Source organism: Peromyscus californicus, unplaced genomic scaffold (assembly GCF_007827085.1).
Source record: "Peromyscus californicus insignis strain IS unplaced genomic scaffold, ASM782708v3 Scaffold_14__1_contigs__length_90479793_seg_2, whole genome shotgun sequence".
In the NCBI taxonomy this organism is placed as follows: domain Eukaryota; kingdom Metazoa; phylum Chordata; class Mammalia; order Rodentia; family Cricetidae; genus Peromyscus; species Peromyscus californicus.
In genome coordinates, this window is record NW_026294436.1 from 9,028,832 (window position 1) to 9,173,010 (window position 144,179).

Below are 144,179 nucleotides of genomic sequence, written 5' to 3' on the forward strand. Positions count from 1 at the left end.
AGCCTGAGCTATTGGCCAAGCATTTATACATAATATTAAGCCTCTGAGTTGGTTTTTGGGACCTGATGGTTGGGACAGGAAATGTTCATTTATAATACAGTTTAGTTTTGCGTTAGAGTTCTGTTTGTAACATTTCATTTCTTCCCAACTCTGTTTTATCTTTCAATAAATTTCTCTTTTCTTCACTGTGACTCTTTATTATCTGACCCAGAAAACTATTGCGTATCACCTGTTCCACAAAGACAATTTCCTTCTGGGTGTGGTAGAGTACATCTTTAATCCCAGCATTTGGGAGACAGAGTCAGGTAAATCTCTGAGTTCATTGCCAGCCTAGTCTATATAGTGAGTTCCATACCAGAGCTGCACAGTGAGACCCTAACTCAGGTGAGTTGGGATAGATGATTTCCTGAGGGAATTCCACCTTGTGTAGCTTGGAGCTTGTCAGAAGTGACATTGACTCCCTGAAGAAAAAAAAATTCACTTTTGTACCTTTCAAGACAATGCTAGCTGTACTTTATAGTGTGCCCTTAATTAACCAGTTAGTTAGTTACTGCTGAATGAATTCCTGACTACATAGGTGCAACCTAAGGTTATTGAATGCATGAGAGGAAACAGAGATTATGAAAAACAGTTGTAAAACTTTTTGATATTAAAAAGTAGTTTTTGCAGAATGTCTTAGTTAGGGTTTACTATTGCTGTGAAAAGATACCATAACCATGGCAACTTTTATAAATAAAAACATTTAATTGAAGTGGCTTGCTTACAGTTTCAGAGGTTATAATGGCACAGGATATACATTACCAATCCAAAATTCAGGGGAAGAAGCATAATAAGAAAATGCTGGACCAAAGCAAGACTGAAAACCAGCTGGGCAAACTCCAAACTCTGCACCTCCATGTCTGATGTCAAAACGCTCTCCACATCTCCAATTCTGTTCAGCTTTGTTGACTGCAAAACACTTCTTTCTCTTGGGCTCATTCCACACACTGTTAGCAGCTCTCTCTGGCAGGTATCCCATGACTCTGGCATCTCTTACATCTTGGGTTCTACAAAGCAATTCAGGCTTCAACTTCGCAATTTCACACAATGGCCTCTCTACTAGGCCTCCATTCAGGAACACCTCTGACCCATGCCTGGCTTCAGCGGCTGTTTTTAGTCAGGGGGGAAACTTTTATAACCTGTTTCTTCTACCCTTAACTCTAAAGCCAGAACCATGTGGCTGAAGCTGGCAAGTTCTGCTGTGTACTAGGGCTGGAACATGGCCTCCTTGTTCAATTATATCTTCACCAGCTTTCTGTTTTCCTTTATTGCCTAAGCTTGGCTGTCCTTGAACTTGCTCTGTAGACCAGGCTGACCTCAAACTCAGAGATCCACCAGCCTCCGCCTTCCCAGTGCTGCAATTAAAGGCATACACCACCACACCTGGCTCTAGAGTTTTCTTTAATTCCTTTCCACAAGTTGGAAATTTAGCTGGGTGGGATCTTGCCCCGAGGTCACCACTCCCCTTTTTCCATTTCTTAAACTGTTTATCGCCTTGAACAGAGGATTTAGCTCAATTCCATTTCCTGGTGCTCTTTTTCTCCTCAAAATGTACTTTTTGTAATCTACCATGCTTAGCAGCTTGCTGCTTTTCATTATAAATCTTCATTAGAGTTACCACTAATATCCGTAGGACAGAGTCTATACTAGGCTGTTTTGAGATTTCTTCTGCCAATGAAATTAATCCAAAATTCTTCACTTTAGCCTCAGGCAGACTCTTCAGAGAAGGGCAAAAGGCAGCCACTTCCCTCACCAAAATATCACAGCATACTAAAATTCTTCTCTGAAACCTCTTGAGTCAGCTCCCGACATTTCAAATCATTATCAACCCAGTGTCTTCCATGCTTCTACTAGTATGGCCCCTTAAGCAATGCTTAAAGCATCCCACTGATTTCCTAACCCAAAGTACCAAAGTCCATATTACTCCAAACAAAAGCATGGTCAGGCCTATCACAGCAGTACCCTAGTTCCTGGTACCAATTTCTGAGAGGATGACAGGGTTGCAGCCATCTTAGAGAAGGGTCAGACTGGGGGCAGCAGGCCCTGGGAAACCCACCAGAGGATGTGCTGCCCCTCCACCCTCGGCCCTGGGAAACCCACCAGAGGATGTGCTGCCCCTCCACCCTCGGCCCTGGGAAACCCACCAGAGGATGGGCTGCCCCTCCACCCTCGGCCCTGGGAAACCCACCAGAGGATGTGCTGCCCCTCCACCCTAGGCCCTGGGAAACCCACCAGAGGATGTGTTGCCCCTAGACCAGACAATTAAGAACCACATAAAAAATGAGTTCCAGATATTTCCTGCCTTAACCTAAAGGATATAATAGATTGTATACCATAGCTGTCAGAGGGAGCAAGTTTCCTGTAGATAAGAAATGGAGTGCCTAGTTGTCAGAGAAAAGGGGTCTGCCCATGATGTAGATGCATGGCCTAAACTGCTAGAGAATATGGCAATTTCCTTGCATCTGCAACTTTCCAATCAGTTCAAACCAAGTGTCTCCAACCTGAAGTAAGCACCAATCGTGAGCTTGTGACTACACAGAGTTGGAATTCCCCTAGACCCTTGACCGTAACCACTATAAAAATCTGACCCTGTTATTGCTTGAGGTCCCTCTCACTCCCCCGTTGTGATGGATGGATAAGGGGCCTGGGTTTGAACTCATGAATTAAAAAGACTCTTTGCTTTCAGATCAGTCTCTTGGTGGTCTTTGGGGACATCAGACTTTGGGTGCAACATTTCTGTCTTAGGGTTTTTGTTGCTGTGAAGAGATACCATGACCGTTACAACTCTTATGAAGGAAACATTTAATTGAGGTGGCTTGCTTACAGCTTCAGAGGTTCAGCCCATTATTATCATGAAGTGGGAGCAAGGCGGCATGCAGGCAGACATGGTGCTGGAGCTGAGAGTCCTATATCTTGACTCAGAGGCAACAGGAAGTCAACTGACTATCATACCTAGGAAAGTCTGAGAAAAGGAAACCTCAAAGCCCACCTTCGCAGTGGCACACTTTCTCTGATAAGACCACACCTACTCTGACAAGGCCACACTTCCTAATAGTGCTACTCTCTTTGGAGGGTATTTTCTTTCAAACCATCACACAGGACAAATATCTACAGGATGACTGGAACTTCTGCTTGATCTTATTTACAATTCTCTCTCCCCTTCCCTCCCCTCTCCTCCCCTCCTTTCTCTCCCCTTCCCTCCCCTCCCCATTTCTCCTTATCTTCTCCCCCCTTTGCTTGCCTTCCCATTGTTTTTCCTTTCCCTGTATTTCCCTCCTCCTCCACTCCCTTCCCCTTCCTTTTCTTTCCTTCCCTTCCTCCTTGCCCCCCATCTCCACTCTCTTTATCCCCTCTATTTTCTTCCCTTCTTCTCTCCCTTTCATCCTATCCTCCATCTTCCCCCATTGGCTTTCCTGTGTTTCCAATTTCCAATCTAGCAGCAGGGCAGATTTGAAATGGTTTGTTTGATCATTTAGTTATTTTTCTTAGAGCTGAGGGCTGAACCTTGGGCCTTATGCTTGCTAGGCAAGTGCCCTATCAATGAACTAAATTTCCACTCTCCTACACCAATTATTTTTGTTATTGTTGTTTATTTTGAGATTGTGATTTAATCACAGTGTTTCCCCCTTTCCTTTCCTCCCTCCAAACCCTTCCCATACACCCTTCATGGCCTCTTTTTGCATTAATTATTATTGATGCACATACATATATATATTGCTAAATATAACCTGTTGAGTCTATATAATGTTACTTGATGTATGTTTTCAGAGCCAGTTCTTTGACATTAGACAAACAATTGTTATACTTCAATTTTAGACTGTTTTACATGTGGGTCAGAAGTAAGAAAACTGAATTCTAGTCCTAGAAACTGTCCTTAAGTGGTTCTATTGTTATGGAGTTCAAGACACCCCAGGAAAAGGCCACAGACTCAATCTGGATTATAATTAGGTCAGTTTATTGAAGGTGCTAGCAGGAGAGCAATCTCTGAGCCAAACCAAAGACTGCTGCACAAAGGGTGTTGAGGGAAGGATTTTTGAAAGTGAAAACCACCAGAAGATCTTGAGTATCTACATAAGCAAGCTGAGTCCTGTTCTGCTCTGCGGTCCTTGAATGTCTACATAAGCAGGTTACAGAAGCCAAACAAACAAACAAAAATAGTCGTATAACAAAGTTGATGGTCATGGCTGCACATTTTCTTGGTGGGGGTTCACTGAGTCATGGTTACTGGGAACTTATCTTCCAGGACTGAAATCAGACATAAATGGCTATTAGGTACTAAGTTGGATGCTTAGCATAAAATGGAGTTTCTTTAGTCATTACCCTATAATTGCCTACAAGCCACAAGTCTTTTCAGTGTCTCCAGAATGGAAGATTGTGTCTGCATAGTTCTGGGGCTTACCATGCTGCATGCAGCTTGAGTAAAGGCAGTGTACCCATGCATGTGTCTTGAGAAAAGATGGTGTACCAATGCATGCTGCTATGAGCTGCAGGAATATGTAGGAGGAATTCATCTGAATATGATAAAGCTATACCTGGAAAAATCAAGGCATTCTTCCAGAGGAACACAAATCTCAAGGTGTTATTCACCTTCTAATATATCAGCTGTTTCCTGCTGTGAATTTCTTGTGCATTCTCATGCCTTCCACAAGAATTTCTAACAGTGTATTTTATCTGACATACTTCTCTAGCATCCAAAGCCAAAAGGCAGACAGGACAAAGTACTTCAGACCAACTGCTGAGTCTCCTGAATTAAGGTAAACACCTTTATGGAGACACCACCTGTCTCCTAGGTGGTGCAAATGAAGCTCAGACCCTCCTTTCTCTCACAGCCCAAGTGGCATTCCAGAGCAATTGACTCAGAACAAAAGGGCTTCTTTTTTGCATACCAGGTGCAAAGTAGCTATGAGACAGTTTTCCGGGAGAGGAAAGGGAAGGAACCAAGATGGAGAGAAATGAAGATGAGGATGAGGCAAAAAGAGCTTAGTTAGAATTAGGACAATGAGAGGACAGGGGGTGAAGGGACAGAGAGGAGCTAAGCATGAGAACAGAATTAAAGCTGTGTAGATAGAATTTTATCTCAGATTAATGAAAGTGGACGGATGAAAGACCTTGGTGTGCTTAGATTCATGCCCTCAGATTACCCCCACCATTCATAGCATCTACCCCAGGACTCTGGGAGAAATCTCCTCAGGGCAGGCCCCCGAGGAAATTTCCATAGTATGCAACTTGTCATTGCTGTGACTGCAGTTTTGTTTCTTTCCAACCCTGCCAGCTCTGCTTCTCCTTTGTGTCCCCCAACACGAATGTCTTATTACTGGATTTTATGGACTGACATTCACTTTCCTTGCCATCATGATTCTTAGTACTCTAGACAGTCCATCCTGTCTCTGAGTATATTTCATTTGATGAAATCTACTATTGGTTTGTGTTCCAGCTTCACTTCTGTTGCTGTGATAAATATCACAACAAAGCAACATGAGGAAAGAGAGGATTTATTTGGCTTACACTTCCAGCTCACAGTCCATTGTGGAGGGAATCAGGATAGAAAATCAAGCAGGAACTTGAAGGCAGGCCTGCTTGCTGTTCCACACAGCTCTACCTCTAACCAAGGAATTCACTCACAGCTGAGATAATAGAGCAGGAGATTTATGCTTTTACATTCCAATCCTTGCATAGGGCATGATGCTACCTATAGTGGACATTTCCCTCCCATGTCAATTAACAATCAAGACCATTCCTCACAGATATGTCTACAGACCAATTTGATCTAGAAAATGCCTCACTTGAGATTCTCCTCTTTGGTGATTTCTAGGTTGTGTCATGTCAACAGTTGAAGCTGAGTAGGACAGCTAGTATTCCCTAGTTCCTAACTCTGTTAGTCAGGATTCTCTAGAGGAGCATAACTGATGAAGGATCTATTGAATGACTCACAGGCCTTGGTCTAGCTAGTCCAACAATGGCTTCCCACCCTCAGAAAGTTTAAGAATCCAGGAGTTGTTCCATCCACAAAGCTGGGTGTCTCAGTTGGTCTTCAATATGTGCTGGAATCCTAAAGAAGTAGACTCTAATTCCAGAGAAGGATCGGTTGGACTTGCTGGTGAGGATGAGGGCAAGAGGCAAGGAGCAAAAGCCCTGATTAAAGGTGCCACCCCTTAATCTTCCCACCTCCAAAGATCTGGATTAAAAGTGGGTCTTCCAACTTCCAGTGATTTCCTTAAGAAAACTTCCTCACAGGTGTAACCAGCTACTTGGGTTTTAGTTAATCCCAGATGCAGTCAAATTGACAAGCAAGAATGGCAGCATGCTAACCCTTTGTCAAGAGGATTTTTGTGGGATTTTCTAAATGGAGTTCAAGAAAGTGGAATAGGGAGCGAAGATGAAAAAGGGGGGCTAATATGTATCTTCCTCATGGAAGTGAACACAGATAGTATATGGACATCTTGAAATTATTGCTTCAAACATTGTCTCAGAAGGAAAAGCTATGACCAAGATCTAGAACCAACAATGAGACACAATTTAAAGAAATCTCTTCAATGAGTTTCAGGCAATTTCTTTAACCTCCAATGCCTTAGTAAACAATGTAGAACCTTCTAGTGACAAATCTATGAGATGGAAACTGTCCAAGTCAGAGATGACTTGTATCAATTCTGTGTCTCATGGTTCATTACTAACAAATGACTATGGAGAGAACCTCTCATTGTGCCTTTAGTTTTTTAAAATATACATAAAATTATGAATGTGTACATGACATGAAAGTAAAAATGAAACAGTCTAGGAATTAAAAAGGGACAAATGAGAGAAGATGGGATTAGAAATAGAAAAGTAGAAAAGTTATGGGGATGTATGAGCAATGTACAATATATACTTGCATGAAAATGTTTTTGTGTAAAAACAGTATTATGTATAATGAACATATACAATGACAGTTTAAAAACTGGAGCAAAAATAAAATGTGAGCAGATCGAATTATTTATGATATTTATTCTAAGGCATACTTGCAAGTACAATTATATTGTTGACCTCTATAACTCTTTTACATAAAAGAGAAGTAAAATAATGGCCTCCTAGGTATAATACACAGGCAAATGTACTTTTTCCTTCAAATCTGTGAAGGCAAGAACCCTTAGCTCCAGCTCTGCCCTTCATCTGCTTCCATAAATGCCAGGCCCTGGGATCTGAACTAAGGGGCTGCTTTGTGGTCCCTTTCCTGTGTCCCTTCATCTTTCATCTTCACAAAAGTGTGCTCTGAAGAGTGGCAATTATGTGCCATTGAGTGCTGTTGGAATATCAAAATATATCTTTCTGTGAAAGTCCCCTTTTTTCTCTGTAAGGTTGCCCTTCACAGGATTGTTTTTTGAGGCATGGCTTCTCTACAAACTTTCCTCTTTATTCACCATTTTCTAATCAACTCAGAGCAGAGCAAATAAATTTTCAGCCAGCAGCCTATAGAGTTCTGCTGTTTACCCCTTGGTACTGCATATTGAAATGTTTGCTTCTGATACCTTTTCTGAAAAAAAAATCTGTTTTTATTATTTTTAGTTTTGTGTATATGTGTGTGTCTATGAGCATGGATGAGTGTGGGTATCCATGGAGACAAGAGAGGGAGTCGGATGCCTTGCAGCTAGAGTTACAGGTAGTTTTGAGTCACCTGACATGGGTGCTAAGAACCAAACTCAGGTCCTCTTTGAGAACAGTGAGTACTGCTGAGTCATTTCTCCATTCTCAATACCCTTTAAAAAAGAATAAATATGCTGACTAAACTGTTACCAGTCCTCAAAATTGTTGACAGCTCTTCACTGTACTTTTCTGCCCTCTGACAGAAATGGCTGGATCCAACCAGTGGAGCCTGGCTCTGCCCATAAGGAGGCAGCTACTCTCTCTGGAAGCTTTTAATATCCTTCTGCATGAGAACAGACCTGGTTTATTGCTCCAAGATGATTTGCAGCAGAAGCTGTGTCTACATAAGTACAGAAGTGATTAAAGGCACATCGGGGTTATTGGTCCTGCTGTTGGGGAAGGAAAAAGTCCACAGAGCAAGTTAGCTGAGATGATGCTGGCATGGAGCAATGGGGCAGCAGACAAGACAGACTAGATTTGTAGCCTTAGCTTTCCTCTCGGGCTCATTGTGAGCCCTGCTGCAGTCAGGTGTCATTGTGATGGCAGGAAATATGCTTTAGTTAGCTGTAACTACACATTGTAAGTTGTTGTAACTACAGAAACTATAGTGTAAACCAATACTGTTTTCAAAGTCCAGTGGGCACTAGAGGAAAAACAGGGCTTACATTTCTCACCCTTTCAGGCAGGAGGCTCACGGAACAGTGGTAGGAGACTAGGCTATATTTGTCAGCCAGTCTGGATTTAATTTTTCTCTGCCTTTTTTCAAGTGATGACCTGAAGCAAAATTCTTACTGTGAGCTTTAGATAGTTTTCTTTAAAAATTCTTGTTGTTGTTGAATTACATTCACTTATTTTGTGTGTGGAGTGTATGCTGTGTCATGCATGTGGAGGTCAGAGGACAACCTATAGGAGTTGGTTCTTTCCTTCATGTATGTGCTTCCCAGGGATTGAACTCATGTTGCCGCCAGGTTGGTGGCAAGTGCCTTTACCCACTGAGCCATCTTGCTGCCCCTCAAGTTTCATTAGTTATATTAGTGTGTAATTCAATTTTCCCTGCAATGTGACAGACCATGTGGTAATAAACTCATGGGAAGAAATGTTTCCTTTGTCCTGTGGTTTCAGAGGTTCTAGTCCATGTTTACTTGTGTGGCATTGGGTCTGTGGTGACAACTGGGCTTGGTGGGAGTTTGTGGAAGAAGAGGCCTGTTCAATTCATAGGGGTTTTAAAGCTCTAGAGAAGTGAGAAGTCACAAAGGTACCATTGTCCCCTTCAGGGACACGTTCCTGATGTCCTAACTTCCTCCCATTAGGCCCCACCTCCTAAAAGTTCCATCATCATCAAACAGCATCACTGTGGTGTTTGAACCTTTAATATGTAGGACTCAGGGAAGATTAAGGATTTAAACTGTGGGAATTATCTTATGGAGTCATAAAGACCAAATAAAATGGTACAAAGCAAGGGTTTATTACTACTGTAACCTCTTTATGTCTATTCCCTCCAGAATTCATAAGCTGAGATTGAATCCCTAATGTGAGAGTATTAGGAAGTGAGACTAATGGGAAATGATTAGATTATTAGATTGTTATTCTATCCCAATCTTCTGAATGTGAGAAAAAATTATTTTGCTCATAAAACATTCAGTCTATGGCATTTTGTTTTTGTGGTCCAAATGGACTCTCAGAATAACCAACCCTGACACACACTAAGTGTAACAAATATCTATCCTAAATCCCGTTTAAGGAAGGGGCATGCTAATCCCTTCTGGTATCATCTCAGGGATGGAAACAGTTGCTTATCTCCTCGGAAAACCCATCTTTGATAACTTTAAAGGAAAATACCTCAAAATGCTCTCTGGCCATCTCCCTCCACTCCCAGGAGTCATATCTTTCATTTTGTGCTTATGCTCTTCTTTGGTCGTTTGTTATTTTTGCCAGGCTAGTGCTTAGCCCACCAAGGTAGACAGAGCCCACACTATCTCTTGTGATTTTATGCGTATGGTAAGCATATGTGCCTGTTTGTTCACATGTGTGTGGAATTGAAGTATAAGCGTGTGTGTGTGTGTGTGTGTGTGTGTGTGTGTGTGTGTGTGTGTGTGTGTAGGCATGAAATGGCATCCAGTGTCGTTCTTGAACAATCTTCACTTCCTTGTTGTGGTCCCTACCTCAGTTGAACTCAGAGCTCACCAATCTGTCTAGTCTAGATAGCGAGCTTACTCTGGAGGCGTTCTTCTGGCCTCTCACTTTGTGGAATTACAGATGAGTCACAGTGCCTGCCGGGCTTTTATGTAGGATTTGAGGGTTTGATCTCAGGTGCTCACATTGGTGCAAAGAATTCTTTAATCATCAAGCCATCTCCTCAGCCCTTAAACGCTCTTCTGCTTTAGCTGTAGTTACCTGTTTGTTTACTTTTACAGTGTTGTAATGGGGCTGATCAATGCAATAAGGATGGCTTGGGCAGTGTGGAGAGGAGCTGGCTGGAGATCTCCCCTCAGAGACGAGGAGAGTGCTCTGAAAACACTGATGCATGTGCAGGTGAGATCAGAGCAGAGTTGTGATCTGACATCAGCTGAACTCCTGGGATAGCTCCCCTTTCAGCATTTTCTTTGGAAACAATGTGTGACTTTGCTGAAAGGAGAGAGAATAAGAGCGAGTCTTGTGGGTTGAAACCATCTCCTGAGCACCTGGGAGAGCAGAGCAGAGTGTTCCAGGGCTTCCTGCTTCGTCAACAGGTTCTGGCCAAGTCCCCGAGGAGCACGGGGGACAGCTACCATCATCTTCATTGGCTAAGATTGTCACAATGAAATCGGCCACATCGCTCAGAATATTAAATTACTCCTATTTTTAGAGCGGCTCTGCCTTTCAACGGTAAGTACCTCCTACTACTATGCGTCCCCTGCTGCTTCCCCGACATGCACAGGCTGCCTGGTGATCAACATCCCCACCAGAGTGGCTCACCTGCTACAGTAGATGAACCACACTGACAGGTCGCAACCCCCTAAAGCTCACAGCTCACACTGTAATTCCTCCTCGGTGTGTGCTCCCTATGGATTTGAGCCAATGTAAGGTGGTGTGATCTCACCATGGCCGCATCGTACAACGTGTTTCCACTGCTCTAATAATCCACTCATCCATCTATTCGACCCCTCTGCCTGTCTGAAAACTCTAAAAATCCCTGTTTAAATTATCTTCACAGTTTTGTTTTCTTCCATTTTCATAGATAAAATATATGAGAGAGGAAGTTTAAGACGCTCATGCTTTTATGGATGTCTCACCCAGGTCTTAGGTAAATGGCCTGGGGCTTATCACAGCCATTTTGCTTCAGGTTTTCATCTTGTATGCTGGTGTGTGGATTCAGAATCTTATGCCTTCAAGGTGGACTTCCACCCTTAGCCCACAGCATTGCACTTTGCCAACTGTGTAGGCTTTCGCAGAATGCACTCTCCTTCTATGCCCGAAACACACGCAGGCTTAAGAAGGATTAAAGTTAACTCTAAGCTTATTGCAAACCGCAGTATCTTCAGTGACCAGGTAAATAGGATTAGACTGATGCTAAGGAGTAGCGATTAGGGAGGATGGGGAGGGATGGAGAGATAGCTCAGTCAGTATGGTACTAGGAGTCAGTATGGTACTTAATTCAGTCCATAGAACACAGGCAAATATTTATGGCATAATCTCAACACTGGGGAACTAAAGATAGGCAGATGCCTGGAGAGCCAGCCCAGACTGCTTGGTGAGTTCCAGGTCAGTAAGAAACCCTGTCTCAAAAAAAGAGTAAGGCAGGTGGTACCTGAGTAACAACACCTGAGGGTGTCCACCTATATGTACACACATGTATGTATATCTGCACATATATGAACACACACAAACACATATACACATACATCAGAAAGGAGTAGTGTGGACTGTGGCTAACAGAAAATACATGCTGTATGTGATTTGGACAGCTGCCTACTCACTTCCAACTTTTTGTTATTATATGAGAAAGCGCAGTCATCTGGGGAGCACAGACCTCAATAACTGAGTTTCCATATGAATTTTCCTGACTTTAAGTCATAATATAATCCAAAAACTTGCAACATCTGCATACTTATAGGTTGGCAGGTTTTGAGCCCTTCACTTAGTAATTCACGTCAAAACAGTGTCGTGTGAGAGGGCAGGTGCACTGTAGTTCAAACCCTTGATATGACAAGGGCCCTTTTGTTATTATGAGAAGATAAATAACCGTTTTGTAGACCTAGAGCTTGTCTGTAGAAGACCTAGGACTTTTTACCAGTCTCAGCCCTCAGACCAATGTTCCTCTTGCCCTGCTTAGTCATGGTTTAGACAGGTACATAAGACTAATCAGAAACTGCTTTTTCCACTGCTGATTGGATTTGGAGGTTAAAGAAGGCAGGATAAGAAAAGGATTGGATTTCAAGGATTATATGATTGACCTAACTTACTATTTCTTAAGCTACTGTGTAATTGAAATCATCTTTATAATATGTTCTTTCCTTCACGGGCACTCAGCCTTAGAAGGCCACTGCCACTCCTATATAAATAAAAAAATTTTTTTTGCATTGCTTGAGGTAAAAGTACCAGCTAGTTATTCTATCTCACAGGCTAAAAGTCCTAATAGTGTACACTCAGATTTACCCTTTCACTAATTCCACTGTCAATAGACTTGGAAGGAGACTTCTCTGGAGGAACTCCTTCCAAGGTGACCTAGGAACCCACTTACCCTTTACCCTGGCACACAGCTCTCCTTATCCATCAACTATAGAGAAGAAGGCTCACATCTGAGAAAGATGAGAACATCTTGTCTCCTATACTCCACTGCCTGGAACTGGTCATATGGTCCATGCTCCAATGCAAGGTAAAGAAGAAAGGTCTTCCATGTTTCTAGGAATATAGAAAAGTTGATTGCTAAAAAAATACAGTATTTTTAATATAAAGAAAAAAAATGAAGCCAGAAACAGTGAAAGAATGCCAGCATTGATCTGCAAGCACAAGATTTTCTTGCTAAAAACTTGATTCTCTCTCAGATTAATTGCTGTGTGTGTATGTGACCACATTCGTGTGTGTATGCACACGAGTGCCTGTATGTGGAGTGCAAAGCCCAATGTTGGGTGTCTTCCTCTACTGCACTCCAGTTTATTTTTGAGATAGAATGTTTCAGTGAATCTGGAGCTGGGCATTTTAGATAGACTGGCTGAGCAGCAAGCCTTAAGGATCCTCCTGCCTCTGCCTTCCAAGTGCTAGGATTACAAGCATGTGCCACTGTGTCCAGCTTTGTTTCTAAAGTGGGTTGTGGAGGATCAAACTCAGGTACTCAGGCTTGTAGGGCAAGTTTTTATTTTGATTCTCTGTGAATTTCGAGGATCAAGTTAGGAGGCTGAGAAGAGGAAGACCAGGGGCACCCTTGGCAGCAGATGCTGCCTGGGGTGAGAATGTAGAGTATTCTCATCCACCAGTCAGATTCCACAAAGGCATGCTTGACCTTGCTGAGTGATCCTCTGGAATATGATTCTGATTAAAAATGTCCCAGAATCTAGAAGGGCCAACAAATTAGACGCTTTCTCTAATTCTGGAGGGTACAGGGAATGTTGGCCATTTTCAGAGAACTGACCAATCTTTCTGTCAGTCTTTCCTCATAAAAATATGTACTTTCCCATACTCCAGGAAGCCTGGGGCTTTGTTTCATGAATATAGATTAAAAAATAAACATGTGCTGGTGTGTGTGTGCATGTGCACATATATGTGTGTGTATGAGGGAGAGGGAGAAAGAGGTGTGTTTGAGGGAGAGATATATACATGTGAGATGTGTGATGTTTGTGTATGAGATGTGTGTATGTGTGTGATGTGTGTGTTTCTATGTGTGTGAGATGTATGTGTACGTGTGACTATGTGTAATGTGTGTGTATGATGTTTATGTGTGATGTGTGTGTATGTGATGTGTGTGATGTATATGTGTGATGTGTGTATGTATGTGATGTGTATGCGTGTGCATGTGGCAATCAGAGGATAGATCAAGTGTTTGTACTCACATTTTGTATGGGGCAGGATCTCTTAGGTGTTTGCATGTGGGTACACTAGGTCAGCTGGCCCACAGCTTCTGGAAATTGTCCTGTCTCCACCTCCAGTCTTGCCTTAAGAGTACTGGGATCACAGAAACATGTTCTCACCCTCAGGCTCACATAGATTCTGGGAGTCTGAACTCAGGTCCTCACACTTGCATGTCAAGCACCTTGCCCACTGGGCCATCTTCTTAACCCAGATCACAGAACTTTTTCTCACTAAGTTTTAGAAACCAGCACTGGTTTTCCTTATGAGCCTAATAGAGAAAAATTGGTTCAGAAACAAGGGAAAGTAAAATGCTTCTTTGTGCAAATACATTAACAGGGGCAACATCACGTACAGTGGTCTTAAATTTAGAGGAAAACTAGTCTTGTACGGAATATCATATTTGCATTAATACACAGATTTAGGTACCAGACATTCTCTGAATTTAATTGCTTCCCATGGAGGCAAAGCAGCCATTGCTCAGCTAGTTCTCAGAAGCAGTGAATGGAGTTTGCTCTGGTCCATCCCTATGTCAGAGCATCTGACTCACTAGAACACCTCCCTTATCTTGGTGTTTACGTGTCTGGGTGGAGACTTTCTCAATGACTGTCAGGGTTAGGATGCTGAGGATGCTGGAAGTTGATATCAAGCTTCATAAACCCTTCATCAGTCTTCTAGGACTTTGGCCATAAATAGAAAATACTATTGGGGGAGGGAGGGAGGGAGGGAGGAAGGAAGGGAGAGAGGGAGAGAGAGAGAGAGAGAGAGAGAGAGAGAGAGAGAGAGAGAGAGAGAGAGAGAGAAGGAGGGAGGGAGGGAGGGAGAGAGGGAAAAGTTGGGAAGCTAGGTGAGTATGGAGTTGGGAAAGGGAAAGGAATATGATGAAATTTTATGAAGAAAAACTATCAAAGACTGTGTGACTTCAGCAACAGAACTTTGATGCTATTAAGGGTCTGAAGTTGTTGAAGGTATCCAAACCACTTTTTCAATAATTTGAAACTTTTTATTTTATTTTTAAAGTGCGTGTGTGTGTGTGTGTGTGTGTGTGTGTGTGTGTGTGTGTGTGTGTGTGTGTGTGTGTACATGTGAGTGTAGTGCCCACAGAGGCTAGAAGAAGACATCAGATTCCTTGAAGCTAGAATTGTGGGCAGTTGTGAGCTGCGTAATGTGGATCCTGCTAGTTCAGTACTCAGGTCCTCTGCAAGAGCAATATGCATTCTTAACCACTGAGTTATTTCTCCAACCCATTCCTTTTTGTGTTTGTGTGTGCAAGTGCTTGTGTCTGCGTGCAGAAACCACACATCAAAGTTGGGTGTCTCCCTCCATCACTCTATACCTTTTGAGAAAAACTTTCTTACTGAACCTGGGGCTCACTGATTCAGCTAGACTTGCCAGAAAACATCATGGACATTCCTGTCTCTACCTTCTAGGCCCTGGGATCACAGCGCATGGCACTCACTTTACTTGGCTTTTTGTGTGAGTGCTATGGATCAAGCTCAGGTCCTCATAAGTGCACAGTGGGTAATTAACTGACTGAACCATCTCCTCAGCCCCAGAGTGTCTTTTTGTTAGCATTGAGATGGGACATTAGATGAAGGCACCTTGACCTTGGGGACCACTCTGGGCTTCTGGCTTCTGTACATCCTGAGAATGTCTTGTTACCCTAAGTGATAAAAGCATCTTTTCATGTTCTTCACACATCCAACCTAGACCTTGTCAGAGTTCTCCTTTATGTGCGTGTGTGTACATGGAGAGGCCAGAGGTCGATGCTGGGTGTCTTCCAGAGCTTTTGAGACAGAGCCTCTCATTGACCCTGCAGTTCAGCAATTCACTAGACTTGCTAATGCGTTCTGAGATCCCCCTGCCTCTGTTCCCCAGAACTAGGGTTGTAACACTGCCATGCTTGGCTTTGATACCTTGCTGTGGATCTCTATTCAGGTCCCCATGTTTGTGCAGCAGGCACATTACTGACTGAGCCTTAACCTCAGCCTCTAAATTTCTCTTTTTCATCTGTATAAACTGAGGATCAGAAGGAGCAAAGAAATGGACCAATTCTGAGATCAATTTCCATGACAGAGATCACATTGAAGCCAGGACATTGGATACCCTGGTAAGCATCCTCCCTGCTCCAACAGCTCCTTTGCCTACAAGATTACACCCCTGAAACAAACCATTAGGACTTCCCTTGACATGGTCAGGAACTCTCAGTGTGTTGTCCCTTTCTGCAGCAAAGGTCACATCTTTGTATCAACCATGAGTCAGAAAACAGGGCAATTTGCTGTGGGATGGTCTTTCTGTATGCTGTGAATATGTATTGCTATGAATGGTCAATAAAGAAGCTGCTCTGGCCTATGGTGAGTCAGGTTATATATAGCCAGGTGGGAAATCCAAGAGAGAGACAGGAAGAAGAAAGACAGAGCCTCTCATTGACCCTGCAGTTCAGCAATTCACTAGACTTGCTAACGCGTTCTGAGATCCCCCTGCCTCTGTTCCCCAGAACTAGGGTTGTAGCACTGCCATGCTTGGCTTTGATAACTTGCTGTGGATCTCTATTCAGGTCCCCATGCTTGCGCAGCTTCAGCCTGCTGCTCAAGGAGCAATGTGCCAACAGACTGGTAGCACCACAGCCATGTGGCAAAACATTGATGAATAGAAATGGGCTAATTTAAGATGATAGTGCTAGCTAGCAAGAAACGTAAGCCATTGGCCATACAGTTTGTAATTAATATGAGCCTCTGAGTGGTTATTTTATAAATGGCTATGGGACTACAGGGCTAGGTGGGACCAGAGAAACTTCTAGCTACAGCAATTCAACCTATAAAGCCATCTCATAGCCATTTTGATTTGTTAAGTCAACTATAAGCATCCTGGGATCATGAGAGGAAACAAAGTATAATGAAAACAAATTCAAACAGAACTCAGGCACCAAGCAAGAAGAAACTGTGGGCGAAAGGGACTTTCTTTACGGGTAGCACTGAGGGAGTGTGTACCATGAGAGTTAGGGAGCCTAGGTCACAACACAAATGTTTTCCTGAAACCTTATGATAGTGTCTAAAATCTTATTACTTTGGTATTATTTATTTAAATTTCAAAGTTTTTTTTTTGTTTTCTATTAATAAAACTGAGTGCTGAGAGTTGGGTACTAGGCAATGGTGTCAATGTTCATTTATGCAAAGAATATGATTCCCATGACAACTACCTCATGGCTATATCTGAGAGTATCATACAAGCGCCAAGTAGATTGTGTTAGATGTCAGACACTTTTCTGCCCACGGGGTGTATCTTTCTGTTCTACAGATATGAAGACTGAAGACATATTAATTTATGTGAAGTCACACCATCGGCGCATTTGTCAGAGGTTGAGCTGGCAGCCAGTCTGAGGCAGGAGTACAATCTCAAGTCCCAAGCTTCCTATGTCGGCCCCCACTGCAGATGAGGCAACCCCCCTTTTCAAGCTTCAGTGCAGCATGTTCAGGCAGCTCAGCACCACTTAACATCCAGCATCCAGCCCTTCCTTGGCATCTGCTAGAGGTTAGGGATATCCTCCCTGAGCATCACCTAGCACTGGCAAGCATGTGTGTGTGTGTGTGTGTGTGTGTGTGTGTGTGTAGGTATAGGTATTTGTGCCTATGTGCTTATAGGAAGGCCAGAGGACACTGGATATCCTGTTCTATAATGCTCTACCTTACTCCTTTTGAAACAGAGTCTATCAGGGAACATGGAGATAAACTGGCAGCCAGCAAGCTTAAGTAATCCTCCTGTCTCAACTTTCTACAGCAACAGGGTTACCAAGCCTAACTTTTTGTGTGGACCCTGGGGATCAGAACTCAGGTCCTTACTCGTGCACAGCAAGTACTCTTACCTTTTAAGCCATCTTCCCAGCCCTTAAGAAAGTCCTGCTTTTATCAAATTAAGCAAAGGTTGAGCTTTTCAGTAGGAGGGCATGCTTTGTTTTTAAGAATCCAAATGGCTAGATGAGTCTCAATTTTCAGCAAGCTTAAGATTAGTAAAGGACAAATTGCAAGGCCTATTTTATATGCCCCATTTAACTGGTGGGATTAAGTGTGCACAAGAAGTAATTGCCTCTTCATGTGACTAAAGCACAAGAAACCCGGACAGTGGAAGCGTGCCCCCTAATTTACAGTCCTGGAGGGAACTTTCTCTGTAATTATTGTCTTAGCATGAAAGATAATAAAATATGACAATACTAAAAAGAACACAGCACAGATTCAGTGTATTTTTTTTTTGTTTCATCTCGGTGAAAGTATTTGTTTTTTTTTTTTTTTTTTTTTTTTTTTTTTTTTTTTTTTTTTTTTTTTTTTTTTTTTGGTTTTTCGAGACAGGGTTTCTCTGTGTAGCTTTGCGCCTTTCCTGGGACTCACTTGGTAGCCCAGGCTGGCCTCGAACTCACAGAGATCCGCCTGGCTCTGCCTCCCGAGTGCTGGGATTAAAGGCGTGCGCCACCACCGCCCGGCTCGGTGAAAGTATTTTTCTCACCTGAGCAAGCCCTACAACACCTCTACCAGGCTCACAGGCCTTACAGCAAGAGCAGTCACCTAGACCTACTCTCAGAAATACTTTCTTGGTATCCTGTTTTCAAAAAGATATCTAGATTTCTTTCTAAGCTGAAAACATGCATTTCTCTCCTGTGATCTGAACCGTTTGAATTGGTCCAGGAAGATTCCAAGAGATTAGTGCAAAGGTAAATTATAACGCCAAGAAATCCTTTAAAAGAGAGAGCTCAGTGGTTAGAAGAGCATATTGCTCTTTCAGAGGACCAGAATTTAGTTCTAAGCAGCCACGGGCAGCTCACAATAGCCTATAACCATAGCTCCAGGACATCTAATGCTCTTTTCTGGCTCCTCAGGGTACCTGAAGATATGCGTGCATACCCACATCTGTAACACATACACATAAATAAAAATAAAACACTTAAAAAGATGAATAGCTGTTGAAACATTCAAAGTAAGATAAGAGCACCATAAAAGTAAGTTCTTGGAGGAAGTGATTCTCAACAAAAAGATGGATTGTCAAGGGATTTTCATTAAACTGTTGTGTTCCAAACACCGCTATTGAAAATCTCTGTCCTTCAGAAAAGCATGGCTGAAGCTGTTAGTCACTATTATTTTGTTACAGTCTATTCAAGAACATGGATAGAGGGCTGGAGAGATGGCTCAGATGTTAAGAACGCTTGCTGCTCTTCCAGAAGATCCAAGTTCAGTTTTCTGAATCCACATTGGACAGCTTACAACTGTAACTAAAGGTCTAAGGGATTCGACACACTTTTTCTGGCCTCCACAGGTAACTGTTCTCATGTGCACATACTACACACACATGTACAACACACACATGCATATGAATAATTAAAAATTAAATCTTTAGTATATAAAATATAATTTGAATAGTAAATTCCAATTTACATTTGTTTTCTTCACCCTACACTCTGCCTCAACGAATTTTTCAAGGATATGCTTTGTTGTCAACAATAATAAAAACGTTAAAGACACATTGATAGCCCATGGTTTTCGGCATGCCTGTTTCAGAGGCAGGAAAGAGTCACTTCTGTGGCAGTATCTCTTCTAACTCAGCCTTCAATGTTCTTGTGCCGAGCACTAATCTACATATGTCACAAGTCCCTAACTAAGTCAACAGAGGACAAAACCTTAAATTAATTTACTTCTAAGAATTTATTCAGCAGCAGGAATCATGAAACCATAAAACTAGGCTCAAGATGGTTCAGGCTCCTAATCTTACCCCATCGGTACCTTGAATTCCCTCAGGGGGATCACTAAGAGCCTATCCCACTCATGCTTGAACCATCAGCATGGCTCACCATTCTGCTGTGATTCACTTTTATTGATCTACCTTGTCATTTGCTTGATATAGGGACTGTAACCCAGAAGTGTGTCATTTCTTTGGACCCATCAATATGGTGATATTTTATTTGTATTAAAATGTTATTTGTATGTTAATAAATAAAGTTGCCCGGGGGTCAGAGCTATTAGCAAGCCATAGGAAAGCAGGGCAGTGGTGGCGTACGCTTGTAATCCCAGCACTTGGTAGGCAGAGCTGGGTAAGTCTCTGTGTGTTCAAGGATACAGCCATTATTGGATACACATGCCTTTAATCTCAATACCAATCATGGAAAACCTGGAGGCCTATACAGACAGGCCGTGATGAGGCGGTCATGTGGTTGGGTTTACAACCAATGAGAAGGCAGGACAGGAACTCTATATAAAGACTTTAACACAGAGGTAGCTCTGGTTCGGAGATGTAGGACCACTGCAGGAGGAAGGGTAAGGTTTTAGCTCTTAGCTCTGACCCCTTAGCTTTCTTCTTTGCATTTGTTCTGTGTTTCTTATTTAATAAGAAGGTTGGTTACATCTACACATCTAAACTTAATAAATGTTTCTTTTAGACAAGGCAAGTTCTCATGTAGCTAAGACTGGCCTCAAACTTTCCAGGGACCATAACCTGACAGCGTCTCATTTTTTTTTTTTTGGACCAATTTGAGCTTCATAATTATTTCTTTTAGACAAGGTCTCATGTAGCCCAGACTGGTCTCAAACTCTCTATGTAGTCAAGGGTGACTTTGAACTTCTGAACCTCTGTTTCTACCTCCAAGTGCTAAAATTGTAGGTGTGTACCACTAGGTGTTCACGCAATGCTGTAGATTAAACTGAAGGCCATGTGCATCCTAGGTAGGGCCTGACAACTGGGCTACAGCCCTTGTGATTAATTTTGGATTTGAGTCAAAACTTCTTGACAAGGGAAGGAAAATAATTCAATTATTGGTTATTGATAAGTGTAGGCAGAAGTCTAGCTTCCCAGTTCCCTAGTTACCAAAAGCTGAGCAAAATGCACTTTTCACATGTAATTAAGTTAAAAATCTAAAGATTGGGAGATGATGGTGGATTATCACGGGGGTCATCATGTGAAGAAGACAGGAAGTAAAAGTCTTAGAGGAGTCAGATGTCAGGGTGTAGAATATTAGTTACTTTTCTATTGGATGTGACAAAATGCCTTACAGAATTAACTTAATTGTAGGAAAATTATTTTGACTTACACTTTTAGCACATGGTCTATAATAGGAGGGAGGGCGTGGCATCAGGGGCAGCTGGGCCTGTACAGTGGGAGCTTACGGTGTGATTTATTCACATCTTGGTAGGTCAGGAGTCAGATCAGATGCGGAAGTAGATGTCATCTACAAAGCCTGCCCCAGGTGACCCATTTGTGCTAGTTTAGCCGCACTTTCACAGATTCCAAAACTGCCTAAAACATTGACACCATCTGGAGATCAAATATTCATATGTATGATCATGTGTGGACAATTTTGTGTTTAAAGTGTAATATCAGGGCAGAGGTCTGTGAAGAAAGATGCTGTGTTGTTGGGCTTGGATACAGAAGGAAGTCACCAGAAAGGAAGAGGGAAGCCTTTGGAAGCCAGAAATCACAAGTAAACAAGAGACCTTTTACATTTTTCAGAAGGAACAGGGCTCTGCCAAAATAACCATTTTAAACTTACTTCAAATCTCTTACTTTCTGAAAAACAAGACAATGTATTTATGTTGTTCGAAGTCACTGAATTTGTGGTAGTTTATTTTGGAGTCAATAGGAAACTTTATGTTTCCTGATGGAATAGATGGATGTGGTGGTATATATGTGTATTCTTAGCTACTGGAGATGCTGAAGCAGGAAAATCACAAATTCAAGTCAGCATATCAAGGAACATTCCAGGCAGCCTGGGCAACTTACTAAGACCTCGTCTCAAGATAAAAAGTTAAAAAAGGTGGCAGAGGAGGGGAGAGCTTGGTGTACAGCTCAGGGTAGGGCATTTGCCTAGAATTTTCAGGACCTTAGGCTTAATTCCTGGTGCAGCAAGAAGAAAAAGAAGAGAAAAATAACATAATCTTGGTCAGTGACCTTTTCCAGATGATGCCTAACAAATATGTTTTTGAATTATTTACCTTTTTCTTAACTAAAGGATGAATCTACTTAATTTCTGTAAGACATTTCAAACATTCAAGGATTGGAAATGATTTATTCGAGACATGAGAATAGCCTTGCTTCTCTGCAGCTCCACAGCTTAAGTGTGTAACGTACAACACACACATAAGAAAAACAAAAACACCTCTTACAATTTTAATTAATTTTGTTAGGTCATTTGCCATGTGTGAATAAAAACTCAAATACCTATACATTGGAAGATGGGAATGTAAATCAATTCCATTAGAAAAATTACCATTCTGTATTTCACAATATGTCACTTAATCAGCCAAGTTTGTTGTATGCAATGATATATTGTTTCATGAAGTTCATAACTCTGGGGAGAGGTGCCAGAAGAGGCAGAGTGCAGGGACCCAGGGGTGACTGCCAAGGACGGCAGGTCTCATGGCGCAATGGACATCTTAATGAGTTGCAGTGGGGTTTTATGTCCATGTTTCACTGTAGCTGGAGATGTGGTGTGTGGACTGTGGACCAATGTGAAAGTCGTTCTGATGGCCACAGCCAGGCTTTGTGATAAGATCTGATGGCCATAATACAATGTCAGAAGAGCAGACAAGGAGAAGAAGTGAGTGTGGAATTATGTGCAACAGTGTGTGAGTGTAAGGGTGGGCCATTGTGTGAGAATGTGAATGTTACAGTGAGTTTCTCAGTGTTTGTGTGTGTGTTTTCATGTGCATTTGAGTGTGTCTGAGAGCATATATATATATATATATATATGAAACATATATATGTATATATATGAAACATTTATATATATATATTTCTTAAAGTAGGATCTCTGATGTTTCTGACCCTGTACTACACACTTCTGGCTAGATGGCTACAATCTTCCAGCTGATTCTCCTAGTCTCATCTCTCTACCACTCATCTCCGTGCAGTACAAAATCAAGGCTCTTTCTCTCAAGTGTGTCTGAAGTGAGTCTGTGGTTTGTGAAGGCCTTTGTTAAAAACTGCATTGGCTAATCAGATCCCACTCGCTGTGGAGATGATCTTTGAATACTTGGGAGTCTCCGAGTTATCAAAACAAATGAGAACTTGCAAGAGAGAAAGGAGACTGTGGAGAAAGCGCTCCATCAACCCCCCTTCATTACACACTGAAATAAAAGATCCACTTAAAAATTCAGCATACAGATGAAAGCACCCTTTTCAACAGAAAGGCACTTCTCGGCGTCATTATGGGAGAAAGATGATCATCCTGAATGGTCACTTACATCATTTTTAATGTATATAAGTGGCACATCAACACAGGGACATCACGGCAAAATACGCCATCGTAAGAAAACACAGGCACATTATGCCCACAATGCATTTCATTATATGATTGCTTTTTAACTGTTCCATACACAGAGGGAACATCTCTCATCTGAATGTGAGATTCTTCTGTTTCAGGAAAAGATGGCCCATGGATGGCAGCAGTACAAAACCAGTAAAGCTAGAGAGAAGGAAGAAAAACATGCATGGCTATCACAGTTTGTTATGCTTGTAAAAATTATGGAAATGAGAAAAAAGCATTGTTTTTTTAATTTTTATTTATTTATTTGTGTGTGTGTGTGTGTGCGCGCACACGTGTGTGTGTGTACAGGTGTATGTGTGTGCAGGTATCAGGTTCTCAGTATTCATTTATGGCTGTGGTGTAAAACACCCCTTTTTGGACTGTATAGGTATGTCAGTAGTTAAGAGTGCTTGTTGCTTTCCACAGTACCTGAGTTTGATTCCCAGGACCTAGCCTCTGAAGCTCTCTCATAATCCAGCTTTGGGGATCTAATGCTTTCTTCTGGCATCCGAGGGCACCTGCATGTACACACACTCCCTCCCTCCCTCCCTCCCTCCCTCCCTCCTTTTCTCTCTCTCTCTCTCTTGCACACACACACACACACACACACACACACACACACACACACACACACAGAGACAAACTAAAGATTAAAAACAAAATCAAACCTCACCCCTTTCTATAGTCCTCGTTCAATGGACGCTGAGAGGGTGACTTGAAGTTCATCCTGAACCACAGGGAGCTGTTGGGTAGAGACCTGCTTCAGGCTTGCCAAGCCCCTCAGCGGAGGGACAGTAGTGGACACAAAGCAGGGCTGCTCAGACATGGTAAATGCTGCCACAGCTTTAAAGATCTCCTTGACACAGCCTAGAGATAACTGAGGAAGGAGTACCAATTGAGGGGTAGCCTACATCAGATTATCCTTTGGAGGACTGTCTTGATTATTAACTGATAGAGGAAGACCCAGGCCACTGTGGGTGGCACATCCCTGGGCAGGTTATGCATTAGCCTGATTGAACCAGTAAGCAGCATTTCTTTGTGGTTTCTGTTCTGCTTCCTTGGTTGTGTGTGAGTTCCCTGGTTAAAGGTAATGCTTTGTGGAGTGTGGAATGGGAAGCAAACTTCCTTCAGATTCCTGCTTGGCCTTCCCCTGTGATGGACTGTGACACTGAAGTGCAAGCCAAATAAACCTTCTCCCCCTCTATTTGCCTCAGTCAGGATATTTATCACAGCAACTGAAAGGAAACTAAGGCAGCTAATGCAGTGCATGGCAGGGAGAAAGAGGTGGAAGGCAGGAAGTTGTTAGAAGTACATAGACTTCACTGGGACCCTTCCAGAGTTTATTCAGTCCGATAAAAATGTATAGCCTCTTCTTCAGTTCAACACAGACATCTTGGCTGGTGTATTTGCTGTTTGTAACATATTGCCGCAGCTAGTATGTACAGACACCTGATATGTGGCTTCTGCTCCTTAGGGGTTGTTAATCCATCAGGATGGGCAGCTATCTACTGACGTTTTCGCAAGGCAAGTTGAAGTGTGCTGTGGTTAGGGACTCATATTCCCCATGACAAGGTGAAGAGATGGCTTGACTTTGACTTGACTGTCTTTACTCAGTAGATGTTATCAGCAATGCCATAAAGAGTAACATTACAGCATGCCCCTAACAACGGTGAGAGAATGGAATGTATGAGGCTGGGGGATTGTGTAAGAGTTTTAGCTTCACATGTGTGTCCTTCTCTCTCTCTCTCTCTCTCTCTCTCTCTCTGTGTGTGTGTGTGTGTGTGTGTGTGTGTGTGTGTGTGTGTGTGTGTGTGTGTATGGAGTCCATTCTTGAATGACTGGACTCATGGTGCTGGGACCAAAACACAAAAGAGAGTCTGTGTGCCAGCACAAAGCTATCAGAATCCAACTAAGAAGAGCTCCTGAAGAGGCTGAAGGGGAACTTCAGGTCCTGGCCAATGGATGCCTTAAGATCATGCCAAAGGTGAATGAAAGGAAAATTAAATTTAGATTTAGTAATAACAGTAATCCCGATATTACCATCTAATGGCTGACCCTTGAAAAGAACAATGGTGTTACTGTGGAATGTCATTCTGTATGCTGTGAATACGTGTTGTTCTAGTTGGTTGATAAATAAAGCTGTTTGACCAATGGTGAGGCAGAATAAGGTTAGGTGGGACATTCCAACTAGAGAGAGAGAAAGGAAAAAGACAGAGCTGAGAGACACTGCTAGCTGCCTCCAGAAGAAGCAAGAGGTAAAATACTGGTGATCCACAAGCCACATGGCAAAGTATAGATTTACAGAAATGGGTTAATTTAAGATGTAAGAGCTAGTTAGCAAGAAACCTGAGCTATTAGGCCATATAGTTTTAAAAATAATATAAGCCTCTGTGTGTTTATTTGGGTCAGAGTGGCTGTGGATTAGGCGGGACACAGGGAAACTTTAGCTATGTGATGTCAACAGATATTTCAGGCTGTGGGGATTCTAAATAACTATGCTGGATAGAATGAAACTGATAAGACTCTACGGAGAAAGATGGGAGAGGATGCTTTGGAGTATTGCCACGATCCTTAGGGAATGCTTCTTTGCAGAGGAATCATATCTATTCTCACCATACCATGCATTGCTCAGTTTCTGCTTCTGTTCTTAGAGTAGTAAAGACAACTAACGTGGAAGAGCACCCCGACGATCCCTGCCAGCCTTGCTTTATCCAGACAGATTGATCCTGACCTCAGAAGCCCCTGCTGTTTCACCAAATTCCCATTGTCTTTAGATTGGCTGTTTCAGTTTTATTTCCAGCCGCTGCAATAGAACAGCCCAACACAAGCCACTGTGAGGAAGGAAGGGCTTATGTCACTCACAATCCCAGTCACAGCCCATCATTGCTGGGGAGTCAGGAATGAATTTGAAGCAGCTAGTCACACCATACCTACAATCAAAAGCAGAGAACAATGAATTTATGCATGCACATGCTCAGCTGGAGCTCTCTATTATTACACAGTCCAGGACTCATGCCTAGGGAATGGTACCACCCACTGTGGATTGGGTCTTCCCACATAAATTAACTTAATTAAGATATCCCCCCACCTCTAGATATATCAACAGGTCAACATTTTTTTATTCATCTATTATTTTATATACCAGCTGCAGCCTCCCCAGCCCCATCCTTCTCTCCCAGTCCCTCTCCTCCATCCTCCCACCCCACTCCTCAAATCCCTCCTCTTCCATCTCCATTCAGGAGAGGGCAGGTCTCCTATGAGTATCAATAAAATATGGTATATCAAGTTGCAGTAAGACTAAGCACTTCCCCATGTATTAAGGCTGGGCAAGGCGACCAGTTGGGTCAACATGTTTTAACAATACCTCATTGAGACTCTCCAGATATGTCAAGCTGATAATTAAAACTAACCATTACTGGATGACCCTGTGATTAATTTGGTTATTCATCCAGTTTAATCTACACTCAAGTGCTGGGCTGTCGCCCTGTTCTCTGGCTTCTTTCTGGGTGCTGCTGTCCTATAATCCTTTCCTTTCCCCTTTTCTTTCTATTTTTAGCCAGACCACTGATAACTCTTAACCTTCTCCTTTTCTTTCCAAAACCTCTACTTCTAGCCCTTCTTTGGCACCAAGGCCAGGGTCACCAACCTTGTTTATCTGGTCCCAGTCTCACTACAATGAGGGTACATGATCACATTCATTTTTTATTTGTGCATGCTTCTGTTGTTGGACATTTAGCTGTTCTGAGAAGTACTAAAATAAACACAATTGTGAAAATATCTCTGTGATATGTTGACATGGAATCCTTTGGGTATATATTATTTATTTGCCAGACACCTCAAGGGTCCAAGTTTAAATAAACATGAATGTGCAATATCTCTGTGCTTTGTTGACACAGAGTCCTTTAGGTAAATATTACTTTGTTTTCCAGAAGCCACAAGGGAGTAAGGTGCATGTTAGAATGATAGATAACAGAATGATTAATAGATAGATATTAGTAACTTTGGAGATTAAGAAAAGTCTAGATATTTGATTATTACCTGCAAGTTCCTTTGTTATCAGGCTCTGGCTCACTCTCTGACCTCACCTCAGACACCTCAGTATTAGTCCACACTGACCACCATGACCTCTCTGCTTTTCCTTGAAAATCCATCACTCTCCACCCTCAGGCCCTGGCTTTGTTGGTACCTTTGCATGGAGTGATCTCTCTCTGGTCTTCACTGATTACCTTTTCCCTAAGCACTGTGTTGACAGCCCTGCCATGCTATAAGCAAATTCAGTATTTTGTTTGTATCCTTCATGCTCTGTTCACTTCCTGAACCAAAATTATTTTCATATGTCCCCTGATCACTATCAGTCTCATCTTAACATGCAAATGCTATTCACACTGAGACCTTGCTTGGGTTCTTTTTCTATAGTGTCTAAAAGAGTACTTGGCACATGTTATGCTGTGATGGTTACTTTATGAAAACAATTAATTTTAATTTTGCTTATCTTTCTGTGTGAATATCTGCCACATATGTAGGTGGCCAAATTGGCAAGAAGAAGTCTTCAGATTTCTTAAAGCTGGAGTTACAGGCCATTGTAACTCCATCTGCCTGGTGTGGGTGCTGGGACCTTACCTCGGGTCCTCTGTAAGAGCACCAAGTGCTCTTATCTGCTGAGCATCTCTCCAGCACTGTGTGAGGGTTTATCTTGATTACCAAAATTAACTGGATCTGGAATCAACCAAGAGACAGGCTTGTAGGAGTTTCTAGGCAGGAGTTACTGAGGGGAGGAGACCTTTCCCGGAATGGACAGTATGTACTGACAGCTCAGACAGGAAGTGGTCCAGGGAAAAAGCAGTGCTTCCTGATTGCCTTCCCTTTCTGCTCACGAGCACATCTATTGCCTTGTTGCTCTTGGTGCTGCTGCTCCTCCTGTTGCCATCCTTCGACAGTGGAACCCAGATTCTCGACTTTCCAACTTTGACTGTAGCAACTCTCCTAGAACCCTCCAGGCCTTCAGTGCTAGTTGGAAATCTAAGGCAGTCAGCTTCATAGATGGAGCATGTAGTGTGTTCTTAGTTTCTCCAGTACAGATGGTTGTTGCTAGAGTCCTCAGCTCCTATCCTGTAAGCCAATCTAATAAATCCCCATTTTATAAAACATATACATTCTATTGGTTCTGTTTTTTTTTCTAGAGAACCTTGACTAATACATATCCCCTCAAATTACTGAATGAATAATTAATGAATACATACATAAATACTTGTTGGGAGAAGAAATAGATACTTCCTTTAATCTATTGTTAGCCCAACTTCCTGTGATGGTGACTGAGGTAGGATATCCTACACATAAATATGAACTATTGCTCTGTTTTCTATTCATCTTATCTCCTTTTCCTGAATGTTCTTACTGTGTTTTCCCACTTACTTATTTTGCAGCATATGTAGATAGATTTTGAACCACTATGTGAAAAATCTTGATAATACCACAGATTAAAACTGCTTAGCTGTGCTTTGTTTGTATCCTTCGTGCTCCGTTCACTTCCTGAACCAAAATTATTTTTTGTTCATATGTCCCCTGATCATTATCAGTCTCACCTTAACATGACATGTCCTTCAGAGGACAGAAGGGTCATTATCTGCTCCTTGAGACAACATAAAGTTTAGGAGATGTTATCTTCTGGTTAGTTATTCATAGGTTTAAATTTTTTTGTATAGTTGTGGGATATTGTCATGAAAGGTCCTCTAGGGTTATCTAATACAGATCCTTCATTTAGAAGATGGACGAATTGTAGTTAGAAAGGTCAGACATGGTCGATGACCAGATGTCTGTCAAAGGTAGGGCAAGATCACAAACACTGGCCTACTGACTCTGAGTTCAGGGCTGTTTTTTCTAATGACATATGTCAGTAAATGAGGAAATGGTGTTGTTATTATTGTTTTATTGATCTAAGGTAAGGAAGTATCTGTACCAGCTAGAGACACTTCAGAGAGTCAGAATCACAACAAATGAAAAGATGAGCTCTGATGGGCTCCTACAAGTGCTCAACTCTTTATGGGATATGCCTACTCAACACACATCCATTTAAATAGCACCTGTGATTTCTACATGGACAGATAGCTCTGTGTTTATTTCTAGGACTTAGCAACCAGAGGATAATAATGAATCCAACATATGTAATTTGCAATAGATTTCCTTTCACAAGCAGATGGAGAACAAAATCCCAATCAACATATAAAAACTCAGCGCTATTGTAATGAAAAAAAAAAGCCCACTCTGTGTATGCTCTGCTTTAGACACAAGTTGATTTTTAAAAAGCATTTTCCATAAGCCAAAAATTGCTAGATATGAGACAATTTTATGGATAGGAAGCCTTAAAAATGAGTCTACTTTACATCCCGGCTTTATTTTAATTTCTATGATTTTATCTTACATGCATTATTTATGATTAACAGCTGAGATGCAAGCAAAAATGATGCAGGCCAATCAGAGCCTAATTTGTCTAAAATTCAGAAATGGCAAGATAATTTACCTTCTCTTTTACTAGTGGTGCAAGGCTAATGCACTTCAGTGAAAATATTGTGTGGCTGTAAGTTTCTGTTATCATAGATTAGACCAGCAAGGTGGGTAAAGAGATGGTTAGGGACCCTTAAGAAGGGGAGCATCCCAGGGGATGATGTGAGAGTTTCTAGAAGGCCGTGCTTACCAATCTAACTCTGTCTTCCCATTTCCTTGTTGGTGCTCTCAGCCTTCTCAATATTATAGGCTGTGGAAAGATGTGTGACTGACACAGGGAAAAGACTCATTTGAGTGTGTGGGAATGAAAAATTAAAATTTTCTGTGTACATGTCTGAGAACTTAGGCCCATGTGTGTCAGAGGTGATGTCAGAGGTCTTCCTGAAGCACTTTTCCATCTTCTTTTTCGAGATAGGGTCTTTCTCTGAACATGGAGATGACTGAGTAACTAGACTAGCTGGCCAGTGAGCTCAGAGATCCTCTTGTCTCTACCTCCCCAACCCTGTGGTTATAATTGTAAACCGTTGTGCCCCGATTTTTATGTGGGTGCTGTGATCCTAACTTCAGTGCTCAGACTTTTGTAGAGGCACATTACCAAAGTATCCCTCTCTGCAGCACCCAAACTTGATATTTTAGATTTGGGTTCTACTTTCTTCTCCATCTAAACAGTGCCTGCTAATCATCTAATCAGACATAGAACATTCTCTTTCATTCAACATTCGCAACCACCATTCAGTCTTCTTCTCCTTCACCTTTTCCTTTGACCTCTTTTGCATTTAGTAAAAAGATTTCTACAAAAGTAATTTCCATTTCCAGTCAGATTTAATATATGGAAATAGAACCCTGACATATAATTTCTAGAGCAACCAGCTCCATGAAGTCCTACAGAAAGTAAGGCAGATAGACAGCCTGGAAAAACTTAATGTTTTGTTTCTTCCTTTTTTAAAAAATAATGGATCAAATGCTATGATGTCAATCAGGGATAGAACTATTTTCTATAAAGGACAAGATAATAACCACTTTAGAATTTGGGCACCAAAAAATTCTTTTGCCACTGCTCAACTTTCTTTCCAATCTAGTTTAATTTTAATTATGTGCATAGGTATGTGCGGATGTGTAAGTGTGTGCCCCAGAGTATAGGTGACCATAGAGGCCAGAAGAGGATGGTAGATTCCTTAGAGCTGGAATTAAGGACAGTTGTTAAGTTACTCGATGTGTGTGTTGGGAACCAAGCCCAGGTCCTCTGTAAGAGTACTACACATTCTTAACTACTGTGGCATGTTTCCAGTTCAGTTGATTTTATGATTAATAGCACCTATAGACAATAAGTATACAATTAATATGGACAAGTTCCAGTAAGACTTTACCATTATGGTAGAAAGCAATGGCTCAGCTTTGTTCTCTGTGCTTTTATTTGCAGAATTCTGTTCTTCAGTATGACACAGTCTCAGAAAACAGTATGTGTCAGGATGAGTGTCTTAGATATGAGGAGGAGCCTACAGATATTGTTAGAAATTCCTGCCTTCATTCAACAATATTTATTGATTGAGGTATTATTTCGGGAGATCATCAAACAAAGCATATAAAAATCTGTGCCTACGTTAAAAATTTCTTGGGGAGGGCACCTTATAAGGCCTCTCTTCTAACATAGTATTTACAGGTAGAATAGCTTTGGGAGAGGGGCTAAAGAGGCCCTACCCCTCCCTCCTGAGGATGTAGAGGTAGTTAATAGTTGCTCATGTAGTGGATGTAGCCACTGGTAAGTTGCCCATGTTCCAGTAAACAAACCTCCACCCATACTCACGGAACTAACTCTAATGAAATTCATTGGGACACCAAAATCCTAAGACATGGAAATCTAGAAGAGGGACCAGTTGGGAAAAGGAAGGCTATCAGCAGAAGTGAGATGAGAAAAGAAGAAGGTAATAGGGGATCAATATGATTCAAATGCATTGTATACACAAATGAAAGTGTCATACTGCAACACATTATTATTCCTAATTAACATATAGTTAAAAAATCCTTACCAGATCAGAGTTATTGAGTTGATAATGGCTGGCCAACAACAGGACATAGAATAAAACAACACAATTATTGCTATGTGAAGTGTTAAAAGTTACATATAAGGGGATAGAGAATGTGTAGGGAGTAATGAGAAGATAAGCTCTCAGAGAACATCATTGCCATTCCAACAGCAAGGCATGTTCTCAGGGAGAAGCAGCATTCAGCAGCCCTTCTGTTAATATGCCAGTCAGAATTGTGTTATGATTTAGGGGAGGAAGAGGATTACATGGTTTTTTCTTAAGTTGCAGTCTCTTGAGGGTCCTAGGTTTTAGCTGTGAACTTCACAAGAGTTTCTCTAGTTGCATTTTCTTTCTTTCCTTCTTTCTCTCTTTCTTTCTTTCTTTTTTTCTTTCTTTCTCTTTCTTTCTTTCTTTCTTTCTTTCTTTCTTTCTTTCTTTCTTTCTTTCTTTCTTTCTTTCTTTGAATGCTGTTTATTGAAGGAGAGAGGAGGTCTTAAACACAAGCTTATAGCACAATGGGAGAACCCTGGAGGGCAGAAGTTCGATACTGATGTTTTCAATCTTGCATCTAAGCTGTTAATGCCCAATATGCAGGATACACAGACAAGGAACTTCCCTTAAGCATTCAGGAGGGTGGAACCCGGCAGGGAATTAGCATAGGGAGGATATCAAGGTCAAGGTCAGCAAGCAAGGCAACAGTTACCCAAAACGGGGGCCAGGACCCTACAGGTCCCCCCTTTTACTAAAAAAATGAGCTTCTGACTTAGGTTGCTTGGGACGTCAGCAGGTCACCTTACCTATGTCATGGAGACACCTGCCCAGGCCACACAGGCGCTCTGTCTTAGGTTGGTGAGCACCCCCTAGGCATTACCTGTCTCTGAATACTCATCATACAGGCTCAATTGTGTGTGAGCTGCAGAGTTAACTGCTGCCAAAGATCTTAAAGTGGTGCTGGGCTTGCAATCTGTGTGTTTGACACAGAAAAGACCAACAGGAGTCCTAACCCACCCATAGCCAGTAGGCTAAAGGCAACTGAGCCATTCCCTTCCTACTACTACAGCTGCTACTGTTTCTGGGATTGACATTTTGTAATTGGTTACTACAGCTAGCACAATGGAGACCCTGGCAGCAAAAGTAGCTACCACAATTAGTTAATTTTTCATTCTATTGGGCATGATAAATTTAATTCAATAGTTATATATGTTTTGATTGGCTTTGAAAGTTATAAATTTATAAACTCAAATTACATTTGCTTTTGGGATAACATCTTACAAGGACTCCAATTTGCAGTAAAGCTCATTAAGGAAGGGAATGGCTTAGTTGTATTTTCTATCTCCCCTCCTCTACTTCTCCTGGGCTGCTTGACTCTTGATGTATTCCTTGACCTCAACTGAGAACTTTTCCTCCCTTAGCTGAGACTGCAGCCCTGGAGGGATCTGAAGTTGGGGCAGCCTCTCTCCAGGTAGGCAAGGCTCTGGTTTTAGTTAGGTACAGAGCAGGATCTGGATAGATTTTACTCACTTATTTATCAACAGCTGCTCCAATCCCCAGGAACTCTTTCTCTGATTCTCTGCCTTGAGAATCTGACAGGGTCCTTGGAGGTGAAGCTCACAGAAGTGTGGGGATTCCACAGGACACCATCCAATGTCAAGAGTGTCTTACTCTCAATAATTCCTCCCTAACCTCCAACAATTCCTTAGTTGCCACCAAATTGTTCTTTGTAATTTATGGGTCTGGTGGTTTCTACTCAGAGCCACCCATTTCAGCCGTGCCTCTGGATATGCCTCAGTCTGCAAATTTTGGGTCGGCACTTTGCCTTGAAGTCTCCATTTCTCTTCTTCTTTTTTTAAAAATTTATTTTATTTAATTAACTTTTTTCATTTATTTTATGTACTGACCACAGTTTTCCCTCCCTCCTGTCCTCCCACCCCTCCCCACTCCCATTTACCTGTCTCCCCACCCACTCCTCCTCTGTTCCCATTCAGAAAAGGGCAGGCCTCCCATGGGCTTGCTCAAAGCATGACACATCAAGTTGAGGTAGGATAAGCTCCTCCCCCTTTATCAAGCCTGGGTAAGGTAATCCAGCATGGGGAACAGGTTCCCCAAAGTCAGCTAAGCCCCAGGGACAGGTCCTGATCTTACTGCTAGGAGCCTTACAAACAGACCAAGTTACACAACTGTCATTCACATGCAGAGGGCCTAGGTAGGTCCCATGCAGCTCCCTAGCTGTCAGTCTAGAGCTGGTGAGCTCCCACAAACTCAGGTCAGCTGTCTGTGGGTTCCTCATCATGATCTTGACACCTCTGGCTCCTACAATCCCTCCTCTCTTTCTTCAGGAGGTCACCTAGAGTTCGGTCTATTGCTTGGCTATTGGATCTCTGCATCTGCTTCCATCAGTTCCTGGATAAAGGTTTTCTGATGACAATTAAGTAGTTACCAATCTGATTACAGTCAGTGACCAGTTCAGGCACCTTTTCCACTAGTGCTAGGAGTCTTAGGTCATCCCTGTGGATTCCTGGGAGTTTCTCTGGCACTGCGTTTCTCCCTAACCCCATCAAGACTTCTCATCTCTTTTGTTATTTTCCTCCTCTGTCTTGCCTGCTACCTGCCTCTCATGCCCAGCATGCCCAACACTCTCCCTCAAGTTCTTCATCCTCCCATCTCTGTCCCCAGTTTACCCAGGGATCTTTTCTACTTTCCCTTCCCTGGGATATCCATGCATCCCTCTTTGGACTCTCTTCATTATCTAGCCTCTCTGGGACTGTGGAGTGTAGGTTGGTTATCCTGTACTTTACCTCTAATATCCACTTATGAGTGAGTACATACCATGTTTGTCTTTCTGGGTCTGGGTTACCTCACTCAGAATGATTTTTTCTAATTTCATCCATTTACCTGCAAATTTCATGAGGTCATTGTTTTTCACAGCTGAATAATACTCCATTGTGTAAAAGTATCACATTTTCCTTATCCATTCTTCAGTTGAGGGGCATCTAGGTTGCTTCCAGGTTCTGGCTATTAAAAATAAAGCTGCTATGAACATAGTTGAGCAAGTATCCTTGTGATATTATTGAGCATCCTTTAGGTATGTGCGTAAGATTGGTATAGCTGGGTCTTGAGATAGATTGGTTCCCATTTTTCTGAGAAACTGCCAAAGTGGTTGTACAAGTTTGCGTTCCCACCAACAGCGGTGGAGTGTTCCTCTTGCTCCACATGCTCTCCAACATAAGCTGTCATCAGTGTTTTTGATCTTAGCCATGCTGACAGGTATCTCAGAGTCATTTTGATTTGCATTTCCCTGATGACTAAGGATGTTGAACATTTCTTTAAGTGTATTTTGGCTATTTGAGATTCTTCTGTTGAGAAGTTTCTTCTTAGATCTGTACTCCATTACAGTCAGAAGATTTCTTCAGTCCTGCCTGGCCCTGCAGATGGGACAAATATCTCCTACCCACATCCTGCAGCTGCTTATAAAATAATCACTCAGAGGCTTATATTATTTACAAACTATATGGTCTATGACAGACCTCTTGCTAGCTAGCTCTTATATCTTAATTAACCCATTTCTATTAATCTATGCTTTGCCATGTGTTCTGTGACTTACTAGTCTGCTGGCATGTTGCTGTTCTTTTGGCGGCAGCTGGCATCTCTCTGTCTTTCCTTTCTCTTCCTGTCTATAGGCTTAGATTTCTGCCTGCCTCTAACATGCCTTGCCACAGGCCAATGCAGCTTTATTTACTAACCAATCAGAGCAACATAAATTCACAGCATACAGAAAGACATCCCACACACTTCCCATTTCTAATCAAAAAGGAATGTTTTAACTTTAACATAGCAAAATTACATGTAACAAACAGTTAACAAGCAAGAATTACAGTTACAATATCTGGTATATGTATATTTGGCAAAATTAAGGAAAATATTCTATCTATCCTATATTTATGAGTCCAAAGTTTCATATCTAATTTATCTTTTATCATAACCAAGGAAAATTATAATTATAATTATTTAGTCTTCAACTACATCAAAGACCTCAAAAGGATAAAAAAATCCCCAAGTAAACAGGAAGTGCATTGTGAGCAACTTCCAAAAATCTAGAATGACAGAGACAAATGGCTGCCTGGACAGTCACCCAAAGTTCCTCTGCCACGTTGCAGCATCCATCTTCAGTCTATAGGCCTAGAGTCTCTCAGTTGCTTCTCTCTGTGTCCTGTAGCAGGAAACTGAAAGACCATTTCACCTTGTTTTGGTAAATTCAGTGGTCATTTTTCCATGGGTCCTCTATGTCCAGTCAATACAACATTTTGTCAAGCAGTACAGGCAAGAATAGTCTCTTGCCCAAATGGCCAGTTCTGCCAATAAGATAAACTCCTGATGGAGTGTCTTCAATGCCCATCTTCCTCCTGAAGTAAATTGGTGCTGCCAGGAGCAGATGTGTCTCATTGTCCAGAAAAGTCTAAGTTCTTAAAATATTTAAAATGTCATATTCTGTAGGTCTTTGAAGTGTTTGAAGATTACCTACCTAATTGAAATATATCTATGTATACCTAGAAAACTTAACTAACATGACTGTAAGCTTGATTATCATAGATGACTAATCTGTGTTTCTCAACTATATACTACAATTTCAAATGAGTTGCACAAACAAAATACTTTAAACAAGAGTAGAAATATACATATAGTATAACAAAATTAACTTTAAATTTGTATCAATAAACTAAAATTCATAGCAATGTAAAACATTTTAAACAAGCTGTTACTCTTTATTCTATCATATTTATAATATCCCCTTTTCTTCTTTAGAATGAGATTTTATTAAAATCAACCTCCTTCAAATAAAAATAAACATTTATAAACACCGTTTTGGGAATCTGGGCATAGCTTCTCATACTCCTTCCTGCTGGATGGGGGTGCTGGAAATCTTATGGGGATCTTGAGAAAATTAAGAATTATGGTCAAGTCCTGACTGGAGTAGTCTGTGAGCATGCATTGTCTGAGCCAGTTGCCCTGAAGCTATTCTGTATGTTGGATCATCTGGGCTATGGTGTCACCAGAGACCTTTCAGGAGGTTTTGGATGAAACCATATGGCCCGGAAGCAATCCACAGGTTCTTATCTTCTGTGGAAACAAAAGCAGAAAGTCTTTTCCAAAGTAACATATCCTCAGACATACATTTTGAAGTCAAGATGTCTTTAAAATATACATATTGGTTTAACTTAGCAGCCTTTACAATCAAATGTCTTTCTGTAGTTAAAAATCCCAAAGACAAAATAATCCAGACTCTGTGTGTGATTTCCATCTTTACATGGTTTATTTTTTATATTACTTTTACTATCTCTTTAAAGACTTTATTTTTAAAAACTGTCTCTTTCTTTATATAACTACATATACTCCTTTTTCTTTCTCTTCCAAGCCTATGTACATTTTTGCACACACTGTAAACTGTTCAGGGTTTTATTCTATCTGAATCTGTTCTTACTGTGTTTCTGGAATCATTTTCTAACCACTGTCTTAAACTGCAGCATGGCTAGGACCCAAGTGCCTGGCCTGGTTGCTGGTTCCACCCACCTCAGCTTCCCAACATGGCAGATGTAATTCACCACCAGCTCTGGAAGCCATGCTCTCTGCTGACTCTGGGAGGCAATGGATTCATGCCTCCATCCAGCAGTGTGTAGCCCAGAAACCTCTTTTATTTTTTTTTACTAGCACATGTCAAATCCATCAAGCAGCATGCTGCACAGCTTGGAGACACCACTGTGTACTACAGTGGGGTTCCACCATGCTGTGTTCAAGCTCCCAAACCACAAACCTGCCATTCTGTAGCTCAGGGCTTGCCTGAGACACAACTAGGAAGCTGCTTGTAGATCCATTTTAGAATCTTTTTTAAAAGCTTTCTCAGGTTTTGAGTAGAAATACTTGCTCCATGTTGGGCAGCCAAATATAGTCGGCAGATTTCTCTGGTCCTTCCTGGCTCTGCAGATGGGCTGAATCTCTCCTACCCATATCCTGCAGCCACTTATAAAATAATCACTCAGAGGCTTATATTATTTACAAGCTGTATGGTCTATGACAAGCCTCTTGCTAGCTAGCTCTTATATCTTTTTTTTTTTTTTTTTTTTTTTTTTGGTTTTTCGAGACAGGGTTTCTCTGTGTAGCTTTGCACCTTTCCTGGAACTCACTTGGTAGCCCAGGCTGGCCTCGAACTCACAGAGATCCGCCTGGCTCTGCCTCCCGAGTGCTGGGATTAAAGGCGTGCGCCACCACCGCCCGGCTAGCTCTTATATCTTAATTAACCCATTTCTATTAATCTATGTTTTGCCATGTGTTCTTTGGCTTACCAGTCTGCTGGCATGTTGCTGTTCCTTCAGCAGTAGCTAGCATCTCTCAGCCTCTCCTTTCTCTTCCTGTCCATCTGCTTGAATTTCCGCCTGCCTCTAACATGCCTTGCCATAGGCCAATGCAGTTTTATATTATCAACCAATCAGAGCAACATAAATTCACAGCATACAGAAAGCCATCCCACAGCATTCCATTTTTCATTGGATTATTTGGTAATTTGATGTCTAGTTTCTTGAGTTCTTTATATATTTTTGGAGATCAGCCCTCTGTCCGATGTGGGGTTAATGAAGATCTTTTCCCATTCTGTAGGCTGTCATTTTGTCTTATTGACCGTGTCCTTTGCCTTACAGAAGGTTTTCAGTTTCATGAGGTCCCATTTATTAATTGTCAGTGTCTGTGGTACCGGTGTTATATTTAGGAAGTAGGCTCCCGTGCAATGTGTTCAAGACTACTTCCTACTTTCTCTTCTATTAGGTTCAGTGTAACTGGGTTTATGTTGAGGTCTTTGATCCACTTGGACTTGAGTTTTGTGCATGGTGATAGATATGGTTCTATTTTCATTCTTCTACAAACTGATATCCAGTTAGACCAGCACCATTTGTTAAAGATGCTTCCTTTTTCCCATTGTATAATTTTGGCATTTTGTCAAAAATCAGGTGTTCATAGGCATGTAGATTTATGTCAGGGTCTTCAATTCAATTCCATTGATCCACATGTCTGTTTTTATGCCAATACCAAGCTGTTTTTATTACTTAGTTCTATAGTAAAGCTTGAAGTTAGGGATGGTGATACCTCCAGAATTTCCCTTATTGTAAAGGATTGTTTTAGTATTATCCTGGGACTTTTGTTTTTCAATATGAAATTGAGTCTTGTTCTTTTGAGGTCTATGAAGAATTGTGTTAGGATTTTGATAGAGATTGCACTGAATCTGTAGATTGCCTTTGGTAAGATTGCCATTTTTACTATGTTAATCCTAATGATCCATGAATATGGGAGATCTTTCCATTTTATTATCTTCTTTTGATATCTTCTTCAATTTCTTTCTTCAAAGACTTAAAGTTCTTGTCATACAGATCTTTCACTTGTTTGGCTAGAGTTACCCCAAGATCTTTTATATTATTCGTGGGTATTATAAATGGTGGTGTTTCTCTGATTTCTTTCTCAACCTGTCTATCATTTGTATCTAGGGGAGTTACTGATTTTTTTTAGTTAACCTTGTATCCTGCCACATCACTGAAGGTGCTTATCAGCTGTAGGAGTTCCCTGGTAGAACTTTTGTGGTCACTTATGCATGCAATCACAATCTGCAAATAGCAAAGGTTTGCTTTTTCCTTTTTAATTTGCATCCCTTTGATCTTTTGTTTTCTTATTACTGTATCTAGAACTTTGAGGATTATACTGAATAGACATGGAAAGAGTGGATCGCCTTGCCCTGTTCCTGATTTTGGTGGAATTGCTTTGGGTTTCTTGCTGTATATTGCTTTTATCTTGTTTAGGTATGCTCCTTTTATCCCTGTTCTCTCCAAGACCTTTATCGTGAAGGATGTTAGATTTTATCATAGGCTTTTCCAGCATTTAATGAGAAGATCATGTGTTTTTATTTTCAGTTTGTTTATATGGTGGATTACACTGACAGATTTTCGTATGTTGAAATACCTGCATTTCTTGGATGAAGCCTACTGGATCATGATGGATGGTTGTTGTTTGTTTGTTTGTTTTTTTTTTTGTTCTTGGATTCAGTTTGCCCAGTATTTCATTGAGTATTTTTGCATCAATGTTCATGAGGGAGATTGGTTTGTAATTCTCTTTCTTTGTTGTGTCTTTAAGTAGTTTGGGTATCAGGGTGACCATAGCCTCATAAAAAGAAATTGGCAATGTCCTTTTTGTTTCTGTTGTATGGAACAATTTGAGAAGTACTGGTATTATCTCTTCTTTGAAATTTTGGTAGAATTCTGCACTGACACCATTTGGCCCTGAGGTTTTTAATGGTTGGGAGACTTTTAATGACTGCTTCTATTTCCTTAGGGGCTATGGATCATTTAAATTGTCAATATAGTCTTAATTTAATTTTGGTATGTGGTACCTATCAAGAAAATTATCCATTTGTTTCAGATTTTCCAATTTTGTGGAGTACAGGTTTTTGAAGTATGACCTAATGATTCTCTTGATTTCCTCAGTGTCTGTTGCTATGGCCCCCTTTTCATTTCTGATTTTGTTAATTTGGATATTCTCTCTCTGCCTTTTGGTTAGATTGGATAAGGGTTTGTCTATGTTGTTGTTTTCTTAAAGAACCAACTCTTTGTTTCATTGATTACTGAACCCCCCCCCCCCCCCCCCCCCCCCCCCCCCCCCCCCCGCCCATACCTGCCCGAGGAGATTTCTCCCAGAGTGCAGAAAAGATGTGTACAAGTGGCTGGTATTCTAATCTTAAGAATACCAAATGAATATATGCACACAGTTCTCTTTCTGTCCATTCACCTTATTATTCTATGTAAGCTAAATCTCTGAGCTCTCTGCTGTTCTTTCTTTGTTCTGCCCTAGTTCTCAAAATCTACAGCTTCTTTCAGCTCTCAGTCTTCACCCCTCTCTTGCCTGGCTTCTCAACATTTCTCACAGAAGACTCCTTGCAATCCTGAGAAAAGTTTCAAAACCCTCAAGGTCATAACACAGTCCTAGAACAGACTATAAGGAGCAGAGCCATTACCATAGTAATGCAAGGTTCCAAGGTCTCAGAACCAAAGGGAGGGGGTGCAGTATCCAGTGTGAGAAACTCTGAGACATAGCATTTTTATCAGTAGACTTGGTGAGTGAAGAATTAGGAGGCTTTTCTTAGGGTGTTTTATGTTAGTAGCCTTGGTGAGATACCTGCGACTCTGAGTTTGTGCATAACTGTAGAGTTTTAAACTTATGATCTCTATACAAGGCCTTCAGTCTAGTTTGAACTTGCTGAAATAAAAGTGAGCTAAATGTGTGCAGTTTATGTTAGACTGAGGAGGGATTAGTATTTTCTGTGTTAGTCTGAGCAAAAGGAACAAAGCAGGCTTTAATGTCTACAGTCTCGTGGGACAACGGATCTGGCTGTGAAGTATATCCTAGTATAGTTTCTATATATCAAAATTATACAACTAAATGAAAAGTCACCTTCCTGACCACCCACAGATATATGTGCCCATAAGATTGAGATGTAATCATGAGATTACATATATACCTTTTATGAAAATGCATGGTAATGGGGAGATATCATAGCTGTTATTGCACAAGGAGTTTACAAGAAACAGCCAATATATTCAAAAGGCAACAACCCCACCATGCCTTGTGTGATGGCTTAATCCTCTTCCAGAATCCTTGATTGTGTTAGGTTGACCTTTTGAACAATAATTGTCACCTGCTGTACATTTCCATGGCTTTTGCTACCAGCAGCTCCCAATAACTGATTCTTTGTACTGTTCTCTTTGTTTCTATGTTGTTAATTTCAGCCCCGTTTGATTATTCCTTGCTGTCTACTCCTCCTGAGTGAGTTTGCTTCTTTTTGTTCTAGAGCTTTCAAGTGTGCTGTTAAGTCACTGGTGTGAGATTTCTCCAAATTCTTTATGTGGGCACTTAGTGCTATTAGCACTGCTTTCATAGTGTCCCATAAGTTTGTGTATGTTGTGTATTCATTTTCATTGAATTCTAGGAAGTCTTTAATTTCTTTCTTATTTCTTCCTTGACCCAGTGGTAATTCAGTTGAGAGTTGTACAGTTTCCTTGAATTTGTAGGCTTTCTGTGGTTTGTGCTGTTGTTGAATTCTAACTTTAACTCATTGTGATCTGACAAGATATAGGGGTTTCTTTTAATTTTTTTTTTTTTTTTGTATCTGTTGAGATTTGCTTTGTGGCCAAGTATGTGGTCAACTTTACAGAAGTTTCCATGAAATGATGAAAAAAGGTATATTATTGTGTGTTTGGGTGAAATGTTCTGTAGATGTCTGTTAAGTCCATTTGAGTCATAACATCTGTTAGCTCCCTTATTTCTCTGCTAAGTTTCTGTCTGACAGACTTGCCCACTGGTAAGAGTCGGGTGTTGAAGTCTCCCACTATCAATGTGTAGGGTTTGATGTGTGACTTAAGCTTTAGTAATGTTTCTTTTACAAATGTGGGTGCCCTTTTATTTGAAGCATAAATGTTCAGAATTGAGACTTCGTTCTGATTGATTTTTCCTGTAATGCATGTGAAATGTCCTTTTCCGTCTCTTTTGACTACTTTTAGTTTGGCCTATTTTGTTTTGTTAGATCTTAGGATAGCTATACCAGCTTGCTCCTTATGTCTATTTTATTGGAAAATCTTTTCCCAACTCTTTACTCTGAGAATTAGCCTGTCTTTGAAGTTGAGGTATGTTTCCTGCATGCAGGAGAAGGATGGATCCTGTTTTCATGTCCATTCTGTTAGCCTGTGTCTTTTCATAGGTGAATTGAGTTCATTGATATTAAGAGATATTAATGACCAGTGATTGTTAATTCCTGTTATTTTTTGGTTTTGTTGGTGATGGTGGTAGTGTGTGTATGTTTCCCTTCTTCGAGATTTGCTGGTGTGAGATTATCTATTGCCTATGTATTCATGGGTGCAGCTAACTTCCTTAGGTTGGAGTTTTCCTTCTTGTACTTCCTGTAGGACTAGATTTGTGGATAGATATTGTTTAAATCTGGTTTTGTCATGAAATATCTTGTTCTCTCTGTCTATGGTGATTGAAAGTTTTGCCGGGTATAGTAGTCTGGGCTGGCTTCTGTGGTCTCTTATTGTCTGCAAAACATCTGTTTAGGACTTTCTGGCTTTTAGGGTCTCCATTGAGAAGTCGGGTGTAATTCTAATAGGTCTGCCTTTATATGTTACTTGGCCTTTTTCCTTTGCAGCTCTTAATATTCTTTCTTTATTCTGTATGTTTAGTGGTTTGATTATTATGTGACTAGGGGACTTTTTTTCTGGTCAAGTTTATTTGGTGTTCTGTAAGCTTCTTATACCTTCATAGGCATGTCCTTCTCTAGGTTGGGAAAATTTTTGTCTAGGATTTTGTTGAATATATTTTCTGTGCCTTTGAGCTGGAATTTTCCCTCTATCCCTAGTATTCTGAGGTCTTTTCATGGTGTCTCAGATTTCCTGGATGTTTTGTGCTAAGGAGTTTTTAGATTTAACATATCCTTTGACTGGCAAATCTATTTCCTCTATTGTATCTTCAATATCTGAGATGCTCTCTTCCATCACTTGTATTCTGTTGGTGATGCTTACATCTCTAGTTCCTGTTTGCTTACCCACATTTTCCATTTCCAGAATTCCTTGTGTTTGTGTTTTGTTCATTGCCTCTATTTCAATTTTCAAGTCTTAAACTATTTCCTTCACCTGTTTGATTGTTTTTTCTTGACTTTCTTTAAGGGATTTATTAATTTCTTCCAATTTTTTAAAATCTTTTCCTCCATTTCTTTTTTTCCCCCATTTTTCTTTATTAAGAAAATTTCTACTCACTCTACATACCACCCACAGACCCCACCTCCTCCCCTTCCCACCTCCCAGTCCTCCCTCCCAAGCCACCCCACATCCCCAAAATCAAGGTCTCCCATGGGGAGTCAGCAGAGTCTGGCACACTGAGTCTAGGCAGGTCCAAGCCCCTTCCCACTGCACCAAGGCTGCTCAAGTCGCCACACTACAGACACTGGACCCCCAAAAGCCTGTTTGGGGAGCACCCAGGCAGGGGATCGGGATCCATCCCTGGTGCATGGGCAGGTTTTCCTCCATTTCTTTAAGGACATTTTTCATTTCCTTCTTAAGGATTTCTATCATCTTCATAAAGTTATTTTTAATGTCATTTTCTTCTACTTTATCTGCAATGAGGTGTTCAGATCTTGCTGTTGTAGGATGACTGGATTCTCTTGGTGCCATATTGCCCTTTATATTGTTTATGTTTATGTTTATGTTTATGGCATTTACCCATCTGTTCTTCCAACTGGTGTAGGTAGTGCTTGTGCCTATAGGGGCTGCTGATGAGTAGGTGTGGTTGGGTGGCAGAGTGGGTCTTGTGGAAACAGAGTTCAGTGGGTGGCATTGGTGGTGGTGCAGCCTGCCTGCCAGTCTCTTACCTGCTGGTTGGCTGCTGGGATCTTTAAGCCTCCATTTTTCTAGTTGGTCCAAGGAAAGTCATTAATGTTCAGTCTGCCTGGGTTCTCTGTGAAATGGAGAGTCTGTATCCAAGCTCTTCATACATTGTATCCAAAATTAGAAGTTTAATGAAAACTTTAGGACCTAGGCTCAAAACAGGTCAAAGTTTACTTTTATTCACATATTATTGTCTAACATATTGTGTTACTGTAGAAACTGTGGTCCCCCATTAATGACAACTTAGGCAGCATGACCATTATCAAAATAATAAGAGCAGGTTCCACCTTGGGGCCTGTGAGATCCAAAGCCATGGGCTTTTGAACAGGAGTCTAGTACCAGACATGAAATTTCCTCTGGTGGAGTAGGCCTCCAATTCATTCAGAAGGGCTTAATTTTGTTCAAACACTTTTTTTGACATTGTAATTTTAAATTATCTTTCTAGCTAGTGGGTTTCCATAAGGGTTTTTATAGAGCCTTAGTTTTGGTTAACCCACCCACTACTCTTCCCCTATAGCCAATCCTCTTACCCAAAACACCACTTAATCCCTTCACCTCCAGTATTACCCACCCTGTTGTCATTTCACATGTGTTCTACAATTCTTTCAGTTATTTTAAAGTTGAATTGTAAGATAGTAGACTTTTCAGACCCCCTTCTTCTGAGTTAGTCCTCCCTTTTATCCCCTGACTTCTCCTATACTCCTGTGCCCCTCCCTGCTTAGGCCTTCCAACCCTCATAGTCTACCTCATTACTTTAATTTTACCTATAATGCACTCCTTCTATTAGCATGCCTGATTCACAAAGGCCCCTTTCTAGCCTCCTGGCTTACACTTATGCTTCCTGTTATACACACAGCCATAGACTTGGGATGCTCTCAGTCTTGGTCAGAGAAGTTTCTTTGTATAGTGGGCAGCAGTCAATGGAGAGATATTTAATTGGTCAAAGTATTGAGAACAACAGAAATTCTGCTCAGCCATAAATGGGACATCTATATTGATCTCATTACCACCAAGGCCCAAGAAACATTGAGAAATAAGAGGCAGAAAGAATTCAAGAGCCAGAGAATCTGGGAGGAATGCTGTCTTCTGGACATGATATAGTTAATGAAATTATGACTCACAGCAGTGATCACCTGCACAAGACCTATCCAAGATCAAGACAGACAAAATTGCAGCATTAGTGGGGAGGTCCTCTCCAGGTCCCATCCCTACAGAAGGGTAACTGCTGGAGGAGGGAGGATCATTCTTTTCTGAAGCTGTGGACACTTGTAGGTTTCCCATGCTTCAGTGGAAGACCCCCCCTCCCATACACACAGGAAGCAATAACTTGACTTAGTGTGTTATAAAAAAAAAGACATGAAATTGGGAGGAAGACATGTTGGGGAAGATACAGAGGAAGTTGGAGGGAGGAAACATGAGGAAATGCAACCAGAGTTCATTATATACATGGTTGATGTTCTCAAAAATAAAATTAAAAGAATAGAAACAGACTCAGGAAAATAACTTGATGACAGTTTTGTTAGTGTTTGAGAGAAAAGCAGAGTGGGAAAAGGTAGAAAATCCCAACAGGGAGAAAAGAGATGGAGAAGAAGAGAGAAAAACATGCCTTTTGCAACAGAGGTTGGCAAGCTACATGGTAGACGGGGATGGTCCTTCAGAGAAAGAGTGAGAACGCTCAGAGTATCATGGAAAACATACGCAGGCCCTACCCAATATCTGAAAGAAAACGACACAGGTAGAAAATGACACTTTATGAATTAGAACTCAGAAAAGCAGATAGGCTTAGCGTTGACATATAAGCACATTATCTTATTAAGAGGATAATTATTCCTCCCACTACTTTAGCATATATTCAGGTGAATCTTCTTTTCATGGGGAGAGACTCATGGCTGGCTGACTGACTGCACCAGCTGGATTAACTCTTTAGGGAGGAGACAACAGTATGTAATATTCTAGTTTTTGGAGCAGATCAGAATGTCATGTTTTTCCCAGGGTTGGAGATAAAGTCAATTTTTAGATCAGGAGGACCAAGGAAGGACAAGTATGATGTTTTCCTTTCTAGTGTTACCTGGGAAATGGGAGGTGGAACCCAAAGCTGACTGTGAGGGAGGATTCATCTCCAGTGGCTTCTAATGCAATTAATCCTTGTCGAGCTACTTACCATCTATTAGCAATCCAAATGGTCAATTGCAAACCAAAGGGTGAAATGTACACCTCTGTGTCACAGCTTTTGGTGAGAAGTGGGCATGGGGAGGGGCTTGAGACTACTTCAGTGAATGTCAGGGTAACCAGTATTTCATGGCTTCTTTCTTTATGGGTTTTCAATCTTTCCATTACTTCAGTAAACTAGTTGTTGGATTAAACTCTCTATTTGAAGTTGCTAGAGTGTTTCTTTTTCTTCCTGAATTGGTTTTTACTGACACAATTCCACGTTCAAGAGTGCAGAAGAGAGCTATTATTTCTCAGCCTTCTTCAAAACCCTCTGAGTGGTGTCCCAGTTAAGATGCTTTTATCTGAAGCCAAGAGAAATCCGAACAGTTTAATTCAAGTGCAAGAAAAGGGGGTGGATTATGGAGGATGTACTTGAAGCATTGCACAGTAGCTCACAAACCTCTGCATGGAGGGGATCTGTGGCACAGGGTTAGGGCTAAGGAACTTGGAAATGAAAATATTCAGTGTGATGAGTGATACTGATTGTCAACTTGACAGGATCTAGAATCATCTAAAAGACAAACCTTTGACATGTGCATGAGGGAGTTTCCAGGTTGGGGAAATTGAGGTGGAAATACTCACCCTAAATGTGGATGGCTGCATGCCATGGTCTGGGGTTCATTACTAATTAAGAAGGAAAGCGAGCCGAGCCCAGCATTCATCTCTCTCTGCTTCCTGTGTGTGCAAATTACGGGCGACTGCCTCTCGTCTTACGTCTTTCCTGTCATGATACACTGTATCTTCGAACTGTGAGCTTAAAATGCATCCTTCCTTCCTTAATTTGCCTTTGTTAGGTGTGTTGTCACAAGGACCAGAAAAGTGACTGATACAGTCGGAAATAGCATGTAGGGTGCAGTAGGCATCTCATCTGTTTCTTTAGAGGTGTGTTCTGTTTCCATAAACTGATATTCTCTGTTTCAGGAGTAGAAGCCTGTTTAAGATTCTGTTCTGAAACCTCAAATGATCCTTCATGGTGGAAGAATCCTTGAGACAAAATTATTAAGTCAGTTTGAATTTTCTGTTCTCAGAAGATAAATGGTTTGAGTGGAGTTCTCTCTCCTGATAGTCCTCTGTGGGCAGGGAAACAGAGGCCAGGCATCCCTTCCTGGCTGACAGAGTACTGAGGGGAAAGGGACTCCTGGAGAGCTGAGCTCATTGTCTTGAGCAGGAGCAGCTCTGCTTCTCTAGGAGAAATATGACAGCCAGACACTATTTCTTGTCACTGCTGAGGAGATACTACTGAAGTTAGGTGGATAGAGTTCATAGATGTTGCTGACCCTGCCCATGTGCACTGACCAGCCTCCACCACAGAACATGCAGCCTAGCCTCTTAATAGCACTGAGATGAGATCTGTGCTGATATGCCGGGAAGGACCAGTGGGTACCAGCCAGACACCATGGAGAGTGACATGTGTATGGGAGCACTCAAAGAAGAAAATAATTGATGCATTTAGTTAGTATGGACATTTGCTTTATAAACTTCACATTTATTGGCTGATTGATTTGTGGTGTGTGTGTGTGTGTGTGTGTGTGTGTGTGTGTGTGTGTGTGTGTGTGTGTAGGCCCCAGCAGAGCATCCAAGTCCTTCTCTGTTGCTCTTTACCATATTCTCTTCAAACAGAATCTCTCACTGAGCCTGGATCCCAGCTGGTAACCAGTGAACCTCAGTGATCCATCTGTCTCTACCCCTTAGAGTCCTGGGAATACAGATGGATGCTCATCATGGCCATGTATAACTGATTTTTCATATGGGTGATGGGGATTTGAACTCACATCCTTGTGTGATCTCAGCAAGCGTTCCTATCCACTGAGACATCTTTCAGCCCTCTCTAAATATATTAAGTGCTTCATCAGCACCTTTGCTTTTGTTCTCCGTAATTCTGGAGAGCAAGTAATATCACCTCTGTCTCATGGAAACCAAACAAGAACAGGGCTCCTTCCCTCCAAAGCTCTTAACTGTAAGCCAGGAGGGTGACAGTGAAATTCTCTGTATCCTGTGGATCTGCCCTTGTCATCAGTTAAAGTACTTAGGATGCTATAAACAGCTTCTTAAGTGCTGAAGTTGTAAGTCTCACAAGTGACAGTAAATAATAACATCACTGTCACCAGCTGCTTGGAAGTGCTGAGAGATTGACAGGCAGATCACATTGTCTGTCACAGGCATTTGAATGTATCAAAAAGAGTGATTATGTAGGATGCTGCGAACAGGGCAAAGGGAATGGGAAACCTAGATGCAAGACCATGAAGCAACAAGTTCCCAGGACTGGGCTGTAGAGATGGCGTATGAGTTAGGAACATTTCCTGTTTTCTGAAGGACCTCAGTTTCATTTCCAGCATATTCCCACAAACTGCCTGTAACTCTAGCTCCAGGGGAACCTGCAGCCTCTTCTGGCCTACACTCATTCATGCACGCATGTACATAGTCACACATAAATTAAAAAAAGATTCCCAGGATTGATATTCTCGCAGATTTCCTTTTCTGCCTCTAGGCTTGTGGTCTGCCATCTGTTCTGTAGTGAGACCATTCTCATGCCGTAAGACAGGGTAATGGGGCTGGGAGAGGGCCCAGTTAATAAAGTGACCATAGTGCATGCACAAGGACCAGAGTTCCATCCCCAGAACTCACATTAAAATAAGTCAGACATGTTGGCTCCAAAGACAAGTGGATTCCTGCGGCTTGCTGGACACCTAGCCTAGCCCAATTAGCAAGCTCCAGACCATTGAGAAGCCCTTTTTCCAAATGCAAGATGGATATCTCTGAGGAATGACAACAAGGTTGCCCTCTGGCTTCTACACACATGCACTTCAGTGAGTATGCACACCCATGCATGCACATTCACATAGACAAGTGCACCTGCACACACTTGAACATGCATACACATTTCTATAAATGCACACGAGAGGGAGGGACGGGGGGAGAGAGAGGGAGAGAGAGAGAGAGAGAGAGAGAGAGAGAGAGAGAGAGAGAGAGGAGAGGTTCAATATTGTGCATATGTGACTTTGGCCAAACTTCTTAAACCCTTGGCTTAATTTTCTTACCTATCAGATGAGATGGGCATTCCTACCATTCCTGTTGATTAGATGAAATTGTCTGGTAAGAACTGAGTGAGCATTAACTTTCAGCAAATGTGCATTATAATAAATAACTCACTGGCTGCACATGTACTTACTGAGTTCCCATTGTAAGAAAAATGGCCACTTTTCTACTCCTGACACTGAAATCAGGGCAATGGCAAGAAGTGTTTCATGTCTCCTCTATGTTGGGCTCTGTTCCAAAAGTTTTAGCTAGTACCATACCTATAACACACTGAGGCATGTAGTATCTATCTATCTATCTATCTATCTATCTATCTATCTATCTATCTATCTATTTTATGAAAAATAGAATATATTTTTGTTTTGCCATATTCTGAGAATATTATAATAAAATAGTATTTTCAGAGTCAGAATTTTTAGAATGAGTGACTGAAAACCATTTTTCTACTTTTCAGGCCCATCACAAAATGTCAAGTTTAAAGTCAAATCCACTTTGTTCAGATCCAGGTGTACAGTAGAACCAGGTGTCCAGAACATCAGTTCCAGGGTCAGTGAACTAACCACTGTCATAATCGGATTTGGCTTGTGGGATGTTTCTGTGTGACCCCGAGCTAAGGATAGTGTTTGTGTTTTTCAGAGGCTTAACGACAACGAAGGTGCAGCACGGAACCATCTGTGGCCTCTAAAGTCTCAGCCATGTTGCTTGACCAGAAAATGGTTGCTTTTCCTGGTGGTGCTGAGTCTGTGGCTTGCAGCCATGAGGCCAAGATCCTGTGCATCTGATTCTTCCATGAGCAACTTTAAAGTCTGGAAAAGGGACCCTCTGGTGCTATATTCCAAATTCTTTTCTTTCCAGCTTTTTCTTCACCATCATCAAAACTCATCCTTATTTCTCTTTCCATTGATTAGAAGAACTTTTAATTTTTCATAAATTAAGGAAACGATAATTTTTGCACCACTGGAATTGATTTGCTTTTCCCAAATACTTTTGCTTGTTCTTTCATAGTAATAAAATTCAACACTTGGGTAGGCTTTTATACCAGCTTTCTGGCATGTTTGGGGATAAGTCTGACAGTGTACTTTGCCAGGTTTCACTTTCCATTTGATCATCCTGGCCAGGACATCAAACCCTAGAGCAAAATTCTGGCAAGATCTGCACCAAGGAGAATAGAAATCAACCACCCAGTGAGCCTTCTTTTGTAAAACATTTTTGTTGTTGTTGTTGAGAGTCTGGGGTGTTAAATCAGTGAGTAAAACCCAAGACTCCAGATTCCCAGGGAATAAATATCCCTATTCCAGCCATTGTAACTGTGATGTGGGTCATCTTTACTTGACTTTTGGGGATAAAAGCATATCTCAGAGTATCGTTGAACATTTCCTTAGGTATAAAAGGAATGATACTGTCAGCAGTCCACACTGCCCACATTGATCAGCCCACATAACATCCCCAGCCATTCTTTTCTATTCTGTCATTAAGGCCTGACAGGGATGACACCATGGAGACTAGAAATCAACCCTCAAGGCTTCATCATGTTTTCGTTCTTTAACTAGTTCATTGACAGTGGTGGGTGTAAGAGAGACCACTAACAGGTTTTTTAAATCCTCTAGGAATTTAAGATCTGTTCAGTGCAGTGATGTCCTTCTGCTGAAGACTGGGCTGGTTGATCCCGGTGTTGCTGTCTAAGCATGAATGTTGCATACATTCTGCAGAGTCCTTTGTGCACTGTACAATCTAATGCACCAGCGTTAAGCTGATCATAGAGAAGCATTTATGCTCTTTGTAACTTGGGCAGAAGAGCTTGACATGATGGACAGATGGACACCAAATAGCAAAGAACTCAATAAAGCATGGTTATTTGTTACTATCAGGGAAGTTTAGAGGCCCAAGTGTGGTGATGTGGGTTACCCAAAGTCATACAGCTAATGTAGCCAGGAGGATGCCCTCATGAAATCTGATTGTAGATATCACAGTCCTCGAACCCATTAAACATGAACCCTCAAGGATGTGCAGCAAGGGTTCACTTGAAATGCATGTGCCATGCTCATGGAAGGTTCTGGTATTCCTGGTAATGTATGATGAACTTATGGGGCTCTAGGTACACTATTTGGCTCAATATCTGGGGACCTTCTGGCCAAAGGAAGCTGTAACAATCACAGAAGATTTCAGCAGTGTGGGGGGATTCTTGGTAATGTGTGGGCAAATTAGTAGATACCAGGCTTGAGAATTGGTGTTTATGCCAGAGAGAAATGGATAGAGAGAGGAGAAAGAGAAAGAGAGAGAAAGAAGGAAATAAAGCAAAAAGGTGAGAGAAACAGAAGGATAGAGAGAAAGGAAGATAATGTGAAGAAGAGAATAAATGAGAAACAAGAACAGAGGGAGAACGAAAGAAAGAAGAAGAAGGAAAAAGAGAGAATGGAGAAAAAGAAACAAAGAGAGAAGAGACACACAGAGAGGTGAAGAAGGAAAGAGACAAAAGGGAAGAGACAATGGATAAGAGAAAAACAGGAAGAGAGAAGCAGAAAGATAGCACAAGATGAGGAGAGAAAGTGGGAGAAACAGAAAAAGATGAGAGAGGTAATGGGGAGATAAAGGAGAGAAAGTAAAAGAGTGGAGATGAGACAGAAAGGGAGAGAAAGGGAAGAGAGAGGGTGAAGGAAAGAGGGACGAGGGGAACGAGAGAGAGAGAGAGAGAGAGAGAGAGAGAGAGAGAGAGAGAGAGAGAGAGAGAACAAGAACACCCTGTAGCGGGTAGTTGTCTGAACCGTTCCCTGAAGCACTGCCCCTAGTGAGGCAGCTGTAGCCCTTATATCTGCCTATGACCCTGAGGTACCTGCCCGGGGTGTGGCCACCAGGGACTCATAAGTCCTGGAATGCAAGTAAGCCCTATCGCTTGGCTATCTCATGGTTTTAGATGCTGGGATCTTGGACCAAGCTGTTCAACGTGGGACATAGCTCCGCTTTCCTGGACCCTACGATAAATCTCCCGTGGTTGTGAATTTACCCCCAAATAAATTCCTTTCATTATTAAGCTGATTCTGTGGATTGCTAGTGATTTAATCACATTAATACCCAGTGCTTTATCTTTTGGAATGTCAGTAAGTAACTCTTTGGAGACAGAGATTTTAGAAAGGTGAAGCAATTAAAAAAGAGGCATTTAGAGGAGGCACTAATCCAAACAGAGCGTTGTCTTCCTAAGAGAGAAGCTGAAGAGTCCCAGATATACACATACAGAGAAAAATCCATAGCACAGAGACAGAAGGCAGCTGTTGGCTCAAGGAGAAAGAATCAAAGGTGTTCATGCCTTGACCAATATTTTCACTTCACATCTGTGAGGCTAGAATATCTGCTATTGAGGATGGAGAGATGGATCAGCAGTTAAGAACACTTGCTGCCCTTACAGAAGACTGGAGATTGGTTTCCAGCAGGTGACTCACAGCTACCTATAACTCCAGTTACAGGGGATCTGGCACCCTCTTCTGGCCTCCATGGGTATCTGCTTTCATGTGAGCACACACTCACAGACATAAACCATGCTGGTTATGTTTCTGTCAGCTTGACGCAAGCTAGGGTCAACTTGGAAGTGGGAACCCCAATTAGGAAAACATCTTCATCAAAGTGGCCTATAGGCAAGTATGAGGGGGGATGTTCTTGCTTGATGTGGGAGGACCCTTTCTACTTTGGGTGGTACCACTCCTGGGCTGGTAGTGCTGGGTTGTACAAGAAAGTAGACTAAAGAAGCCATGGGAAGCAAACCAGTAAGCAATGGTTACCCATGTTCTCTGCCTCAGTTCCTGCCTTGGGTTGAGCCCTGACTTCCCTTCGTGATGAACTATGAGCTATAAAAGGAAATAAACCCTTTCTTTCTCAAGTTGCTTTTGGTCAGGGTAGAAAGAGAAAGCCAGGTTACACACGTACACACCAATACAAATAAAATCTTTTAAAAACAGAAGTGTCCAACCTTGAAGTCACCCACTTTGCAGTTTTACTATGTAATTCTCAGTGGGCTAGTGTGACATTCAAAGCAACATTTCGGTAGCATGTCCTTACCTTGACACGGAACACAGTGGAGGGAGTCTGGAGTCTTCATTACCCTGCAATGACAGAGCAGCTGTGACCCAGGATGCTTCAAAGGCACAACCAGAAGAGACACAATGAGCTTAGGGCTCAGCAAGGGACATGCTGACAGCTGGTCACCCTGCAGTGCCAGTGTCTACTGCACCAAATGGAGCAGCCAAAGGCCCACCAGAGGTTTGCGGCTTCCTAAGAAATGGTAACAGAAGAAAGCAGACCACAGGGCAGCAGGAAGAACAGGCTATGTCCAATAGGGCGGCACAAGCCAGGAAGAACTATGAATGTCGCCTGTGTCTATGGAGATTCTAAAATATCACCCTTTGAAAATCTCTCTCTCTCTCTCTGCCTCCCCCCTCATGTGTGTGTGTGTGTGTGTGTGTGTGTGTGTGTGTGTGTGTGTCCATATGTATCATATATATGTGTAACACGAGTCTTAAAAGATCTTATTCATAAAATCAAACCCGGAGCCAGGTATTGGGGTGAATGCCGAAAGATCAGAGAGACAGAACAGGTCACAGCTAACCTCACCTCCATGACTTCTCAGCTGGTCCTGTTTCCTCAAACTGGAAGCTTCTGTGTCCTCATCTGAATAGATCTCAGCTGAACTGCTGCTCAAAAGCCTGAAAGCTTAACCAGGCTCTAGTACCTGATCTTCATGCCTTATATACCTTTCTGCTTCTTGCCATCACTTCCTGAGATTAAAGGCGTGTGTCACCATGTCTGGCTGTTTCCAGTGTGTCTTTGAACTCATAAAGACCCAGATGGATCTCTGCCTTTGCAATGCTAAGATTAAAAGTGTGTGTGCCACCATTTTCTGACCTCTGAATCTAGTGGTTGTTCTGTTCTCTGACCCCGGATAAGTTTATTAGGGTGCACAATATTTTGGGGAACACAATATCACCACATATATGTGTGTGTATTCTTGCATGGTGCATATGGGGGTGGTACATGAGGTGAAAATCAGAGGACAACCCTATGTATCAGTGGCAGCATTGTACCTTGTTTCAGAAGTCTTGTTTCTGTCACTGCGTTTGCCAGGCTGACTGGCCCACAAGCTTTCAGCGATTCCTTGTCTGTGCCTTCCATCTCCCTGTGCCTGGCTTTATGTGGATTCTAGTGATCCATAATTGGGTTCTCACACTTGTAAGGAAAATGTTCTACCTACTGGCCTATCTCTCTAGCCCCTAAAGTCTCTCAATATGGAGTTTTCAGGAATCTGAGGGCTTATGCACTGACAGTTCGTAAAAATGAACCAGAAAACTGAGCTTAGGTAGCCATATTAACATCCCATATGTGTCTGGAAGGGGGCCAGGCTTGGGGTCCACACCCTGGACCCAGAGCAGGCACTGAAGGATGAACTAATGGAAAAAGCTGCAGAGATTTGGGTAAGAACAGAAAGAGAGGACTCAGGAGAGTAAGTTAAGAAGACACAATCACTTACCAGGGTGATTAAGGAAGTTCTAATTAAAAGGACTCTGTAATTAGAAGTGCCTTGGAGATGGTTTATCGAGAGAGAAATCTGGACTGTTAACAGAGCTGACCACAGGCAGGAATTCAATGGAGTGAATACCAAGTGCACTCATTGAAAGGCAAGTCATAGACTAGAGAAAAGAAAGAAAAGGAAATATAATTGGAGGATTAAAAATAGCACTAATGGGGAGAGGATCCAAAAGTCCCATCCTTAGTTGAGGAGCTCTTGGTAGCTGTGGCTGTTGAGGGAAAGAGCATTAGTTGGCTTTGTAGTTGTTGCTAATGACAGGTTGCTCACACCCCAGTGGGTGACCCCACACCCATGCACATACTTAACTGACAAATATGGACTGTAAAGGAGATGTGTTATGAGGTTCTGAGAATAGCTGGAAGGAGGTAGGAGGTGGTAAATATAATCAAAATATATTGAACACATGTATAGAATTTTCAGTCAATAAAACATTAACAAAAGGAACAAAACCTTTAGAAGTAAATTTAACAAAAAAATGAAAGGATTTTCATACTGAAAAAGTTCAATTCTACTGTTGTGTCTTAGCAAATGGTGACACTCTACCAAGAAAGGTGGAGTACAAAACTGTGAGCTTCCTTGTTTAAACAAAGAGAAGCCTTTTTGTCTGATGTTCTTTGACTACTAGAAGAGACGGAAGGCCTGGAAACTCATTGAATCCAGTCATGTCTTGAGACAGAATGCAGCTTGCTCACTGCCAACTCTAAGGAGGGAGAGGGTGAGATAACAGAGATGTATGCAGTGCATTTCCCATGAGAGTCTAAGAGCCAGATGAGGTGTTCTACCACTGCCTCCTACAGAGAAAGAATTGATTGTGTGACAGAGACCAGAGCATCCACCAACAGTCCTCAGTTTACCCAAAGAAAAAGAAAGGAGGTGAGGAGTGTCAATCATTCTAAACTGAATGCATTCTTAGGAAACAAAACAGCAAGTCAATCCTCCAGGGAAGAAGTCTTCCCCAAGAGTGGCTGCTGCTCACAAGCATTTATTTATCTTATTAAATTGAGTTGGGCCTGGAATGCTGGCTCAGCAGTTTTTGTTTGTTTTGTCATCTATCTATCTATCTATCTATCTATCTATCTATCTATCTATCTATCTGTCTGTCTGTCTGTCTGTCTGTCTGTCTGTCTATCTATCTGTCTATCTATCTATCTATCTATCTATCTAGAGGCAGGGTTTCTCTGTGTAACAGCTCTGACTGTCCTGGAACTCCCTTTGTAGACCAGACAGGCCTTGAACTCACAGAGATTCGCCTGCTTCTGCCTCCCAAGTGCTGGGAATATAGGCATGAGTCACCACCACCCAGCAATAGCTCAGCAGTTAAGAGTGCTTGCTGCTCTTGCAGAGAATTGGACAGGACCCACCTGTGGATGTAATTTTCTGTCCAGCCAGTTGGCCCCCAAATAATCACACAGAGACTTATTATTAACTATAAATGCTTGGCCAATAACTTAGACTTGTTTCTCACTAGCTCTTATAACTTAAATTAACCCATTTCTATTAATTTACTTGCTGTCACGTGGCTCATGGTTTGTTACCTTATCTTGTACACATCCTGCTTCTTCTGCATCTGACTGGTGCCTCCACCCTTCATCATCACAGCAAGCTCTCTCTCCCAGTGAACAACTCCTAACTTGTTCCTGCCTAACTATTGGACATTTAGCTCTTTATTACACCAACGATAGCAACACATCTTCACAGTGTACAAAAGATTGTTCCACAACACCCATCTGTGTTGGGTGGCTCACAACTACCTGTAACTCCAGATCCAGGGCATCTGACACACTATTCTGCCTTCCACAGTCATATACCCACATATTTGTGCAAACATGTGTATGTACACACAATAATAGAATAAAATCTTAAAAAATAAAAACCTGAATAGAAATTCATCATGGAAGTATCTCATGCCTTGTAAAAATACTCATACTCTGATATATCACTGAGGTCACTGCTTCACATCTTGTCTTTCTTGGTAGTAAGTGCTATAAACTGTGTAATTCCTGGGCTCGCCATGGTGGAGACATACCAGATACTACAATATTGAAGTAGGCCTGTAATACTTAGTCAACACCCACTATATGAGCAGAGAACTCTCTGCCCAGGTTTCTCCTTTCTTCCCCTAGGACATGCCCTGACTGAAAGTCATTACTTGGCATAGCAAGGTCTCTGTTTCTAAGCTATGGCTTTGCTCCAGCCTACCTTGTCCAATTCATTAAATATTCAGAATTTGTTCTGGTCTGATTTGATACCTTTGGTCATGATAAAACACTCTGACAGAAAAGCAGCATTGGGGAGGGAAGGATTTATTTGGCTTCTACTTCCAGGTCTATCATTTAGGGGAAGTTGGGAATTCAAGCGTGAACTTGGGTCAGAAACCATGAAAAAATGCTACTTGCTGGCTCTTTCTGGCTAAGGCTTAGCTATCCTTCTTAATATAGTCCAGGTCTGCTTTCCCGGGGAATGGTGCATTGAGCTATCTCATACCAATCAGGAATCAAGGCAATCCCTTACAAACATACCTATAGTCTGATCTGGGCAGTCCCTCAATTGAGACTCACCTTTCAGGTGACAGAAGGCTGTGTCAAATTGACAGGTAAACCTAAATAGGCCACAGACCTTTTTTCTTTTTTTTTTTCCTCTCAAGTGTTCTATGTAGAGCCTTGTCTGCCATGATGAGTAACTCCTCAGGCAAGAACTCAGTTCTGACATTGTAACACTTAGAGGAAGCCCTGGGATGGAAGAGGGTCAGAGAAGGCCATGCTCTTGCTCTATACATCAGTCCTTAAAGTTTCCTCTGGCTTCACAGTGAAGTATCCAGTACTGGCCTAACCCTGTCTGTGTCTCTCTCTAGATTGATAGTACATTTTAAATGATTTTCTTTCCTCTGAGCCACTTTATTTTGGCTGTGTGTGTGTGTGTGTGTGTGTGTGTGTGTGTGTGTGTGTGTGTATGTGTATGTGGTGGGGGTGCATTTACATGTTTATGTGTTTGAACGCCAGAGACCAATCTCAGTCTTCATTCTTGAGGTGCCATCCACTTGTTTTTGGAGATAGGGTCTCTTACTGGCCTGGAACATTGCCAGGTAGGCTAATGTGGCTAACCAGCAAGGCCCAGGGACCTGACTGCCAGCCCCTCCCCAGCACGGAGATTGCAAACACTTGCTATCATGCCTGGTTTTCAATGTAATTTTGGGGGATTGACTTTAGTTCCTTATGCTTGCAAGGCAAGCACTTTACCACCAAGATATCTACACAGGCCATATCTCTTCTTCCATTTCGTTGGATTCCAGGCACAATAGATCTGCTTGAAAACTGTTTTTCTGTTCAAGAACTAAAACCCCCAGACAACAGAGAGCCTCACAGAACAGACAACAAGCAAGATCCCTGCCAAGTGGGCACAGTTGTCCTATGATAGCTAAGCAGCAGTAATCACCTCTCATGATAGGACCAATTGTCATACCAATTGTCTGGTAGACCTAGTGACACATGGTCTACCAGACGACAGCCTAATCATAGCTGTTTGCTGTAACAGCTACATCTACATACCTACATACCCCATGTCTTTGTTCTCCTCCTCTATAAAAACCTCAAAATTCCTGCCAGTCCCTGAAAGACAGGGCTGGAGTCACTGAGCCTTTTTCGCAATTCTTCATGTGGTCACCCTCACTGAACTCCATCTCTGCTCTTCACCACGACTCTGTGATTGACATTGGGATGGAACCTGAGCCTAGTCATTTGAAATTCTTTTTTTTAAAAAATGATGTGTGTGTGTGTGTGTGTGTGTGTGTGTGTGTGTGTGTGTGTGTGTGTGTCCATGTGTGTGTGCGCATGTGCCTGCAGAAACCAGAAGAGGGCTTTGAATCCCCTGGAGTTTGAGTTACAGGTGTTGTGAGCCATTAGTTGTGTGTGTGGAGAAGAAACCAGGGTGCTTTGCAAAAGCAGTAAATGCTTTTACCTTGGAGCCCTTTACCACTCTCCAGCCCCTGTTGGAACTCTTGAATTGGAATTTTTGTCCCTAAAACTCCAGTAACCAAAATATAAATGAGAATTTTGGAGGAGGCAAGTATAAAGCAAAATTTAAACTCACTAAGAAAAAAATTGAAAAAAAAAATGAAGTTTGAGTTGCTCGTGTTCTACACAGCAGATCCCAAACTTTCTGACTCTACAGACAAGCTCCCAGAATGGGACATGTTTGATGTATGTATATGTGTGTGTGTGTGTGTGTGTGTGTGTGTGTGTGTGTGTGTGTATGTGTGCCTGTCTGTCTGTATATATGTTTGTATATACATATATATATTTATACACATATGTGTATGTATATATGTATGTATATATGTGTATGTATGTATTGTGTATGTATGTATATATGTATGCATGTGTATGTATATATGTATGTAACTGTCTATCTATCTATCTATCTATCTATCTATCTATCTATCTATCATCTATCTATCTATCTATCTATCTATCTGTCTGTCTATCTATCTATCTACCTATCTATCTCTTCTTCTTTTTATTCTCATTCTTTTCTTCTCAATGTCTCTGATTCTCTGAGAATCTTTTCTGAATCTCTGGTTCTTACCAGTCTGTCCCAGGCTTGCTAGTCTCTCTTGGTAGAATAGGGAGCCATCCTCCAGCTTCAGCTCCTTGGCCCCCTCCACAGATACATTTAGTAAGGCTGTAGCTAAATAGTAAATAGAAATGTCACTGGAAATTCTGTACAAAAGCAATGAATACCTGCTAATCAAAAGTAAAAAAAAGCACAAAATAAAATAAAATCCTTAAGTGTAAATCTAATAATATCAGAGACATTTCTATGATGAAAAGTACAGAAGACAGGGAGATTCTCAATGAAGATATAAATGAGGAGAAATATACTGTGTGTGTATAGTGAAAAGTACAATATGTTTAAGATGTAAGTTCTCACAAACTGGTCTATAGATTCAATGCTATTCCAATTAAAACCCATTAGAATTGTTTCTGATATTAATACGATAATTTTTAAAATTTATATGAAAAGAGAAAGAGCCAATGATAACTAAAGTAGTATTGAGAAGAAATAAAGTTAGAGGACACATATCCTCGACTCTAAGACTTAGAGGGCTTTCAACTGTAATATAACTGCATGATTCAAGACAGGGAAGTGGGGTAGGAAGACTGGGGAGACACATAAATGGAACTGAATAGAAAGTGCAGAAATAGACACTTAGAAATAGGGTCACATTGATTTTTGACAAAGGTTTAAAGGAAATTCAAGGGAGAAAGAAAGTTTTCTCTTTTTTCCTTCCCAAGAAATTATATTGGAACAACCAGGGAAGCAGATATAGAGGAAAAACCCTAAGGCTATAATTCAGACCTGTGCAAAATTAATTCAAAATGGATTAGGAGTATAAATGAAAGTATAAAACTGTAAAACCTTTTGAATAAAACATAAGAGAAAAATCTTTGTGAACTTAGGTTAGGGAAAGAGTTCTGAGATAAAACCACCAAAATTATAACTCATAAAATAAAAACTGATAATTTTGACATCATTAAGGTAACACATTCTTGCTCTGCAAAGATACTTGTTAAGTAATGAGAAACGTAAATTACTTAGAAACTAAATGGAACGTGTGTTTTCCTTATCTGATTTAGTGAAATAATTTACAGAAAGAATGTGTGTGTGTGTGTGTGTGTGTGTGTGTGTGTGTGTGTATACATGTATGCACATATGTGTGTAAGTGTGCTAGCCTGAACACATGCGCCATGCAGAGGCCAGAGGTCAAATTTAAGTATCTTTCTCTACTTCTCTCTTCTCTTCTTGTTGAGGTAGAGTCTCTCCCTGACCCTGGAGTTTTCCTTTTCAGCTAGACTGGCTGGGTAGAGAGTTCCTAGGATCCACTCGCCCCTGCCTCCCAGCACTGGTGTTGCAGCTGTGTGCTACTACAGCTGGCATTTACATGGGCACTGAGGATCTGAATTCAGGTTCTCAAGCTTGCACAGGAAGCACTCCTTTAGTAAATGGGGCCAACTCCCCAATCACTTCACTTTTTGAGACAGGGACTCTCAGTGAACCTCAAGCAAACTCATTTGGCTAGACTACCTGGATAATGATCCCCAGGGGTCCCCTGAGTTGTGTCCTCTTAACACTCATATTCTAGGCTTGTGCTGTACCCTGCTCTTTATGTGGGTGTTAGGAATGGAAATCAAGTCCTCCTGTTTGTATGGCAAGAATGCTAGCCACTGATCCCTCTCCCCAGCCCCAAGACGAATGCTTTGAAATGTTAGCAATTAAAAATAAAATCAAACACAAATCTACATGCTCTTGGCTATGAAGCAATTTAAATTACAAAATAACGATTAAAACGTAGAAAGTGATGCAAAGAAAATAGCAAGACTAAAAGACAGGTCAAATGAATTAGGCACTCCCCATTTAAACCAGTGTCTTATACTCAGTGAGAATAACATTGTGGAAATATGCTCATTACTATGGATGGATGATTAAAACATACAATTAAATGAAAAAAGGCAATTATAAAAACAAATACACTAAATCATATTTCCTTATTTTAAGAAGAAGGTTAACATTAGCATCCAGGGCCATGTCGGAAAAACAAATTACCCAGCCTTCCAGAATGACTTCTGGGTTCTGGGATTTGAAGTATGTAGATTCTTTCTTAATAGTGTTTTGTTCTATATTCAGTTCTTTGTACTTAAGTTATCTTATCACAAAGAAGATTAAAGTACATGCATATATTTTAGGAAGTTTCTACAGTAGTAGGTCTTCACATGGCTTTATCAAGAGGACTTTAGTAATAGTTATCTCTCCCTATTCCCTCTTTTCTTCTCCCAACTTGATACCACATGCTAGCAAGAAGAAGTCCTCCAGTACCAGGAATTGGTTACCTCTTTTGAATTGTTGGCTTGTGTGCTTCCCTAGATTCCCAAGCATTGGAGGCTATTGCCAATACTCTTGGTGATCCTTCAGAATCCTACAGGAAGACTGTATTGCTAATACACCTGAATCACAACATGCAGAAATCAAGCCCATACTCATTTGGAATCTTCATCCATATTGACTAACTTTTATAATGTTAGAAGATGCTATATGCATTACTAGAGGAGAAGACCCGTCATCAACTTAATTCATCTTTGAACTCTGGGAGCTGCAATAATGATTGATCTGATAAAATATGCCCACTGGCCCAATAGTCACACAATTGTTATGGGAGTAACCAACTGACCTGGAATAACAGATTGTTCTTCAGTAATATGTTCCTGAGAGGATCAGGAAGAAATAAAGAAGATAGGAAACCCAGGGTCAGGAGGTCTTGTGCAAGCTATGTCTTATGCCAAGGAAGTTTATTGAGCATCTTTTATACTATTTGTATGGGAAGACCGGGACAGAGTCAGTGGAAAGACAAATAATGTTGGCAAAGAAAGCATGGGGTACCTCATAAACAGCTGCCTTAGGACTGGTAACCAAACCCAGGGGAAGAGCTGAGTTCCCAGTAACTACAACCATAACTTCTTTGAGACCCTGACCCTAGCCCCAGAATGGACATTGCCAAGTCTGCCCTTGGGCAAGGACAACATAGAACTAATGTTCCCCTTGTCCTTTCATCAGGACTTCTGAGAAAGCCTTGGATCAGTCTGGTTCCCACCAACCATCTATTTTCTAAGGCCTTCTCTGTGAGCCAGACCCCATACCTTGTGCTGTTAACAGGACCAAGAACTTGTGACCAGATAGGTCATAGGTCCTAGAAGAGAACATAGCACTATTATTTTGCTAAATGAACATACAAATAAAATGACTCCTAATGACTTATGCTGTATCTATAGGTCAATGCATCCCTCAACCCTTACCAGAGAATCTTGCAATATGTGGCAATTAATAGAGAATACTCAACTTCTGCATGTTCAGAGAATAAGACACCATACAGTGTTCAGCTCTAAATGGCATGTATATACCATATATGTCCCTTCTAAGCTCAAGTTTCTTTATGGGAGAGGAGGTGGAAAGATAAAAGTGAGAGGTAGTGGAAAACTTCAAGAAACAGTGTTTGCTAGACACAAAAGGGCAGTTGCCCATATAAGCTCACATTGATTGTAAAAGCATGCCCAAGACCTATGCATGCTCAAGCCAGGAAATATCCCAGCATTTATGGGAGTGTGGTATAAATTCCTAATTACAGTTAAAGAGCAATTTGGAATTTGATAGCTGCTGATACAGGAAAAGTCAGTTTGCTTTAATAGTATAATTCCCTGTAGGTCAACCACACTCCAGAGGAGACTCCATTCCTAAGAGTGGTTGCAAAGCACAAACTGGATTTGATGGGTTAAAAAAAAAGTTAAAATGGAAAAAAAAAAAGAAACTCCCAAAGTAGGGTAGTTTGGTAGGTAAGGGCAGAAAATGTGAATCTGGGAGACATTGGGGGTGAAGATGACCAAAACATGTATGACATTCTCAAAAAATTAATGAAAATGTCCTTTTTTAAAAAAGAAGCCTAAATTATAGGGAAAACAAAGTATTTTTAATGCCATAAAGAATCGATGAGGGGACTGAAGAGACAGCCCAGTAGTTAAGGGTGCGTGGTGATCTTCCAGAGGACTTGATTTCAGTTCCTAGCACCCATATTGAGCAGATCACAAGCACCTGTAACTCCAGCTCCAGATGATTTGATACCCTATTCTGGCCTCCCAGGTACCTGCACACATGTGACACACAGAAACAGACACTCACACAGACACAGACACAGACACACAGACACACAGACACACACACACACACACACACACACACACGCATACACAAATAAAAAAGTACAAAAAGGAATTCATGCAATTATAATAATAAATTATGCTTTAAGTAAGAAGAAGAAACAATATGAAAGAACTGTATATTAGAAGGAAAAATATAATCAGATTTAAAAAGCAGAATAGATTACAACAGATTAAGTTTTAAGTTTGGCTATATTATTTAAGAGCCAAATAACTGCAGATAAGTTGCTTAAATGATTATAATCTTAGTCTCATATATAATAAAATGGCTGGAGCCTTCTCTCAGGGTAATTAAATGAAAAATTGTATTAATATAACTTGAAAGTTTTCTCAGTGCAGTAAATGCTTCTAAAAAACTCAAGTGGGTTAGTTAGTCTGCTGTTGCTATGACAGAGTACTCTGACCAAAAAAAAAAAACAACAAAAAACAAACAACTAGAGGAGAAATGTTTCATTAATAAAAATGGACAGAGTCAGAGGGCACAGTCGTGGTGGGGAGGGCATTGCAGCAGGCGTATGAAGCTGGCCTGGCAGTCAGGGAATAGACTGATCACCTTTCACTCCATTGACACTCAGGAAGCAGAGAGTGAACACGGAAGTGTGACCAGGCTAAAAATCCTCAAAATCTGCGCTGGAGAGACAGCTCAGCTGTTAAGAGTGCACACTCCTGTTGGGGAATATCTGAGTTCATCATGGCGCTACCACATCAGGTAGCTCAGAACATCCTTAACTCCACCTCCAGGGGATCTGATGCCTCTGACCTCCATGGACCCTGACACTCACATGTATAGAGCTACACACAGACTCTACCGACAAAGTAGAAAAATAGTACGATAAAATCTTAAAAAAAAACAAAACAAGTAGTAGTCAGTCTTGAAATCATGTACATACAAGCAACACTAACTGGAACCAGCGGGTTGTTTCTGCACACATATATGTAACAGTCTCATATACACTAAAACATATTTAAAACAAATGACACAAACTAATAAAAACACAAATGCCAAAGTTCCCTGCACTTATATCACTTGCAATCTCTAGCCTTGATGCTCAATGTTGTGTGAGAATCAAGGACATGTCTAGGTGCTCGTTAGAAAGTCAAAGTCTTGCCGGGCAGTGGTGGTGCATGCCTTTAATCCCAGCACCCGGGAGGCAGAGGCAGGTGGATATATCTATGAGTTCCAGGCCAGCCTGGGCTACATAGTGAGTTCCAGGAAAGGCTCCAAAGTTACACAGAGAAACCCTGTGTCAAAAAAAACAAAACCAAACCAAAACAAGAAAGTCAAAGTCTTGGCCTTCCTAGACCTACTGAACAGAAATGCATATGGGAAACATACTAGATTCATATGGTCATTAAACAATTTCATACCAATCAAGAATAACATCTTGTGTTTTACTAGTCTGCTGAGAAGCATTTGGACTGCCAGTCATTTGTGAAAATTGAGGCATTTTATAAGGACATAGGACTGGTATGATAGCTATCCCACCTCTGGTTAGAATGACTAAGGACTATACATTTCAATCTCAAATTTAAGTAGAAGTTAATGTGTAGCTAGAAATTTTCCTGTGCCCACCTGACTCCCATGGCCTCACAGTCCCACAGCCGCTCAGACCCAAATGAATACACAGAGGCTTATATTAATTACGAACTGTATGGCCTATTGGCTCAGGTTTCTCGCTAGCTAGATCTTACATCTTAAATTAACCCATTTCTATAAATCTATACTTTGCCACATGGCTTGTGGCTTACTAGTAACTTTACATCTTGCTTCTCTTGGTGACAGCTGGCAGTGCCTCCCTCTTCTGCCTTTCTCCTTCCTCCTCTCTAGTTAGAATGTCCCACCTAACCCTATTATGCCTCACCATTGGCCAAACAGCTTTATTTATCAATCAATTAGAGCAACATATTTTCACAGCATACAAAAAGACACTCCCATCGGTAATGAATGTGACATTATTCAATATAACTACCAAATATGCCCACACATACCCAAAACATCTGAAAAAGAGCCAATTATCACTAACTATGAAATATTTCAGAAAACAGTGATAGCTTACACCTGTAATCCCAGCATTTGGAGAATGAGGCAGGAGGATCACTGTAGGTTCAAGGTCAGCTTGTGCTACCGAGCGACTTTCAGGAGAGCCTGGATGACATAGTAAGACATTGTCTCAAATATATGAATAAATAGATGCCTATTGAAGGAGATACATTCTGGAAGATAGAAAAGTATGAGGTACCAGGAACCCATCTCCTCACAGAGACAATTACATTGGTCAGATCTATTTGTTGCAAACAGTTTGGATTCTGAAATCTATTTACTGAAGGTTCATAACTTTTATAAGAAAGTTGTTTAGGTAAATCATGATCAATTTCAGTTTCCACCAGCTACCCACATGTTAGCCCTCAGCCTACGACAGGTATCTGCACATATATTCTGGAAGAAGCTGGTTAAAGGTTACAGGAGTAAGTGTGAACAAATAGGAGTTTGCCTTCCAAGTGTCAGGGATCTAGCATCTTGAGAACTTGTTGCTACATCATATCCTAGAGGCACAAAGAAGCCGGAGGCCCCACTGTTGTGGCATCTCCCACACATGTACAAACTACTCTCTAATTGGATGATGTTTCTTACAAGGTTTTACTTTACATGTGGCTCTCCTTCATTTTTCTCTTTGTCTGCTTTGAGGAACTGTCAAAGACTAGGCTATTCCAATGCAGCTGCATATACACGGAGAGTTAGAGATTGGTACTCATGCTGAAGGGAAGGGTTGGACTTGGGGAGACCAGAGAAGACCTCAGTTTACAACTCAAGCTGATTCCTGGCATAGAAACAGCCTATAAAAACAATGAATAAAAATAAAAATAATAGCAGCAAGCTCTAAAGAAGAGGAAAATGTAACTTTTATGAGTTACAATAAAGTTAGATTCAAATGTCCTGCTCTCATTCACAATAAAAAATAAGTACAAGAGAAAAAAGAAAAACAGGACTCACTGAAATGAAAAAAATCACCTCTTAGAATGACCCTATGACCTATCTGATAGATAGAGATCTAAAGACTTTTAATTATTTTTTCAGGTTGATGAAGTGATGAAGTTCCTGAGGAGGCCAGGAACTGCCATTGATGAAAGCACAGCCCAAGGTTATGAAGATCCTCTGGTAGGAGTTTGAGATGCCAGGACTGTAGGATAACTACCAAGAACAGCAGGTGTGGTGTGGAACTGGCCTGACTTTAGCAGACAGTCTGTGTGTGCTATTGATGGCAGAGCCGGAGAGATGGAGCTGCACAAGCTCCTTTGAAACCTACACGATCGTGAGTAAGTTACTGATGTATTTGAGCTACCCAGCTGGACTTTGGTTTTGCTTAAATGTGCTTGTTTTTGTATCTCAGTTCTCTCTTGAAACAAGAAATCATTTAACTTGCTGTTGATTTCATAGAAGCCCACAGTTAAGAAACTTTGGATATTTTAAAAATACTTTGGAATTTTCAAGTGTTCACATTTTTTTTAAAAAAACTGTGTATTGTTTAAAGTTGTATTCTGAAATATTATTATGAAGTCTTGGGGTTTAAAAAAAAACAAAGGAGGGGCTGGAGAGATGGCTCAGAGGTTAAGAGCACTGACTGCTCTTCCAGAGGTCCTGAGTTCAATTCCCAGCAACCACATGGTGGCTCACAACCATCTATGATGAGATCTGGCGCCCTCTTCTGACCTGCGGTCATACATGCTGTATACATAATAAATAAATAAATCTTTAAAAAAAAAAAAAAAAAAAAAAGGAATGCTTATAGTTCAATAGTGTTGTGTTTCTGTGTCAATCCAACAGGGGTCAACTGTTTTTTTTTTTTGTTTGTTTGTTTGTTTTTGTTTTTTGAGACAGGGTTTCTCTGTGTAGCTTTGGAGCCTGTCCTGGATCTCACAATTGTACCGGTTAGTTTTTGTTAATCTGACACAAACTGGAGTCACCTGGGAAAAGGCAACCTTAACTGAAGAGTTGCCCCCATTGGATTGCTCTTTGGACATGTCTGTTGGGCAGTTTTAATTTAAATGTTTAGTATGGTAGGGCCCAGCCACTGTGGGTAGTGTTACCCTTGGGCAGGTGATTTTGGGTTGTACAAGAAAGTAAGTTGAGCACGCCAAGGAAGGCAAGGCAATAAGCAGCATTCTTCTGTTGTTTCTTCTTCAGTTCCCGCCTTCACTTCCTTCAGTGAGGAACTGTAACTGTTAGTCAAACAAACCCACTCTTCTCAAAGTGGCTTTTTGGTACAGAAACAATCTGAGGAAGGGGTTTATTTCATCATACTTGCTACAGTCTGTCATCAAGGGACAGCAGGGCAAGAACTCAAGGCAGGAACTGAAACAGAAATCACAGAAGGACAATGCTTGTTGGCTTGTTTCCTGTCTTTCTCAGCTACCTTTCTTACGTAGTCCAGACCTAATGGCCCAGGGATATCACTGTTCATGGTGGCAAGGGATCTCCTATAACAATTAGAAATCAAAAAGTGCTGCACACGTGTGCTTGTGGGCCAGTCTGATAGTGGCAGTTCATCAGTTGAGGTTCCTTTCTTCCCAGGTGACTTAGGTTTGAGTAAAGTTGACAACTGGAGCTAACTATGATGTCTTTGTTAGAGTTTCTACTGCTGTGAAGAGACATCATGACCATGGCAACTCTTATAAAGGAAATCATTTCTTTGGGTGGCTTACAATTTCAGAGATTCAATCCATTATCATCATGGTGGGATATGGCGGCATGGAGGCAGACATGGTGCTGGAGCTGAGAGTTTTACATTTTGTCTGCAGGCATCAGGAAGTGAACTGTATCAGTGGGAGTGGCTTGAACATATATGAAACTTCAAAGGCCACATCCACAGTGACACACTTCTTCCAACAAGACCACACCTACTCCAAAAGGTCACACCTCCTAATAGTGTCACTCCCTTTGGGGGTCCTCTTCTTTCAAAGCACCACATTCTATGCCCTGGCCCCCAAAGGCTTATTGCCATATCATAAAGCAAAATTGCATTCAGTCCAACTTCAAAAGTCCCCATAGTCTATAACAGTCTCAAACTTATTTAAAAGTACAAATTTCAAAGTCTCTTCTGAGATTCATTCACATAATCTCTTAATTGTAATTCCCTGTAAAATCAAAAGAAAAAAGCAGGTCACATACTCCCAACATATAATGGCACAGGATATACATCACTGTTCCAAAACATAGGGAATGGAGCATAATAAAGAAATACTGGACCAAGCAAGACCAAAAACCAGCTGGGCAAACTCCAAACTCTGCTTCTCCCTGTCTGATGTCAAAGCACTTTTCAGATCTTCAACTCCTTTTAACTTTTTTTGAATGAAACACTGTTCTTTGCCTTGGGCTGGTTCCAATCCCTATTAGCAGTTTTCCTCAGAAAGTATCCCACGACTCTGGCATCTCCAACATTTTGGGGTCTCTAAGGCAATCCAGGCTTCAATTTCACAGCTTTGTGCAGTGGGCCTCCATTCAGGGACACTCCTGACACATGCCTCAGCAGCTTTCCTTAGTCATGGAGGAATATTCCATAACTCCTTTGTTTTGTCCTTACCTCTAAAGCCAGAACCATGTCACTGAAGCTGCCAAGTTCTGCTGCTTTCTGGGGCTGGAACATGATCCCCTTGTTCAATCATATCTTCACCAGATTTCTTTTGCCCATGTCTAAGCTTGGCTGTCCTGAAACTTGTTCTGTAGGCCAGGCTGTCCTCAAATTCAGAGATCTACCAGCCTCTGCCTCCCATGTGCTGGGATTAAAGTTATGTGCCACCACCTGGTGTAGCTAGAGTTTTCCTGCCTGGCCCACAGTCAGGGCAAATCTCTCTCACCTGCCAGTCCCACAGCCGCTCAGACCTGACCAACTAAACACAGAGACTTATATTGGTTACAGACTGTATGGCCGTGGCAGGCTTCTTGCTAACTGTTCTTACAGCTTAAATTAATCCATTTCCATTAATCCATACCTTGCCACATGGCTCGTGGCTTACCGGCATCTTCACATGCTGTTTCTCATCGTGGCAGCTGGCAGTGTCTCTCTGACTCAGCCTTCCACTTCCCAGCTTTATTCTCCTCCTTGTCCCGCCTATACTTCCTGCCTAGCCAATGGCCAATCAGTGATTTATTTATTGACCAATCAGCGACACACTTGACATACGGAACATCCTACAGCAACCTGGCTCTAAGCTTTTCTTTAATTGCTTTTCACAAGTTGGAAACTTAGCTGGATGGAATCTTGCCCTGAGGTCACCACTCCCCTTTTTTCATTCTTAATCTTTTATCTCCTTGAACATAGGACTTAGCCATTCCACTTTCTGATGCTCTTTTTCTCCTCAAATATTTTTCCTTCTCAGCTTGCTCTTTTTCATTATATATCTTCCTTAGAGTTAACACTAGTAACCACACACTAGAGTCTATACTAGGCTATTTTGATATTTCCTCTTTCAAGGGAATTAGTCTAAAACTCTTCACTTTAGCCTCAGGCAAACTTTTTGGATCTGGGGAAAAAGCAGTCACATTCTTCACCAAAATGACCCAAGAATAATTTTTAGGTAGCATATTGAAAAATTTCTCTGAAACCTCTTGAACCAGGCCCCCAACAGTTCAAACAACCCTTAGCACCATTGCCTTCCAGGCTCCTAGTAGTATGGCCCATTAAGCAGTGCTTAAAGCATTCCACTGCTTTCCTAACTCAAGTACCAAATTCCAAATTCCTCCAAGCAAAAACATGGGAAAGCCCATCACAACAATATCCCAGTCCCTGGTACTAACTTCTGTCTTAGCTAGGGTTTCTATTGCTATGAAGAGACACCATGACCAAGGCAACTCTTACAAAGGAACACATTTCATTGGGCAGCTTACAGTTTCAGAGGTTTAGTCCATTATCATCATGGTGAAACACAGTGGCATGCAGGCAGACATGGTGTTGGATATGCAGGCAACAGTAAGTGAATTGTGTCACTGGGAGTGTCTTGAGCATATATGAGACCTCAAGCTTGGGAGGTTGTTATTTGCTGTTGTTCACGTGCTTTTGCTTTGATTTCATGGAGCTATCAATCTATGTACACTATATATGTGTCTGTTACATTTGCATGTACATTACACACGTGTGCCCATGAATGCAGAGGTAAGAGATCAACTGACCTTCAGAAGCTACTTTGTTTGTAAAAGAAAGGCTCTTTCACTGCCCTGGGCTTCACTAGTTCAGTTGGTTGGCTGAGCAGTGAGGACCAGGGATCTGTCTGTCACTGCCTCCCCTGTGCTGGGTTTATTTGCAAATGCCACCATGCCTGGCACTTTCCCATGGGTTCTGATGATTGAACTCAGGTCCTGATGTTTGTACAGTAAGCATTTTATCAACTGAGCCATCTCTCCAGTTCCTAGTCTATAAGGCTCAATAACATGATCAAAGTTACCCTAGGGTGATACTAACTACAAAAACAAAATACCCAGGATGCTGCTCCTTAGTTGGAGCTGGCCATGGTGCTGGGAAATTATGACCAGTTCCCCAAAGAAGAATGCCATAAACACCACAGACTGTAAAGCAAGGTTCTTTGCTACATATGATCAAAGAAAACAAATTTAACACTCTATCCAGATGGTACTGGAACCAATTCAAATCAGGTTGAATACAAAACGCTCCACAAAAAGTAATTGTGAAGTACTTTGTAGGTTGTTCAGTTTGGCACACACACACACACACACACACACACACACACACACACACACACACTGTCGCTGGAACAGAACCTAAAATTCATGGTAAGGGTTGTTTCTCTCCCTTGAGATTTTTAAGGTCTTGTTCTCTACTGAAATGCCATTTGGTTAACTTCATTTAACCATCCAACAAGTCATTAGGGCTAGAGCAATCTCACATGCCCAGGATTCCTTGTTCAGAGATAACAAAAGCAGCTGTTGTTCTCTCCCCAGCCCAACACGGATCAGAAACCTGGCATCTTTCTCTCCTGTTCCTTGTAGACTGAGTGGAAGTGCCTTAGAACTCAAAACCTTATTCTACCTGCCCATGTTGTATTGGACACCAGCCACAACTATGACTTTTTCAGCCAACCTTTGAGGGACTGTGGCTCTGTGCTGATAGGGACTTCAGAAGTTCTTAATACCTTGTGCTTATCTGTTTCCCTTTCAAATCCCAAGCACCCTTCCTCTGTGTACTTTGTCTTTATTGTAACTGGCAACTGAAGCTATTTACACCCAGCTCCATCTGCTGGACTTGGGTCCTGCAGGTAGTGTTGTGTTTGATTTCAGATTACCATTTGTTGTGTTGTCAAGAAGGGCTTGTGGGAGGAAGAAAAAGATGCCTGCATGCAAAATGCTCTTTGGTGAAAATTCACAAAGAGCTTGTTTGAAAGTCTGACTGTCTCTCTGATCAGTGTGCTGCGTGTTTCTCTATAATCACAGCAACTCTTTCAGTGACATGCTTGCTAAAAGTCACCTTGAGAGAAACGGTCCATACTAGAATGGCAGCCTCAACCCTGGGCGTTGGAGCCCATCTCCATCATTTCTCATCCCGAAAGGAACCAGAATGAGTAAACTTGTTACTCTGACTGGAAGTATGTCTCTAGACAGATTCTATAGCTCTTTGCCTAATTTGTCATATGCAGAGTACATAAAGTTAACATAAGCTAGGCCAGAAATTCTGTTTTCATGAGTCTGGGTCAAAAAAATGCAGTCTACATACAGAACCCATTTTCAGCACCATATTTGCACATATTTACAGCTACAAGACATTAAAAGCAAGATAAACATTCACCAATTAATTAATAACAAAATGGTAAATGTAGGTAATTTTTAAGGTGAAAAATAGTCACATGGTGAAATAGTGTTCAGTTTCCTTTTAAAAATATTGGTGCGTGTATAATGTTTGTGTGTATAGATACACAGTTGTGTGATAGTGTGCATACATATGTGTGTGAGTTTGTGTGGAGGCCAGTTATAGCCTTCCCTCTGACAACTCCAGGTTGTGTTAAACTGACAGATGAGGCTAACAATCACTCCAACGGATGATCAAATTTGGCAAAGTAGCTGAGAGGTTTTGGTTTATGATCAAAGGAGTTCCCTTGGACAGAGGTTGATAAATATCTATGAACTGTGGAATTGTATTCCAGTATGTTCTCAGAGTAGCAGAGAAAGTCAGTGTATAAAAAGAGAAACAGAGGCACCTGGAGAGATGGCTCACTTGGTTACATGCTTGTCATTCAAGCATGTGGACCTGAGTTTGAGCTGTGTCACCAGCATAACAAGCATACATGATGACTGTATAAGCATGTGGGCCTGATTTTGACCTCCAGAACTCATACTTACAAAATGAGATGCTGTGGCATGTGTCTGTAATCCCAGCATTGCAGAGGCTGATGCAGGAGGATCCCTGAAGCTCATTTCACGTACCAGTGAGCCCCAGGCTTAGTGATAGACTCTGTCATAAGAGACTGGTTGATAAAGACAACAATGTTTATTTCTGCTTGCCCCCACACACAGAGGAAGAAGTGAATAATGTACACTGTCTTTTATTTTGTTTTACTATTTATAAGCAAAAGAGCATACTAATTGAATAGTTCATACTCAGGTGTTTCAAAGGTGAATTGTTTGGGGGATAGTATGAAAAAAGATGATACTTGCCCATGTGCATCAGATTCTGATGTAATTTTAGATTAGTGTTATCCTGATGGATTTTAGAAGAAACTGTAATCTGTTGACAGGTCATTTAGTGAGACAAATTACTGTGGGGAAGGACCTCACCTGTTTTTATGCAAATAACTATGATTATTTTTAATTCAAATTAGAGATAATTATCCATCTTTTCTTCAGTGCTAAAAATTCTAAATTTGATATCCAACTCCTGTTATTTGGTTGCACTTGTGAAGTGTTAGCAAAAATAATGCAAACAATCAAAGGTGACCCTTCATCTGCATGCCACTCCCTACGTGTGTGGCTTGCTGCAATGTTGTGATTTGAATCAGAAATGTAGGAGAATAGCTCATGCATTGAATCCCTAGCTAGTGATAATGTTTGGGACCTTCAGGAGGCAGAGCCTTGCTGTTGGAAGTGGGTCACTGGAGGTGGGGGCTTGAGGTTTTATAGTCTATTACCACTTCCTGTTCACTTTCTATATCAAGACTGCAGTTGCAATTGAACAGCGGCCTCACACTCCCTCCTGCCACCATGCTTTCCTAGTGTGATGGACTGTGTCCCCTTGAACTGTGAGCTAACATAAACCCCCATCTCTTAAGTGGCTTCTTGCAAGGCATTTTATCACAAGAAGGAGAAAAGTAACCAACCAACATAAGCATATTGGCAGATGCTATTTTTCTGCATTAGGTGTTCATTTTGGCTTTGGGTTCCCATTCTTTTCAGCTGCAATGGGAAAAATGTTGCTTTCCACATTTTTGTAGGGCTGTATGGACTAGAAGGATTCCTTCTTCACTTTGCAATTCTGTACTCCTTCACGATCTTCATTCAATCTTCTTTTCCTTTGACAGAAACTACCAGGAATGAGAAGCTCAATTTTGTCTATAGCATCCATTAGTATTACATCAGTATTCCCCCAGAGGTCATCAAGGTTGTACATGCCAGGTACAACCACCAAGATGGTAGTGCATGCATTACCCATAGCAAAGCTGCTCTACCTGGGCATCTAGTAGGACAGCAAGCAGCTGGCCAACTGCATCCGGGAGGTCACCCACTACTGCAATGAGTTCATCAAGACCTACATCTGCCTGTCATCTGCCCACCTGTACCACTGGGTGGAGATGCAGACCAAGATGTACATCACAGGCTTCTGGGGCACAGCTATTAAGCCTCTGGACAGAAGGTGGTAGCAGATCTGGGTGCCGAGGCTGCCATCTTTATCATGGGCAGAGGCTGCCTTGTCCTGGAGTACTGCTGCCACCAGTCACAGCAGAAAAAAAAAAAAAAGGAAGAGAAGCAGGTAGTCTGGATGTTTTGGGGGGTAAGGTATGACACCTGGTGCTGGCACTGGGGGCACTGCAGTTTCAGAGACAATCAAAGCCCATCCTGTGTGCCTAGGAAGATCCTGAAGCTGAGCTGCAGGAGGTGCACACACCAGGTCTGCAATGTCTACTTCACTTCCAAATGCCAGGCAGCATTTTCATCCAAGAAATAGCTAGTTTCTGGGGCCTGGATTTGTCTATGGCCCTATGAGCCCCAACTAGGTCTTCTCCCAAAACCATCCTGTCTGGTCCAGCAGAAGCCATTAGGACCTAGATATACCCATCACATGCAGTCACCCTCTACTGATTGGACCCTGACCTTTCCTGCAGGGAGCAACCCAGCAGAAGAAGGGTTCAGACAGGTTTAGCCCCTCCAACCTCTGACTCATGGCTTTGTCCATAGTGCTTGAGTCCCATCTTGGACTATGTTGAACCTTTAGATCTTGGCCAGCCTGTCACCTTGCTGCTCTGGTAAAGGCAAAAATGGAATGAGGGCTGGTTAGGACCTAGTTAGATAAGGTGCCTGTTCCTCAGAGGAGTGCCTTGTTCCTTGTTGGTAGATGCAAGCCAGCATGAGGCTCACCTTACGTCATCATAGCTTGGTGTCTGCTCCTGTGAAGGAGGAATAATGCAGTTGATACCCATTTTCTCCCTTTATCCAATTCTTTTCTCTGAGGTCCTAAGAGAATCATGTCTACAGAGATTCCCTGACTCATCATCCTGTGGAATTGTCCTCTAGTCCCTTCCGTGGTGGAGATGGATCCAAGCTAGCTCTAATCTGGCCCATCTCAATTGCATTCCACTTCCCTGTTCTCAGAGTCTCTGGTCCTTGTTTCAGGTGGTCCTTTCTTTCCTCTCTTCCTCCCACTCTTCTTCAGAGGCATTTTTTTTTAGGCTCATGGGTAGACTGTCATCCTCTCCCCATTTCCCATGCACATCTGTCTGTACAGCCTCTCACCCCTGGAATCCTGTGTCTTCCCACTATTTATGTTGGTTCTCACTCTAGGGGCATGCCATGTTACCAGGAATGTGATTGCGGGAACTGTTCTCCCACAGTCCTGGAAGCCAACATCCGAGGTGAGAGTTTTGCTGGGGCCACACTTCCTCTTCTGACCACAGAGACTCCGGCTCTTCTGGCCTCTGTGTCTTGTCTTCACCTGGCCTTCTCTTCTTGTTCTATATCTTGCAATGGCAGTTGCCCTAGATTATAAGGCCCATCCTGAAATAGAGGGTAACCATATTCTAAGATCCTTAACTTAATCACATATCTGAAGATCCCTTTTTTAAATAGGGGCACATGGGCAGTTCTAGGGTTAGGACCTATGTTTATCTGTTGGGGACCCACTATTCAGTTCCTTGCCCAATGTATCTTAGGACTATGAAAGGCCCCTGACTACCTTCTATGCCTTTGAGCCATTCAATAATTCAATAACCTTCATTTGGCTTCTCCTTCTCCTTCTCCTTCTTGCTGTGGGATGGTCTGTATGTCAAATGTGTTGCTGATTGGTCAATGAATAAATCACTGATTGGCAGTGGCCAGACAGGAAGTATAGGCGGGACTAACAGAGAGGAAAATTGAGAGAACAGGAAGCTGGGAGAGAGACACTGCCAGCCGCCACGATGACAAACAGCATGTGAAGATGCCGGTAAGCCACAAGCCATGTGGCAAGGTATAGATTAATAGAAATGGATTAATTTAAGCTGTAAGAACAGTTAGCAAGAAGCCTGCCACGGCCATACAGTTTGTAACCAATATAAGTCTCTGTGTTTATTTGGTTGGGTCTGAATGGCTGTGGGACTGGCGGGTGTGAGAGAGTTTGTCCTGACTGTGGGCCAGGCAGGAAAACTCTAGCTACACCTTCTCCTTCTCCTTCTCCTTCTCCTTCTCCTTCTCCTTCTCCTTCTCCTTCTTCTTCTTCTTCTTTGTCTTCTTCCTTTTTTTTTTTCTGGTTGTTGTTTTTTGAGACAGGGTTTCTCTGTGTAGTTTTGGTACCTGTCCTGGATCTCGCTCTGTAGACCAGGCTGGTCTCGAACTCACAGAGATCACCTGGCTCTGCCTCCCAAGTGCTGGGATTAAAGGCGTGTGCTACCGCTTCTTCTTTTGACTGGGATTAGGTTCACCGTTACAGCTCCAGATGGATTGTGGGTACAGCAGTCACTGTTGTGACTGTTCTGTTTCTGATACAAGGAGCCCCAGAATAAGAAGGCATCTCAAGGAGATATTAGCAGCTTATTATGGGCATAAAAACTGGGCCAGTACTCATGGATAATAGAAAAAGTTGGGCATGGTGGTGCACATCTTGAACTCTAGCACTCAGAGGCTGAGGCAGGAACCTGGTTTCCACAGTAAGTTTCAGGGCAACCTGGGTCACAAAATGAGATCCTGTCAGAAGGAGGAGGAAGAGAAGGAGGAGGGGGAGGAGGGGGGAGAAGAGGCGGAAGAGGGAGAGGAGGAGAAGGAGAAGGAGGATCATGATAAAGGAAAAACGACAAAAACCTTGGAGGAAAAAAAGCCAGAGAAAGTTTGGCTTTGATGAGAAAGGGTCTAAGACTCATCCTATGAGCTCTTTCCCACAATGGGAAACTGAGGGCCAGGGGAAGGAAGCTAAAAGATTTGGCTAAGACCCCACAGCTCAGGAGGGACCAGCTACCCAAGGTGGTAACGTAGGGCTGGGAGGTAAGACAAGAAAGGTCCAGATGGCCCTAGCTGCAGGGCAGGTCAGGGAGGGGGACAGCCTCTTTCTAGAGGCCAGAGGCACTGGGTGGGAGACAGGTGCCCCATTAGAAGAACCCCTGGCTACATCTGAGATTTTGACACATCAGGAATGGGCTCATACCACCTGGCCCTATGAGCGGGTAAAAAGACTCAATCCCAGTATTTCCTAAACAGAAACCCAAGACATGCTTCTGAGAGAGCATCTAAGTTCCTTCTAGAAGTGGGAGAAGCTTGTGTACCAGAGCCGAGGAGATGAAGTCCAGTGGGGGTGTGTTTAAATTTGAGAGTGGCCAGAATGAGTGAAATCCTGCCTGAGGGACAAAGGCAAAAGGCAGAAATGGCTGCAGGATAAAGGTAGGACAGAGGGAGAGCCAGGGAAACAGCCTAGTGCTTGGCTGCCATGGTTACCCCTGTGGAGTCCAGTCTTGCAAGGACAGCTCCCTTGACCATCCTTGGCTACCAGTCGTGGGTCATTCCACAACAGTAAGGGATGAGGCAGGGCAGGGTTGCTGTGCTTTGTCACGTGAGTCATTGCTGCAGCAGACCGACTGGATTCACTGTGCTGCTGAAGTGGGTGCCACACTGTTCTAAGTGCCTACAAAACCACACAAGAACATTTTCTGTTTGCTTCAGAGTCAACTGAGGCACTAAGGGGATGTCACTTTCTTCAAGTCACCCAAGCATAAGAACAGGTGGATTGTGGTCAGGCATCTGGGCCCATCCTGACACATTAGAGCCTTCACAAGTTCCTGACATGTGGGGGACTGTGGACAGCTTGTCCACTGTGACAGGGCTAGAGGAAGCAGGATGGAGTTCAAGGTGCCAGAACCTTTGCAAGGCAGGACAGATCAGCTTTCAAGGCTCTGGCTTCCTATGTGTGGTGAGTATTTCCCACGTCGGGGAAAGAGTGAGAATAAATTTATGAATGAAAGAGAAGTCCTCCTTACTTCTCATTCTCTCTTTCCCTCCCTCCTTCCCTCCCTCCCTCCCCCTCCCCCCTCTTTCTCTGTGTTCATGTGCATACACACACACACACACACACACACACACACACACACACACACACACACACGTGAGGAGGTCAGAGAACACCTGGGTTGCCATTTTTCAAATGTTGTCCACCTTTCATCCATTGGCATAGGGTCTCTTATTGGCCTGGGACTCTCCAAGTAGGCTAAGCTGCCTGGCCAGTGAGTCACAAGCATTCTCTTGTATCTGCTTCTCCAGTACTGGGATTAAAAGCACACACCATCACGCCTGGATAGTTTTTTAAACCTGGGTTCTGGGGACCAAACTCTCAGGTCAGTTTTTTTCTTTGCAAGACAAGCATTCTATTGACTGAACCATCTACCTGTTTCTTTGATCTTTGATCTACTATGAGTTTGGCTAAAAGAGCATGTGGTTGTCTTTAACCTGGGCTCAGTTTGGGTTTACATATTGGAAGCTATTTTTATGAGTCTTTGGTTATGTGAGCTTATTGTTTCTATTGAACATTCATTACTTCTAACGTTAATGCTCATTGGAGAATTTCTTGGGGATACACACATAATTTTTGGTGGACTATTTGGAGGTTTCTGTTTCTATATTGAGCTAAACTAGAGTTTAGCTCAAGTATGAATTCTCTTAGGACATCTGATAGAATTCTTAAAGAGAATAAGTTATAAATATTTATATAGACATGCATAACCCATTACTATCACATCAATTTTCCATTTGTAAAAGACTCATAAACATATCACCAAATATTATATGAGTTTCTAGCATTCTCCATTCCCATGATTTACTTCTCAACTACTGAATAATTCACATGAACCACAGGGCATATGCCCAGAAGTGGTACAGCTGGGTGCTGTGGTAATTCCACTTTTTGTTTCTTTAGAAATTTCCATATTGACTGCCACAGTGACTGGACCATTTATGTCCCCATCAGCACTTTATAAGGTTTCTGTACTTTGATGTTTTGAATGAGACTTGCTCCATAGGCTCATAAGTGTGAATGCTTGGTCTGAACTTAGTGGAACTGTTTGAGAAGGATTAGGAGGTGTGGCCTTGGAGGAGTGTGTCATTGGAGTTGGACTTTGAGATTTCAAAAGCCCATGTGTCCTTTAGTCATAAAATTTCATTTAGTCATAAAGAAAAATCAACTCATGCCGTTTACTGGAAAATGTCTGTAACTGAGATCGTCATGATAACTGAAGCAATTCAGATGCAGAAAGATAAATGTCATATGTTGTTATTAATTTGACATCCCTATATTTCTTTGTAGATAGATAAAACTATTTGTTTATATGTATATATGAAAATGGAAGCGAGACTAGAGGAGGGAGGGGTCTAAAGGGAGAGCAAGTGAGAGAGTATGAATATGCTCAAAGAACATGCTACACTTGAAAAAATGTCTAAGTGAAACCCAACACTACATGCAGTAAGCGCACACTGACAAAAGCTGGAAAAACAAAACATGAGGTTCCTAGTTCATCCAGATGAAATGGACGGAACCAGGTTTAGTGTCTCTTCCGTATTTATACTTCAGCCACCCACTCAGAGAGTTCAGCAGGTTTTCTTAGCGTTCAAAAAGAATTACTCTGATTTTTCCAGTAAACAAAGTACTCCTTCATGTGGCTCCCTGTTATAGGCCAGCCAAATAACAGCTTTCGTGTCTCTTAGGAGAGAGAAAATGGTAATAAAATCGACAAAACACTGTCCCATGGAAACAACAGAGATGTAAAGTCCCCACACCCTTGTCCTCAGAGTGCTGCTTGTATCATTCAGACTTCTCAAGAGCCTTTGTCGTCCTGTGTTACTTCTTGCAGCGTTTACCCAGCCCTTTAGTATTGTGGATCTCCCAAGTCAATGCTGTCTCCTCATGTGTACCTCCTGATATCCATCTGCAAAGGAAGTCTCCTGGAACTAAGGAGAATTTTCTTTTACCTTTTTCTCATTTCTCTGTTATCTCCTCCATACTTCATTCTAACTTAGAAGTCACACATTATAGGGCAGGGAGGGAACTCTATACATATTATTGTAATTTTGCTCATTTCTGTTAGTTTTAGAACCCTTCCAGACAACAAAGGTCAATTTATATCTATACAATCAATAATCTGCTATATGGGTTTGATTAGCCTCTTTAAAATGAAATTGTCATAGTTGGGGAAAGTGGTTTAAGAATGATTGATGATCTTGCAGAGGACCTGAGTTTAGTTCCCAGCACCCATGTCTGGTGGTTCACAACTTCCTACAACTTCAACTCCAAGGATCTGATGCTCTCTTCTGGCCTTCCTGGGCACCCTCACACATGTGGCATATACTCACACAGACACATATACATAAATAAAACAATAAAATAAAATTGTTGGACAAGAAATGTTTTGATATTCTCATTATCATACAATTCTTTATTTTTAGGTCTCCTTTGGTGGTAAATTAAACATTGTTTTATGTCTTTTATATGAGTGTGGGTAATAATTTTTATTCATGTGTAGTTTACATACAGGGTTCCTCACAGGAGTGTGAGTGAGAGGTTATTTTCAAGAACATGATCAACTTGCCAGTGGCTATATCACTGAAGGAAATGTTTGTCCCTCCCCTAGCAACTATTAACTGCCTGTACATTTGATGTGTGTACATGTGCATGTGTGGGTGTTTGCTCACATGTATGTGCAAGTACATGTGCACACATGGGTAGGCTAGCAGTGGACACTGGGCAGGCATCATGCTCTATCACTCTCTGCTTGTTCCCTTGAGACAGCGTCTCTCATTAAACTGTGAGCTCATTGCTTTTGCTTTGTTTTGTTTTCTAGTTAGGGACAGCTGACCACCAAACCCCCGTAAAGTTACTGTGCCCATCCACTGCAACACCAAAGCTATGGGAGCACAGATGACCACATCGAGCATTATTTTTAGTGTAGGTGCTAGACATCCTCAGGCCCTCATCGTTGTGCAGTGAGGACCTTTGTCCACTGAGCCATCTTCCTTGACCCCCATACATTTGTTTTATTAAGTGTGATATTTGACTAGGTTATCTAAATGCATGGCATCATATAACTAACATTGTAAAAAGATAGAGGACAATTCCATTGCTCCCACAGCAACTCCCACATCTGCTTGCATCCAGTTCAACTCAACACATGCATTCTTTGACAACCACACATCTATTTCCTGTTCCTATGAATTTTTATTTCCCAGAATGCCCTGGAATGAAATCATATAATATGCAATGTTACCTGTCAGGTTCTTGTGTTTGGCACAATACCTTTGAGGTTCATCCATGGTGTTGCATATGTAAATAGTTTTTTTTCAACTGATTGACGTCCTAGTTTCAATTTGGTTGCTATGATAAATATCCTGGAAGAAAATGACTTCTTTTATTTTAGCTCACAGTTCTAGATTTCGATCCATCATGTGAAGAAGTCACAGCAGCCTGAGCATGAGATAGCTCTGTCGCATCACTGTCAAGTGCAAAGAGAAATGAATGAATCCATGATTGGTTGCTTGCTTGCTTTCTAGTGTTCATCTTGATCTCCTTAGTCTTTTACAGCTCAAGACTTGCTTAGGGAATGGTGATGCTCACACTGGGCTATGCCTTCCCATACCAATTAACTTAATTAAGACAATCCCTACAGATATGACACAGGCTAACCCATTGTAAACAATCCCTCACTGGGGCTCTCTTTCCAGCTGATTCTAGGTTGTGTCAAATGGACAACTCATGCTAACCATCACAAGGAGTAAAGATCCATTATACGGATAATTACAATTCTTTATCTGTTCATAAACTAATGGCATTTTGTTTACTGCTTTGAGTGAGGATGAACAAAGCAACATTTAAATTCTTCTGTGGCCAGAATTTCATTTCTCGTGGGTAAATACTTAGAAATGTAATACTAGGATACATGACAGGCGCACATTTAACTTTGTAAGAAACTGCCAAATTCTCTTCCAAAGTGGTTGCACCATTTGACATGCCCACCAGTGACGTGTTCCTGTCAAATGTCACTGCATATTCTTGCTGTGATAGTTTGAATATGAAATCTCCAATATGAAATCTCCCTCACAGGCTCATGTGTGAGTATCTGGCTCCCAGTAGCATGGTTGTAGCTAGAGTTTTCCTGCCTGGCCCAAAGTCAGGACGGATCTCTGTCACCTGCCAGTCCTACAGCCGCTCAGACCAAACCAAGTAAACACAGAGACTTATATTGTTTAAACTGTTTGGCCTAATGGCTCAGGCTTCTAGCTATCTAGTTCTTACATCTTAAATTAACCCATTTCTATAAATCTGTACCTTGCCACGTGGCTCGTGGCTTACCAGCATCTTTACATGCTGCTTGTCATGGTGGTGGCTGGCAGTGTCTCCCTGACTTAGCCTTCCACTTCCCAGAATTCTCCTCTCTCCTTGTCCCGCCTACTTCCTGCCTGGCCACTGGCCAATCAGTGTTTTATTTATACAGAACAATATCCACAGCAGATGGTATTTTGAAAAGTTCTGTAAACTTTAAGAGGTCAGGGCTGGCTGGTGGAACGGATCACTGGGAGCTTGTCCCTGGGGACAATGTCTTTCTCCAGAACTAACTCTTCTTCTCTCTATGCTTCTAGGGCACTAGGAGGAGCTGACTCTGTCACATATTTGTGTTGTTGTGATGTTCAGTGTCATCTCAAGTATAAAGTGACCAGCCCCCCAGACTGGACACGCTGAAACTGTGGGAAAGTCCTGCCTCTATTTTTTTCTTTTATTACTCTTGTTTGCTCTTGCTTTTTGAGACAGAGTCTGTCCTGGTTTCATTTCTGTTAATGTTGTAAAAATGCCCTGACCAAAACAACTTGAAAGGGGGTGACAGTTTCTTTGGCTTACAGTTCCATGTTACAGGGCATCAGTTTGGGGAATTCAAAGCAGGAAGTTAAAGCAGCTCATCACATACACAGTCAAGAGCAGGGAGAAATGGATAATGAATACATGCATGTGGATTCATGTTTAGCCCTCTTTCTACACTGGCTAGGGAATGATGCAACCCATAGTGAGCAGGTCATCTCATCTCAGTTAATCAAGATAATTGCCCATGGATATACCCACAGGTATGTCCCTCAGCCACATTCTCTTCCCAAGTGATTCTATATTGTGTCAAATTGATAACTAAAACTAACCATCACAGGACCTCAAATATAGCCCAGGCTAGCCTCACACTCACTATGTAGGTGAGAATGGCGTTAAACTCCGGATCCTCCTGCCTCCAGGAGTGTGCCATCATGTCCATGTTATGCCGTGCTGGAGACAGAACCAGGACTTCATTCATGCCGGACAAGCATTCTATCAACTGAGCTACAGCCTCGGGCCCCATAAAGCATTTTGATCCAGCATTCTGTCAAAACGTTGGAAAAGCTAACACACTTTCAGCTCCCTATACTTTCAGTCTTCTGAATATCAGGACTCTAGTGGCAGTGTGATGCTATCTCCTTGGGGTTTTGATAAATCTTCCTTTAATTACCTCTGCCATGTCTCTCCTTTTCATACAAATATTTGCTGTCATATGTCTTTGGTAAAGTCTTCAAATAATGTGCTCATTACTTTAAAAATCAATTTGTTTCTCTTATTATTATTGAGCTGCTTATGTTTGCTGGACACAAGTTCTTTATTAGATGTACGGTTCATAAGCACCCCCCCCAATGTGTGGTTTGTAATTTTCAGGTTTTTTTTTTTTTAACAGTTTTCTCTATAGGGACAAAGATAAAATCCAGTTTCTCTGATGTCTTGTCTGCAGGATTTTTGAGGAACTCAAGGTTATGGAGATTTTTTTACTTGTGACTTTATTTTATTTATCATATGAGCCTTCAGTGTAGGGCTAGTATGCCTTCTAAGTTAATTTGTACATATAATGGGGAATCTGTTGGTTTTTGAAAATATTTTTTAGTTCATCCCTTTATTCAAGTGTGTGAAGGGTAGTGTATGCGGACCTGCACACACCACAGTGTAACTGTGGAGGTCGGAGAAGAACTTGGGGGAATCAGTTCTTCTTTCCACCACGTGGATCCCAAGGATCAAACTCCACTCATCAGGCTTGGTGAAATACCTTTACCAATTGGCTCAAAAATTAGTTCTATGGTGATTGTTTTGTTTCATTTTTTCAATTTATGTATATGCAACTGCCTAGCATCATTTATTGAAAATATTCTTTTCCCCACTGGATTATTTTAGATATAGTACCAAAAATAAACTGACCTAGGTCGGGCATGGGGTCACTTGCCTATAATTCCATTACTAAGGAGGCTGAGGCAGGAGAGAGAGAGAGAGAGAGAGAGAGAGAGAGAGAGAGAGAGAGAGAGAGAGAAAGACGGATCTTATACTCAACTGTGTTCTCTCCCTTGTACTATTGACCTTCCTAAATGTTAGTGTCAAGATTCCACCTTGAGGTTAATGTAGCCTCACAGAAAATGTGTCAAGAACATGATCAAAATCAACCTGAGGGGATGAGAGAGGTTATTTGGCACATAGTTCCAGGTCACAGTTCATCATTGAGAGAAATTAGGGCGGGAATTCAAGCAGGAACTGAAGCAGAAACTATGGAGCAATGATACTTTGGCTCAGGCTTAGCTAGCCTTCTTATACAGCCAGAGACCCTCTTACTTCAGTTAGCAGTCAAAGAAATGTCCCCCAGACATGTCTACAGCGTACACTAACATTATAAAGACAATTACGCAACCGAGACTCTCTTTTCAGGTGATTCTAGACTGTGTCACATTGACAATCACTAGGACATTTGGTTTTTCTTCATACCATTATAATAAAACTAATGCATCCAGCCATTTACAGTGTGGGGATTTGTTCATTGAGTTCTTACAGCAACCTTAGAAAATATGTAGGTTTATAGTTATTTGCTAGCTTCAAGGCCTAGAGAGATTCTTAAGTTGACCAAGGTCACTTTCACCTGATAAGTAATAAGTTCACATTTTGAATGAACATGTCTAGGCACCAAGCATCCATGTACTACTTGATATTGATTTTATTTATTTTTATCTGCTATCAGACTCTAAACCAGGATATAACATCTGTATCCTTTGAATCAACACCTCACACATATTATTGGAGGGGCTGGAGATACAGCCAGTTGATAGAGTCTTTTCTAGCTCACAGAAAACTCTGAGTTTGATCCACAGTATTGCATAAACCAAATGTGGTAGTGCACACCTGTAATCCCAGCACTTGGAATGTGAAGGCAGGACTAAAAGTCACCCTTGGCCACGGTCATCCTCAACTAAGTAAAGAGTAAGTTGGAGGGCAGCTTGGGTTACATGAGACTCTGTATCAAAAAAAAAAAATTTTTAAAGGAGCGGGGCAAGGTGTTTGAATAAATTAAAGTGCTTGCTAGTAACCCTGTTGACCCAAGTTTGATTGCCAGGACCCACTTGGTGAATGGAAAACTGACTGTCAAAAGCTGTCCTTTGGCTTCCACACCAGCACAGTGGCATGTGTGCACACACATACACACGTCTACACACAAAGCAGATCAATTTAATAAAAATAATTTATGTTCTTATAAAAATAATTTAAAATTAAAAATAGGTGAAAGAAAAGGAAAGGAAGGGAAAGGAAAGGAGAGAAAGATGGAAGAATAAAAGAGAGAAGGAAGAAATCCTTGTGAGCCAGCACAGAATCTCTAGGTGGAGTGAACGGAGATTCGGTCCCTGTTCTGGTGTCTGAGGATGGGATCAGGCATGTTCTCAATATTGCCATCCTTCTGCAATCCTTGACACTCAAAAGCTTGGGCTGCTTTGGGGGACTCAGCAGCAGAGCTGAAAGGGCAGTAATGAAGCTCTGATGCTAATAAAGTCTGGGCCAGGGGCATTTTGCCCTAGTAGAGCAAGATCCATATTTCCAGGAGCCTCTGATGCCCTTTTCAACAGTCTCTTTACAGCTCATTGGTGGGTAATAAGTCTTGACCAGTATTGGTCTTTGACACAGGTAGTAAAATACAATCTAAAAAGTACCCAGTGGAGTATAAAAGTCAGCACCAGGACAGAGGGGATGATTTCCAATGTCATATCTTTCCCATCTTGGATCACCAGGTACAAGATCAAAGGGGCAAAGCATTTGCTCACCGGGCTAAATTATGAATTGGACAAAACCATATTATGTTTCCTAGATATGGAAACTCATAATAATTCTTTTAATAAAGTTTGGTTTGGGGGAAGTGATGCTTAAAATATGTAATAATACATAAAATATGTAATTTCTGGTTTGTATAATCATCAGTTTGAGAAGGACTTTGGGAAAAAACAGTAGTTGACTTAGGAGGTGAAGGCCTCAGAACAAAACAATATAGGCATGTCTGTACTCAGGGTGTTAGGCTAAAGAAGAGAAGACCATGACCATAATGGAGGGGCCAGCAAAATGGCTAAGCCTGATGACCCCTGTTCCACCCCTGAGAACCACACGGTGGAAGGAGAAGGAGAGAATGGATCTCCAATAAATTCTCCTCTGACATTTACATGTCTGCTGTGGTATGCATGTGACCCCCCAAACCCCACTACACACAGAGTGAGTGCAGTGAAAAATTAGCAGCCACCAAAAAGACCACAATGAAGGCGTGGAATTCCTCTTCAGATATTTGAATCAGTGTTTTTAGCATGCTGAGTGGGGTGGAGCCCCCTAAATAATATACACTTAAAGCTCCAAGACCTGAATTTATTTGGAAACAATTCTCCCTCTCCCTCCCTCCCTCCCTCCCTCCCTCCCTCCCTCCCTCCCTCCCTCCCTGTCTGTCTGTCTGTCTCTCTCTCCTCTCTCTCTCTCTCTCTCTCTCTCTCTCTCTCTCTCTCTCTCTCTCTCTCTCTCTCTCTCTCCTCTGTGTGTGTGTGTGTGTGTGTGTGCGCGCGCATGCGCGTGCATTGAGACTAAATGTCAATTCTGGGTGTTGTTCCTCAGGCTGTGTGTAGCTTGATTTTTGATACAGGACCTCTTACTGCTTGGAGTTCACCAGTCAGTTAGGCAGGCTGGCCAGCGAGCCCCAGTGATCAACTTGTCACATCTTCATAGCTCTGCCATTCCTAGTGCCCCATACCACCTGGTATTTCTTATGTGGATTCTGGGAATTGAACTCAGGTCCTAGTAAGCACTTTACTACTGAGGCATCTTTCCCGGTTCCATTTGAAATAACCTTTGATGATGTAAATTAGTTGGGGTGAGATCAATTTGGGTTAAAGTGAGACCTCAATCTAAATAGAGTTTTATAAGAAGAGGACAGATACAGAGACAAAGATTTAGGAAACCAGGAAGGTGAGTGCAGAAACATTGTTTGGCATGATACAGATAGGCACAGAATGCCACAGACTGCCAGGAGCCCCAAGAAGCTAAGGAGGGGCATGGGGAGCTCTCTCCTAGAGCCTTCAGCAAGCACCTTGTTTTCAGATGGCTCACGTGTAGAACAGTTGAGCTAGCCCATTTCTGGTGCTTTGAATTTTCTAGTTTATGATTATTGGTTTTGAAGTCCTTAGCAAGTGAATATGCCCTTTCATTTAAAGATTTGATTGTATTGTGTCTGTGTGTTTGTATATGCGAATGCAGTGCCTGAAGAAGCCAGAAGAGGGCAGTGGATCCCCTCTAGCTGGAGTTACAGGAAGTTGTGAGCTGCTCAGTGTAGGTACTAGGAAGCGAACTCAGGTCCTCTGCAAGAGCAGTGTGTGCCTTTAAAATCCTAGCTATCTCTCTAGCTCTGTTGGTATACTTTTGAAGTAGAGTTGGCTGAAGTTTTTCTAGCTTTCTAGAGTTAAGGGCAAGAGGAAGAAGGATCTAAATGGATTTTGTCAACAATACCTGAGGGGCTGTGGAAAGAGTTGCTATCTGCCCAAGTGCCCAGCAGTTCACTGGAACTGCAGAATGGCCTATTCTGTGGTAAAAAGTAATTTCCAGACTTCCATGGATATTGTAGTCAGTGATCTCACAGAACACTTCCAGCATAAATACTTTGTATAACAAATAAAGAAAGATCTCTACACTTAGCTCTAAAATATATAAGCAATCAGGATAGCAAGATGGCTCAGTGGGTAAAGGCATTTGCCACCAGGCTTGGTGACCTCAGTTTGATTCCTGCGACCTACATAGTGTAGGTCATAAAAGGAGGGAACCGATTCTTACAAGTTGTCATCTGACCTCAGTGTGTAGCCATTCTCTCTCCCTCTCTCTCTCTCTCTCTCTCTCTCTCTCTCTCTCTCTCTCTCTCTCTCTCTCCCTCTCTCTCTCTCAAAAACACACAAGCACAATCCATGTATTTTTGAATAAATAAAACAAATATATAAATTATACTTTCCTCAAAGTGTCATAGAATAACCAGAAGACTTTGATCAGACGCATTTGGAACATTAAATGATTTTCCTTTCTCATAGGCACCACTAAAGTTAACCCGCTCTGGGCCGTCAGTTAAGTATTTGATGTACTGACACGAGGACCTGAGTTCTATTGCCACTTCCCATGTAAAGGAGGTCAGGATGGTGATACAGGCTTGGAGTCCAAGCTCTGGGGAACTGCAGGCTCACGGTCATCCAGCTTAACCAACTGGTAAGTTCCAGGCAAAAGTGAGAGATTTTGTTCCCCAAACAATAAAAGTGGTGGTTATCCCAGTGAATGATACTGAAGACTAAACCCCAATCTACCTCCACCCTACAGCTCCATGTACAAAAACTAAACATTAACCCACTGTGAATGGTTTTTCTTACAGTAAGTAAAAAAGTGATCATGTGTCTTATAAAAGATGATTTTGTCTAGAAATTTTGATGTTGTGCTATTTTATGTATTTCTGTTACAGAACATATAAACCTGCTACCCCCTGCTTTTATGGGAAATGACTGCTATGACCAGACACCATCCTGGAGAATCTCTTTGTAGATTTAATGTTGCCCTTAAATTTCTCACAGCTTTCTGTATCTACATGGTTTGAAAGATATCCTTGGAGACATTTTTCTCCAAAAATACCTTAAGGAAATAGGATAAATTGGGGCTTATCCAATTGATTTAATAGATTTTAGCAGATGTGACAATGGTAGAAGCTTAGGTTTCAGAATACACGATTAGACAGTCATGTCCTTTGCATTTCTGTCTCTTTGGTCAGGCATTGGCTAATCCAATGGTCCGAGGAAGACAGCAAGTGTGTGGACATGGATGTTTTGGCACTAAGTCACAACTGAGAAAGCCAAGCTACACCATCCTCCAAGTCTCAGAAACCATGCTGACATACAATTGAGATGGATTGTGGCTTGTTTCATTCCACAGAAGCTTGCTGTACAGAATTAATTTGGCAATAACAACTTTGTCAAGATACTAAGAGAATAAATTGAATGACATTATGGTCCTATACATCCTAAAATACCTCTTGTAGACATACCTCACTTGAATTCAAAAAGCCCAGTGCAGAGGACTTGGCTAACCCATTTTTATCCACCTCAAATGTGTTATTCCAGCTTGGGTGTAGGGCAAATTCTGCAGTCAGTCTGATATTGATTCTCCATTCTTCCTCACTAAGAAAACTCCAACATTGTTTGGTGGAAGCAATGTACCAAGTTAAAAATAGCTCCCTGACTCCCTTGACATTCAGTTTTGTGAAACCGGCCAACTTCTGAAGAGAAAAGTGATAGCCACCTGCTGAAATGACTGAACAGAGCAAGAGAAGCCAGAACTTGGATGAAACAGTGTGTCCCTTTGTGTTATGAGAGTTGGAATAAGTCATTGATTAGTTACCACCCTTGTTGCTGCATTAAAACACACAACAGAACTTACTTATGAAAGAGAGGGTTTATTTTGGCTTATAGTTTTAAGGCTTACAGTCTATCACAGTGGGGAAGAAATGGAGGCAGGGCATGAGGCAAAGGATCAAATTTCATCTGCAGTCAGGGAACAGAGATGGGTGCTAGTGCTCAGCTCACTTTCTCCTTTTTACTTATTTTAGGACTCCAGCCTGTGGGATGGTGCTGCCCACGTTTTATGGTGGGTCTATCCACCTCAGTTAATCCAGTGTAGAAACTTCCTCACAAAGGTTTGTCTCCTAGGTGGTCTCTGACTTTACCAAGTTGACAATGTTAACAATTATGGGTCCTATTCTCACTTCTGTTGCCTCAAAAGCACATGCATTTTAACTAGTACTGAAGTTCGATGTTCAGTAGGGGTTAGTCAGTTATGGGATACATATTATACAATTAACCAAGGAGGAGCAGGTAGGCTTTTGGTAGTGAGCACCCAGATATTAGAAGAAGGTGTCCCTTTCATGCAGAATGTTTCCTTTTAAGATTTATTTTTGTCCTAGTTGTGTGCATACATGTGTGTGCATACATGTGCATGTGAGTTCAATGTTTACAGAAGCCAGAGGCACTGGAGACCCCAGGAGCTTGTGAGCCACCCGATGTGGGTGTTGGGGATCAAACTGGGGTCCTTTGCTTGAACAGTATGTTCTCTTAACCAATAAACCATCTCTCCAGCCATTGCAGAAGGTTTTCTGTTTGTTTTTAACATGAAGCAACTGTAGCTTTGTCAAGGGAGGGGACAGTGTTCTCTGCCTGTGGCCTGCAGTCTAAACTGACTCACAGACCCATAACATGCAGCCCGAGTCTCAAATGCAAGTCATTATAAGCTCTGCTTTGAGGTTCTATGAAGTGACAGGAGCTTAAATTGTGGTCTTGGCCTTTCCCAGGCACCGTCTCTTACCGTGCTTTCTGCTGGAAGTTAACTGGGAGGCAAAGGGCTGCTTTCTGAATCAAGTCCATTCCGTGCTGCTTCAAAGTAATTACTCGTAACTAAGTCAAGGATTCAGGGAGGGTCACAGTTCACAAACGGGTTGATAAAATGTGTAATTCCTTGGGTTAAAAGCCTGATCATGGAAGAGGACACCCACGCACAGCATGCAACTTAGGCGGTTTTAGATAAAATCAAAGAAAATGGAAGGCAGAGCTATGCTCAGCTCTTGTCTCCTCTTGAATTTCTGACTTCAGAACATAGGAAATCATCACAGATCTGAGCCCAGTGAAAGTGTTTTCTAGAATTCTCATCTTAGATGCTCCTTGGAGGTTGTGTGTGAATGTGTGTGTGTGTGTGTGTGTGTGTACATATACTTGTGTGTACACATATATACCTGGGTAAGGTCAACTTTGGGTGCCCTTTCTCAGGTACTATCCACTTTGCTTTTATTGAGATGGAGTCTCAAATTGGCTTGAAATGCATTGACTCAGCTCTACTGACTGTCCAGAGAGCCCCAGGGATCCACATGCCTCTGCCTCCCTGGCATTGGGATTGCAAGCAGCCACTACCATGTTCATAATGTGTGTGTGTGTGTGTGTGTGTGTGTGTGTGTGTGTGTGTGTGTGTATGTGTGTATGTGATCAAATTCAGGACTTCATACTGTGTAGCACACTTTTTAGTAAGTGAGGTAACTTCCTAGGCCCTATTTTTCAACTCACATTCCTGTCACGATGTTATGAAATGACCACTATTAGAAATTAGAAAGGACAAAAGCAAGGTTGTGTTTAAAGTGAGGATTAAAAATCGCCTCATGTTAGCAGATCTTTAGATGCCCAGATAAATACATCTTGTTTGCTGCATTCTGCCAAGGAGCTATGACTTTAAAAGCAGAAGAAGGAAATGGCCTTGAGGCAGCAGTTTAGAACCACCCCAAATTGTCCTGTCTTCCCTCATTACCCAGTACACGGGGCATGTCAACTTTGATGCCACAGGCCAGAGAGCTGTTCTTTCCAACGGGAGATAAACCAGATATCCATACAAATCAGATTGGTACCGTATGAAAACTAACTTTCTTACACTTTTGTCTTCTGATGCCCAGAAGCTGTAATTTGTGTTATCCTCAGGCATCCGTTTCTAGATCTTTCCTTAGTGTCCTTTGGCCCTCTCTAGAGGCACAGAGATGATAACAAATTATAATGTCTGGTCTTGTGAAATAGTCTAAATATGTGGTGTGCTACCTTTGTTAGAAGTTATCCAAAGGATTTTCTATGTTGTAATCTACAAAGTGCTTCTTAGTGTAAATGTACAAAAATCAACTTGTGGCATCCATGGTAGGAGGCAGACAGAAGGAAATAGAGAGGAAGCCTTTTTCTCTTTACAGTGTCTGAAAACCAGGGGCCTTGTGCCTGAACTTGTGTAATTCTGCTGGAGGTCTCGCTGGTATCATTTTCTTCTTTATGTGGGTTCATAGAATACAGGCATCTGGTGAAGAGTCACATTAAAGCAGGTCAAATTCAACAGATGTGCAAGGTTCTAACATTGGATCTTGAACAAACTATGGTCTTGTGACTTCGTTTATTGTACGAGATGCCACCTCCCCTTGGGCTCTAGCCTGCTCACCCCACCCCCATTGATGTTTGCCTTCTGATTGGTGTGCTATGGTAGCTTCAGCTATACACAGTCCTTACACACACACACACACACACACACACACACACACACACACACACACACACAAGACTGGAAATGGCTTAGTTGGTGAAGTGCTTTCTATGGAAGTGTAAGGACCAATTTTTATCCCTAAATAACATCCAGGCATGGCAGTATGTTCCTACAATCCCAGAAATGGGACACAGAGAGAGCTAGATTCCTGGAGGCTGATGGACAGCTAGCCTAGCCAAATTGACAAGCTCCAGGCATATGGTGTTGACCTCTGGCTTCCACATGCACATGTACTCTTGCACATGTGGACCTGAACTCACCTGTGCATATACTCTCACAGATATGTATATCTGCATGTAATCATGAACACACAGAGACACAATATCTCAAACCAAATAAAAGTAAATAAATGAAACAAAAACAAGCAAATAACAACTAAAGTACAAACCCTCAATTCACTTTTTAAAAGCATTTTAAATAATCAGTGAAAATTCCTGTTCAAATTAACTTGGCATTATGGATCCAGAGAAAGTACTAGAGTGGCAAAGGCTTCAGTCTGGCAAGTGGTCCATGAATCTGAAGGTATAATAGAGGCTCAAATATCCCTTATATTTAAAGACTTTACACTGTCCAGATGATTTTAAGGACACACAGCTCTTTGAGGTACATGGATGTTGTGGGATATTTGTACACTGTGTATTGCTGTGATTGGTGCAATAAAAAGCTGAACCGCCAACAGCTAGGCAGGAGGTATAGGAGGGATTTCTGGGGAAAGAAAGGAAGAGGAGGAGGAATCAAGGTGCTCAGGAGATTCCAGGAGACATGGAGAGGAAATAGGAGGTGCAAGATGGAAGAGAGGTAATGCCACATGATAGAACATAGATTAATAAAAATATGAGTTAATTTAAGTTATAAGAACTAGTGGGACAAGCCTAAGCTAAGGTTGAACTTTCTTAATTAATAATAAGTCTCCATGTCATTATTTGTGAGCTGTTGGCCCAAAGAAAAATCCGACTACTTGCGGAGATCAATTAATCTAGGAAGGTCTATAAATATAGCCCATTTATTAAACAAGTTGAGCTAAGAGAGATACACTCCATTTATCTGACTAAATGTAGTTATATTTTTGCCCTCGTTCCATTTCTATTGATGTGGTAAAATGCGCCGGCAGTAAGCAACTTAGGAGAGAAAGGGTTAATTTTAGCTCATGGGTCTAGGTTACACTCAAAAAGAGGAATATCAAGGTGGTAGAAACTTAAAACAACTAGTCACAAACCATTCAACATTAGGAGCAGAGAGAAACAAATGCATTTACGATCACCCAATTGCTTGCTGGCACTAAGCTCTATTATTCACTCTTATGCAGTCTAGGACCCCTGTCTAGAGAATGGTGCCACTCACAGTGGGCTGGGTCTTCCCACATAAGCTAATACTGGTAATCAAAACAATCCTCCACAGATATGCCCAGGGGCTACCCTAATGTAGACAATGCTTCATTGAGACTCTTTGTCCAGGTGATTCTAGGTTGTGTCAAGCTGACAGATAAAGGTAACTATCACAGTTATGCTGATGAAACAAAACTTCTCTGGCTTAAGGGATAGCCTGGGAAGTAAGGGAGGAGGGGAAGCCCCATCTTCTTAACCACTGTGCTATACATTGATCAAAGAGTCAGCTGTAAGGCACTCTAGTAAGTGTCAGGGTTCCAAGGATCATCATTTACAAACCACTGATTTAGTCAAAGCCTTTGATTTTTTTTTTTTAAGGTATCCCAGAGATACCTGAAACACACATAACTAACATTTGCATTGTGCTTCTAACTACTTTCTGTTCCTGTTTCAGGATCAACACTAAAGTTTCTGGGCATCTGTAAGAACCATCTCCACTCAGTCTGTGGAGACCTATAGCAGGGAAGTAAGAGGAACAGGCATTGGACGTTCAATTGGGAGAAGTTGAAGGGATTTCCCAGGAATAGAATTCTGGAGTTTCAGTGTTTATGTTGGGAAATGCAAAGAATGCAAAGAAAACTGCATGGCCTGGTCTATAGTCATCAGGAGAAACCATTGCATCATGACCTGAGTCATCTCAGTGCATCAGAGTTCAAGAGACTGTGAAAATCTCCAGGAAAAGGATCCAAGTGGAATAATGAATGCCAATGAAGTCATAGCTTGAACACTAGAGACATTCCCATCCCACCTATCTGTGCGCGCGCGTGCGCGCACACACATACATGCTCATGCAGGTATGCACATCAGGGGACAGGCTAAGGTGAACACTCAATTATCCTCAATTTTTTTTATGAAAACCAGGTGTGGTGGTTTGAAAGAAAATGGCTCCCAAAGCGAGTGGCACCATTAGGAGGTGTGGCTTTGTTGGAGTAGATATGGGCTTCATGGAGGAAGTGTGCCACTGGGGAGGTGGGCTTTGATGTCTCCTTTGCTCAAGCCACACTCAGTGTGGCAGACAATTCACTTCTAGTTGCCTGTGGATCGAGATGTAGAACTCTCAGCTCCCTTTCCAGTACCATGTCTGCCTATATGCCACCATATCCCACCATGATGATAATGGACCAAACCTCTGAAACTGTAAGTCACCTCAATTACATGTTTTCCTTTATAAGAGTTGCTGTGGTTATGGTATCTCTTCACATAAATATAAACCCTGTCTTAACACCAGGTCTCTCATGGGCATGGCATTTTGCCAAGCTCATGGCCATTGAGCTCCAGGTTTCTGTTTGATTTGCCTTCCTGGTGCTGGAATCACAGGCTACCACATCTGGTTACTTATGTGGGTTCTGGGGATGAAAACTGAATCTCACTCTGTAGACCAGGCTGGCTCCAAACTCACAGAGATCCACCTGCCTCTGCCTCCTGAGTGCTGTAATAAAAGGTGTGCCTTCACACTTGAAGGCAAATGCTTTAGTGACGGAACCACCCCCACCTCAGTCCAGAGCTGGAGTGTTTTTCAGCATTAACCTGGAAGGTTACAATGTTACATTAATTTGAAGACTACCTGGGGAGGAAATTTCTGTAAACAATTGTAACATGACTAATAAGAGAACTGTTGCAGTTGATCACAGTTTCATCATTTTGATTAGAGTCTTCCTCAGAGGGTCTTGAAATCTGGCATCTCAGCCACCAGTTTCCTGAATCAAACCACCCTGATCCTTCCTGTCTCCCTCATGTTCTCCAGTCAGTGTTTTTTGAGTGTTCTTCAGAATACTACCACATAATGCATGCTGTTTGTGTTAGGGGTCTTGTTCGGGCTATCTACCACTCCAGGGGCAGGCCCCTCTTTTATGAATAAGAAGTCACATAGGAAAGATTTTGGAGTGGTGACCGCTGTGTCTCCATGATGGATCACAGTGGACACAGAATGGATTTGTCTGTAGTGTTTCTATTAAACAGTGGGAGCCAAAGGACACATGATTCATCTTCTCTAAACTATCAGAAAGTCGGTGTTGAATGACACAGATAAATTCTGGGGACAGAAAGAACGACGGCAAAGTGAGAACAGCAAGGGCTATTCGGTATGAGCCATTTGCTTTTTAAGCAATGAGGCCATTTGTCTCCATCCACCAATGTATCTATTGATCTATTATTCCCCTCTGGAGAAAGAGATAAGCACTAACCCATGTACAGTGGGAGAGGGACCACAGCCACACAAAGTACTTGCCTGCTCTGGCAGGTGCACTGACCCAAGAGCTTCTCCTAAGGTTTGAGAAGCAGAATGACTAGCAAGCCCAGGGATGTCTCTGCAGTTTATACTATTTGCTGAGCTGTAGACTGTCACTGCCCAAACACAGCCACGCAGAAAGCCCTTACTGAAATGTGCCCATCTGTGGAGAAGCTATTACTCTTGAAATTTGTTAGCATCCATTTTTTCCTTCATAACACAGCTGCGTTTGACTTTTCACAATAAAGGTATTTTGAAATATCACAGGCATGATGTAAAAAGCATGGACGTGAATAGAGCAGAGGCAGTCTTCTTCCTTCCTAGCATTAACAAGTCTTGGGAGTCTATCCTTTTCCTCTGTGGGAAAGGCTGTCTTACTGGAATAGTTGCTGCGTGTATTTTCTTATCTTATTCCACCCCATTCCTTCCTCATGTTTCTCTTTCTCCTTCCCCCATCTTCCTCCCCTTCCTCTTCATCTCTTGCTCTTTCTCCTCTTTTTCCTTCCACCTCTCCTCTTGTTCTTCCTCTTCCTCCTTCTCCAACTTCTTTCTTGCAATAGGATGTCTTTGCCTAATTTTTCTACACTGGATTCATATATACTTTATATTTTGCCAGCCTACCTATGTATCTATATACCCATTCTCTAAATAATTCAATGTTATAACTACTTTAAAAGTGTAGGTGATTATGTGAGCCATTCAGTAATTTAGGTTTTTGTTTAATATTGTGCTTTTGATAGCTGACTAATTGCAAATATACAAGATTTGTTATATTTAATTAATACTAATACACAAAGATACTGATTTGGTCATCCCACAACTAAACAAATCACAGCATTAAGTGGCATTAATACCAATTGTTTAGCTGAAAGTTCTTTTCTATTTGTTACAGAAGAAAATTGCAAATGCTCATGGCTCCAGTCACATCAGGAGGGAAGGCACATACTAAGAAGGCTGTAGCTACTAAGCCAGGAATGGAAAAACTAAAATGTGATGTGAGGGAGTCATCCTGGAATGAAAAGAAAAGCAGAGAGAGGGGAAATAAATACAAGGGGTGTGGGGGGGGGAGGAAAATACAAGAAACATAGAGAAGATCCAACTTCAAGAAACAAACAAAACCTAAGAGAAACATGGGAAAACTTAGAAAAAGAGAAAGGTGGTGAAGAAGGAGGTGAGGGGGGATGAAAGTGGGTGGAGAGGAGAGTGAAGAAGAGGCTGCCCTGGTGCCAGTGTGTGGTGAGGGCACAGCACACACTGAGAACACAGCACACAGTGAGGACACAGCACACAGTGAGCACACAGCACACAGTGAGCACACAGCACACACTGAGGACACAGCACACACTGAGGACACAGCACACACTGAGGACACAGCACACAGTGAGCACACAACACACAGTGAGGACACAGCACACACTGAGGACACAGCACACAGTGAGGACACAGCACACACTGAGGACACAGCACACAGTGAGGACACAGCACACAGTGAGGACACAGCACACAGTGAGGACACAGCACACACTGAGGACACAGCACACAGTGAGGACACAGCACACAGTGAGGACACAGCACACAGTGAGGACACAGCACACACTGAGGACACAGCATACACTGAGGACACAGCACACAGTGAGCACACACAGCACACACTGAGGACACAGCACACAGTGAGGACACAGCACACAGTGAGGACACAGCACACAGTGAGGACACAGCACACAGTGAGCACACAGCACACACTGAGCACACAGCACACAGTGAGGACACAGCACACACTGAGGACACAGCACACACTGAGGACACACACAGCACACAGTGAGCACACAGCACACAGTGAGGACACAGCACACACTGAGAACACAGTACACACTGAGGACACAGCACACAGTGAGGACACAGCACACACTGAGGACACAGCACACACTGAGGACACAGCACACAGTGAGCACACACACAGCACACAGTGAGCACACAGCACACAGTGAGGACACAGCACACAGTGAGGACACAGCACACAGTACATAGTGAGGACACAGCACACACTGAGGACATCAGCACACCTCTCTCTGATTAGACTGAAAATCAATTTGGTACTGAGCCCTGTTTGAGTGTTTTTCTGAGTGTCTCTGTCCACGCAGTCTGTCACGCTGCTTCTGGGAGTCCACCTGCTGAAGCTCCATTTCTCTCCCAGCATTTGTTCTCTAAATATTCTGGATTTTCTTTTTTCTTTTCTCTGCAACTATAAGTTTAGCATCTGTTTTCTGCAGCTTTCAGATGCCCACCACCACTTAGATCCTGCCTCTGCCAAGCCACTATGTGCTTCGTGGCTTGTGGTGGTCTTTTCCTCTCCAAATCGCCTTTCTCATCCCCTTCACCTCCTTTCCATTCCTTCTCTTCTTCTCTATATCCCCCTCCTCCTCTCCCTCTTCTTTTTCCTCTTCCCCTTTGTCTTCTTTCCCCTTCTTTTTAAGGCCGATTTGTCTAAGACTAAAACTCCAGTTCCTTTCCAGAGTGACCTACCTCGAAGGGCAACTGCTCCTCAGCTGCTCTAGTTTTCTCCCCTAGGAGGTGCCAGATGTTGGTGAGTGCCACTTCGTCCACTCTCTTTTTTGAATTCTTCATCAGGCATTCCATCCCTTTCAGTTTCTTTAGAATCTGCAAAGAGAGAGTAGGCATCTTGTGGAGGTTTCATATTACCTTGTGTCTACACTGAGCTTTATACATCTGGTGAAGTGGATACCTACCACTCTTATGGGTTAGTGTTCTTAGTAAATGACTTTCTCCTAAAGTGGAATCTTGAGTACTGATTTATAATGTAATATTGGCTCCATTTATGCCTGACCACTATGTTTTTTTTTCTACCAGTGGCTTCACTGGCTATGGCTAGTGAGTTTGGGTTTGTTCATAATATGTTGGAGATGGAGAGACCTGCCCTCTCTGTGAGTTATGCAAGAATAGGGACATTGTAGTGTTTCAGGGACATGCGGTGGAGACAGCAAGAGTATGAAAAGAGAACAGCGTGTGTATACTTCTATTTTGAGAGTGCTTGCCTCCACTGGCTGATAGGATGCCTCTGGGGACTGTAGTTATTGACTCTTATTTGTTTGAGTCTCTGATACTTGCTATTCCAGTACTGATGAGGAACCTGAAACAGTTACTTTCTTACTGGTTAGTGGTCCTTGCCAAGGTCTTTCATGAACAGATGTGGTAGCAAGAGCCATAATATCCCTTCTGTGGCACTCAGAACTAGTCCTAACAGTATAAGACCACCCAGATTGGGAGCATATTGGAGGCAAAATGCATGAACTGTGTACATTGAGAGGCATCAGTAATTTGGGTGGGTGTTCCTCTTTGGTATTGCTACAGGCATGGCTACCCAGTATGAAACTTATGGCCACACAATTGATCTGAAGGGTGGGTGGACTGGTGCTTTTCTCCTCCTGACCTATTCAACGGGAGCTTCCACCATGGATGAAGTGTGTCACGGCTAAATCTGGATAACATTTCTCCTAGAGTGTCCTTTGGCTGTGCATGCTGGGGGTGGGCTTGGAGTAATAGTTGGGGCTCTTTCTCCTGGTCTGCTTCTGATGAATGCCAGTGGGAGCATGGGATAATGGAATATGACGGGCTCTGGATAGTTTCTCTCTGAATCTTCTGAGGCTATGCATGCTGAGGTTGCAGCAACAGCTGGAGATGTGGTACTGCTCCCCCCCCCCCAGGAAAGCATGGTGGGTGGGATGACATTGGAACTATGAGGTTCAGTTCTGTTCTGTTACCACAGGTCCCTGTGAGTGGGGTGGGCAATAGTGGTGGCCAGAACCATATGGGTAGCTATTTTCAGACTTGGTGTAAATCTGTGTTTTTGGTCATACTCTGGTCAAAGACAACAGGAGATGGAGAGCTCCATGTTCTTGAGGGTATTCTTACACCTGCTCATTATAGGGTCCACAGAGGGTTTAAGTCAGGCACCCTGCTGAGCCATGTTTGATTTGTCGGGCAGTGACTTGCTGAGACAGAGCAGTGGAACGTCTGTGATGCCCCGGAGATAAGCCCTGGAGCAGTAAGAATTGAGGCAATAGCTTCCTCCTCACTGTGGCTTCCACTCAGGAGATTATTTGGATTCCTTTTTGAACGCCAGGTAACCACTGTGAGGCTTCAGGTTGCCTTTCTAGTCAGCAAGCCTTTAAGGATTATGGAACTAAGAGCTAAGATCATCAGATCTGTGCCAAAAACATTTACCATTATTCTTGCAGAGCGGGGACAACCCCATTGTGGAATGGGAGCTGGGCCATCAGCCGTAGGATATGTTCTTCCTCTTAGGAAGCTGCTGCCAGAAGTCTCTGGAATCTTGCAAGGTTCCCATTGTTTTCCTGCTCACTCCCAGGATTCTTCTACAATCACTTGACTAACATAAGCAGCTGTGTACCCATTCTGGTGCTATAAATAAAAACACACCTGTAGTCCAACAATCTAGACACATGTAGCAGCAGAAGCCTGGCAGACACGTGTTAGGGAAGTGAGAACAGTGAGGTCCCGGGATCTACAGCCCCAGGGATGGGAAATTCAGACCCGGTTGCGGAGACGAACAGGTTTATACTGCTCAGGAGCAAGACTGAACACGATGTAGCAATATTTACGGTCATTTAATGCGGGATTTGTCTCTGTCACACAGAAGCTCTGGGACCTATGTAAGTCAACACTGACAGAAACCGAAGCTTCCTGAAATCGTTCCAAATTCATGACAGGTGAGGTAAAAGTAAGACAGAGACCTAGGAGCCTTGCCAGGCTGTTCAATAGCAATGATCACTTTTCCTGTCGCCATGACAAAGTACCTGACGAGGAAGGTTTGTTTCGGTTCATGGTTTGAAGGCACCGTTCATCATGGCGGGGAAGACACGGCGGCAGGAGCAGGGGGCAGCTGCTCACACGGCAACCACAGTCAGGCGGTAGAGAGATGAACGCTGGTGCTCGGCTCACTTTCTCGTTTTCATCCAGTCAGGGACCCCAGCCCATGGGACGGCACCACCCATACTTAAGGAGGGGCTTCTCAACTAATGAACCTATTCTAGAGTCTCTCACAGCCAGGGCAGGGAGTTTGGTGGATGAGCCCCACCTAGCGTACAGACCTCACTCATATAATGTTCTGAGAAAGGACAGGCTCTGTCTCTTCCCAAATCTCAGTGATCACACAAATGAGCTTGAAGCTGGCCATGGTGGTGACATTTATAACACAGAAATCGGCAAATGGCATGAGGATTTTTTATTCTTTTTCCATAAGAGCCAGTTACCAGCATACCAATGAATGTGTGTAAAACCTATGTTCTGTAATGGGAAACACTTCTTAAGCACACGTGGTACCTTAGCAAAGAACAGCTTTGTATCAGGCACAGAGCAAGATGCAAACAAACGTGGAGGAAGAAATGAAACAGCTCCTCTACCAAACCATCCTCTACACACATTCTTTGTGTTTCTCTGTGTAAGTGCCTGTGTGTGCAGGGTCTCTCTCTCTCTCTCTCTCTCTCTCTCTCTCTCTCTCTCTCTCTCTCTCTCTCTCTCTCTCTCTCTCTCTGTCTCTCTCTGTCTCTGTCTCTGTCTCTCTCTCTCTCTCTCATGTGTGTGTGTGTGTGTGTGTGTGTGTGTGTGTGTGTGTGTGTGTGTGTAGGCCAGAGGACAAGCCTCATCCTTCAGAAGCCATTTACACTGTTTTTGAGACAGGGTTTCTCATTGACTTGGAACCTGACAGGTAGGCTTGGCTGGCTGACCACTAAGCACTGGGGATCTTCCTGTCCTGACCTCCCCAGTGATGGGATTACAAACGCATGCCACTTGGGCTAGGGAGCTGGCTCAGCAGATAAAGGCACACACTGCTCTTGCAGAGGACCCAAGTTCATTTCTCAGCACTGATTTCTGGTGGTTCACAACTACTGGTAACAAAAGCCACTAGATACTTAAGATAGGCAGTGATAGCTGGAAATGTGGTATTGTATTCCCCCCCAAATATTGTGCATGCTAATAAACTTATCTGGGGTCAGAGACAGAACAGTCACAATATTAAACATAAAGGATAGGCAGTAGTAGCACACGCCTTTAATCCTAGCATTCCAGAGGCTGAAATCCATGTGTTCAAGGATACAGCCAGGCATTAAAGACTCATCATGCCTTTAATCCCAGAAAGCGAGCCTTTAATCCCAGGGAGTGGTGGTAGAAAGCAGAAAGATATATAAGTCATGAGGACCAGAAACTAAAAGCATTTGGCCTGGTTAAGCATTTGGCTGGTTAAGCATTTGGCTGGTTAAGCTTTTAGGTTTTGAGCAGCAGTTCAGCTGAGACCCATTCTGGATGAGGACTCAGAGGCCTCCAGTCTGAGGAACAAGACCAGCTGAGGATCTGGCGAGGCAAGGCGAGGTGAGGTGGCTGTGGCTTGTTTTGTATCTCTGATCTTCCAGCTTCACCCCAATACCTGGCTCACAGGTTTGATTTTATTAATAAGACTCTCTAAGATTCCTGCTACAGGTAACTCTAATGCCTCTGGCCTCCATGAGAACCTACACTCACATTCACTTCCCCTCTCCCACCACAAACATATACACCACACACAGACACACATAATTAAAGATAAAAAATTACCTTAGCCAGATGTGGTGGCACACGCTTTAACCCTAGCACTTGAGAATCAGAGGCAGGAGGACCTCTGTGAGTCTGAGGTCACATAGGGAGTTACAAGCCAGCCAGGACTATACAATGAGACCCTCTCTCAAGAAACAAAATACATCTTGAAAAAAACAAAACAAATGCATGTTACCACATCTGGCTTTTAAAGGTGGTTTCTGGGAATTGAACTTGAGTCTTCACACTTAATGCATCAAGCACTTTTGTGAATGAACCTTCTCCCAAGCCAATCATTCATTTCTCAAGCAATGAAGAAAATAATAATAATAAACCAACATAATTTCAACATGTTAAAGTTTGTCGGATGTGCTTAAATCACTGATTGGAGACCATCATGTAGCTGTGTAACAAGAGATGAATTCAATTCAACTCTGAAAGCTGAGAAAAGAAAAATAAATTATACCAAAACACATAGAATTAATAATATAGAGTAACATAATCAATGGAAACATCTCCTCTTTGAAAAAGTGTTAAAGAAACTGGAGAAGTCACCAGCTAGTGTTGACAAGAAGGACAGCGTAGCATCAGAGAGCAAAATAACTAAAGGAGAGAAAATGAAAAACTAATAAAGGTGGCCTCGGCCTCACAGACAGCCATATGCCTCTCCCTTCTGAGTGCTGGGTTCAAAGGCATACACCACGAGGCCTGCCAGTAATGATAATAATGATGATGATGATAATAATAATGCATTTTGTATAATTCCATGTACATTCATTTGAAAATCTAGATGAAAAGACTATTTCTACATCTATACAAGTTACCCAAACTGACTCCAGGACAGACTGAAGTTCAAAGATACTTCCATTTCCACAGAGAGAAAGAATGTTACTAACTAAGCAGAACAGTCTTCTTCAAAGTAGCTGGGGTCACTGGTGACAGGGCTTTGGGATAGAGCTTGCCTAACTGGTGGATGGGCACAGGGGATCCTGGGTATGATCCAGGACTGCAAATCAATCAATCAATCAATCAATCAATCAATCAATCAAACAAACAAACAAATAAACAAACAAACCTGCCACAGACCCAGGGGATCTCACCGTAGAATTTTACACAGAGAAATCCTTCCTGTCTCAAATAAATAAATTTTAAAAATCAGAATTATTTTTTTGCAACTACAGAGTGGTATCCAGTTATCAGAACAATTATTTTCAGATATGAAGATGAAGAACCCCTCTTATCCCCTCGCGTCACCGTAACTAATTTGTGCTATGCTCCTAGAACCTGCTGTAAATTTCCATATCAATTTACATCCCCCAGGCTGTACCCAGGCAAGGTTAGTCGATACAAAAGCCACTAACGTTGGACAGGGCTATCTAAAGACACACTCGGTAGAGAGTTAACTATACAAAAATAGACATGGTACGGTTTAAAAATAAATATTACACAGCCTTATATTTTACGTTTCAGGTTTTTTTTTTAGGAGTGAGTTGTGTACAGGATTGTTAAAGGATTTTTAGACAAGAAAAACCTATGCTAGAACCAATTTATTTCTTATCTTCTTCCTCTTCCTCACCCCCTTCATCCTGCTCTTTGTCTTCTTCCTCTTCTTGCTCCATTCAGCCGTGATGATCCCTGATTTTCTGCGACTGGTTTTCCTTTAGCCTGTCTGAGCATGTCTTTGAGAACTCGAAGTTGATCTAAGCATCCGAACACTTCTTGTGCTCCTTGTTGGCATGTTGGCACGCAGAATGCGCACGAGGACATTTCGTCATTTGGCCTATCTTAGGACATCCTTTGACAGTGTTTAGTTGATTTCCCCCAGGGAGGCACAGAGTCGCCCAGTTATAGCTCGCCCCTGAGCTGTCTCCGTGGAGCTCAGAGTACTGCAGTGAGTGTGAAAGCCGGAGGCGGATGCGGCCCTTCCACTTCCATGTTCTCTTCCTTGCTGAATGGTGCTCCTCTTAATTTGCCTCTGCCAGAGTTTTAACCACAGTGCATCATTGTCAGTTTTGCCTTGAATTATGGAAGGCTGTCCTCCGAACACGGGACCGCTACCTTCTTGAGGTAGGAGTGTATATGATCATCCACGAGAGACACTCACAGGCTGAGGTCCGTTAATACTTCCTCACGGAAGGCGCGGTGTGGTGGCCATCTTTGGGTGAGGTGCTTCTGCTTTCTCTCCAATATCCCTGGCCCAGCTGTGTGCAGTTCTTTCCTAGCTGACTGGGGTCTCAAGGGAGCTTCAGTGCACTCAGGGTAGGAGTTTGACCAAACTGGGGCTCCATCTGCTCAGCCTTCTCACCTACAATGATCTTTTTTCGATGATGTAGATACTCTGGGGTCAGTCATTCTCCTCTAGGTAACCCTGATTAAATTCATTGGTTCCCTCAGCTAGGCTTGGATGGTGATGTCACTGGTGCCCGATCTGGGAAGCTGATATTTATTAATGTCTTTCCAGGGGTCAGTTCAGTCTTTAAAAATTAAAAAAGATAAATATTTCTGGAAACTGCAGTGCCCTCCTGCAGCCCCAGCACTTGGGAAGCAGAGGTTAAGAGGAGTGAATAAAGCAAGTTAGAAGCTAGCCTGGTCTACATAGTGAGTTCAAGGCCAGCCAGAGAGGTACATCATGAAAATAGAAAATAAATGTGAACTGTGTGTGCAGGAGTTTTTTCATTTCTTCCCTACATCTAATTTCCTGCTTGGTGCCACCTCCTATGATCTGAATAAACAAAATCATTAGTACCTTTATAATGGTATTGTAGCATCAATTTTATTATTGCTCATTTATTTGAAATAACATGTATGAATACAAATTCCAGGTGAGAATTTTTTCTCTTTCTGTCATCAACGATCTCCTTTCCCTTGTTTCTGATGAGGACTTTTAATTACAATTCCCTTGTAGTTAGTGTATGCTTTATTTTGTCAGGTATCCTTTGAGATTTTTTTCTTTTTATCCCCTTATAATTCATAGTCAGTGTGTATATTAGTCTAGGCTCTAGAGGAACAGAATTGATAGAATGAATCTGTATTAGGAAGGGATTTATTGGATTGGTTTACAGATACAGTTGGAGTAGCACAACAGTGACCACCTCACACCAGAAAGACTGACACTTGATTGATTGTTGGTCAGCCCACCACGGTGGCTGCCTCAGTAGTTCCAATCTTGTGCTAAATGCCTGGAGGAGTCCTGGAGAGCTGCTGGTGGTCCTTAGACCACACCAGAAGCCCAAAGAGGCTAGTTTTGTTAGTGCCAGAAAGAGTGGAGGCCAAGCAACCAACAAGTGAAGCTTTTCATCTTCCATGTCTTTTATTTGGACCACCACCAGAAGATGCAACCCACACTTAGGGACGGTCTTCCAACATCATCGAAACAATATCAAGACAATCACCCACAAACATGTCCACAGGCTGAGCTGTTGCAGACAGTTTCTGGACACTCTCTTTTCTTCCTAGGGGAATCCAGCTTGGGTCAAGTTGACAAAGCTAACCACCACAGTATCTAGTGTAGATTCTTCCTTAGAAAAAAAGTAGCCAACCTTGCATATGTAGAACTCTAAACTGTGATGCTCACAGAGAGCCGTTGGAAGCATGTGGCTTTCACAAATCTCTCTAATATAGGACTCAAATTCCAAACTGCATGTCCGTCTGCCAAAACCCCCAGGCTGTTTCCCTTTTTCTTCTGACTTCTTCTTGGGTTCTTTGGTCATTCCCAACATGGCCAAGGAGTCAGAGAGAGTTTGTACACAGTCTGAGGAAGAAGGGGTCTTTGAGGTGTCTTTTTTTCTAGGATATTTTCACTCCACAATTTTGTAGGACTCTGGCAGTCCCAAACATCCCCCATACCTCTCAGGCATGGGCTGTAGCTCTGATTGGATTGTAGCTGTCCAAAACCCCATGGATGGGGAGCTGGCCAGAAAAAGTGGGGGAAATGTGGGTCTTTCTGGTATTCTTGCTTTTGGGAGATCAGATGCCTTACAATTTCTGCCTGTGCAAATGCCAGGTTATTTTGTCATGTTTATCACCATTGTCTGTGGAAAAATTAATTCAAAATGAATTTCCCTTTGCTGAAATCTGAGGTTACACTGTCATATTAAATGAAAATAATTCAATTGAGTAAAAAAAAACTTTATGAACAATATGAATAGTCAGAATCCAAATGCATGCACCTATTCTGTGTATTTATATACAACAAGCATAAGGATGTGCACGAATATGTATGTGAGATAAAGGGAGAAATAAAAGATGTTTTCACACATTTTTAACAGAATAAACGGATCGTTTAGAATAAAATTGTTACTTTGTAGTTCCTCCAAATAAGACAGTTGCCTCAGGTTCAGGTCAACAATGATAAAATGCTGTTGAGAAAGAGGATATGCTTATGATGTTAGAGTTTCGACCTGCAGTTTATTTACTGATGATAATTCTTGAAGAATAAATAGGTAAGTGAAAAGAGAAAATGAATTTAACCTGATTTTAATTCTGATCAAGCAATTACATAAAATCTCACTATTTGTAATTTCAAAAAGTGGCGTATAAAGAAAAAACAAAATGGCAAAGGGTTAAGAATCAGGTTGATAATAGATTGAATATCAGAATGCAATATCCCAATATTTTAAAGTCTAAGAAAACAGTAGCCCCCAGGATTTTATTGCTAGGAAAGTTCTCAAGTGAGATTAAAAGCAAATACCCAAGACATTTGGACATAAAGGATGCAGACAATTTTTCTCCTCCAGATCCTGTGTGAAAACACACACTTCAGCTCTTGCTTCAGGAAAAAAAAACAGAAAAGCTAATATTGTGAAAGAATGACATTAGATACTAGAAGCAGTGGTGGTTAACTATGTCCCAAAGGAAGTGAAAGAAATGAGAAAAGAAATATGATACACTCTGGATACACACTTAGAAAAATTTCCTTAAACCAATAAACTGTTATGATACAAAATTGCAAAGTTATAATAATGGAAGTGTTGATTTATTTGGTTTATTTATGAGCTTTAGCCATATACTAAATATATAGAATAAGAGATTAAATTATAGTCTCACAGGAAAATATAAATGTTATAAACTTTGAAAAATGTAAATATAGTAATGTTGAGATGAGAAGGGCACTGAGTGTGAATTAGTACCAGAAGCAAAAGCAAGAATTCCCAGACTAGGCTCCTCATTATGTGTGTTTATGTGTGTGTGTGTGTGTCCTTGTACACACACATGTGTGTATGTGCACCTGTTTTTGTGTGTTGAGTATTTGGAATCATTTCTTGGGAGTTGTCTGTCTCTTTTTGTTTTTGTTTTTTGAGATAGGATCTCTCAGTGGCCTGAAACTCATCATTTTTCTAGGGTGGCTGGCCACAAGACCCCAGGGAGCCTCCCATCTCTTCATCTCCAGTCTTAGGCTTACAAAACATGCTTGTGTCTGGCTATTCTTACATGGGTTCGTTCTGGGGATCAGACTCAAATTTCCATGCTTGTGAAGCAAGGACTTTATCTATTGAGCTCTCTCCACAGACCCCAAGCTGCTGTTTCAAAAGGCACCTGTGGCTCAGTAAGCAGCCCCATGTGAGCCTCAGTTTCCTTTTCTGACAAACAGGATGTTTAGGCAAAGACACTTTTTCAGTCTCTGTCAGGTTCTTTATCCCATGACTTCAGGCTCTGTTTTGTGTAGTGTAACACATATGCCAAGAAGAAGGCAGAAAGCAGAACTATTTTGGGGGAAAAGGGGGACCAGCAATACAAGATCATAAGGGAAGGGGAGGCCGATTGTGGAGGGTGAGGGGCAAGATGGAAGTACTGTGACATGTATGTATCAAAATGTCATGATGAAACCTACCACTTTGTATGCCAATTTGCTCCTAACTCATCAAAGTACAGAGAAAGTGTCTGTGTAGTGCTTGGCCATAAATGCAAGAGCTGTATCACATAGTGTCCCTTCAAGACTCAGGGAGCATCTAGGGTGAGGGGGAAGAAAGATCATCAGAACCAGAGGTCAGGAAGAACTGGGATGAAACAATATCTTCTGGACACACAGGAGATCTGCGTTCATGAACTCATAGCAGCTGTGATCAACTGCATACGACCTGCACAAGATCAAGCTAATTGACACAATATCTTCTGGACACACAGGAGAGCTGCATTCATGAATTCATAGCAGTTGTGATCAACTGCATATGACCTGCACAAGATCAAGCTAATTGACACATCAACAGAGGCCCTACTCATAGATGAGGAATTATGGAAAGTTGATAGCTGTTATGAGACGGAGATTGAGTTTTCTTTAGACATGTAGTTCTTGGTTGGTTGACCATGTTCCAGTGAATGGTTACACACACACACACACACACACACACACACACACACACACACACACACACACATGTATAGGCAGCACTAATTGGACAGAGTGGGTTATGAAATTAAAATGGGGCAGGCATTAATTAAGGTGCAAGGGGGACTTGGGGATATCTGGGAGGAGTTGGAGGCCGGATGAGGGGTGGATATGAAAAAAAAAATATTGCAAACGTGTATGAAATCCTCAAATAATAAATTAAAATTACAATAACTTAAAAAAATAAAAAGATTAATAATAGAAAGTGGTCTTGGAGCCTTGGAGGTCAAGTTGAGAAATGATTGGAGAGTTGTCTGAGAAAAACTTTAACTAGTGCTAAGAAATTCTCTGGTGAGCTTTGCCAATGTCCTTCAGGTAAAATTAAAAAGACCAGGATAGAGCGTATTACACCCGTATTAGAATACCGCCACCAGGAGAGGCAATACTTGGCTTTCAGCACTTGTTCAAGCCACATTAATTTGACAGCAGGCATGAGCTCTTGACTGCCTGCCAGAGCCTTCCGCTGTCTGTGGCTCGTTGAGTGCACAACTGCTCCGATCGAGAGAGTAATTCCCTGCCAGGCAGCTGTGGAATGAATAAGTTATACCCAGCAGTGGAACCCAGAGCCTCATCAGCTAATCAGTGAGCTCCGTGGGAGACAAATTAAAGCAGAGGAAGGTATGTATAGGAAGAGGATGGTGATGAAGGAAAGAAATGAGTCCATATTAAGAGGTGACAAAAGCCATGGGGAAATGCATGCATTTTAGTAAGAAACAAATGAAACACATTTGGTTCCAATTTCAGAGTCCAGGGCACAGAGACGAAAATGAGTTTGGTAAAAGAAGGTGATGAGAAGATTCTGGAAGGTGAGAGAGACAGAGAGTTAATGAAGTTGTTTGAGAACACTTAATGGATATGCTGATCATAAAATACACGAGACACCGAAGAACTGAAACTCAGGCTGGGAGGACTACAATTTAACATTCGTTTGCTGGTTAGGACAAGAAGAGATAACAGAGTGTAGGGTTTAGCTTGCAGATATGCTATAACAAAGGTCTAATAAATAGCAACAGAGCCAAGTCCAGTATTTCAAACTACAAGTAAGTTCATATGAGGGTTCTGATTCTCAGAGATATTCTCTCCGTGGGAGACAATGTGTACATCCTGAGCTTTTCTGAAAAATTCCAGAGGGGACCAACATGTTCTCCTGTTTGGCAAGTACATTGTTCCTCTGTCCTTCCTGTGGTCTGTATATATCTGTCATCCCTTCCTTCTTACCTGCATTGTGGAGTCCCTCTTGTCAGCAAGGGAAGACAGCTAAGCCTGGGCATGATGGCACATTTTTTTTTTAATCTGGCACCTGGGAGGCCAGAGGCAGGTGATCTTGCTGAGGTTGAGGCTAGTATGGTCTACATTCAGAATGCCAGGCCAGCCAGGACTACATAGTGGGACACTGTCAGGAGCGGAAAATGTGTGTGGGGGGGTGAGAGGTGTCTCAAGGTCCATCCAATCGAATCCCTTTATTTCTCATATTAGTAAATTAGGACCAGGAGGAGTTTTCTCATTGTACTTAGCTAATAGGTAGTACGATAGGAACTTGTTAGGGGTTGTTCTTTCTATTCTAGAGGACTTTCCTGTTTGTGGTGCCTTGCTTCTATGGTTGGAGTACATTCCCAAAGGGTCCTGCGTTGGAACCTTGACCCAGAAGCAATCGTGTTGACTTGTGGGAGCTTTAAGAAGTTGGTTAGGTCATCAGGGCTCTGCCTTTCTGAACAAATTGATGCCTTTATCACAGGACTGGGTGAAGGTTCCAGGTAAAAGGATGACTTCAATTCCCCTATCCTTTGACCTTGACCCCTATCCCTTGATTCATGGACTTGTCACCAAACATGTTAGCACTCTGTCATCCATCACTTCCATTGTAGCAAGAAGACAAATATCAGATGAGTAGATCCAACCTCTGTCTGGTCAGCCTCCAGAACTGCAAGAAATAAATGTCCCTTCTTTTACATCACCCAGGATTGGGTATTCCCTTGTAGCCAGGTAAATATGGATTGAGATACTCTCTTTAAAACTTAGAGATACATTCCAAATATCACCCATATTCCTTCCATAATGCCCTTCAGTTCTTTGGAGTTAGTTTTCTGTCCTGCTAACTTTAATTATTCAGGTTACAAAGAATTTAATGACAACTGCATGTCCCATGAAGCTTGCATTATAGGGCAGTGGGTAAAAGATAAAACTAAGTAAACAGTCTGTGTGGTAGCACATGTGTGTTATTGTAGCATTGGGGAGACAGAGTGTAATGTGTGGTTTAGAGAATAATCTGTGATAGCAAGCTTTCAGTTTTGAATTAATGAATGTACTAAGTATATATCAAGCCAAAGTAGAAGAACAAATCTTAAGAGACAGACAGAAAGCAAAAGATTGTCAAGCTGGGCACTCAAAACATTCCGTAGAAACTGGTAGTTATTTTATTTTGTTGTTTGTTTTTTGCTTGTTTGTTTTTATTTTTTAACTCTTTACTCTCTGTTCTTTGGGGGCCCATCACCCAGCTCCCAAATAAATACATGGAGTCTTATTCTTACCCAGCCTTAGTTTGGCTAATTTCTAACCAGCTTTTCTTAACTTAAATTATTCCATCTACCTTTTGCCTCTGGGCTTTTATCTTTCTCTATTTCTGTATATCTTTTCTTTCCTACTTATTCAGTGTCTGACTGTGTGGCTGTGTGACTATCTCCTGGCATTGTCTGTCCTTCCCCTTTTCTTGATCTCCTTGCTTTTTCTTCTCTTCCTATTTATTCTCTCTGCCTGCGAGCCTTGCCTATCCTTTCTCCTGCCTACCTATTGGCTATTCTTTATTAGACCAATCAGGTGTTTTAGATAGTCAAACTAACACAGATTCACAGATTTAAACAAATGCGACACAGTTCCAGGCTGACCTGGGACTCGTCATCAAACAAACAACCCAACAAAAGTAGAATATAATACCAGAGAGATAGGAACTGTGAAAAGATGCATGTGAGCTTAGAAGATGGAAGTAGACTGTTTTAATTCCCGAGTTGAGAAGTTGAAGGGTGAAAGCTGATCACAAGCTTAGAAGATGGGAGGGCAGAAATCTTAGTGCTACCTGTCAGAGTAGATATTTCCAGGTCTGTAAAGTGCTGGCAGTACAAACATGAAGAATCAAGCTCAGACCCCTAGCACCAACTCAAACTAAGATATGGGGCTACATGTCTGTAATCCTAGTCCTAGGGGGACAGAGACTGGAAGATCTCTAGAGCTCTTCAGACAGCCAGTCTACAGAAATTAGTGAGCTTCAGGTTTAGTGAGACACCCTTTCTCAAAAATTAAGATAGAGGGTAATGGAGAACAACACCAATACTGACCTCTGATCTCATTATGGAATACGCTATACACACACACACACACACACACACACACACACACACACACACACACACACACACAGAGAGAGAGAGAGAGAGAGAGAGAGAGAGAGAGAGAGAGAGACAGACAGACAGAGACAGAGACAGAGACAGAGACAGAGACAGACAGACAGACAGGGAGAGACAGAGAGAGAGAGAGAGAAAGCTTTCTTGGGTGTTTTTTCATTCATTTGTCCTAAATTAGCTGCCATAGGACATAAGGGGGCTTGTGAGCATATGCATAATGGACTGAAGTGTGGTGAACAAATGCCTGTGGTTTTACATTCATAATTCCTATTGTGAAATGATCAATTGAAATATTTAATTCATAGCACACCAGTGCATAGTTCATTATCTCGTCTTTTAGACTTTTCTTTAAAAATATTTATTTTTATTTTTTTGTGTATTTATGTGTGTATGAGTATATGCATGTGCACCGTGTATGAACAGGTACACTTGAAGGACAGAAGAAGGTGTCGGCAGAGCCACTGGAGCTGAAGTTACATGCTGTTGGGAGCTATCCAATATGGATGTTGGTAACCAATCTCTGGTCCTCTGCCACAGCAGCACACACTTTTAACTGCTAAGCCAGCCCTCCAGACCCAATAATTTATTATTTTATTAATCTACTACTTTATTCATTCTGATCTTGGTGGGAGTTATAGCCACACTGCAAATGCAGATGAGGATATCAAGAGATTGTATCCCCAACTAGAAGCTGAATGACTTTGCAATCAGCCAGTGGCAGAACTGGGGTGAGACCCAGCTCTGCTTGGAACCAGAGTTGTGTCCCCTTGTCCTTCAGGTACCCATCAAGTCTCCTGGAGTGATGTGCACCTGCCCTACCTGAGCCACCTGTCCCTTCTCTGGAATCACATAATCATTTGTGTTTTTGCCCTTTTTTGATTGATTGAAGGAAAATTGAGCTAATTAGTTGGTTTCCCGCTGAGGGAGAGCCCATTTTTCAATGCACTTGAGAGATAAAAATATCATTCATTCATTATTTTATTCATGCAACAACATGCATGAAGTATGCTTTGAACTTTGACTAATGAAAATCATTTCTCCTTCCTTGTTTTCTCATTAATTATCTATACATTTTTGTGATACCTTCTAGACACACCTCAAACTGAGAAATAAGCAGGTCAAATGTAATTAACTGTTGTCATGAACAGTTTCATCTCTTGTGGTTCCCAAGGTTTAAACAGATCTTCTTTGTTTGCTTCGGGAACCATCGAGTTAATCTACTCCACCTAGCCTTGTGAAGTTAAACTGGGTTCTTTTTCATTTTGTATTTGGATCCTGGGATTAAGAGAAACACTATTTTCAAAATGAAATGACTGGGGAACATCTTTTGGAATTGAATGTAGATCTACTTCTAAATTCTGCAAGCAAGCAATTTTCTTGATTATTTTAAAGCTTATTATTAGCACATACTAATTCGACGTATGAATAGTTTTCATTATGACATTTTTCATGCATGGATATTGTGTATTTTGATTTTTTATCCCCATTAACCTCTTTCATCCCCTCTCATTTATGCTGACCCCTTCCCATTCTTAATTAGTCCCAATCTACTTTCATATCTTTTTTAAAATAGCCCTGTGAGTTTCATTATGGTTGCTTACAGGGATATGGATAAGAGATTACTGACAATTGTGTGGACTTCTTACCGGAGGCTACACCACTACGAAAATGTCTCCCTTTTCCCAACAGCTGGTAACTGTCTGGAGATCCTTAGGAAAGGGCAGGTCCTCCTGAGCCCCTCCCCAATCTGCTAAATTTGTTTACCCACTTATTTCTCTTTGTAAATTCATAGTAATAATTTTAAAAACACCTCTTTTGTGACTATTCAAAAGAAACTTAGAGCAATCCCCAAATCTAAGCTGCCTTTAATATTGGGAGCAATTTTTGTTTAGCACACAACAAGTAAGTTTGAGGTTGGAAGGAAGTCATTGGGTCACCCCCCATGCACACCAAAAACAGACATGACTGTAGAAAGGGATTTGTTGGGAAGGAGGGGATCAGCAGAAGTGAGCGGGGAACAAGGGAACATAAGGCATTGTATGCACATATACACAAACGGCAAGGTAATAATGGAGTCCATTATTAAGTGTAATTAACACAGGCTAATAAAAATTTTTAAAAAATTTGTGGAAGTTTAGATCTTGTTCTAGATCCAGTTATAAAGGAGGCTTTTAAAAACATTTTGTGAGGGCTGGCAAGATGGCTCAGTGGGTAAAGACATTTGCTGCTAAGACTGAGAACCTGAGTTCAATCCTAGGATCCACATGGTGGAAGGAAAAGACATCTGTCTAAAGTTCATCTCTGACCTACACATACACACACACATACACACACACACACACACACACACACACACCACACAAATATACAAACACACATACACACACACCACACAAATATACAAACACACATACACACACACACACCACACAAATATACAAACACACATACACACACACATACACACACACACACACTGTGGCATGCATATGGCCTCCTACAAACAACAAATTAACAAATAAATAAATGTAATGAAAAGAAAACATTTTATGGGTTGATAATTATAATCATACCTTTGTACTGAATGGGAATCTTTGATGTGGGTGTATGAATTCTTTTTTAACTGAAGGAAAATGATGATAAATTAATGATTAGAAAAGAGAATTGGCTTCAGTTATATTCTACAGTATCCTGCACAGAAAGTATTATGGATTAGAGCAGGTTCCAGCTAGGTCACATCTAAGGATAAGGCTCATAGGATAGAACTGCAGAAATGGCTGATAGGTACATAGAGTTATGAATGAAATAGATGGGCTGGGTGGTTCAATATCTGCGAAACCAACACTCACGAGGTGGGGGAGAGATATTCAAATTCATCCTCAGCTGTGCAGTGAATTTGAGTCCAGCCTGGGCTACATGAAACCCTTTCTCCAAAAAGTGCGTTTGTGAATATAGAACAAAATTGAAGAGTCAGTGTATGATTTGTGTTTCACTGGACCAAGCAATCATGGATTTAATTGACACACCAGGATATTGTGCTTATAAGCATGGGCAAGTTTGACCTGTTTTAAGATATAATTTACCCTTTCCCTGGTTTCTACTGATTTGCATACAAGCCATATTTGTCACAAAACAACACATACCTTAAATATTTATTTTTCTTTGTGTTTATATGTGTAAGTCTGTGTGTGGGTGTGCAAGCGAGTGTAGGTGTCCCCTTCAGTGTGTGTATGTGTGTGTTTGAACACACATGTATGCAGGTGCATGTGAAAAATGTTTGCCTACTTGTGAGGTCAGAGGACACCTTCTGGTATTGTGTCTTAGGAACCTTGCATCGGTTGTTTGAGGCAGGTCTGTTATTGGCCTAGAACTCCACCAAGCAGGACCTCCAGGTGCTGTCTGATCTGTCTCCTGTCTCACCATGGCTGTGCTGGGAGTGTGCACTACAGCCTGGCCTGGCTTTAAACTATCCCATCCTCCTACTTACAGAGCGTTCACTGTACCCACGGAGCCATCCCCCCAACTCCTTTAAAATAGAAAATGGTCCTCTAGCAGGGGCAGGCCCCAGAAGCTGTGTGATAAGCTTCCTGGGATGAGCTCTGCTCATTTGTTTCCTGGAGTGAGCACAGGTTTTTTTGGGGAGGATATGCTAAGGATCCCTCACAGGGAGAGATAGGTGCTGAAATACTTTACTCTTATTTTGTTTCAGATTTGGCAAGCACATCCTTTCCTGGCAGTGGAACCTGCTTGTCATTTCCAAAGATAGCCTCGAGAAAAATCATGAAGTCACGGACATCCAACTCATCCATATGCTGTTTTTGAAATTCTGCCTGTTCCTCTTTACCTGCAGGGGGAAGGTGGGCTCTGCTTGACTCTGTGACACACTGCTTTGTTCTTGTCGTCCCCTCCTGTGACCCTTTCATCTCTTACCTTCCTTACTCTAGCAAGAATGACTTCGCTGGAGAGTCTCTGAGAAGTGTGCTTATGAACCTTGTGAGTGGAGAAGCACCAGAAGGAAACAGAGATGCAGAGTTTCGAACAAACAGGACGGTGTTTCCAGGGAGGGGACAATATTTCAGCTGCTGTGTTAGAAATGCATGACCAAATTCTGTATTTTGTAGGCAAAGTGACTTTCTGACTATTGCTGTTCTCAACCAGGAGGAACTGGCTTAGAAAATCTAAGTACACGGTGGGGGTGTCCAGGGGGATAACTCGTCGCATAACGGCATTCATCATTGTGTACAGGATCTGGGGTGCAGCTCAGTGGTGGAGAACTTACCGAGCATGTGCAAAGCCCTTGGTTCAATTACCATCACTACACAACTAAAAATAAAGTATGTGAATAAGAATTTGTGGAAGGAAGCTGTGTCTTCAGAGACAGACTGGTTGATTAGAACTGTAGTGATTTGGAGGGGTTAGAATGTTGTGGGACCAGAGCCCAGTTATACTTTATTTTGGGCTAGCCATTCCTTGCCCACCTCTGTGTTGAACCTGACATCTTGTGACCAATAGATTAAAAAACCCTTTGGAATCTATTAACTTAGCAGACCACTGGTTTCCACAAACCGAAAGTAAAGAATGTCATAAGATAGTATCTGAGATGTGTAGAAGAGACTCCCCCATTTTGTTATTTTGGTATGGAAGTGAATAAGAATGAACCTCATAAACTCATGTATTTGAATGCTTAGTTACCAGGTAGTGGAACTATTTGAAAGGATTATAATTATTACCAGGTGTAGCCTTGCTGGAAGAAGTATGTCATTGGTGGTGGCATTGAAGTTTCAAAAGCCCATGTGCTTCTCTCTCTCTCTCTCTCTCTCTCTCTCTCTCTCTCTCTCTCTCTCTCTCTCTCTCTCTCTCCCTTTCCCTCTCTCTCAGTTTGAATATCATGATGTATCTCTCAGCTACTCCTTTAGTTCCATGTGTGCCACCATGTTCCCTGCTGTGATGAAAATGGACTAACCTCTGAAACTGTGAGCCAGCCCCCAGTTAAATGCATTCTTTTGTAAGAGTTGCTTTGGCAGACTCCTGGAGGACAAACACTATTCCACCCCAGGTCACTAGACTTGGGTTGAGAAGTTCACCCAGGAGCCTGCTCTTCTGGCACCAGGCAGTTGGGCACCATTATCATTCTTGGAAGTAGGGTCCTGCCTAGTGACATGATGGACTGGGTGGACAAGGAGGCCCACACATGGTGCTGGGCAAATGGGCAGTATTGTGGTAAGTGGATCCAACCTCCCTCATCTGCAGAGTTTTTGTGGGGATGAGGGAAAGATGCCACCCTTGCCCCTACTGCCTTCAGCTGTCAAGAGAGCTGACCTCTTCACCAACTGCAACACTCAGAAAAGCAGGCCTTGTACCTCACCTGGGTAGCATGGCAGAGCTGACCCTATGACAGGGCACAGATGAGCTGGCCCTGGGAATGTAATCCAGAGAGACCTGGCACTATTCCTCATCTGCCATATTGTGGCAGGAGCAGGGGAGAGACACCCTCCCCCACACCAACACCTGAGACTGGTGGGAGAGCTGGCCCTGAGGCCATAAGAGCAAGGGGACTGCCCCTGCCCACAGCCAGCTGCAACACTCTGGAGAACAGCCCCTGCACCTCACCTGGGCAACACAATAGAGCCAACCCTATTGGTGGAGATGTGGGTGAGCATGAGAGAGCTGTCTCTATTACTCATCTGTCATATGGCAGCATGGGCATTGTTGGGGGATATATGCCCTCCCCCACCCCATCCTCCTGCCCATCAAGACCTGAGGCAGGTGAGAGAGCCTGCCCTGAAGTCATAAGAGTAGGAGGGCTGTGCCTGCCCCTCATCAGCTGCAGCACTTGGGAGAGTGGCCCTTACACCATGTCAGGGCAACACAGTAGAGCTGGCCCTGAAGGTATAGATGAGGAGAACAGACCCTGGTGATATGAAAACAGGAGAATTCGCCCCGTCCCTTGCTTTTCACTGCAAGGGATAAACTAGCTGTGGCAATGCAGGAGAGCTCACCCTGCTGGTGAGGACAAAAGAGAACTGGACCAACCCTAGAACTATCCAGGCCCAGAACCAGGGTTATGAGTTGGCCCACCCCAACACCCGCCCCATCTGTGATCTTCTGGAGTGCATGAAGGGATTGTTCTTACAGACCCAAAGCTGCAGGATTTCCATGACACAGGGCAACAACAGGATAACCAAGAGTAGTTCTAATGAGGGTCCAGCATCAATAGTGTAACAGAAACCAGAGGCCTCGAAACAAACTCTTTGTAATGAATACTTGCAAGTAAAGATATACAGATAAAAGGGTTGAGTGTGTAACTCACTGTGTCACACTAGAGCTTCCATGACAAGATTGATTTTTCTTGTTTTTTCTCTTAAATTTTATTTCATTTTATTTGGGGTTGGGGAGGTTGCAAGGGCAGAGGGCAGATATGAAGGGAGGGGGAAATGAATGGGATGAGATGCATGATGTTAAAGACACAAAGAATCAATGAAGAGGAAAGTAAAAAAAGAAAGTTGCCTTGGTCATGGTGTCTCTTCATAGCCATAGGACAGTGACCAAGACACTCACCTACCTGATATTTCTACTGATGTGTTTCCTAAATACTTTCATCTATGACTTTCTTCTGTTTGCTACTATAAAACTTCATGAAACTGCTTCCATGTGGAGAAAATGGACCTGGGAGTAACTTAGCCCTGTTTCCTGGGCCACGGTCACTCCAGTTTGGCTCCAGCATAAACTCTTATTCCTTTTTGGGTGAGATCTGTGTTTTTGTGTTGACAAATATTAGAATGTACATTAAGACCCATATGCTATGATGGTCATTAGGAAGGCTGTAATGTTAAGGGGGAGATTATGAATATGCTTCATATTCATTAGTCATATGTAGAAAGAGTGGCCATAGCCATTTTCATTGGCCGGCACATTTTCATTTCATAAACGTTCTTCAATATTGCTAACCCTGGACAAAGCTTGTGGCTGGGAGGTCTTAGGCTCTAGTGGAAACTCTCTGTAGTAGTTTTACCAAGTGGACATGGTGTGGCGGACCAGCCCCCAAATTTATTTACCCCAGGGACTCTTGAGGAATGAGGGATAAGAGACTTAGTTAGAAATAGAGGGGAGAGAAAACAGAAAGAAAACACAGGATACCCTCAGGTGGGCCTGGATCCTTATCCATCGGCCCAGAACTTTATTCCAAAGGGCTATTTGTGGTGGTATTTTACTTGTACTGAAATGTGATTTTAATTGTATGTTAATAAATAAAGTTGTCTGGGGGTCAGAGCTATTAGAGCCATAGCAAGTGCGTGGCGGCGGTGGCGCACACCTTTAAGGACCTGGAGGGCGGTACATTCAGGCAGTGATGAGGCAGTCACATGTTTGGGTTTACAACCAATGAGAAGGCAGAACAGCTAGAGTATATAAAGTCATACACACAGAAAGAGGCCCCTTTTTTTTTTGGAGAGCTCTCGGCTGAAGAGGATCCCTGAATCAGGAAGGGTGAGGCTCTTAGCTCTGACCTCTTGGCTTTCTTCTCTGAATCGGCTCTGTGTTTCTTATTTGATAAGACGGTTGGATACATCTACAGCTATTTATAACAATGCCAAGGGGTGGAGCAAAACACCTCCCTCTTGCTAGTCACAGTCAAGCGTAGACCTCTACAAATACCTGGTATCCAGGCATATGGTCCAATTAACTTCTTATGCAGTCCTGCTGGGTACAGCCACTAGGAAACCTAGTTGGCTCCCACAACATTATATCAAACTTCCCTCTAAATATTGATGTTTACAACCATAGTCAAGAAGACGTCATCACAGCATGCCATGGCCTTTGGTTTGTGCACCCCTTCTTCATGTACATATATAGCTCTCTCTTCATATAGTTGTTTCTGGTAATATTCAGTCTTATATTCAGTATTCCCCAAGCAATACAGCATCATGACTACTTACAAAGCATTTACATTTTATTGGGAATAATAGGTATCTAAAGATGATTCAAAGTACAGAGGAGCATGCACAGTTCCTATGACAATGTTACAATGCTACACAAGGTCATGTAAGGGACTTGAACATCTGTGGATTTTGGGTTCTCTGAAAGGTCTAGGATTCAATTCTGCTAAGGCACTCCAATGGATGATAGTGGCTGCCCACTTGGCAGGATCGAGAATCATCTAGGACACAAACCTCTGGACATGCCTGTAAGGGAGTTTCTAAGTTGAACTAATTGAATAGAAAAGATTAAATATGGTTGCACCATCCCATGAGCTGGCACCCCAGACTGAACAAGAAGGAAAAGGGGAGACTAAACTCCATTCTCTCTCTCTCTCTCTCTCTCTCTCTCTCTCTCTCTCTCTCTCTCTCTCTCTCTACGTGTGCATGCATACATGCTACAGTATGTACACGTAAGGTCTTAGCACTCACCTTGCACCCAGCTTGGACAGGGTCTCTTGTTTTTGTTCTGTGTACCCCAGGCTAGCTGATCCTAGAGCATTCTGGAATTACCTCTCCTATCTTACTGTAGGAATGCTGGGATTAGAGATTTGTGCTAACATGTCTGGCTTTTATGTGAGTTCTGGGGATTCAAACTCAGGTCCTCACATTCTGTGTGGTAGGTGTTTTATTGATGAGCCCAGGCTACTTTCCTCTTTTCTATTGAACCACATGTCATTTCTTGCTGTTGTAGCATGTGAATATCTTGCAAGATTTGATTTGATGTCAGGTAAGACATATTCCTTCTCTGAGCTTCCCTGAGCTTTTTTGTTTTGTTTTTGTTTCTGTTTTGTTTTATTTTAACTAAGTTTGTGTGAAATTTTATTCCTCAGTATGACTTTTAAAATAAATTTGTCATGTTAATAAAAGCCATCACAGACATTTCTTAAAGGCACATATACTTTATAGATCAGCTTATTTTCTTTGGAGTCTTTTCAGTTTTTGTCATTTTGCTTGACATATTTTAAGACAATATTGTTCAAAACACAATGTCCACAAATGACTTGCTATATAAGCAATGCTCCTTTATCTCTATGTAACTCACCTCTGTAGATCTATGAAACATATATATATATATATATATATATGCATATACATATATATATATGTTGCTTCAAATGCATTTTGTCAGATACTAAGATTATTTTGTTTTTTATCAAAGTTTCCTGAAAATCTTTTCATACAAGAAAATCAAGGAGTCTTCATGTACAAAAGTGTTCATATATTTGAATATTCACAACTTTCTGCTTATAAATCTTGTGCCCTTTTATTAAAATAATTTCTAGACAATTTGCATGTCTTATCTATTGTGAATTACATCTTATTTTCTAGTTGATTGAAAATAGTGATTTTCATATTTTATTGTCCATTGGAAAACAGCACCCTACTCCCTCATGAGTTCTAATTTTTATTTATTTGTGTAGATAACCATGTTGGTGCAAGATGAATATTTTGCCTTCTTGTGACAACTTTTTTTTTATACTTCTATAACTGCCATGATTATGTTTACAGAACCATCTGGAACATTACCTAGATAATAGACGCCTGTGTTTGTTTTGATATGAGTGGAAACTCGGCTGAAGCTGGATTTAATTGTGATATTCCATGTGGGATTTTTGTTAGGTGACCTTTTAAAGCTAAGGAATGCTAAGTGTGCTCCTGATGGGCTCTGAACTTTTAATGTATTTGAACTCCATTAGATGCTCTCACTATGTCTATTGAATTGATGAGGTCATTTGCCTGGACAGATTTTCTAATGCAGAGTCACTGTTGCCTTCTCCAGCAAATGCCACTGGACCTTTTAATTTTAATACTATTTTCATAGTATTATTTTAAACTACTTTTGAATTTAATTAGCTGATAATTAGTATAATGTCCATGATTTTTGGCTCCATCTACGTAAGTGAAATGGAGTTATAATTAGTTTCAAGTTCATTAATGTGTAGTTGCACCCTATGCTGATTTAGTTTTGAAAGTATCATGTTTTAGATGAAATTATTATCACTTTTAAAAATTTTAAATTTTTTTTTGTTTTTGTCTTGGTCTGAATTAATCTCTCTCTCTCTCTCCTTCCCTCCCTCCTACCTTTCCAAATTTTAAGACTTTTCTGACATCATTAATTATTAATTCCTTCAAGCAACCTGGAACTTCTGACAGCATCTGTGGCTTGTTCTCTTCCTTTCCTCACTCAGTTCTTTCTGTTCAGGTGTGTGTGAGAAATAAAGCAGTAGCTGGGGATGGTGAAGCTAGGAAGGGGTTGAAAAGTCAAGGCCTGAGGTCTGGAAAGGAGTGGAGGAGAGGGATCTGGCCGAGCTTATCATGCACACAGGTCCTTGCCTGCTGACCTCAAGAGGCCCTCAACACACTTCCATGTACATGTGAATTCTTGGTGAAGAAGAAATGCTTCCAAGTACTTTCATTGAAGAACTTCAGTGTTTCCAACTTGATAAAATTTATGGGAGCCATTAGCATTATTGTGGTAAAGGGTTTTAAATTATTATATTTATTGTGTGTGTGTCAGGGTATGATTGCATGCTATGACATGCATGTGGAGGCCAGAGGCCAGAGAACACTTTATACTACTAGGTCAGTACTAGGGCTAGACCTCATGTTGTCAGGTGTGGGAACAGACTCCTCTAACTGCTGAGCCATCTTGCTGGCCAACTAAAGGTATTTTTAGTGATAATACTTTAAAATTTATCTTTTAGATACTTTCTCATATTTTTGAAAGCTATAAAACTCAGAAAGTCCAGTGATTCTCTATAATTTTGTGACATTTGGGGAAGAATAGCATTTCTTGAACTTGCCAACTTTTTAAGAGTTTCAAATCAGACTATATATATATATATATATATATATATATATATATATATATGTATATATGTGTGTGTGTGTGTGTGTGTGTGTGTGTGTAGACTGAGGATGTAGCCCAGTTGATCAAGTATTTGTCTAACATGTACCAGGACTACACACTAAACTGAGTACACAGGTATCCCTGTAACCTGAGCACTTGGGAGGTTGTAGTTTGATGAGAAATGTCTCCCCAGGCTCTGGCACTTGAACACTTGGTCCACAGTTGGTGGTGCAGTTTGAGGAGGTCTACAGCATGCTACCTTGATGGAAGAAGTACATCACAGAGGGCGTGCACCGGGATTTCGGAGCCTCAAGCCACTCCCAGGGATAGCTCTCTGCTTTCAGCATGGGAGTGCTCCTCTCCCTGCTCCTGTTCCCATGCCTGTTGCCTCTGTCCTGTTATCATAGACTCTTAGCCCTCTGAAACCATAAGTCAAAATCAACTGTTTCTTCTACAAGTTCCCTTGGCCATGGCATTTTATCACTGCAATAGTAGAGTAACTAATACAGAGGTTAATACAGGAGTATCAGAAGTTCAATTTTTTGCTCAGCCAATACAGAATTCATGAGACCCTGTCACTAAACAAAACAACTCAAAATGGTTGTGGAAGAACATTTCTTCACAGATAAATGCAATGTGTTTTTTTTTTTTCTTATGGGAGTAATGACTTCTGTCTGATTTCTTTTTCTGTTAAATGCATGTTTACTTGATGTCAACACTGGACATGTTTAACACTGCATACTGTATTCCAGACAATTTAATGGGCTTTTATCTGAGTAGTCTGTCCTAATTAAAATTGTGCTGGCTTTTTATCAGAGTTGGGGTTGGTTCTATCACAGAGGCATTTATAGTAGTTATGAGTGAAGTCTTCATGTGTTAAAAATTCAGTTTACTTACCTCTCTTTCTTGTGTGATTTCATTTAGGGTTTTAGTAGCAGTCTTGGCATCCAGAAAGAGAAAGTTAGATTGTCAATGACTGGTGAGTGGCCTCAGGCAAGTTGCTTTGAAATCTCAGGGCTGCCTCCTTCACAAATCAAGGAGGGGTATGCTTACCTTGTGGGGCTTTTGCAATGATTGAGATATAACTGCAAAGTGCCTAGTGCCATGATTGGCATACAGTAGGGAATCAATGCATGGTTGTTGTTATTATCACTCCATTACTCCTCCGTAGAGGAAAATACATCTCCTATAGCTTTATTGTACTAAATTTAATGACATTTTAGCACTCAGACTTAGCTTCCTTCGACAGGATTTACCCACCTTACCATGAGGAATATTCAATCACAAACTCAATCAGATAGTAAAATAGGAGAGGAAATTATAGAGATCAATTTGGTTATTGAAAAAGACTTACCTAGCTCCAAATGCAATCTTTAGCATCCTTTCTAGCCTCAGAACCTCCTTCCTGACCCCAGGCACTGTTTTAGTGATAGGGAGATTTGTCCACAAAGAAAGTCTCTTGGATCCTTATCTATGCAACATTCAGGTGCTTATAAACAGCAGCAAATGGAATGTCTAAGGTTCCATCTGAGGCAAAGCTAGCTTAGAACAGAACACCGAACTTAAAGCACTCTCATGGGTGAGGGAGATAGCTAAATGTGTAAATCTCTTGCCAGGCAAGTCTGAGTACCAGAATTTGGATCCCCAGAACCTGTGTAAAGCTGAATGTGGTAGTATGCCTCTATAATCCCAGAGCTCCTTCAATGAGAAGGAAACTGGAGACAGGAGACTTTCAGCAAGAAGATGGAAGGCAAAGACCAACACCTGAGGGCGTTCTGTGAGCTCCACCTGTGAATGTGCGTGACTGCACTCCCACATGAATATGCACACATCATACCTATGGACAAAGACAAAAACTAGCATTTTCAAAGAACAGGTACCATTTGACACACACTCGCACGTGTGCACGCGCACACACACACACCAATAATAAAAACATTCTCAAGTAATTGTTTCCATTTATATGGTATGTTTTCCTGTCTTTTAGAGTTTATCTTTCAATATTATGTTGCTTTTTAATATCCCGAGACAACAGGCCAAGTAATTTAAGGGTACTTTTCAGAAAGTGGAGTATAGAATAATAAAACAATTTTCTCACAATGTGATTATAATTATAGGTAGAATTGGAACAAAAATCTATATTGCTTTTCTGCAGTGATTGCATCTTGATTATTTAAGGAACAATTGGTGCTTATATGCTGTCAATGTATCTTCTTCTAGGATATGTCTATTCATACATTTGCTCATTTAAAAAGTTAAACGGCTATCTTCTCATGTAGGAACACATTCAGGCTGCTAATAGGCTAAATCAATATTACACTCCTAGAATAAATCCCATTGGGGTATTATTTACTCTAATTTGCATATTGAGTAAGACTGGAGTTGCTGATATTTTATTAATTTTTTTGCATGTATGTTCATGGTAGTTATTACTCTATAGATGTTTTAAAATATTTTTTTTTATTTTCCAGGCATTTGATCAACATTGGCAATATTAGTCAGGGTTCTCTAAAGGAACAGAGGTGAATATATATATATATATATATATATATATATATATATATATATATATATAAATGGGGTGTTTGTTACAATGGCTTATAGGCTGTGGTTTGAATAGTTCAACAATAATTGTCACCTAATGGAAAGGCCAAGAGTTGGGTAATTTTTCAGTCCAGGATGCTGGATGTCCCATCTGGTGCCAGAGTCCTGGGTGTTTCTGTGAAGCTGCTGGACTTCAGTTTACATTGGAGTCTTGATGAAGTAGGTTCTAATACCAGTAAAGGAGCGGGGCAACAGCAGGACAGATGGACTTGTCAGTGAGAGCGAGAGCAAGCAGGCAGAAAGCAAAAGCTTCCTTCTTTCATGTGCTTTTATGCAGACTGTCACCAGAAGGTGTGGCCCAAATTTAGCGTGGGTCTTCCTTCAAATGATCCAACAAAGAAAACCCCTCACAGGTGTGCTCAGGTGCTTGGGTTTAGTTGATTACAGATGTAGTGTAATTGACAATCAAGATTAGCCATCACATTGGCTTTAAGTAATAACATTGATTTTGCTTTTTGTCCTTTGAGACAGGGTTTCATTTGTAGTTCTGCTGACATAACTCCTTATGCAGTACAGGCTAGCTTTGAATTTGTAGCTATGCACCTAACTCAGAGATCCCATGGCTGGGATTAACAGTGTGAACCACCACACTTGCCTTACAGAATAACTTTAACACTGAAAGCATTCCTTTCTTTCAAAATTTCTGAAAGGTTCTGTATAGAATTGGTGTGATTTCTTCCTCATATGTAACCAGTAAGCTACTATAGCCTGGGTTTTCTCTTTGTGAATGTTTTAAACTATGAATTACGGAGCCTCTGTAAATAGAGATAGAACTGAACGAATTATTTATTTCTTCTCCAGGGAGGCTGGCAGTTTGTGTCTCTGAATGCATTTTCCCACTTAAGTTGTTGAATCCATTAGCATAAGTCTTTCATAATTTCTCACCTTATCATCTTACTAATGTCTACAGAGTCAGAACTAAAGTCACCTTTCTTATTCTTCTATCAGTAATTCATGACTCTGATCTCTTTTCCATGATCACGATGACTAGATACACATAGACAGTACAGATATGATATATATTGTACATAAAAAGTTGTTGTCTCATTGATTTTTACATTATTTTCATATTTTACATGATTTTCTCTACTCCAATTGTCATAATCTAATTTTTCCATAGTTTTACAAGTTCTAAAAAAATTTGTTGTTATGTATTTGAATGTTTTCTGTACATGGATATATGGGCAATATGTGTGTGTGTGCAGCTGCTGCCCTTGGAGCTCAGAAGAGGACATCAGATTCCCTGGAACTGGAGTTATAGAAGGTTGTAATCCAAAAGGTGGGTCCTGGGAATCAGACCTGGATCATCTGAATGAACAGCAAATGTTCTTAACTGCTGAGCCATCTCTCCAGCCCCAGGAGTCATTGTGTGTGTGTGTGTGTGTGTGTTGTGTGTGTGTGTGTGTGTGTGTGTGTGTGTGTGTAGATTGGAGACATGGATTTTGATTGTTTTCTACTATATCTACCTTATCTTCTTGAATAAGGATCTCTAACTGAATATTCTTATCATCTTGGCTAGACTGGCTGGAAGTGAGGTTCTGTTACCCTGTCTTGGGATTTCAAAAGTAGGCAACTTCATGTGGGTGCTGGTGACCCAAACTCATGTTGTCAGGTCTGTGGAATATTTCTTTACACTGTGTGAACATATGTTGCTGTGATTGGTTTAATAAAGAAGCTGACTGGCCCATAGTTGGGCAGGAAGAGGTTAGGCAGGAGAGACACACTAGGAGACCACTGGGAGGAAGAAGGGCAGAGTCTGGAGTTGCCAACAAACACAGGGAGAAGCAAGATGGACATGTGCTGAGAGAAGGTACCAAGCCATGTGGTGAAGCGTAGATGAGAAATATGGGTTAATTTAAATGTAAGAGTTAGCTCCTGACAAGCCTGAGCTATTGACCAAGCAATTATAATTAATATTAAGACTCTGAGTGGTTATTTGGTTGTGGGTGGTCAGGACAGGAAAACTCCACCTGCAAATGGCATTCCAACGTGGGGCTGGGATGTCTACACAAGACCTGACAAAGCTTAAAAAAGAATTCTAAACACACAAAAACAGTCGAACACAGCTTCTTGGTAACAGTCTTTTTGTGGGTCGGCTGTTTGCTAGGGGCAAATAGAGGTGCGACTCCTTTAAGAGGCAGCTTCCTGGTTCAATGCCAGCAACAAACACAGGTGTGGCTCTTTTAAGAAGCCCTGCTACCTAACACTTAAATGGGGTTCATGAGCAGTTGGCGGTGTGCTACTGGGTGGCAGTATGGACCCAAAAACTCCCCAGAGTTGGGGCAGTAAATGTGGCTCTTGCTGGTACCTCTGCCCTGAAGCTCGGCTCTCAGGGAACCAAGCAGGGTGGAGCCAGCTGCCAAAGTGAAGGCTTTGGTCCTAGCCATGCTGCTTAACAGTTTAAAGGCTCGTGCAGTCAAAAAAGATTACAAATGAGCATTAAAAAGAGATTCAGATGAAAAAAAAACAAACCCTAAACGGGGTTCAGCGTGTTTAAAAATATACATAGGCTTGAGAGAGAAGAGAAGGTGTGACAGCCAGGCTTTTGTATGAAGCACTTCCTGGCTGAGCCATCATACCAGCCCCAGTTGTTAGGTTTCAATTGTGTGTCCTTTTCCAGTCTTATAAGGTCAACCAACTGGGAACGTTTCTTCCTTTCAAACACAGGCATTGTGATATGCTTTCCTAGTTGTGTTACTGTGGCTACACATATTAGTATACTCTGTCTTCAACTTTAATCACTTTAAAATTAGCATAATTTCCCTTTTATTTCTACCTGGAGCCATAGGACAGTTACTAGTACTTTTATTTCTAAATATTTGATGGGTTTTTAGTTATGTTGTTGATTTCTAACTTAAGCTCATGTGCTTATGAATATTATTGTTTGATGTGAATTGTTTGAATGTGTTGATATATTAGCCCTAAATCCAACATATATTCCATACTCCTTACATCCAAGACTCAGGGAGCATCATGGAAAAGAGGGTGGAAAGGTTGTCAAAGCCAGAGTTTGGGGTAGGCAAACCATGTTTTCTGGACTTGCTGGTACTCCTGCACTCAGGAACTCAAGGCAACTAAGGCTGCCTGTAGAAGATGAAGCCACTCTATATTCCAGTATGGATGGGGGAGGGTTTCACAGGATCCCACTGCTGTTGGAGGAGCTAGTGGCAGTTAAAGACTGGCTGTTTTGGGAGGGGACCCATGGTTCTTCAATGGTATGGAACCTGGTCTTGGTGGCTTAAAATATAAAACAAAGAAAAAAAATTTGGAGCAGGATAAGATGGGAGCAATCTGGGAGGAACTGAAGACAGGAAATATGAGCAAACTATATTATATGCATGTATCAAATTACTTAAGATATTTTAAAAGGCATTGAACTGTTTTATGATGTGTATGATGATTCTGTGAGTATGCTATATATTTGCTTGCATGGATTATCCTTTCTACAATTATTGGCGAGAGTATTGTACAAATGCACTTTAGGTCAATTTGTTGAATTTGGTAAGTGAAATGTTTGAGAGGTTCATTTCCTTATTTTCTATCTTCTTTTTTTGAGTGACATCATGGAACTCAGTGAGAGTTGTGAAATACTCCATTCCAGTGTCACTGTTTCTTCTATAAGCAATCGTTAGTCTCTGTTAGATGCAAAGACCTTGATGAGTGGATGACCATGTTTTCTATTCTAAGCAATATCTTGTTATAAAATCAAATTTGCATGATTTAATAGACATTTTAGTTTGTTTTCTTAAAATTAGTTTCAGCATGCCATGTAATTTTATTTACTTTATTATTATTTTGGTGTTATGAGTCAGGCAGGGTCTCACGATGTCCAGGGTGGCCTGAATCTTACTGTGTAGCCAAGGATGACCTTGAGTTTCTGACCCTCCAAGTTCTAGAAATAGAAGCCTGTGCTACCCCACCCAGTATGTGTGGTTCTGAAGACGAAGCCCACGGCTTCTTGTATGCTAGGCTAGCAATCTTCCCAACAAGCTGCATCCCCAACTCTAATATCCATTACATTAGCCTTTTAAAGAAATCCTCAAATAAGAACATTTAAAAAGTGTCCATAGAGCTGCCCCACCAGTTCTATATTCCTTTGTGTAGATCTAGGTTTCCTTTTAGACTTGTCCCTGTGTTTGAAGGACTTCCTTGTCCTAGCACACATTTGGTGGCAATGAATTACTTTATCTTTTATATTAATTGTGCTTGCATTTTTAGAGTTGTTTTCTCTGTGTAAAGAAATCTTACCTGACTATTTTACTCTCTTAGTTTTCTTTCTGTATTGTCTTCAAACTTACGTTATTTCAAAACACTAAGAAATTTCTCCCACTTTTATTTTTTTGTTTCACTTTACATGACATAGTTTTAATACACTTAAGCTTTTAAACATTCTCTTTATTGCTGACTGCTTTAAAATATTTCTACTTAACATAATTTAAGATTTAAACTTTCTTAATTTGCTTTAAAATTTTATCATTATCACTCTGCTTAAGCATTTGATTATAACATGTCTGGGTAGTTTTTATTCTTTTTTTTCTTTCTTTCTTGATCTTTAGGACTCCTTCATGAGCTTTCATATAGCGCATTATAATTATTGTCAACTGGTCCACTGTACTCCATATTAGGGCCCACAGTCCCAGCAGCTTTTCTGGAGGCCAGGCTGGTCCTAGGGACCCCAGGTAAGATACTGCATGCCACTCACTAAACCCCTTTAAACCTGCCCAACAATCCTGGTCTGTATCCCCTCCCCTGAGCTCCATATTCTGGCCTACAACTTTGAAAGAAGACTTCCACTTTACCAGAGGCCAGGCAAGATTTAAGGACCTCAGGCCCTAAAACCCAACAGGAGACACCCTGCTGGACCTGAGGGCTTGCGAGTCACCAGAACCCTTGGCCACTTAGGCCAGAAGACAAGAGAGGAAAGAGAAACCAAGGAGTAAAACACCAGTGCAATGAAGACAAACACAGGAAGCAGCACACAGACCTATAATCATCTCAACTCCAGATGCCTAAATGCCAATGTAAGAACCGAATCAATAACAGAAAGGGCGACACGGCATCACCAGAACCAAGCTATCAAATGACAGCAAGACCTGAACAATCCAACACAGCCTAAGCAAAAAAAAAATGACCTTAAAAATAACTTTATGAAGATGATAGGGGTCGTTAAAGGGGAAATGAAAAAAAAAGAAATTGAGGAAAAGACAAACAAAAAATTGGATGAAGTCAATAAATCCCGAAAAGAATGCCAAAAAGTCAAGAAAAAACAAACAGGTGAAAGAAACAGTTCAAGACCTGGAAATGGAAATAGAAGCAATAAAGAAAGCACAAATGGAAGGGATTCTGGATATGGAAAATCTGGGTCAGTGAACCGGAACTACAGATGCAGGCATCACCGTGATTACAGCTCGGTTATAACAACAGAACAACAAAATCCTACAGACTCGTGGGAACTGAACAGCTCTCTACGGAGTTACCACAGAGTCAAGGAAGAAATAAAGAATTAAAGACTTTCCAGAATTCGATGAAGATGAATGCACAATATACACAAACTTACGTGACACCATGAAAGCGGTCTAAGAGGAAAGTTCACAGCACTAAGTACCTTGGAGAGATCTCATACTAACAACAGCACACCTGAAAGCTCTAGAACAAAGAGAAGCAAACACACCCAAAAGGAGTAGACACCAGGAAAGAATCAAACCGAGGACTGATATCAAGAAAAAAAAAAAAGAGAACAATAAAAAAACCCCAACGAAACAAAGAGTTGGTTCTTTGAGAAAATCAACAAGATAGACAAACCCTTATCCAAACTAAGTAAAAGGCAGAGACAGAATATCCAAATTAACAAAATCAGAAACAAAAAGGGGGACATAACAACAGACTCTGAGGAAATACAGAGAATCATTAGGCCATACTTCAAAAACCTATACTCTACTAAATAGGAAAATCTAGAAGAAACTGACAAATTTCCTGATAGCTAACACTTACCAAAGTTAAATCATGATCAGATAAACAATTTAAATAGACCTACATCCTCCAAGGAAATAGAAGCAGGCGTTAAAAGTCTCCCAACCAAAAATAAAATAAAATACTATAAATCCAGGGCCAGATGGTTTTAATATAGAATTATATCAAACTTTCAAAGAAGAGCTAATACTGATACTCCTCAAATTATTCCACAGAATAGAAACAGAAGGAACATTGCCAAATTCTTTTCATAAGGCCAAAGTCACCTGATTACCCAAATCACACAGAGATTCAACAAAGGAAGAGAATTACAGGCCAATTTTCCTCATAAACATTGATGCAAAAATACTCAATAAAATACTGGCAACCCAAATCCATGAACACAATGAAAAGATCATCCACATGGCCAAGTAGGCTTCATTGCAGAGATGCAAGGATGGGTCAACATACAAAATTATGTCAATGTAATCCACCATATAAACAAGCTGAAAGAAAAAAAATGATCTCATTAGATGCTTAAAAAGTCTTTGACAAAATCCAACACCCTTTCATGATAAAAGTCTTGGAGAGATCAGGGATAAAAGGGACATTCCTAAACATAATAAAAGTCATATATAGCATAGACTGACAACATCAAATTAAATGGAAAGAAACTCAAAGCAATTCCACTAAAATCTGGAATAAGACAAGGTTGCCCACTCTCTCTATACCTATTCAATATAGTACTTAAAGTTCTAGTTAGAGCAATAAGACAACTAAGGGAAATCAAGGGGATGCATATTGGAAAGGAAGAAGTCAAAGTATCATTATTCAAAGACAATATGATAGTATACATAAGCAACCAACAAAATTCTACCAATGAACTTTTACTAGTGAAGTTGCCCTTCTATATACAAATAATAAACTGACTGAGAAAGAAATCAGAGAATCAACAACTTTTACATAGCATTAAATAATATAAAGTGTCTTGGTGTAACTCTAGCCATGCAAGTGAAAGACCTGTATGACAAAAACTTCATGTCTTGAAGAAAGAAATTGGAGAAGATATCAGAAGATGGAAACATCTCCCATGCTCATGAATTGGTCGGATAAACATTAAAAAAATGGCCACCTTACCAAAAGCAATCTACAGATTCAGTGTAATGCGCATTAAAATTCCAACACAATTTTTTACAGACCTTGAAAGAATAGTACTTCACTTCATATGGAAAAACAAAAAGCCCAGGATAGCTGAAACAATCCTGTAAAATAAAAGAACTTCTTGAGGTATCACCTTCCTGATTTCAAGTTCTACCACAAGTAAATCTATAGTAATAAAAACAGCATGGTATTAATATAAAAACAGACAGGTGGAGCAATGGAATTGAATCAAAGACCCTGACATAAATCCACACACCTAGGATACCTTATTTTCAACAAAGAAGCCAAAATTATACAATGGGAAAAAGTAAGCATCTTCAACAAATGGTGCTGGAATAACTGGATAATAGCATGTAGCTGAATGAAAATAGATCCATATCTATTATCCTGCATAAAACTCAAGTCCAAAAAGATCAAAGACCTCAACATAAAAACAGACACACTGAACCTGAATGAAGATATAGTGTGGAATAGCTTTGAATGCATTGTCACAGGAGACAACTTCTTGATCAGGACACCAATAGGGCAGACTCTAAGATCAATGCTTAATAAATGGGACCTCATGGAACTGAAAAGCTTGTGTAAGGCAAAGGACACTGTCAGTATAACAGAACAGCAGCCTCCAGAATGGGTAAAGATCTTCACCACTAACCACACATATGACAGAGGGCTGGCCATCTCCTGTGACCAGGCAAGACTTCAACTGGAGGGAGTGGGAAACCAATTCACTCATACAAATTTTGACTTACAGTTTGTCCTATTTATTGGATGAACTTGAGTAATGGTGGCCTAGAGATTGAGGGAATGACCAGCCAATGACTAGTCTATCTGAAAATCCATGCCAGGTGAGTAAGCCCACCCCTGACAATGCCTGGAGCACCAGGACCCACAGGCTGGATGATCCAAAGACCTAGGATGGAACCAAACACAGTTGGAGGAAAAAATGTCAATGTAATGATGCCTAACAATATTCTGCTGTACTCATTGATTGGTATCAAGCCCAACTGTCATCAGAGAGGCTTCATCCAGCAACTGATGAAAGCAGATGCAGACCCACAGCCAAACATTAGACCAAACTCGGGGAATCCTGCAGAAGGAGAAACAAGGTTGTAGGAGCCAGAGGGGTCAAGGACATCACAAGAAAACCAACAGAATCAACTAACCTGGTCTCATAGGAGCTCACAGAGACTGAACTGACAACTAGAGAACCTGCATGGGACTGACCTAGTCACCCTGTATATATACTACAGTTGTGTAGCTTGGTCCTCTTGTAGGACTCCTAACAGTGGGAACAGGAGCTGTTTCTGACTCTCTTACTAGCTTTTGGGACCCTACTCCTCATATTGGGTTACCTTGCCCAGTTTTAGGTTGAGTTTTTATTGCTGTGAAGAGACACCATGACCACAGCAATTCTTATAAAGAAAACATTTAATTGAGGGGGCTTGCTTACAGTTTCAGAGGTCCAGTCAATTATCATCATGGTGGGGAGCATGGCAGCGGCGTGCAGGCAGATGTGGTGCTGGAGCTGAGACTGCTACATCTCGTAGGCAACAGGAAATCAACTGACACACTGGGTGATATCCTGAGCATAGGAAACCTCAAAGCCCACCCCCACAGTGACACACTTCCTCCAACAAGGCCACACCCACTCCGACAAAGCCACACCTGCTAATAATGCCACTCCCTATGAGATTATGGGGTGACAGGAGGCCAATTACATTCAAACTACCATACGCAGTCTTAACACATGGAGGGGGTGTGCTTAGTCTTACTGCAACCTGATATACCATGTTTTGTAGATATCTATGGAAGACCTGCCCTTTCCTGAACAGAAATGGAGGAGCAGTAGAGTGGCGGGTGGGAACTGAGAGGGTTAAAGGGGAAGGACTTAGAATAGAGGAGGGAGGGAGGGGTAATTTCAACTGGGATGTAAAATCAATTTAAAAAATGAAAAAAAATAATATAAAATTAAAAAAAATTAACGTCATTGTTTTTCCAAATTTTCTTCCTTCTTCTTTGGGTATACAAATTTGGCTCTTTCAAGTGTCATGTTCTTTTGTCGTTGTTTTTCCTTTTGGTCTTTACTTCTGCATGTGTTTTGTTTGGTTTCGTTTGTATTTCTGTGTCTTCAAACTCACCCGTCTTGTATTCTGCAATGCTGTGTACACGGCCCATGCTGACCGGCCCAGGCACCATAGCTTTCGTCATTAGAAGTTTGACTGGGGACTTTGTTGTATTTTCTCTCCCAGTCTTTTTTGTAACTTATTGTATTAGAGCAGTGCCATAGTAATGCTGAGAACTTTGTTCTAGTACCATTATATTTCCTCTTCTTTCAGATGGCTCGATTTCCCCCCATTTCTGGTAGTATCTGATGGAATGCCAGAACTGTCTTTCTTTTTAACATGCTACATGATAGATATTTTTAATAACCCTAAAAGTATTGTTGAGCTCTTCTCTGAATTGCAGTTAAGTGACTTGGAATAGTTAGATAGATTTGATGTTTGTCTCTAATCTTTCCTAGTAGGAGCAGAAGTATATTTATCACGAGGCTCACTTTTTCTCACTACTGAAACAGAAGACCCTCGTAGTACTCTAACCAAGGATCCCTGCATTATGTTAGTCTCTGGATGGGAAGTAAAACTGACGCTTGCCAAGTTTGCATGAATTGGGGAACTGTTTCTCTTGGGGCTGGTGTTTTCCATTTGCATAGTTTCCTCAAGCATCTTGAGAGGTGCTGTGTGTACATGGACCTGTCTTCTAAACGGGCGTGTGTTGACTATCTTTCAGAGACTCTCATTACTAGTTACCCAATGTCCAACATATTTACTGCTGTAAATTCAAGTATTTCCCCCTTTCATTCTTTGATTTCTTTTTAATGCTAATCTTTCTCTCCTCTCTCTCTCTCTCTCTCTCTCTCTCTCTCTCTCTCTCTCTCTCTCTCTCTCTCTCGTGTGTGTGTGTGTGTGTGTGTGTGTGTGTGTGTGTGTGTGTGTGTGTGTGTGAGAGAGAGAGAGAGAGCGAGAGAGAGAGAGAGAGAATCACATATGTGCAGCTGCCTGACGAGGCCACAGAGGGTATTGAATCCTATGTTGCTGGACTTACAAGTGGTTATGATCTGTACTGTGCAAAGCACATGTTCTTAACAGCTGAGCCAGCCCTCCAGCCCCTTATTTGTTTCTTACAGTAAGGCAGGTGGGGTCCTTAGTATTCGATCTTAAATGGAAGCACACGTTGTAGATGTCTGTTGGCTTGAATTACTTCCCAAAGATTGTAGCAACCTTTAGATTTTTGGTTATTGTTCATTATTTGAAACACAAACATTCAGCCCTCTGTCGACAGAGGCTCAACTGAGTATCAAAAATATTCAGGATACATATTGTTTTTTAATTAAATAGGTAGCTATTGTCTCTCTTGTCATCCTTTTCCTAAACAGTGCAATATAGCCACTGTGATTGTTAAGGGCTGCCTAATTGATAGCATCTAGAATCACACCGGGAACAACGCTCTAAGCATATCTCTAAGGAGGGAAGGCATACTCTAAATATGGATGGCGCCGCCATCCCTGGGCTGGGATCCTGGACTGCACCAAAGGAAGAATGGCTGAGAGGTGTTCATTTCTCTCTGATTCCCGACTGCACATGAAATGAGACAAAATTCCTCAAGTTCTGGCCACCATGCCTTCCAGGCCTTGAGAAAATGGATCCTGAAAGTGTGAGCAGAACTAAACCTTTCCTTTTTTAAAGTTGCTGTTGTGGGATATTTTGTTACAGCAACGGGAAAAGTAACTAATGTAATGTAGCTATTTGCACAGCATGTTGTTGCATTCAGTCCTATACTAAACCAAGGGCTGCTTGTTAAGTATGTAGGAGTGTGCATGTGGGTAATTTGCAAACACATTCCATTTTACACAAGGGACTTGACCAGGACTTGTGCAGATCCTGATAGTCTTTATGTATATTGAGTAACAATTATATATAGCTACAACTTTGAGTTTTCAGCTTTACACCATACATTTTTTCCAGAACAACTCTGTAATCTGCACTATTGAATCCTGAAGATCTAATCCCATTCTCTTCGAAGAAGAAACTGAAAGTGAAAGGTTTTAAATGACTGACTAATATGAGCTTGACTTCTTGAACATTTCTTGACTGCTCACAATAGCCAACTCTGTAATTTATACAATAAAGGGATTTATTCCTGAGATTTCACTAGGTCACTAAAGAAGTTGAAAAACCTGGAGCCCTAGAGGTAGCTCAGCACTATGCAAGCATGAGGACTTGAGTTTGAATCCTCAGCATCCCTGTAAATGGTTGGGCATGGATGTGTGCTTGTCTGTAACCCCAGTGTAAAGTATCTGGGTCTTGCTTGCCACCAACTTCATGCCAGATTCAATGAGAGATTCTGTCTTAAAGGGAATGTGGTGGAAAGTGGTGGAGCTGGACACCTGATATCCTCATCTGTACATACTGGTGGGTACAACTGCACATATGGGGCACACCACACACACACAAACACACACACACACACAGAGACACAGACACAGACACAGACATAGTCACACATACACACACACACACACACACACACACACACACACACACACACAGACAGAGAGACAGAGAGAGACACAGACACAGATACAGAGAGGCACAGACATATACACACACAGAGACAGAGAGACAGAGAGAGACACAGAGACAGAGACAGAGAGAGAATGGACAGGAAGTTAGAAAAGCAGGTTTAGAATACACAGAAACAAGAGAAGAGTAAAAACTAGAGTTTTAGCAAATGTTGCATGATTGAAAGCTACTGGAGTGTCATGACGCCATGCTGTGGTGCTGTTTCTGTGGAACACCACTCCCCCACATCGGAAGAGAGGATACTCTTAGGGAGGGATGAATTGTTCCATGTCAGTTCTTTCTGCTAGAATATGAACACCTAGGATTCAGAGATCTGGGTAGGAGTACATGATAGGCTGAGCCTGTAGCTTATTACCATCTTTAAAAAAAAGTTTGTTTTCATTTATTTACTTTCTGAGATACAGTTTCTCGTGTATCCAAAGCTGCCCTGAAATTTGCTATGTAGCTGAAAGATGGCCTTGAACTTCTGATCTTACTGCCTCCGCTCCTGAGTGCTGGGACTATGGGTATGTCCTACTGTCCCACTGGTCCCGGTTTATGGGATGCTAAGAATGGGACCCAGGGGCTTGCTAGGTGCTATGTTAGCACTCCGCAAAATGACTGACATCTCCAAACTCTCATTTTCCTCTTCTAACTGCTAGAAGAGGGCAAAGAGCGATCTGATTCTTTTCATGAGTCAAGATCTTGCCACTTACTAAGTCTGACAAAGTGAGTGATTGTCCTCCAGATGATGGAGTCCATAGGAAATGTGATACAGCTGGACTGCATTGCCAGACTTCATGACTTTACTGCCTGTGCCTTGTGCCACTGAACAGAGGATTCTGAGTGCACATGCCATAGTGACTCTCAAAGTCCATCTCACTGAAGCATCGATAGTAACCCCAAGAGATCTAGAATGTTCTGTGAGCTTTAAATGTGTTTCATGGGTGTTCATGTTTTTGAAGGTGCATGCTGTAGCATATGTTCAATACTGTCCCATGCACATTTATATCCATGAAGAGCTCTGCGGGAGAGAAATCCATTTAAGTTTGTTAACCCTAGTTTCCCATATTTATTTAATCACTCAGCATTTTTTATTCCTCTTGCACTTCTTATCTTCCCCAGGACAATTTTTGGAAGTGTCAGACTAGAATCATAATTCTGTTTTTGTGGGACTAGAGAAGATACAGCCTGGTGACCCAGATGGCATGCCCCTAGGCTCCCATGCAAGTCTGAATCTGTGGGGGATGTGTCCATTGGCAGGCAGAGAGTAGGGCACATCCAATGTCCCACAGACTTGGTTTGGCAGCTTAGTGGGGCCAAACAACTATAAAAGCACTGTCTTCCAGGTAATACACTTGTACGTAAATTTAAAATGAAATTTTAGTTATTGGTTAGGCTGAGGTTGTCCTTTTCCCAAAAAATTCAATATAGTGATTCACAGACATTACCTCAAATCATAGTCGCCTAATACATCTTGTTAAACATAGAGAATCTCCACAAGGAGGCCTTAGGCAGGCCCTAGGCACATGTGTGTACATTTGTCTCATCTATTAGCAAAGTCCTGGGAGAGTTGCTGCAAGCCACTCAATACCCCAGTGATGGAAAGTGACTGGGTACACTCTAATTTATCTTCTGCCCCAACCTCCTTTATTTCCTTCCAGGGCTTCAGTCCACATTCCTATGCTCATATAAAACTAATTTTGCTAATTTACTTGTAGTAAAATTTTATGAGCCTTAGCAATTAGATACTTCAGGAATATTTCAATCTAGAGTTCATGATGCATCTTTTTCATTATTTTGGAAATGAGTCAGTTGAATATAATTTGCTGAGAGCAGTCCCATGCAATTTACATCTGACAATTCCTCTGTCTTTTTGGGTTGTTGATTTGTTTATTTCCATTATTATAATACAGCTGAATAGCTCAGTGTTCCTTTCAATTTACTAAGTGGTAGTTTCTTGTATACTTTTTAATTTTTATTTTCTTTAGTTTGAAATGATTATTTAGTTTTTAATAACTATCTGTATGTATGGATTGTATTATGATAACAACCACCATTATCTTCTTATTCCTTTCACACTCTGATTGGCTCTCTTCTTCCCAACCATTCCCTCTTCCACTACATCCTTTTCTGTGTGTATGTAGGGAGCCACAGCTATCATGTGCTCAGGATTGTGATGACTTTACCATTAGCAGCATCCTCTTCATCTTCTAGATATTACAATTCTCCATCCCTCTCTTATGATGTTCCTTGGTTCTTGTAGAGAGTGACATAGATGCTGTATTTAGGACCCAGTACACAACTGTTAATTAGTCTTAGCACTTTGACCAGTTGTGAGACTTTTTTATTAATCATTACCCTCTGCAAGAAGAAACTTTTCTAACACAGGCTGAGAGCAACACTAGTCTATGGGTATAAACAAGAATTTGAGAGGTAGTTCAACTATGTGTCCATTTAGCAAAACAGATGTAGCACATTCCTTCCTAGGGTTATGGCATCTCTAATTACAAGCTTTTGGTCACGTTTACATAACTAGGCATATATTCCCTCCCAAATAGTGGACCTCTTATCCAGTCTGGAAGAGGTTGGTTAAGTATCAAACATTCTTGCTATTGTATGATTGGACGTATCTTGCCTCAAAGGTTGGTATTGTTGCCCATGAAGTCTACAGTTGGTAAAGGACATTGATGACTTTCTCTCCCAGCAGCCCCCTTTCTCATAGCAACTTCTGGGACTATGAATGCTTTCGAGAAAGGAGGAAGCATCTATTCTTAGTTCCAGCTCGATTTCCTTGTGTCGTAAAATGACTTTGTTGTGATTGAAGTATGGAATGTCCCCTATAGACTCATGTATTTCAACATTTGGTCCCCAGTCGGTGGTGCTGTTTGGGAAGGTTATAGAATCTTCCGGAGGCAAAGCTTTGCTGGAAGAAGTATGTTAATGGGGATGGGCCTTGTGTTTTTATAGCCTGTCTACTTCCTGTTCTCTCTCTGCTTCCTGAATGCCAGGCTGCCTCAACAGGCCTGCTGACACATCTTCCCTGGTGTGATGGATTACCAACCCCAACTGTAAACCAAAAGAAACCCTTTCTCCCCTAAGCTGCTTTTTCTTAGGGCATTTTATTACATCAGGAGAGAAGAAACAGATACAGCGGATTTTGCTGTAGCTAAGCATTCTCCAGTGTTTCCCACCTCTGCCTTGTTCCGTCTCTCATCATTATTGATCTTTAATTCTTTCCAGTTCCTGACTATATTGACACTTCTATTGCGTTGGATCAAATTAATTCAAAATTATGGTTAAATTTAAAGAATGGGTTTACTATCTTAGACATCCAGGCAGTATCTAAGGTAATAAAAATCACACTGCAATGTAACACATTATTAACTTTTCAAGGATCTGTCTCATGAGAACTTTTCAAACCCTTTCATAACATGGTGGCATAAGGCAGATAATCTCATCTCCGTGGAAAAGGTGAGACTGCTGAGGTCAGAGATACTAGATTAATTTGAGATCACACAGAGCCAAAGCCAGAATTTAAGGCTTCTTAGATTCCTCGAAGGATACTCATTGAAACCATTGACTTGAATTGGGGCACCCAGGCCAACATTAAAGAGGAAGGGCTTACTAGCTTATTGGAAGCAGAAAAAAATCTGTTTAAAGGCTCTTTCTGTATGGGAAGAACACTGTTTCTTATCATGACAATAGAGACTGTGTGATATAGGGGCAATGGGAAAGAAAACAAAGAATATAGAACTCAAATTCAGGTCCTCACAAATGTACAAAAAGTACTTTCACCAGTGACTTCTCTGCCTGGCGATCGCTTCACCCATCCCCGGTCCATCTCTGTTTCTCTTGTTTTAATATTATTTTGCAAATCAGGACACCTCGCACACACTGGACACTGAATGTAAGCATAATTTGGTAGATGGGTGTGATAGTTCTTACAGGGTATGGGGAAGCTTGTCTATTACAGATAAGAGGAATGTAGGTGGCTGAGGTCTGGAACTTAGTCCCTGCCCAGAATTTTATAAAAATGATGACTACTATACACGTTTTTTTTGCAACTGTAGAAATTTATGCTTCTAAAAATGGGATACAGAATCGTGAGGCTAGGGGAGGAGAATTATGGACAAAAGTGATTGAATAAATTATGAATGCATTCTAGGCTGTGAAGAAAATTTTTAAAAAGGTCCAGTAAAAATCATATTAAAATGAAGACTTTTATGCTACATAATATCGCTGCATTTCTTTTCTTGTTGGTGCATTAGCAAAATATCTGAAAAAAAAACTGCTTAAGGAAAAGGTTTATTTTGGCTCATTGTTTGCAGCTGTAGCTCATCATTGCAGAAAGTCGTGGTAGCAGAATGGAGAGGTGACTAGTCACACGGCAGTAGATAGGATGTAGGGAGGTAAATGTTGGTGCTCAACCCCCTTACTCTTTCTTATTAAGTCCAGCATCCCAACTCATGGAATGTCATTGTCCACAGTCAAAATAGGTCTTTCCTTGCCATTTAAACCACCCTTACAGCCAGAAGTGTACTTCTAGGTGATTCAAATCCTATGAAATTAACAATGAAGATTTACAAATCCATTGATTTATTATTGAAAAGAAGTTTTTGAGACAGTGTTTTGTCATGTTTCCCAGTCTTGTCTCAAACTCCTGGTCTTTACTGGTCCTCTTGCCTCAGCCTCCTTCCTCAGCCACTGTATCTGACATAATCCCATTAATCTAACTCATAACATGCTTTTCTACAGAAAAATTTCACACTCTGTAAAATTCCAGTGGGACATGACCAGCACATGGGAGCTTGAGAATTGTTTGTTAAGCATGGGTATTGCTTAATAAACATTATAGAGGTTGAAGACGTGGCTTAGCTCTTAAGAGCACTTGTTGCAATTGCAAACAATTGGAGTTTGGTTCCTATCATCTACATCGGGTACTTTACAACTGCCTGTAACTCTGTAACTCCAATTTGATATTCTCTTTCTGCTTTCCACAGGCTCCCGCATGCACATGCACAAACACAAACAAACAAGTAAACAATCAAACAAACAAACAAATAGTTTCTTACTGTACTTTCTGTTTGGATCTTAGATGAGATTAAGGTAAGTTTGGTTAGCTTCTTAGAGTTGTCCTATATTGCAAAATATGGCAAGGCTTTCCTACCTCACGTTGTTCAGTTGCACATGTAAGCTACCACAATTGGGAAGAGCTGCCCCTGGTGAGTCCACAGCCTTGATGAGTTAGACACAGAGTGAACAAAGAGCTGAGACTCCTGGCTACCTTTCCTAAGCCTCCGCAACCCCTTTTTTCTGAAGGTAGATAGATCTAGTCACAGTTAAACAAAGTAGCACAAAGAACTGCCCAAGTAGAACACTTGAATTTTATAGTCCTTCCTGGTTTGATACTAGATCAGTAACACATTGTGGTGGTTTGAATAGGTGTGGTCCCCATAGACTCATGTGTTTGAATGCTTGTCCCATAGGGGAGGTACTATTAGGAGGTGTGGCCTTGTTGGAGTAGGTGTGGTCTTGTTGGAGGAAGTGTGTCACTGTAGGGGCAGGCTTTTGAGGTCTCATATGCTCAAGCTATGCCCAGTGTGGCACACAGTTGCTTCTGCTGCCTGTGAATCAAGATGTAGAACTCTCAGCTCCTTCTCTAGCACCCATGTCTGCCTACATGCTGCCATGAAGATAAAAGACTAAACCTCTGAAATTGTAAGCCAGTCCCAATGAAATGTTTTCCTTTATAAGAGTTGCTGTGGTGACGGTGTCTCTTCACAACAATAGAAACCCTAACTAAAATGCACATCCTCCTAATAATAATTCAGGCAAGATACCTGAGTTAGCAATTCAGCTTCCCGCCCTTCCTTTCTATATACAAGGAATTCTCAGTGCCCATCCAGCAGCTACAACTAATGACTCAATGCTACTCTTGCCTTCTACCCTCATGGCAATATGCTTCATTTGAGGCCCAGAATCTCCAACTCTAGTGAGCTCTGAGTTATGGAATAAGATGTAAATAATGTCTTATGGTGTCATAAAGAATGACAGTGAGCTCATGATGTGCCTCAGTTTGTACAGTGCTCGCCTAGCATGCAGAATGTTCTGAGTGTGATCACCAGCACTGCACAAACCAAGAATGGTGGCACACACCTTGAAATCCCAGAACTTGAGAGGTGTAGGCAGGAGGATCAGGAATTCAATGCCATTGAAGCTACATAGCAAGTTCAAAACTAGCATGGGCTCCAGAAGACTGCCTCGAAAACACAATAATGATGCTCCCCTTCTCTTTGCATTTATTCTTTCTATTGAGAATCCAGAGCTATATTGTGTCCTTGAGT

The 144,179-nt window shown here is 41.6% G+C and overlaps 2 long non-coding RNA genes and 1 pseudogene across 2 annotated transcripts; all 3 read left to right on the forward strand.

Moving 5' to 3' along the window:
* Positions 1 to 10,081: 10,081 nt before the first annotated feature.
* LOC128109616 (uncharacterized) lies at positions 10,082 to 94,631 on the forward strand. The gene is made up of 4 exons (XR_008217860.1): positions 10,082 to 10,521; positions 66,616 to 66,854; positions 88,612 to 88,783; positions 94,451 to 94,631. It is a non-coding gene; the product is annotated as an uncharacterized LOC128109616 (long non-coding RNA).
* On the forward strand, positions 49,663 to 50,243 carry LOC128109617 (uncharacterized). The gene is made up of 2 exons (XR_008217861.1): positions 49,663 to 49,754; positions 49,845 to 50,243. It is a non-coding gene; the product is annotated as an uncharacterized LOC128109617 (long non-coding RNA).
* Positions 73,410 to 76,377, forward strand: LOC128109615 (optic atrophy 3 protein homolog; annotated as a pseudogene).
* Positions 94,632 to 144,179: the final 49,548 nt, after the last annotated feature.